The following is a 143,506-nucleotide window of genomic DNA, read 5'->3' as shown; positions in this document are numbered from 1 at the left end:
TAACTCAGTCCGACACAGAGAGATTCCTGGATGTCACCCAGGGTAAAACTGCCCACAGTGTCTGGAGTAGCAAACTGGATTAGGGATGGGATGAAGACTGCGGCTCCTCTCTCATCTTCCCAGAGTCTCTTCTTTCATCAATCTGAAATGGGGTTGGCCTCTTCCATCTTCTCTCTTGAAGCTGAAAGCCAGGAATCCTGGAAGCAGCTCAAAGCCCAATAAGGAAGACTGGAAGCTTGGTGGGACCCAGAGGGGATTGGCCCTAAAGAGACCCGAAGGAAGACCCACAGGGACCAGTCTCAAAGATTCTCATTTGAACAATCTTCAAAGAGGGACTGGCCTTTGGTGAGTCCAACAGGGACTTGAGAAGACTGGAGCTCTCTCACCTCTCACATCTCCACCAAAAAAGAGAAAATCCCATACCAATGGGCTTTGGGACAGGACATCTATCAACAACATTACATGATAAGTTCATTAGAAAGAAGCAAATAATTTTCTGGATGAGGCCTGAGGGAGAAGGTTATTGCTAAGGGGGAAGTGGGGAAGGTTTCATGGAGGAGGTAACATTTGAGCTAGGCCTAAAAAACCATATAAACATAGGTTCCAAGGTAGGAAAGCACAAGGTGTATTTGGAAGACAGAAAGTTGTCCAGTTCATTAGGAGGGTAAAGCCCAGAGAGAGGATTAAGATGAGATAATTTTGGAAATGTAAAATTAGAGCAGGCCTTGGATGCCAAGCCCAAGGTCTGGGTCTCCCTAAGAGGAAGTGGGGCTTGAGCTAGGCCTTGAAGGTTGGATAGAATTTGGAGAAGAAAATCGTGTGTGAGCAAAGGCTAGAATAGGTCTAGGGGATGAGGGATGGGGAGCAGCAATAGAGAAGGACCGTGAAGAAAGTGACCAAGACATAAGGAAGACTTTGCTGGGGGAGGGAGTGTAAAATGAGGCACCCAGACTGTGAGGTCTACGACGTGAGGTCCGTGAATGATCTAGACTCTGAATCTCTCCCAGTGCCTGGCACAAAGCTCTTACATACAGTGAGCATTTCATAAATGTTTGTTGTTATTTTTAGAGCTGGAAAGGACAGTTTGGGCCCAATCATGAGGGACCTTGAATGTTGGCCAGGCTAAAGAGTTTGAACTTTACCTTTCAGAGAATAGGGAGCCACTGGTTATTTTGGAGCAAGATTTAACAAAGTCATGCCTATGCATTCATTAGGGAAATGATTTTGGCAGTTATAGGAAGGATGGATGGGAACAGGGAGAAGGTGGAAATGGAACAGGAGATTTATAGCCGTTCAAAGAATAACAGCCCCTCACGTATAGAACACCGTATATACGTTATCTCCTCTGATCCTCACAACCCTATGATATAGAGAGGGTAAATATTTCTATCTGAATTTTGCTTATAGGGAAACTGAGGTTCACAGTTATTTGCCCAACATCATACAGCAAGTGTCAAAGCCAGAGTCTTCCAACTCCAAATCCATGGCTCCTCCCACTACAGCCTGGTCTGGTGGCAATGGAAAAGATGAGGAAAGTCAAGTTGAGGCAACAAGCATTTATTAAGCAGCTACTCTATACCTAGCCCTGTGTTAAACATTTCCAATTCTCCTGCCTTGATTCTTTGTTCTCTGCTTGAGTCCCCTCTTCTCCACATGACCGGCTCCAAGAGAGCACAGCCTGGGTCTGCTCCTTCTCTTTCTCCCCAAGACACACCTGGAGAGCAAGTCCCAAGTCTGCACTTTCTCTCACTCCCTCAGACTAGAAGCTCCCTGAGGGCAGGGCCCAAGTCTCTTCTTTCTCGGTTTTCCCCACAGACTAAGGATTCTAAAGGATCCTCATTTCATTAACTCAGTCGGATACATGGATTGATTAATATTAGGCAGGGGAAGGTAAAGAAGTTTTCGCTCGGTCAGTTAGAAAGGTAGAAGTATCATTGTCCGAGATGGAAGGAAAACCCAATAGATGGAAAATCCTAGTGTTTGTTAATGAAGCAAAGGGAACTCCATCTCCCTCGTGCTCTGCCTCAGTTACAGGATGGAGCACCAAAATCAAAGTTGTAGCACCTGGCTTCAAATCTTGGGGTTTTTTTGTTTTTTTTTTGTTGGAGGGGAGAAGGCAGGGCAATTGAGATTAAGTGACTTGCCCAAGGTCACACAGCTAGTAAGTATGTCGAGTGTCTGAGGTCACATTTGAACTCAGGTCCTCCTGACTCCAGGGCCAGTGCTCTACTCACTGTACCACCTAGCTGCCCCCAAATCTTAGTTTTGCTTGGTTTTATTTGATGTTGGGTAAATCAAGTCAACTGAAACCCTCTTTGGGTCCCGGGTTTCTTATTTTAAAAGAAGGGTCTTGAAGTAGATGACCCCTAAGGTCCTTTTGGGGTCTAAATCACAAGAAATTATGTTTCTTGTATACAAAAAAATGTAATTCTCTTTCTGTCCCACAGGACCATGCTCATGGAGCATCCTTTGCTACAGGACTGGCTTTGCCCAAGCCCTGGGGAAGATGCAGGGTGAGAGGGCAGCCCTGCCCAAATGTTTCCCTAAATGCTACCCTCTCCACCCAGAGGAGGTGGCTGTCCCCAGGACGACCTGGTGGGCAGGCAGTCAGGCGCCTCGAGAATTGGAGCTCCGGGTTTTCCTCCCACACTGGTGGGCTGAGCCAGAGAACTGGGGCCAGCCAGAGATTTGATTGAAATTCATTCTGAAAAGCTCTGCCTCATCCCATTAGCATCACCCAAGCACTTTTCACACCACCACACAGAGAGGAGAATTGACCGGCCACTTCCACAGAAGCCAATTCTGCCCACCCAGGGCCCTGGGATGGGATTAGGATCATAGATTAATAGAGACGGCTGGACCTTTCAACTCACGCAATCCAATTTCTCTCATTTTACCAATAAGGAAACTGAGGCCCTGAGAAAGAAAAAGACTAGCCCAAGGTCACGCACAGGGTGAGTTCTTCCTCCCTGACCATCTTTTTTGAGAATAAATCATAGATTTTGAGGATCTTGGATTTTGTGCTGACAAAGGCCTCTCTTTCCAGGAGAGGGAAAATGACTAGCCCAAGATCACACTGAGCGGCAATTCCAACATACGTCCTCTGATTCCAAATCTGTAGGCTGCAATCTCAAAAGTTCTATGGGCTGTGAATATCCAGGTATAGCAGAAACCACCAGAGCCTTTTCAAAATCCTTCCAATAACTCCAAAGTCTTGGTGTTGTTCAGTTGTTTCTGACTCTCCGTGACCCCCTTTGGGGTTTTCTTGGCAAAGATACTGGAATGGTTTGCCATTTCCTTCTCCAGGTCATTTTACAGGTGAGGAAACTGAGGCAAATGGGGATAAGTGACTTGCCCAGGGTCACATAGCTAGTAAGTGTCTGAGGTCTGATTTGAGCTCAGGTCTTCCTGACTTCAGGCCCAGCTCCCTATCCACTGAGCCACCTAGCTGCCCAATCTAAATCTACGATCATCTCAAATGCCTCTCTTTTATACTTATTGTCCTCATCATGCTCCCCTGCAACAGACTAACAGAAGCCAGGAAGGAAAATGGCCTATAGACAAGGAGTAAAACAACTCCTTGTCTTAAATTCCCGAGCAGTGGGGGTAGGGGCAGGCAGTCAATCAGGTGGGTCCCACTTAAGTGGGACAAATATAGAACCAAGAATCATGGGATTTCAAAGTCTGAAGGAACCTCAGAGGCCATCAAAGTCAAAGCATGCCTGAGTATTGTGGCCCAGTGGATAGGGCACTGGACCTGAAGTCTGGAAAGACTTGGGTTCAAATCCTGACTCAGAAATTTAATCATTGAATGTCCCCAGACGAGTCACTTAACTTCCCCAACGCCTTGGTTTCCTCATCTCTAAAATGAGGGGGTTGGACTCAACGGCCCTTTCCAACTCCAATCCTAGTATCTATAACCTTCAGTCTATAACATCCCTGACAAGTGGGTCTCTGCCCTTCATGAGACCCTGGAGACCTCATTGCTGTTAGGAAGTCATTCCTTGCATTGACCCTGATCATACTTCTCATCACCCTCTACCCATAGCTCTTTCTAAGTCAGATTATCTCTACCAGCCAATCCAAAAATTGTAGGAGGTGACCTTCAGGGAAGGCAGGTTTCCTAAGGCTCAGATCCAACACACATTCTTCCCATCACACATCACTGTCTGATTCAATGCTCTCTGCATACAGGAAGCACTTAATAAATGCTTGCTGAATTGAATCAGTTTGAATTACCTTTGGTACGGGCAGTATGGTACAGGATCAATCAATCAAACGCTAGCACTTATTAAGCACCTACTGCATGCCAGTCACAGGGAATACAAGGACAAATGCCCTCAAGGAACTTGCATCTTACAGGAACAAAAATAATAGCCAGTATTTATATGATGCTTTAATATTTGTAAAGCACTTTATAGATATCATCTCATTTTAGTTTTTGTTTAGATGTTTTTCAGTCATGTCAGATGCTCCATGACCCCTCCCCCTCCATTTGGGGTTGTCTTGGCAAAGATACAGGAGAGGTTTGCCGTTTCCTTCTCCAGCTCATTTTACAGATGAGGGAACTGAGGCAATCAGGGTTAAGTGACTTGCCCAGGGTCACACAGCTACTAAGTGTCTGAAGCCAGATTTGAACTGGTGAAGATGACTCTTCCTTGACTGCAGGCCTGGCACTCTAGCTGCCCATAGTACAAATTAGCAAATTAAGGCAGACAGGTTCACACAGCTAATGCCCACTGCTGGATTTGAATCCAGCTTTTCCCGACTCTAGTTTTGACACTCTATCCACTGGGATACCTAGCTGAAAAAAAAGAGATTTAAAAAACTGGATTCAAATTTCAGCTCCACTGCTTGCTACTTGTGTGAAGAAGTCACTCAAATGATTCAAAAAAACAATGAGTAAGGCCTTACTCTGTACCAAGCAGTGTGCTAAGCTCTGGCACCAGGAAACCTGAGGAAGAGAATATAGGAGAGTAGGAGCCCAGGGAGGGACACTTTGCTTTGGAAAGGTACAAGGATGGTGAGTGGTATCGTAAGCAGACCTATTAACAGACCTTTCTGTGTCTCATTCTCCTCAACTGTACAATGGGTCTGGAACATACGATCTCTGAGGTCCTTCAGGATTGGGGCATTTCTGACCTGCTCAGAAGAGGCTGTAAGTGGAGGATCGCAGCGGGCGGGGGGAGGGGGGAACAGAGAGATAAGACCAGGGAGGCTGGTGGGGGTCAGAGACCTGCTGGCTAGCCAAGCTGAGGAGCAGCTCTCCGGATGTCTTGGCCTCTAGCCCCAGGGGAAGGGTAAACTTCAGCAGCAGATTCTCTGACACCCTCCCTTCATAGGCATGGAATTTCTAATGGTGCTGGAGGCTCCTGGGGCCCAAGCCTATTTGCTCTTGGCACAAGGTGAATTTTTGATTCAAAAAGGGGAAAAAGCCCTTTAGAAAAAAAAGAGAGAGAATAATAAACACACATAAACACACAACCTCGTTTAGAAGGCCATGAAGTTGTCTTGGACTCTGAACACTTGGTGCTGGGGAACAGTCTGAGGCTTGAAGTGTATAAATGAACCCAAAACATCATAATTGAATTTCCCTTAAATTACAAATGTCGGTTTGAAAAAGAAAAAAATGAAGGGAATAAGTGTTTGAGGGTTGACACGAACACCAAGTCCTTAGAAAAATGAATTCCGCATGATCTCACAGCACGGCTATAGTCACTTCTCGGCTGGCCTGCCATGTCCCCAGGAAGGGTATGATCTTAGCCTTCCCCCAGCCCATTTAGGCTGCAACTTGGGCAGACCTGCCCTGCCCTGGCATTCTCCCTGGCTTCTAAGCAATCCTGTCCCTTTCTTACTTCCTATAGCCTGGCATTCAAAGGCCTTTACAACTAGGCCCCACCTCCCCCCACCTCTCTTTCTCTGCCTCTCCCTGTTTCCCTCTCCCTTCTTTTCTCCCTCCCCACCTCCATGTTCCTATCTCTAAGAGTGAAGTGACTTTTCCAAAGTCACTCAGTCTTGGGCTAAACTAGAGTTCTTTGAGCTTCTATCCCAACCAGAGCTGATCATCCTATCCTGTCCACCGTCACACACTCTAGGCTCATTCCCAGCCCCACCTTTGACCTTCCAACCTCCTCTCCATTTATCCAAATCTTCCTCATCTTTTAAGACCCAGCTTAAGGCCCATCTCCTCCTGGAAGCCTTCCCAGATAGTCATCTACACTGTCCTCCGCTGATCTCTCCAGTCTCTGAAATCCCAGGACTCGGTAAGCTCTCCCAGGACTCCCAGCTCTCCAAAGTTTAGCACTTAACTCCACTAATTATCCCAACTTGTGTTCGTCTCTCACCAGACTGTGAGGCCAGGCCTCTTGTTTTTCTGCCTCCGAAAAATGACTTCCTTGAGGGTAGGGAGCCAGTCTCTCCCATCTCCTGGCTCACCTTTAGAGTAAGTTAGCACAGGCTTAGGCACCCAGGGGGAATCTCAAGAAAGTGTTGATGGATTGGACAAATAAAGAGCTGCCCTTTGTCAGTGCCTCCCTTTGAAGTAGATTCTGACATATTTAATGTCAAAAAGGAAATATGCAATGAGTGGATAGTGTTAGACTGGAAGTCCTGAGTTCAAATCCTGTTGCAAACACTCATTAGCTGTGAAACCCTAGCCAAGTCACTTGCCTCTGCGGCTCAGTTACTTCATTTGTAAAATGAGGGGATTGTACCCTATAGCTTGAAAAGTTCCTTCCAGCTCTGAATCTATGATCTTATGTCCAAGCCAGAGAAGTATTTCCCTCCAAGCTCTTAACATCCTATCTATCTGATTTTATCTGTTAGCTTTCTCATGGCTGAAGGAATACTTTGTTTCTTGGGGCCCTAAAAGATCCCATGCCCCAGCTTGGGCAAAATCTTGTCCTTGGCAATACTTTGCTATAGAAATGGCCTGGACACGATCCCTTGGAGGTGGCTTCCTTTCACGGCCTAATGAACCCCGAACGAAGAGGCTCCCAGGGCAGTTAGCAGGCCACCCATTCCTTCCTCAGCCTAACTCAGTCACTTCTCTTCCCTCTGTGCCACATAGAATAAATTCCTCCCAATAATCTGGAAAGAGACAGAGACAGAGAGTAAGGAAGGAAGGAAGGAAGGAAGGAAGGGAGAGAAAGGAAGGAAAGAAGGAAGGAAGGAAGAAGAAAGGAAGGAAGGAAGAGAGAGAAAGGAAGGAAGGAAGGGAGAGAAAGAAAGGAAGGAAGGGAGAGAGGAAGGAAGAGAGAGAAAGAAAGGAAGGAAGGAAGGAAGGAAGGAAGGTAGGAAAGAAGGAAGGAAGGAGGGAGGGAAGGAAGAAAACCTTTGTAACAAATGTACATCGACAAAGAAAAATAAATTCCCACATTGGCCAGTTCCAAAAACATACACCTTATTCTACATGTTGTGTCCATCAACCTTCTGTCAGGAGGTGGATTACACGCTTCATCGTGGATCCTCTGAAATTGTGGTTGGTCATTGCATTGTTTAGAGTTTGTGAGTCTTTCAAAGTAACAATGTTGCTATTGTATAAATTGTTGTGGTTCTACTTATTTTAATCTGTATCAGTACAGACAGATCTTCCAGGTTTCTCTGAAACCCTTACTTTCATCATTTCTTACGGTGAAATAATATATGTATACATATATTCATATACCATAATTTGTTCAATTATTCCTCAGTTGGTGGGCACCCCCTCAGTTTCCAGTTCTCTACCACTACAAAGAGTTGCTATACTTTCATACAAATGGGTACTTTCTGGAGGCAATTTCTCCCCTGTCTGAACTCCTACAGCCCTGTATGTACCTTTTCTTTTCCAACACATTTTCACATTGAGGTCTTAACGATAGGCATTTGGTCTATGTCTTATCAACCATGAAAAAGACTTTCAACCAACATTTATTAGTCACTTGCTGTGTACAGAGCCCCAAGCTCAATGCATATTTAGATGACATAGTCCCTGCTTTCACAGAGATCCCAATCTAGAACGGTGATGAGACACAGAGATAACTGTGATAAATAATAATAATAATAATAGTTGTAAATATCATTTATATAGTACTTTAAGGTTTGAAAAGTGTTTTGTAGATGGTACTTCATTTGATTCTTACAATAACCCTGTGAGGTAGGTGTTATTATTTTCTGCATTTTACAGATGAGAAAACTGAGGCAGACAGAAGTTAAGTGACTTGCCCAGGGTCACGCAGCTAGTAAGCGTCTGAGGCAGGATTTATATAAGTTTATATAAATAAATACCTAGGTATTTATATGTGTACTAGAGGTGGACAAACATGTACTATATGAGGTGCCCAGGGAAAAGATCTACATGCTGCGGTAATCAGGGAAGGCCTCCAGGAAGAGGTGGTGTTCTTATGGGACTTATGAGGAAGAGGAAGAAGTCACTGGGTTAATAAGGAGTGAGAGACTGTTGGTTGCAGGCTTAGGGAACAATGGCAGTAGCAATGAGGGGGCACATCCGGGGGACAGCAACTGGTCTGGTTTGACTGGTACACAGCGTCCCTGACTGGAACAGCTCTGAAATTATAGTATACAGATTATTAGGAGAGAAGGCTAGTAAAGGAGGTTGGGGCAGGATTATAGAGATTCTTGAATGCTAAAGCAGAGAAATTCCAGTTTATTGATTTTACCCCTCTCTGTGCCACCCTCCCCACCCAGGATAAAGTTCCTACCGCACACAGTAGGTGCTTAGCCAGCAATTGCTGAGTTATGTTGATTCGAGCGCCTTCTATTTCCTTGCTTCTCAGATGCTCACTAATCCTTTCCCTAGGTCTATTAATGCCCTGAGTTTGCCCCATGGGAAACAGGTTTTGAAGAGCTTTGGAATGTTGGGGGATACTTGTCATAACACGACTCCCACTACAACCCAAGGACTGTTAAGCTTCTACTGTTTGCCTCCTTGATGAAGTCATGGGGCGAGGGGACTCCTTAAGCTTGATATCTGTCTACCACCCATCCCCATCTCACACAGCCCCGCTGGCCACTGGCCAAGTCTTGCTTCCTGTTCTGCCCTGATAACTAAGAGAGAGGCTCCCTGCTCAATGGAAAGGAAAACCTGCCATCGGTGCCATCCCAGAATGGAAGGAGCTGTCTCCAGAGGTAGCGAGCTCCCTGACAATGGGGAGCAGATGGTTTAGGTCAGGCCAGGGGACAGTCATATCAAGTCAACAGGAACTAAGATTTTTGGAAACTTTAAATGTCAAATGTCACCATCTTCATCATCGTCATTATTAGAGAAGATTCCTACTCAGGGTTGAGTTGGAGTAGAAGCCCTCTGAGGTTATCACCAAAGTCTGAGAATCTGTGGTTCAGTACTGGCAAGTACCCCTTCCGTTCCTGCTCTTGGCTGTTTGCAGAATGTTGCTGGGGACAAGCAGCTTCAGGTGCCCAAAGTTTCATCGTCCTCAGCTGTCGCCACCTTTTCTAAATTATTTCAGGGCCTGGAGAGTCCCAGACTTGTCCCCAAAGCTCATTCCCCACCCTCTGGCCGGTGCCTGAACCGCCCCCCCCACATAGGAATATCAGCCCTTTGACTGGAAGCTATCATTTTGGTAATGAGGCCAGAACCCTGGGAGGGGCCTTGCTCTCAGCTGTTTTCAGTCTTTGACAGCTGAGGGAGAATGAGTTCCAGAGCCTTCCTTGAGAGTATATACAGACAAGGGGAGGCAAGAGCCAAAGGCCCTGGATGTCTTGTGAGGAAGGTTACAAAATGCCCAGGCCCTTTACTTACCATCTGTTTGACTTTGATCAAATCTATTCCTCTAAATGGGTCTCAGATTTCTCATCTGTTAAAAGTGAGGAGATTGGATTTTCCCTTCTCCTCTGAGGGCCTCAGTTTCCCCGGATACGAAAAATAAGAGTATGAACCAGACTGTCTTTAAAGGTCCTTTCCTGTAGCCCTCTACAATGCCCCAACCAGGCACCAACAGACACACATGATCTCAAACGAGAAAATATTTGGCGCATAGCAGGCACCATATAAAGGCCCTTCTGTTTTCACTCACTGGATGCAAGTTGGAGGTTGAGTCCCCAGAAGGATGACTGCCCTCAGGTTCAAGAGATTCTATGAGTTTGTACTCTTAAAACCATAGCTCATGAGCCCCTACCATTGCACTTACCTACGGTAGTCCCAATAGACACAATTAGCTCAAAGAAAAAAGTATTTAATAAGATAGTACATCTCTTCCATAAACCTAGGCATACATAGTCTTCCACAAATAATCACACAGTCAGCGTAAAGAATGGGTATATAAATAAAGTGCACTGGGAGGGGTGTGTGTGTGTGTGTGTGTGTGTACAAATCAAGACACCACCCTCTTGATGTCATGGCTCCTTTTTTGCGAACAAGGGACAAACAACAATCTAGTAGGTACACACAGAGGAACACATGGGGTCAAGGCATCTCATTCAATTAACACTACAGGACTCCGATGTCCTTACTCTTCTCAAGCTTTCCTCTCGCCGCTCCCCTGCAGGCACAGCCTCTCTGCTTGGCAGGCCACTCCCCTGGGCTCCTTGGACTGGCCCCTCTCTGCTGCTCAACTCCCAACTCTCAAGGCTAATTTTTACTTGAATCTACCATAGTGGGTTTTCTTCTCTTCTGCCAGGAGTCACTCCCCTTAGAGCTGCCTCTGCTGACTGTGCCTCTCTCCCCACTAGGCCTGTTCCTGGTGGGTGAGGTTCTCCTACTGTGTAGCTCCATGGAAAGGTGCCTGGTCAATGTGTGTGTGGGAAAGAGGGAGAGAGGGAGAGAGAGAGAGAGAGAGAGAGAGAGAGAGAGAGAGAGAGAGAGAGAGACAGAGAGACAGAGAGAGAGACAGAGAGAGAGGAGAAGAAGAAGAAGAAGAAGAAGAAGAAGAAGAAGAAGAAGAAGAAGAAGAAGAAGAAGAAGAAGAAGAAAGAAGAGAGAACAGAAGAAAAGAGTAGAGAAGAGAAGAGAGAGGAGAGAGAGGGATGGAGAGAAGAGAGAGACAGAGAGATAAAGAGAGAGAGACAGAGAGACAGAGAGAGAGGAGAAGAAGAAGAAGAAAGAAGAGAGAACAGAAGAAAAGAGTAGAGAAGAGAAGAGAGAGGAGAGAGAGGGGTGGAGAGAAGAGAGAGAGAGACAGAGAGACAAAGACAGAGAGTCAGAGAGAGAGAGAGAGAGAGAGATCCCTTCCCTTCCTACTATCCTCTGGTAAAGGGTCAAGGGAGAAGGCAGAATAATGTCCTTTCAAGAGCTAGACTCTTCTGCCGTAGGTATGACTTTACTTCCAGGGATCACACTCCACAAAGCTATCCTATCTCCACTGCCTAGGGCAAACTTCTTCACCTTTGTAATGGGATAACAAGATATACAGTCTTCTTCATACTTCATTTAAACCTTAATACCTCATTGTCTCCGTTACTCGCGCCTTCTATTATTCCACAAATTGGGGCACAGTGGGGAAGGGGGAGAGAGGAGGACAAGAAGTGATTTGATCAGGAGGAACCTGACCCAAATGTGCCAAGCACTCTAAGGGGTCTGAAGAGGAGGGTGGTCACTGACGGAGGCCGGGGGTGGATCAGGGAAGGATTCCTGGAGAAGGTGGTCTTTGAGTTGGGCTTTAAAGGATGAGTAGGAATCCACAAGCAAGAAGGAAGAGGACAGTCCAGGTATGGGGGCCAGCTTTAGCCTGGGGGCAGAGATGAGCTGGTGAAAGTGCAGGGTGTGTCTTTCTTTTAATATAAATTTATTTATTTTTAGTTTTCAACATTCACTTCCACAAGATTTTGAATTCCAGATTTTCTCCCCATCTCTCCAGGGTATGCCTAGGAGACGGAGCAGTCCCATATAACTTCTGGTCAAACCGGCACCTAAACTGGAGTCCCTTCTGCAACGCTCCCGAGGGCCATTGATCCCGTCTTGGCTCAAAGACCTCCACTTCACTACCTGTCAAGGCAGCTCGATTCATTGCTAGACATCTCTCACCGACTGTTAGAAAGCTTTCCTTGTGCTGAGCCCGAATGACGCTCCCATAACTTAAGGTCATAGGGTCATAGCTCTAGAATTGGGAAGGACCACAGAAGATCCAATCTCCTCATAAACTGAGGCCCGGGAAGCCTGGGTGACTTTCTACTTTCCCAAGATCACCCAGGTAATAGTCACCAGAGGTGAACCTCTACTCAATGATCTTAAATCATGAAGATGTCGTGCCTTTCCCCAAGGGACAGGCCCCAAACAGGTCAGGCCAGCCCTGGACCGAGGATCAGGAATGAGAAGAATCCCAAAGCTTCTCTGGGGAAAGAACAGGAACACATTTTCCAAACAGTAGCAGTTCCTCACTATGAGGGAAGTAATACCGTATTAACCTACCACACCCATTTTACATATGAGAAAAGTGGGAGGGGGAGAAATTAAGTGACTTTACCAAGGTCATACAGCTAAACATCAATGGCAGGATTTAAACTCAGGTCTTCCTGACTCTAAATGCAATATGAATTCCACCACAGCCTGCACTCTCCTGGAATTTGACTATTAGCCTAGCCCTGACACAGACTTGCTGTGGGATTTTTTTCCCCCTTGACTGGTTTTGGTTTCCCCATCTGGTTGCTCTGCTGCCCTCTCCGCAAAGGTAGGGAGGAGCCAATGAGATTCTATCATGGCCAGGAAAAATAGAGGAAGATCATCCAAATTATCCAACCCCAGGCCAAGTAGGGAGGGAGAGAGTTATTACTAGCCTGATTTTATGAATGGGGAAACCCCTGTGGATACGGATTACTCACAGGTAAATCAGGGGCACACCCAAGATCAGAATCCCATAGTCCCCCGCTTTTGGGGCCAGGAACACAGAATGTCAAAGTTGGATGGGATCGTACGGACCCTCTTTTTGCAGGTGGGGAAAGTGAACTCCAGAAAGGCAAAGCAATTTACCCAGCAAATAAGCCCCGGTCTCCTGCCTCCCAGGCTTGGTTGGTATCTTTCTGCCGCTCCAGGCTGCCCACCCCGTTCTCCAGGCCCCAGTTTCTAAGCACCTTCTACCAACACCCAAATAGTTGCAGCCAAGCAGACAGATCAAACAAAAGAAAGAAAAGCGATCTTGAAAATCCCATACCTGGTTTCCGGGTTTACTTGTCTCCTCCACGTCCACCACACTCATAACTTATTGTTAAATATTTCACCAGTAAATCAGAATTTTCACCTCCTCTCCAATCCTCTTTAATCCCAGGGAGGAAGATATGTGATCACGTAGACTCAATCGGTTTTAATTATAACCAATTCCAAAAGCTCTCATTTAATGCCTACTCTGTTCCAGGTGAGGACTGATAAAGCAGGAGGAAAGGGAGGCTGTCAGGGGGCCATCTCTCCAAAGCTAGCAGAGACCTCAGAGTCTTCTGGTCTAACCAGGAAACATGGACAGGCAGCATTGCAGGTAGTACTGGACCCTAACCCCAGTACGGGGATTTTTCCCCTATACCACATATAACCTCCAAGAATTACTGTGAAGTTGTTTATAAAAGAAGAGAAGGGAGGACAGTGGTTAGAGCACTGGCCCTGAAGTCAGGAAGATCTGAGTTCAAGTCCATCTTCAGATATTTACTATCTGTGTGACCCTGGGTGAGTCACTTAACCCCAATTGCCTCCAAAAGATTAAAAAAAAAATAAAGAAGAGAAATATTTGAATCAGGGGAAGTAGGGAAGATGTGTCTTCCTGGATTGGGGGGGACCAAAAGAGGGAAGGTAAGAGGGCATGGGGAGAGCAGGCAACAGGGAATTGTCCTGTTGGGCTGGAGTGTAGAGTATGTGAAACAGGGCTAGAAAGGAGGGGCAGCATTGTGCAGTGGACAGAAAGCTGGCCTTGGAGTCAGAAAGATCTGGGTTCAAGTCCAGCTTCTGAGGCTTAACTGACTTCATGACCTTAGGCAAATGATTTAGCATCTCAGTGCCCCCAAGGCAAGTCTCTAAGACTAAGGTGCAGAGAAAGTGTTGACCTTCATTGGAAAAGAAAGTTCCTCAAAGAGAAGCCACTGCTGATCAAAACCCACATCAGACAGAGAGAGAGAGAGAGGGAGAGAGAGAGAGAGAGAGAGAGAGAGAGAGAGAGACAGAGAGAGAGAGAGAGAGAGAGAGAGAGAGAGAGAGAGAGAGAAATCCTGGAAAGATAGGGAGGATCTTGACTGTGAGGAGCCTTGTATGCCAGGTTACAGGATCTAAATAATGACAATACCTTTATAGTTACAAACACTGTCACATACATTTGTCCCCGGTGGAAGAAGCAGGAAAGGGGTCTTTGGCTCCAAATGGGGACACTGAGGCTCAGAGAGCAGCAAGGATCTGAATCAGAACCCAGGCCTCAGGGCTCTTTCCACATCAGTCCATCCAGCTATAAAGGACCCCCATAGGAATCTGCCCATTTGCTGACTACTGGTGTGATTTCCTACCTTAAATGGTTTTCAAATGTTCAGGATTTGGGGTTTTACTGTGTTTTTTTTCCTCTAGAGCCCGCACCAGGCCCCCGGAGACACAAACAATTCTGAATGCTGGAGGCAGGGAGCTGACATATGGATGTGGTATGTCTCAGGAATTGTAAGGAGTCTTTTAACCCTAGGGAAGAACCCTTGGGTCCTGCCAAGCTGTGGCAGACCCACATAACACGGCACAGATGTTTGGGCTTTGTAGACACAGCCAAAACGGGCCCATCCTGCAGCATCCCCCTCTCCTTGGCCCGGGCCCCCTCTCCCCTCCAGAGACTTCCTCAGAGCTGTGATCTCTTCCGTGCTTTCTACACAACTCCCTTATAAGCTAGACATGACAGAGGTTATTATCCGCACTTTACAGAGAAGGAAACCAAGTCTCAAAGAGAGGGATGTTTTGCTCAAGATTGTACAAGTAATGGGATATATCTAAGCCTTGAACACAGGTCTCTGGTTTCCAAATATAGTGCATTTTCTAGTACACCATGGTGCCTTCCTTTGATAATAATAATAATTCCTATAGCTATAGAATGTTAAGGTTTCCTCCCCTATATACGTGGTCTTTTCACCATTAGACTATAAACTCCATGAGGGCAGGGTCTATGTCAGTTTTGTATCTTTATCAGTATTTCCGAGCATAGTGCTCGGCACATAATAAATGCCTTTTCATTTATTCATTCCTGTGAGGCAGGAAGTCCAGGTGTTATGCGCCACATTTTATAGATGGAAAACTGAGGTGCAGAATGAATAGATGAAAGGGAGAGTGAGAGAGAAAGAAAAAAAGATAAGAAAAAAAGAAAATAGAGAAAGAAAAAGAAAGGGAAGAGAAAGAGAAAGAAAGGGAGAGAGAAAAAAGAAAGAGAAAGACGGGAAAAGATAGAAAGGGAGTGAGAAAAGAAAGGAAAGAAGGAAGAAATGGAAAGAGAAAGAAAGGGAAAAAGATAAAGAAAAAGAAAGGGAGAGAGAAAAAAGGAAGGAAGGAAGGAAGGAAGGAAGGAAGGAAGGAAGGAAGGAAGGAAGGAAGGAAGGAGGAAGGAAGGAAGGAAGGAAGGAGGAAGGAAGGAAGGAAGGAAGGAAGGAAGGAAGGAAGGAAGGAAGGAAGGAAGGAAGGAAGGAAAGAAAGCATTCATTGTTTACTATGAGTTGTATAACCTATATCAAATTGCCTACCCAGAGACTGGAGAGGGGATCGAGGGAAAGAGAAAATTTGGAACTCAAAATTTTTAAAAATTAATGCTAAAAATTGTTTGTATTTGCAATTGGGGGAAAATACTATTTTAAAAAAGTATTTCCTATGTGCAAAGCACTGCTCTGAGTCCTGGTAGTACAAAAAGAAATTGGACATAGTCCATGCTCTCAGGGATCCCACATTCTAATGGTGGGAGACAGCACATACAGGTGTTTCAGCTACAGTTCATCTAGAAAGGCCCCGTGGTCCTTAGGCCATAACAGCAGAACTGATGACGATGCATCTTCTCTTGTGTTACTGCCACTGATTAGATGCTATTCATTTCTGATATTGAATCACTTGACAGGACCCAGGTCCTTGGCAGTCAGAACTCGCTTTCTGAGATGGGTCTTCAGTAGCTGGGGCTGCTGAGGCTGTGGGGGCTGCAGCCCCCGCAGAAGCCGTGGCCAGGTTGAATCTGCACAGGGATCACGTCCTTGGGTGATGACCGAGGGGGCCAGGCCGGGCACAGGGCTAGTGGTCTGGGACACTTGGGCTCAGGATCCTGGGCTGTCTGCATTTGGGTCTCAGGGGAGCTTATAGTCAAGGCGGTGGCCAGGGTTTGACTGTCCTGGCACAAACCTCCTCTGGTCTCTCCCAGGGGTTTCCTGCTGCTTCAGGAAAGAAAGTAATTACCCAGGGTCATACAACTAGCTCTCTAAATGAGAGAACTAAGGGCTTATCTCTTCAGTAATAAGAGAAGACATCTTTAGTGGGCAAAACCACCAGCTATACACTCCCTTGATTATCTAGGTTGCCAGGAATACTTTGCATCTACTAAGAGTCTAATAAATGCTTACTCACAGGATTATAGATAATAAACTGAAAGGAAACTTACAGGCCATCTAATTCAATCCTCTCATTTTATAGATAAGAAAAGTGAGTCTCAGAGCCAAGTGACTTGCTCAAGGTCACACAGCTAACATGTGCCAGAAGCAGAATTTGAACCCAGGTCCTCCTGATGCCAAGACCAGGCCTCTATTATTCTCAAAGTGCTCTTTGTGTACCAGCAGGACCCAGTTTTACCTCGTAAGCTCCCAAGGGCAGGGCCTGGGCCTGTTCTTTCTGTCTCCACACATCTGGCAAAGGGGCTTTGTACACCCACAAAGACCTGTTGCTCTGCCATGTTTTGTTTTTTAAACAAAACCAAACAACCTCACAAGGTTGGGCCTTAAAAAGGCCTTCTAAGCCCTTTGGAATTCCAAGGCTAAAGACAGGACCCGTCCTCTCCCTGTGCCTCTTCCCAGCGATCAAGGCCCCTTGGCCTTCTTGGGCTGATCAATCAATGTTCTACTTGTGAAAAGACTCTAAGCCATTTTTCTGAAGTCAGCACCTGCTTCCTGCGCCAATGGTTCGGACCCCTCTGCCTGGTGATCTGTGCTGCTTGGGCCAAGGGACTCGTTCATGGGCTTGTCGACATCTCTGAGTGTATGAAATAAAACACGTGAAGTCTTTCAGGTTAGGTCCCCTCATGGACAAGATCCCGAGCAAGCCAAGCAACTGGTTGGCAAAGCTGCCCGGGACCATGCACAGGAAGAGAACCTCTGCCAGTTCAACCTTGTGCGACCTTGGGTTCTCTCACCGAGCCTCGGTTCCCAAATCAGTACAAAGGGGACGGTAATCTCAGTGCTCCTCATCTCCCAGGTTTGTGGAGAGGAAAACTGCTTGTAAGCCTTAAAGCGCTATGGAGCAGGAAGGGACCACAGAGGCCACGTAGCTCAGCTCCCTCCTTTTACAGACAAAGAAACTGAGGCCCAGGGAAGCTGAGTGATTTGGCCGAGGTCATGCCAGATAGTAGGTCTCAGAGGTAGGATGGAGTCATCATGTTTTTCATCCCTCCTTCCCCCTCATTGGCCAATATCCTACCCAACCCGAGAGGCACGGCTAAAGACCTGCCTCCTCCAGGAAGCCTTCCCCGATGACATTCCCCTGCCCACTACTATATTCCTCCTGGGAACTTGTATTCTGAGCCCTTTTAGGATAGCCTCCAGGAATCGTAGATTCAGAGCTAAAAGAGACCACTACAATCTCCTTCTATTACAGAGGAGCAAAGGGGAGGTGCAGAGGGTTAAGTGACTTGTCCAAGGTCACACAGCCGGGTCTTGAACTCTGACTCTGAGCTCCCTGTTCAGTAGGCCAAGCCTGGCCCAGTAAATGAATGAGGAGGGAAAAGAACAGTTTGGTCATTTGTTGGGGAGGGTACAGCAGCTCCTCACATAGGATCAATCACCGCTATTTCGAGTATTTATTTAACAAATCTCACAATGTCCTCATGACCAAGACCATGAGCAGTTCTCACCCACCTCCAGTGGATTTAGGAAATGGGCTGACAAGGATAAGAATTCCCATTTCTATAACTATAAGGAAAGGAAGGGAGGGAGGAAACAACCATGCATTAAGTACCCGCTCCTTGTTAGGCATGGAGCTAAGAGCTTCTCAAATATCATCTCATTTGGTCCTCACAATAACCCTGAGAGGTAGGTGCACTTAATATTATCCCCTTTTTACAGTTAAGGAAACTGAGGCAGGTAGAGATTAAAGCAACTTGCCCAGGGTAACACAGCCAGTAAGTGTCTGAGACTGGATTTGAACTCAGATCTTCCTGACTGACTCCAGGCCCCATAGCTCTATCCACCGTGCCACCTAAGTGACTCAGAATTAGGGCTTATTGCAGCTGTTTTACAGATAAAGAAACTAAAGAGCAAAAAAAAAAAAAAGGTAATGAGGCAATTAAGATAACTTCTATCGCTATAGTGCTTTGGGGGTTATTACACCCATTTTACAGACATAAAAAGTCTCAAAAAAGGGGAGTCACCCAGCTAGTAAGTATCATAGGTGGCATTTTCACCCAGTTCTTTTTATTCCAATGCTAATGCTCCTTGTGCTGCCATCTCTCTGAATCCCAAAGAGAAATTAAAGAAATGGGATCCCTTAGGACTCCTCCAGGTCATCAGCTGCTTAATTGGTGTTAATGTTGTTTGTCCTTCATTCCTGAAGAGAACCATGACATCAGGAAGGTGATGCCATGACATGCAAGTGAATTAGATTTAAGTGAGGCAGGGCTGTGCAAAGTCACCAGCCTCACTTTCTCCTCCGGAGCCATCTGGGTCCAGCAGCAAGTTTTAGATCAGGATGACTGGATATGGCTCCCCAATAGTTTGATGAGCATCAGAGGAAAGACTTATTGAGGATTTCCCCTTCAAAGGGAGACAGCAAAGGAATGAGCAGCAAAAGCTTATCTCCTGGCGGGAGCAAACACAAATCATGCGCATTGCCCAAGAAAGCCCTGGGAGGGATTTCAGGAGTGGGGAGGAGGCCATAATCTGGAATCTCATCTGGGAACCCTTATCAGTGTGGTAGCTGCTCAGAACTCTGCCGGCTCTTAGGTCATGAAGGAAGGTTTTTAATGGCCAAGAAAAAGAACAGATAAACCAGCAAGCCTGTTCCCAGCAGAAATTATTTACTCTTATGTTTTAAAATTTCAGAAACCCAACAGTAATGGCAAAGTAGCAATGGCTATTTCTAGTGAGAGGTGCAGAACAGCTTCCAGGCCCGGTGCTCTATCTAATCACTTAATATCTTTCCCTGTTTCAGATACCTTAAGAATACATCCCTTAAAGCTCTTAAGCTTCTGTTGTTTCCATCATGAGCCTCCTCCTCTTAGACGAGGACTAGTCCGGTTCATCTTCCCATCTTTGATTTCCCTGGCACCATTTTGAATTCCTCATTCAGCTCATAGGGGACCATGGTGTTGGTGTTGGTCACTGCCACGAAGGATGCCCAATGGAGAGTTCAAATAGAAGAGGCTTCCCTGTAGAGGGTGAGGTGGCCCGGATGCTCCCGTTTGCAGGGGTCCCTTTACTGATTATTTGACAAAGTTTCCTGGGGGGATACCTGCAGCAACTCAAAAGAGTTTGACCTAACAGGTGGCACAGTGAATAGAATGACAAGCCTGGAGTCAGGAAGACTCATTTTCCTGAGTTCAAATCTGATCTCAGACACTAGCCGTGTGACCCTAGGCAAGTCACTTATCCCCATTTGCCTCAGTTTCCTCATCTGTAAAATGAGTTGGAGAAGGAAATTGGCAAACCACTCCAGTATCTTTGCCAAGAAAACCTCAAATGGGGTCATAAAGAATAGGACACAACTGAAATGACTGAACAATATCTGCATGGGGGAAAAAAATGAAAAATACCTATTGTCCAGACATATGATCAGATGGACAACCCACAGGGCTAATCTATCAGTCTGTATCTCTGGCCATAGTTTATGGACAACAGAGCTGGGTCAGACTCTGAATCCTGAATTTTTCCCACTATAGGTTTTTATGCTAGGTTCAGGGGTGGCTACAGGATAAGTAAAACTATAGAGCTGAAAATACACACACCCACCTCTGGAAAAGCTTATGATCCAACCAGAGAGACATGATATACTTACTTGTCTAGCACATTGTGTTGGCAAATCTGGAGTGGAAAACCCATGGTCCTTGGCTCTGGGGACTTTACAATCTAACTGGAGTGACAAGATGGAGACGTCCTATCCATTGTGTCATAGAATTTAAAGCTGGAAGGGTCCTACTAGACCATCCAGGGATGGGGAACTTGCGACCTTGAGGCCTCATGTGGCCCTCTAGGTCCTCAAGTGCAGCCCTTTGATTGAATCCAAACTTCACAGGACAAAATCCTTTTATTAAGAGGACTTGTTCTGTTAAGATTGGATTCCGTTAGAGGGCCACACTTGAGGACCTAGAGGGCCACATGTGGCCCTGAAGCTGCAGGTTCTCCACCCCTGATCTAGTCACACCCCTTCATTTTATAAATGAAGCCCATAAGGTCAAAGAGACTTCCACAAATTCATCTTAGTTGAGAAGCAGAGCAAGGATTCTCTTCCAGAGTTTGGGTCTGTTCACCACCTACAAAAAGGAAGAGTTTGAGCTGGGTCATCTCCAAGGCTCTTTCCAGTTCTAACATTCTTCCTTCTCTGTTCTCAGGCCCCTGCCAGCTCTGACAGTGTAAGAAATCTTTTCCCCCCTAGGAAATCTATGGATTGAATCACATCGATGAAATGAAATACTAAAAGGACCTTAGTGTGTCTAATAAACTTCAATACTTCTAGGATTTATGATTTCATCACTGTGGGTCCACTAGCCAGGCTTCCAGCCCCTCCTCACTTGAGTTATTGAGTTGCTGGGGTTAGCCCCCAGGGACCAGCCCCCAGACCATAACACTTACCTAGGCTGGACCTGGGACGCTGGTACACAGCTATTTGCTAATCCTTCCATCTTGTGCTTCACGTCAACCTCAGAGAGGCATCAGAAGACCTCCGTTATAGTTGTGCCAATAACAATATGTTTAATGGAATTGAATCCAAGGAGAGAGCCTGGTACAGCGGGAAGAGCCCTGGATTCGGAGTCAGAAGAAAGAGCTGTCCAATCCAGCTCTGCCGTTGAGTACTTAGGTCTCCTCAGGCATATCTCTTTTCTTCCTGGATTTGAGAATTGACACCAAGTATAGAATGAAGAAGATGAGCTGGGCTATCTCGAAGGCCCGGTCCAATTCTGGCCAACTCTGATGATCTATGGTATCTTTTCCCCCTAGGAAATCCATTAATTCAATTGCATTATATAAAAGAGTTACTTAAATACTAAAATAAACTCAAGAAGGTTTTTAGCTCTGAGGTGGGGACATGATGGGAGCAGGGGATTATATTAGAGGTGGTTTTGAGGGAGGCAGCATGCTGTAGTGGAGAACGAGCTAGCCCCAGGGCCAAAAAGACTTGGGTTGGGTCCTGGTTTTGACCCATCTTGGCTGTGCTTAACTTCTTAGTGGTCTAGGCAATTCTCTTGCAGAGAAGATGCTAACCTGCATTGGTAGAGAAAAATTCTCTGCCAATGCCAGTCCCTATGCCTCTGGGAGGAGAAGGGAATTGTGCTGTATTTGACATCACTGACTCTTACCTCTTCATGGGAAGCAACGTTAACATCTTATCAGCAGGGGCAGCTAGGTGGCACAGTGAGTAGAGCACTGGCCCTGGAGTCAGGAGGACCTGAATTCAAATCTCGTTTTAGACAATTGACTCACTAGCTGTGTGACCTTGGCCAAGTCACTTAACTTCAATTGCCCTGCTTTTCCCCCCTCCAAAAAGACAAAAACAAAGCAATATCTTATCAGCAAAGACCCTCTCTGTAGCCTAAACTTCAGCCCAGGACCAGAGCTACCAGTAATCTATTTCTCTTAGAACTTGAGTATCCTCATCTGAAAAATGGTCATGATAATATTTGTTCTCCCCTCCTGGGGTTGTTGTAAGGAAGGTGATTCCAAGGTATGAAGCTCACCATAGAAATGTGAACTCTTATTTCCAGAGAGAAAGATGTGATTTGCCTAAGGACTCAACTGTAAGAGCCATGTGACCCGACTTCTTTATTTTACAGATGAGGCCCAGAGAGGTTTAAAGCACTAGTCCATTTACCCAGCTAGTTAACTAAATATACAGCATTCACTTACTATGTGTCCAGGCCTGCAATGGGGTTTTTTTTGGGGGGGAGGGGGACATTGAGATGAACTAGAGGAGAGGGGTAGAATGATGCAATAAGTTGTGTTTTGTGTAACATCTTGGTGACCTTGGGTCTCAAAGGTTATCCCGGAAGAACTCAAGGTATGGCAGACGCTGCTAGGCTTCGAAGGCTCCCAGCCAGTGATAAGATTATGGCCCTGATACTGAGTCGTGACCCTCTGAGGACCAATTCAGCCAAGGTTCATCACTATAAGACTGACCACCAGAGGATGATTTCTTTCAAACCACCCACAAGAACCGAGACAGGAATCTAACCCAAATCTCTTGACATAGAGCCCTGTGTCCTTTCCACGGTTTCTGGCCGCCTCTCTTTGTAAGATTCCATGACTTTTTCAGGGGCAGGGAGATAAGGCTAAGGTGAATCTTTTCAGCTGGTTTGGAGAGTGTACTTCTCAAACTATCACCTTTTTCTGTTTGTTCTTTTATCATCAGGGCCACAGCTGTTTTGGGGGAAGTCCCTTTTGGGTGACAACCATGTGTTTGCCTGGTGTCCAGAATGCGATGCTATTATTAGTAGATAGTAATAAAAATAGCTGATATTTCTATACTACACAACTCACAGAGAGTTTTCTGAGAAATCTCTGTGCAATGGGTAGTGTGTTATCATCTCCATTTTCACAGATGAGGAAATTGTTTTCAGAGAAGGGAAGCGTCATTCTTAAAAGATAACCCAGATGCCATCAGCCCCATGATGCCTTCCCCTGCTCCCACCCCCCACCTTGCCACGTGTGATGGTGACTTCTCAGCTCAGACATTTTAACCCTTTCACGGGACCTCCCCTTTCCTTAAACCTCTTCCAGTCTCCCTTGTCTCAAAGTTGGGGTTTTCCATCCATGTCTTTCCCATAATTGGACTGTAAGCATAGGAAATCACAGGTGTGGAAGACACGGCCGAGGCCATGTAATCCAACTGGTAGCTAAATGCTTCTTGATTAGAATTGAATTAAGTTGGCTAAGGTCACACAGACCATAAATGCTGAAGCTCCTGAAGCCAAACCCTAAAGGTCAAAGCACAAGAGCAAAAGCAATTTTTTTCTCCCTATTAGGATATAAGCTCCCTAAGGACAGAGACTGGGTTTTTTTTTTCTCTTTTGTCTTATAACCCCAGAGCCTGGCATAGTACTTGGCCCATAGTAGTTGCCTAAGAAATTGCTTCTTGTTGTAGTTCAGTCATGTAGACTCTTCATGACCCCATTTGGAGTTTTCTTGACAAAGAATAGAGTGGTTCACTATTTCCTTCTCCAGCTCATTTTACAGATGAGAAAACCGAGGCAAACAGGAGTAAGTGATTTGCCCAGGGTCACATGGCTAGTAATTGTCTAAGGCCAGATTTGAACTCACAAAGCTGAGTCTTTCTGACTCCAAGCTCAAGTACTCTATCTGTAGTGCCACCTTGATAAAAGGACTATAAAAAGTGCTTTTCCAGACCTTCTCCCATGTAATTCTCCTTATCACCTCCCTTCTAGTACGTCAGGAGAGAGATTATTATCACAATTTAACTGATTAATTCAGAAAATACAAGTGATGTCCCCAAGATTCCTATATTTTTTTTTTTAGAGCAAGAAGATATCTTACAGGTAGTCCTATCCAACCTCCTTCCCACCTCCACTTTTAGAGGTGAAGTGACTGGTCCAGTGTTGCACAGGAAGTAAACAGCGAGCCAAGAAATGGAACCCAGGGCTACTGACACACAGAAGGAACTAGATCAATGTGCATTAAACCGTATAGTGTGTTGTGGTATATTGGGACTCCATTTGGAGGCGGCATTGGGCCAACCAGAAGCCCTTTGTTCTCACCCCCAAACTGTCACATGTGCCTGTGTGCTCCGGAGCTGTTTCAGGGCTCTAGTTAGTAGGAAATTCCTGTGGCTGTCCCCGATTGCTCACACCTATCCTTCCAGGTCTAGCTCCTGCCCTAGAGCCCCGAGCTCCTTATTAGTAAGAGTTCACCATTTCTGGGGAGTCTAGGGGGCACTATGCTACAATCTTGCCGTGTCGCTGGGTACACATCTCCCTGTCCTAGGTCTTTCTCTAGGAGCAGTCATCAAAGCAACATTACCATTGGAGAGAAGGGCATGACAATCAATGGCCCCGACCCTGTGCCTTCCAAGATCTAAACACCCTTCTCTAGAGCCCACCACATGCGCTGTCTTTCCCCTACTGGAATGTGAGCTTCTCAGGGTGTCCGCTCCTCCAGCAGAAACTGCCTTATTTTTGGTATTCCTATCCCCAGTGCTCATGCTGGGCACTTTATAGTGAGAACGTAATAAAAGCTACCGTTCATTCAGACCCACCTCTTCCATGCAGCCTTCCCTGATTTCTTTGGCCCAAATCACCTCTCCCATTGAGCTCCTCTGCTTCTTCCCCTTCAATTCAGAAGAGACTTACTCTAGCCTATGCCTGTCTCTGTCTCTTTTTTTTCTCTCTCAGCTGCTGAGGGTCTCTTTCCCATAAGGTCCCTTCCAATTCCAAAACCAATGATACTACGACCAGATGATGTTTAAGGGACTTGCCACTTGTCCGCTCCTCTGAAGGAATCCGAGTCTCCACCGGCCACAGTCGGAGAACAAAGCATCAGGTCGTTCACGGAAGAGAACACTGCCCTTAGAGCTTTCCGGGCTTAGTTTTCCTTATCTGTTAAATGAAGAGACTAGGTTCAGTGATGTTCGAATCTAATATGCTGGGATTCTTTGGATTCTGGGATTCTTTCGCCTTCTATTCCTTTCCCACAAAGTCCTTTATTTAACAGGGACCAGGGATATTCTTTCCACCCCACCCCCTTTTTTATTTAGAGTTGACAGAACCTAGTCCAACTTCCTCATTTTACAGAAAAGGAAACTGAGGACCAGAGATTGACTTGTCTACAGTCCCACAGGTAGTGACACAAGTATGTAAGATTCCCCCCGGATATTGGGAATCCAAATCCAGTTTTCTTTTCTCCACCATCCTATACTCTCCCGACCCCCACCTCCACCCCCACCCCCCAGCCACAACGCGCACGCAACAATCCGATTTTTTTTCCCCCGAGACCGTACTGAAATTGAGAATGCCTCCCCTTCTGAGCCACCCAGAGGCGGGGGCGGGGGACGGGGGGATTTCACCCTCTTACTGGGGTCCCAACTCTCCCCTCCCCCCCCAAAAAAGAGCTGACAGCCAGCAGTGCTCGGGTGAGTGCTACTCAAAGACCTGGGAGTTTTAAATTGTGGAAGGATTTCCCGGGTCGAGGGGATGGGAGCGGGGGAGGGGGGGGGGGATTTGGACGGGAATCTCTCTATTATCTAGCCTAAGACAAGGGGCTGGTCTGAACTCCGGCTCACTCTCACGCCCTCGGAGGCGGGTGCACCCTCTTAATTATTGCAATCCCCCCTCCCGCTGGACCCCCGGTCCCCTTCCTCTGCCTTAATCCCTTTAAGCAGAAGGAAGCCTGGCAGGGAGGCAGAGAATTGGGCGTCTCCCTCAATTCTGGGCGGGCCTCCCCACACGTTCTCCCCCCCCCCTTGGGAATGGGGAGGAGAAGGGAGGGGAGGGGAAGGGAGGGGGCAGGCGGAACTAGATAACCCCCTCCAGCAAGCCCTCGCTTTCCCTCTATCTCTCCCTTCTCTCTGCTCCCTCTGTCTCCCGCCTCGGGCTCTTTGCGCGCCGGTGGCTAGAGCCGAGCGCGTAGAAGGGAGACTGGGAAGACGTGAGGGAGGAGCAGGAGAGAGGGGGAAGGAGGGGGGGAAGGAGGGGAGGGTGAAGAGGCGCGGGCTGAGGGGGCGGGGGTTAGGGGGCGGGCCGGGGGCGGAGGCGGGGCGGGCGCGGCCGGCGCGCTGCTAAGTGGTTGGAGCCGCCGCCGCTGTTGCAGGGGCTGCGCTGGAGAGCTGGCCCGGGCGCACTGTGTGCGGTGACGGCGGCGGCAGCTGGCGCCGCTCGGTCCCTTGCTCCGGAGGAGGAGGAGGAGAAGGTGGAGGAGGAGGAGGAGGAGGAGCTGTGCGCCCGGGAATCCAGGGCAGGGGAGCCGCCGCCGTCGGAGCTGGGCCCGGCGAGGTAAGGGTATTCTCCTCGGGCGGGCTGGTGAGAGACAAGCTCGAGGTTAGGGGAGACGGAGACGGAGCCGCGAGACTGCCACCCCCCGCCCCCCGCTCCTGGACTTTTCTTCCCAAGTTTCCTTCTCTGTCTGGGGAGCTGTTTGGGGCTGCTTGTGCTAAGCTGGAGCGTTTTACTGGTTTGTTCTCATACCCTTCCTGGGCTTCCTTCCCAGGATGGGGTGGCATGGAATAGGGGGAGGGTGTTAGAGGTTCTTGAAATCCTGAGACTTCAGAGAATTCTTGCATTTTGCATTTGGAGGGACACGGCAACTTGTAACGAGCGTGCAGCCTGCCTGTCTCAGGCTGCGGTGGAGGGAAGGGGATGCTTCAAAAAAGATTTGAGAGAGGGAGAGAGAGAGCAGTGAGAGGGAGAGGCGATTTGGGGAAGCGGTGGCGCCGGTGGGGCGCCGGGCGTTAGCGCGCCCAGGGCCCGGGACTCCGCGCCCGCAGCGCGGTGCCAACGTGCCTCCCGGGGAGGCTAGTGTTCCCCCCCCACACTTCTCCCCGGGCCGCGGCCACAGCCGGGAGGCACGCTCCTTCCCCTCCCCAAAGGAAAAGGACATTCCTGAGCTGGAGGGGGGTTGCCTGTGGCGGTTTCTAAGAGGCTCTGGCTTGCAACTTTCTTCCCTTTGCTAAAAGCGAAGACGCGGAGACCTGGACTGACAGTTGAAGGTAGTGAAGGAATCAGTCGTAACTGAGTAGTTTTGAAAAAAGCCACCCCGCAATACACACGCTCTTTTCCCTCCTTCCAGCCCTGAGCCCCCAAGCCCCTTGCAAACTCCTCTCTTTGGAAAACGGGTGCGATTTTGCAGCTAGCGAACCTTTCCTCCCCTGCAGAACGGAGCGGAGCCGAGGGCTCCGGAGCAGCCGCGGCTTCCAGCCCCCGGGGGACACGCACAACCCAGCCCGGCCGAAGCCCGTGAAGCCCTAGCTGCTGCCGCAGAGCGCAGAGCCCCGTGGTCTCCTTCCTCCTGGGGAGCTAAGCTGGGCGCCGCGGAGCGGTCCCAGCCCCAGCCCCAGGTCGGAAGAGCCGAGAGCTCCGAGAAGAGGCGAAGCCCAGCATGCTGCCGGAGGATGCCTGAGGCTGGCCGGCCTGCAAGCGGGCGGCTTCCCGGGCCCTCCCGGAGCCTACTCGGAGGAATGGTGACCGCGGGCTGCATCTTGGTCTTCTACCTGGCTGTGGCCGTGAACAGTGCCGGTGCAGGTCCGGGTCCGGGGCTGGTCATCTCTCACCTGGAACCTCGCCCTGCCAGAAGAGCCACAGGTAAGGAAGGACCCGGGATTGATTGGGAGAAGGGAGATTGTGGGGAATGTGGCGAGACTGGGTTTATGTCAGCCTCCTTCCTTCTCTCAGGCCAGTTCAAATTGGGAGTATTTGAACAGTGTGAAACCTCCCCTCCTCCCCCAGGAACAACTGCTGTCTGCCTTCCTCCCCCCACCCACACCCCCAGATTTGCGGAATCTCGGGTCTGCACACTCCAGTACAGTCGTATTCTGCAGGTGCAATGCGCTCAGGGCGCAGCCCCTGAGACAGCTACGGAGTTTCCATCCGTGCATTCTTTTCTCTCCTCTACCCCCACTCTGGAAGGAACGAAAGCCTTTTCTTTCTCTCTCCCTTCTTCCCCTGGTCCAACACAACACGACGCTGAAATGCCAAGCCCAGTCCCCCCCTCCCCCCCATGGCCTCCCTTTGTCAGGTTAATTGATAACCTAGCCTGTTGGCGGAGGCTGGTAGGAGAGGGAGAGCCGGAGTGAGTAAACATTTACAAACAGCCAACCCCCCACCCCAGCAAGCCTGTGCTGGGGGTGGCCTCGATGCGTGGCCCTGGTGGGGAGATGCTCCGGAGAAGATTTAAAAGGGCCAGAAGACCCAGAGAGCGAGTTTCTTAAACTGTGGGAATTCAAGGTCTTGAACTCTCGAATGGAAGCACACTCTCCAGACAGTCTGGATCTGCCTTAGCTTTCGCCCTCCATTTCTCTCCCGCTTGTGTTTGGCCTGATGGACCCTGGGCTCATTTTATGACTTGGGTGTCCGAGTGATTGCTCGGGCTGATTTAGTGCCCCAGGCGGCTCTAATGTAATTGCTGCCTTCAGAAGGAAAATGAGGCTGAAATGATGTGGAGTCTGGCTTAAACTTGGTAGCAAGGGCATGGTCAGCTATGTAAAAAGCCTAGGGAGGGACTTGTCCTAGGTGATCACAGAAAGGCAGAACTGGGAAAGTTTGCAGGAGAGGCAGGTTTGGATTTAAGAAAAAGGAAAAAAAAATTCTCCCTATATCAGAATTGTCCAGAAGAGGAATTTGCTGTTTTCATAAGTAGTGAGTTTCCTGTCACTGGTGGTCTTCAAACAGAGGCAGAAAGACCACTTTGGGGTGTTATAGAAAGGATTTCCAGCTTTGGGACACAGGAGACTGTGTGACCCCTGAGGTCCCTTTCTAATCTGCTAGTAACCCTGTTAAATCCCCTTGTGATGGGACCCATCCCAGCCTAGACTGAACTTCTAGAGAGAGAAGCATAGAATTTGTGTATTGGAAAACCTTCTTCTGAAAGAGGTCCCAGGGAGGAATTCTGTTGACAAGTTTCATTCAAGACACTCACACTGAACTTTCTTCATGTTGACCAGAGAAAGCCAGGAGAGGGAACTGTGTTTACAGGGGTTAAGTAACTAGCAACCCAGAGGTAATATAACCAGTAATATCAGAAGCCATCTAGTAACAAAGATGCATTTTAAAAAGTACATTTGAAGGCAGTGTTTTTGCCGTCCTTGCTGCCCTGGGAGCTGCTTACCTGTATGTATCGTGTTTGGTTGTCTGAGGCTCCATGTCCTGGCAGTAGAAGCGATTCTATTGCCATTATAACTTTTATTATTTCAGTTTCCACCATTAATGTTTTAAGAGTTCCCATGTTCCACATAGAAAGTTTCTATTGTTCACAGAGGGTTGGGGGTGGGGTGGGGTGGGGGGAAGGAATGTTTGTCAGAAGGGAGAGGCAGAGGAGTCGATGTAGTGGCTGACCATCAGGAAGGGGCTTACATTTCTCTCTCCTCCCCTTCCCCCCCCCCCAGTTTGGAATTCTCAGCCCTTTTGGCTTAAGGACAAGGCTCATCTTGGAATCATAAACAGGCAAATTTTCCCTCCTCCGTCCTTTTAACTTCAAATAACTTCCTTAATCTAGTAGGCACTGGGCACTCCAGACTGTGAGGGTCCTGGATTAGAAACCACAGGATATGGGTCTGAGTATCAGCTTTTGCTGCCCGCTACCCCAGGTCAGGTCAGTCTCCCTGGGTCTCAGTTTCCTCACCTGGACAATGAGTGGGTTGAACTAGATAGATGGTCTTTAAGATCTCTTTGAGCTCTGTTTCCCAGTGATTCTTGGACTCTCCTTTGGAAATCAAAGTCATTTAGAAGGTGAGACATCTCTTAGAAATCATCGTAGACTCTAGAGTTTCATAGGGTTTATTTTCAAGCCTAAACTTCTGTGGAACTCATCTACCTATTTTCTGGGACCATCTTCAGGGGTCTCCTCCCCAAACTAATGCACATATATGGATTTAGGTAGATACTGGGTGTCCCAAAAGTCTGGGTGTCATCTTAAGCTTTAATAGCTTTAAACAGATATGTGAGGGAGAGAGACACAGAAAGAGAGGGTGTCCCAAAAGTCTTAGTGCACTTTTGGGGGCACCCAGTATCTATCTATATGCAGTATCTGTTTTAAGCTATTAAAGCATAAAATGGCACTAAGACTTTTGGGACACCCCATACATGGCTTAGACAGTCCCAGGTGCCCAGGTTTATTTCTGAATCTAAAACAATGAATCTATAGCAAACGTCACTAGTGTGGCTCTGTGGATGTAGTAGAAATTTCCAACCACATCCCTGCCCTGTTGATGCCCCTTTAGGTTAAAGCTGTAAATTACCCTGGGGCCGGAGTGGGGTGGGGTGGGATGGCTGGGCTAGGGGAGGTGTTGGGTTTTGTCATCAGGGTGACACCAGAGTCTTAGCATAGGTCATAGAACCGATAGCTCCCAACTTGCAGCAGCCAGATGAATTGATTTATAAGGCTGCCTTCAGCAGCCCCAGAGAAATTCATTAATGCAGATGACTCTGGTGTTTAAGAGCCAGGTGGAGAACTGGAGGGAACCCTGTTCTGAGCTTGCTGTGGGGTTTCCTTGCTTAGTTTGCTTTCTCTCCTTCAGGGCTGGCCCCCAGGGTCTTACAGTTAAGGAAATTATCACCACGTGGCAAAAAAAAAAAGCTGCCACTTAGAAGGGGTAGAAAGGAGAGAAGTCACTTCGAATGTAGAGCTGGAAGGTACCTTGGCCTAGCTGGTAAATGCCCCTCTTTTTACCGGGGGTAGGAAGAACCAGGGGGGTGAAGTTACTCTCCCACAGACCTGCTGCTAGCTGGTATAGGAGCCTGAGTCTTTTGACTCCAAAATCCAATGCCCTGTGTAACACGGGATGGCTTGGGATCCCTTTCTGGGAATCCAGGGGAAAGGGAGCTCTGTCCCTGGACTGGAAGACAGCATTCCTACTGTGAGAGGGAATATTCTCTTGGGTAGGCAGCTGGGGAGGGGGTGTTCTATACCCACCCAAGAGGACAGCCTTAGTCAGAACTTACCATACCCCCCTCTAGTTGCTACTGTGATACCTAAGTGTTGCAAAACCACCACATTTCAGTGAATATAATCAGCCTCTTCAGGCCAGATTTTGGGGGTGGGGAATGGATGGCTAGCAAGCTATTTTGCCTTCCCCACCCTCATAATTACCGAAGGAGGTAACTTGGAGGAGTGGAAGCAGCAGCAGCAACAACAACAAAGCACCACTGGTTTAGAGTTTTAATACCTGGGTTCAAATCACAAGTCAGACGCCTGTATGACTTTAGGTGAGTCCCTCTGCCTTCTCTGGGCCTCAGTTTCCACTTAGAAAATGGAAGGTGGTACATTCGTTTCTATGAAACTAGACCTAGGAGAGGAAAGGGAGGAAAGAATAAGTGTTTGTGGGAAGTCAGGGAGGCTTTGGAAGCTCCACTTTGACAGAGGGGGAAACAGGAGCAGAGCCGAAGGGAACCCACCGAAAGTCACCTAGGTGACTGGAGCTGCTCCCTGTGGACTGGATTCGAAGTCAATGCCCATTTGAAGCCTGGCTCCTTAAACCATGGGCAAGTTCCTCCCCCAGTCTGAGCCTCGGTTTCCTCTTCTGTCAAACGAGGGCATTGGACTAAGTGGTCTCCCTAAGGTCCCTTCCAGATACCCTAGATCCCCTGAATTACCCCAGGGGCTTGCTTAGCCCACGAGGCCAAATATGTGAGGAAACTTCCCAGGAAAAAAGAGGGGACAAAAAGAGAGTATAAACACGTCCACACAGACACACACACATCCTCCTTCCCAATCTTTAAATTGAATGACTTGGAAGAAAAACAGCAGCCAATTCTTTCTCTGAATCCACTGGGCCATGGGACCCGGGCTCATTACTGAAGGTGGTTGTACACCGGCGTTTCCCATTACAGTGGAAGGCCTTATTTTTCCATAAAGAGGCCTGGAAGGATTTTTCCCTAGTGATCTAATTCTCCACACGGGCCCGGCGGCTGTAACAACCAATGCTTTATGCCTGTGCTCAGCTAACATAAAACGGGCATTGAAGGGGGCTCTTTTGGAGGTATGTGCATGTTTGCTCCTATGAATGCTCGCTATTAGTGAAGGTGGAGGGCTGGGGGCCTAACATCTCCGCAGGGAGGTGTGGGGCTGTTGGTAGGAAGGAGGCAGGCAGATGGTTAGGTTGCTTCTGAATGGGACTGCAAACGGAAAACACTGAAAGCCCTCATCTGAGCCCACGGTCCCCTTGCTCCCTTTCTCTGGGACTGCTGCAGCCAGGGGGAACCAATGTCATTATATATTTTTTCTCTTTATTTTTTTTCCTTTTTTATGAATGAAAGTAGGCAAGGCAGAATTGAATGTGTATGTTAGCCAGCAGCCATGACAGGGCACATTAAGGGAGGTCAGTGAACTCTTTTAATGGCCTGAGCATACGGTCACTCCATTCAGCTCCTACAGAATAGACATCAATATCGGAAAAGACGACTCCCTCCCTCCAATTTGCATTAGTATTCAGATAAAGATATTACTCCCTGCTATTGGTGAATGTCAAGTGAGCTGAGTAGAGGGGAGGAAATCAGCACATGAGGATCTGACTTTATATATACATTCTTTTGGCCAGAGGGGTTTGGAACTGTTTTTAAGCCACTTTATTGGCAATATGGGATATGTAAAAGTCTTTCCCCACCTCCTCTGCCCCCCCACCGCTTTCTCATCAGGATTTCAATCCTACCTTCTCTCTTCCTGCCCCCTCCCCAAAGGTTCAGCTGGGCATCTGAGGGGGAGGGGGAATGAGCATGTGTCTATTTTCAGGGCTAAGAGGAAATAAGTTTGCAAAGATGGATTACAGGCTCCTTGGCTAAGCCAAAAACACCCCTTCTAAGAGACTCTGGGGCTGTTGTCTCCCCCCCACCCACTCCCCATCCCTGAGCAAAGGCACGTGTGGGTCTCGTTTTGAGTTACCATTAATATTTGACTGATCCTTGGCTCCTGTGAGTTTAGGGGGGGGGCAGGGGGAGAAGGGAACAAGACAATTGCTGTATAATTCCAGGGCTGAGCCAGTTTTGTTCTTGGTATCAGATGTCCGAAGACAAATTTGTTCCCGTTTCTTTTTCTTCGCCCCAGACCATCTGAAGATAACGGAATCTGTAGCAGGATAATTGAATAGGGATCACATAACCTCGCAGGGCTTCATAGATCTTCATCGGCCTTGGCGTTGGGTTCTGCCCCCCTTCCTCCTTGTCCTCCCCCACCCCAAGCCTACAAATGAAGAATAAACTACATTTCTTGGTTTCTTTCCGTACGTGTATAGTATGTATGGGTATAGATGCAATGCAAAAAAAAGGTGGGGAGGGGCAGTGCAGAATAGTGATACTGACCTGGATGGAGCCTCTCTGGGCCTCAGTTTCCCCACCTGTAAAGTGATAGGGATGGAGAGTATCACTAAGGGCCTTTCTCACTATAAAAGTCCATGTGCCTATATGTATATACATATCCTCCACTGCTGTCTGTACCTTATAGAGGCATGAAGGGGTGCCTCGGTTGTGACCCTGGTTCTGGTAGGTCATGCCAGCTATATGCTCCTGCAGGGCCCACCAGACCAAGTACGGGTTGAGGAGCTGCTCTGCCTGGCTATTTCTTGAGGACCAGTTTAGCTAATCACCATCAAAGATAGGCTCAACACCAGAAAGGAGTTACCAGCCTTTTTTTGTCTGGGTGGGGGGCGGGGGGCGGGGTGGGTAGAGATGTGGCATTGCAATTTTATAAATGGTTTACTAAGGCAGGGAAAGGTGTGACCTGGGTCATGGAAACCCTCCATGCCCGCTCTGGGTGAGGATCATTCTGATCCTTGAAACATTAGGGTGTGTGTGTGTGTGTGTGTGTGTGTGTGTGTGTGTGTGTGTGGTGTATGTGTGTTAGTCTTTCTCCAATTAGAGCTAAATCTGGGGATTGAGTTGATAGATTAGTAATACTGTTCCTATAATAAGATGGGTCCTAATAGCTAGGAGAGAAAAGAGGCTAATAAAAATTTATAAATATTTGAGTCTGGCTCTTTCCACAGGGACATAAATTACCCTGAGCATTGCTGTCTGGTGGGGCATGCCACAGTCCTTCCTAACCTCGTTGTAATTGGCTCATCTTTTCCAAGGGTGAGATTGGAGTTTATTAATGAACTTGACATCATGAAAAGGCCTCTTTGGTCTTGGTTGAACAAGTCCCAATTCCTGCTTTTATAACCAGCAGCTAATATTTCTCCCAGACACCAGCTGCTAATTTTCATGAAAATGGCCTGATCAGTCATTGATAACCACTACTTGGTCTTCTCCCCCCTCCTCAGATTTTCTTGAAGCATTTTGTCTGGATCCGTGTCTTACTCCTATCCCATTCACCTTTCTCTTCATTCTACCTGTTCATGAATGCATGCATTCATTCAACAAACATTTACCAAGATTCTGCTAGGCAAGAGTGGAGAGGGGTGCAGACATTCCTTTATGTACATCATGATCTCCGCACATTCATTAGACTGTAATCTCTTTAAGGACAGAAATTGTATAATTTTTCCTCTTTTTTGTACTCAACTCCAAGTATGGGAATATATATATACATATATATATATATATGTATGTATGTATGTATGTATGTATATAATAAGTGCTTATACGTATATAATACACATGCATAATACTCAAACATATAATTGGTGCTTAATAGTTTAATAAACAATTGTTGAATTCTGAACCAAGGATACATTGGAATATATATATATGTTCAGGGATGTTGGACATTTTCACACCTTACCCAAAAATCTCTCAGCATGCCGTTCAGGGTGATAGAAAGATATTAGGATTTGTCTTGTGTCAGACTTGGCACTAATTGTAGCTGATGCTGAAGAGTTAATGTCAATTTCCTAACTTGTCTTCATGTCTATTTCCACTAGAACCAAGGCTGCTGAGTTGATAAATGTTTTTAAAAGTTTTACTAAATTGATTTTATCAATGAAATTTTTTTGAGGTTTTTGTTTTTTCCCCTCCAAAATAAGTTTCCCTTACCTATCAAAAATGAATTCCTGCATTGGGTCGAGTGTAATCTGCCACCAAATAAAGCCTGTATTCCTTAAGTGGAATAAATTAATTTTTAAAATGAAATATATATATATACACATACATATATATGTATGTATATGTAAATGCTAAAAAGTAACTACAATTATAAGCTGTCCTCGGATTTTATAAAAGCTAGAGGGGGAAGGGGAGTAAAGCATGGCCTATTTTAGACTAAAATGATGCTGGATGCTGGTAAGGGTTTGAAGGACAGACCCTCAATAAATACTCAACACTTAACTATTAGCTGAAAAGGCAAACTACATGTGGCAAGTCCCAGGCAGGGAATGTGGAGCCGGAATACCAGGGTTTAAATCTTAGGTCTGCCACTTAGTACCAGTGTGCCTTGTAGAAAATGCACTGTGCCTCCGTTTCCTCATCTGTAAAATAGGAGAGCTGGTGGTGTTTAGATGGCATGTTCTTAAAAGGTTCCTTCCAAGCTGTTCTGTCCCATTCCTCTCTGCCTTTCCTCAACCCTCCATCACTGTTCTTTTTAGTTCATTCTCCAATCTTGCAAGGATGGGTTATAGATTCCTTTATTTGGAAAAATATAATGCTAGTGCTCCTGTTGTCTATAGGGAAAATTAATAATAGCAAAAACGATGATTTAATTTTGGGAGATTAGGGGTTAGAAAAGAGCATCTGTTTACAGAAGAGGTTTCTCGAGTTAATTACATCATATTTAATTAACTGGAATGAGAGCTTAGAACTAATTGATTAATTAATGAGAATGGTTGTGATTTTAATAATTAATAAAGAAATATCCAAACGTAGCCCTGGATTACCTTAGAACTGGGTGTGATAAGGAGTATGCCCATGAGTTCAGTGACAGGCCTCAGGGTGACCCACCCTTTACAGTCAAGACTAAAATCCTGCTACATGCACACTTTCATTTATATCCATTATCACATTTGAACCTGCTTGGAGAAAGAGAGTGGGGATTTAGAATCAGAAATTCAGCATTTGAACCCTTGCTTTTTCCATTTGCTGTACCTATGTAACTTTGGACAGGCAAAATGCATCCCTGTTCTGAACCTCAGCTACGCCACCCACAAATGTCCTTTCCATCTGGATGGCAAAGTGGACTTAGAGTCAGGAAAAGCCGGGTTTGAATCTTGCCTCAGACGCTTATTTGCTGTATGATTTCCCTGGGGCAAGTCAACCTCTCCAAGCCTCTGTAAATGGGGACGATAATGTCGCCTCCTTCAGAGGGATGTTGTGGCAATCAGATGAACTAACATGAAACCTGAAAGCATTAGGTATTTGCTAGTTATTAACCCTAAATCCTGTGATCCCACAATTTCATTCTAGCCCATGCAGCCCCTCACAGTGGGCCTTCCGCCGGGCCTGTGGGGTCACCCGTTTCCACCGAACCAGGAAGAAGCAGGCAGGCATCCCCGGGCAGCAGCTTAGGCTGATAGAGTGTACTTTGAGCTGGGCCATACAAGGGGAGAGCACTTTTATCAATTTCCTCACTGGCCTTCCCGGAGTGGACTTTGAGTGCTCGGGGCTCAGACCTGGCTCGGGCTCTCTTTGGATGATTTCTCTTTCCATCTGCTACGCTTGTAAAGCCGTGGCTTACGGCCCTGTCTAATTGAGTTATAACTAACTTAACTGCACCCCATTTTAAGCTTTCGTCAGACGCTCCCAGCTCCTACCACGTAATTAGAGTTGGCAAGCTTAGGTTTGGGCTTCCCGCAACAGTAGTTACTGGCTTATAGGGGTGGGGTGTGAGGGTGTGGGTGCAGAGGGAGTGTGACAGACCCTCACCTTCCATATCCGAGCCCTTCTTCTTAAACAACCAGGAAGTGATCTTAATATCAAAAATAAACAGGAGGGTATTTCACCCCGCTCTTCCCTGCCCCCCCAAGTAGATCCCAGCAGAACTGAGTCGAGTCCAAATGAGAACAGAACACAGTGTTATGTTAAGCTGTCCTGTAATTTTAGCTTGTTCAAGGCCTCTTCTGGCTTTGAAGAGCCCAGGAGGAGAAAAGGGGTGAGGGGAGAATAGATTTAACATTGCATCAAGATTACACAGTAACTCAAGTCCCAAACCTTCAGATAATTTAGGAAGAGAGGTACGGGGCAGGAAAAACTTTCTCCTTCACCTTGCTGTGTATGAGCAAATCTCTTCACGTCTCTGGGCCCAGTGTTTCCAGGTTTGTAAAATTATCAGGAATGCACTGACTAATTGAGGAATTATCGATCACCTACTGTAACAGGCAAAAGTAAGAACAACCACCATGTGTGTATTGCTTGATGTTTTCCAAAGTCCTTTCCTCCCAGCTCCCCTTTTTGAGGTGGGTCAATGCAGATATTTATCATGGCCATTTCATAGATTAAGAACCGGAAACTCAGAATGGGGATCATCTGCCCAGACCTCTTCAGCATCAGACCTGAGTCAGGTTGTCATGTTCTTTTGTTCAGACCAAGCTGCCCCCTTGAGATGAGCAAGAAGATGCCCTCCATTTTTAAGAAATGGGTGCCTTTTAAGGAAAATACATCACAGTCATTCCCCACCACCAGTATTCCACCTCCCTGCTAACTTTCCCTTATAACAAAACGGAGGGATAAAAAGCAGTTTAGGCAAACCAACCAATCCATCAACTTTGTCTAACAACATAGGCCAGCCTAGATGTCCCAGGGGTGGAGTGATGGGCATGGAGTCAAGAAGGCCTGAATTTGAATCCAGCCTCAGACATTTAACTAGGTATGTCACCCTGGGCAGAGTCACCGTACCTTGGTCTGCCTCGGTTTCCTCATCTGTAAAGTGGAGATAATGACAAGCAGCTACCTCCTAGGGTTGTTATGATGATCAACTTATATTGTATTTGGAAAGTGCCTTGAAACCTTAAAGTGCCATAGAAATGCTAGCTTTTATTTTTATTATTATTTCACATATTCCACTTCTGTGACGAAGGAAGGGGGGTTCATTTTCTTAGTTGCCTTCAGGGGCCTGGCTGGGTCTTGACAATTTTATATATACATACATACACACACATTACACACATGTATCTATGTACCCACATGTAATATACACACATGTATATTCGCGTCTATTATATACCTATGTTACACATAATACACATATACATATATTTTAGATAGCACACATATTACACACATGTATCTATGTACACACATGTATAACATACACATAAATGCATATTCACATATATTATGTACATGTATTACACACATAATACATATATATTACACATATTTATGCATGCACATATTTTATATGCACACATATAATATACATATATTACACACATATATATCTATATATACACACATATAATATACGTATATATTGCACACATATACACACATGTATATTCGCATATATTATATACACACATATATTACACACATATAATACAGATATATTATACACACATGTATCTATGTACCCACATACAATATACACATGCATTACACATATACACGTGTGTATGTAAATTCACATATATGCATATCTATTGCACACATGTATCACATATATAATACAAATATGTTATACACATGTATCCATGTACACAATATAATATACACCTACATTGCACATATACACTTGTGTGTATGTATATTCGTATATATTATATATGCACATCTATTACATACATGATACATATATATACATATATTACACACATATATATCTATATATACACACATATAATATACGTATATATTGCACACATATACACACATGTATATTCACATATATTATATACACACATATATTACACACATATAATACAGATATATTATACACACATGTATCTATGTACCCACATACAATATACACATGCATTACACATATACACGTGTGTGTAAATTCACATACATGCATATCTATTGCACACATGTATCATATATAATACATATATGTTATACACACATGTATCCATGTGCACCATATAATATACACCTCCATTGCACATATACACGTGTGTATGTATATTCGTATATATTATATATGCACATCTATTACATACATGATACATATATATATATATATATATACATATGTTACACACACATATCATGTGTCTTAGGTTCCTTCTCTTTTCAATCACTCGGATGTGGTTGCTGTGCAATATTATTTTCCTGGTTCCATTTCTTCCCCTCTCTGCATCAGGTCCTATGAGCCTTCTTCACAGGCTTCTCTGAATTCCCCATTTGAGTGGTTGGCTTCTCACAGCATCATGTTATCCCAACAGGATGTGTTCAACCCTCCCAATCGCTGGGCGCCTATTTTATTTCCAATTCTCTGCCTTTGTTTTGACCAAGCATTTTAGTTGTGTCCGAGTCTCATGTGGCCCCGTCTGGGATTTTCTTGGCAAAGAGACTGAAGTGGTTTGCCATTTCCTTCTCCAGCTCATTTTACAGATGAGGAAACTGAGGCAAACCGGGTAAAGTGACTTGCCCAGGGTCACACAGGTAGTAAGTGTATGAGGCCAGATTTTAACTCGGGAAGTTGAGTCTTCCTGACTCCAAGATGAGTGCTCGATTCACTTTGCCACCTAGCACAAATGGGACCTTTCTTTTTATCTGAGACTTCCTTGAGAGATATGCCTGGCAGTTGATTCCTTCCAGTTCTAAATAAGCGCAGAATGTTAGAGCTAGAAGTGATTTTAGAGACTCTCTGGTCAAGCCCTCTCATTTTACAAATAGGGAAACTGAGGGCCCAGAGAGGGGCTAAAACCTTGCCAAAGATCACCCAGGGCGTTGGTGACAGAGCCCTCTCTGTGCCCACTGTTACAGTCTAAGTGTGAAGCTGGAATTTGTTAAAACATTTTTTTTCTCCTTAGGGCCTCCCAAATTCACCACAAGGATGGTGGGGGTGGGGTCGTACAGGGGGTCTGAGCGGTGTTTTTATTTGGGTTTCAGATTCAGGCTTGGAACTGGCTTGTGTTCTGTAACATAAATAAAATACCACATGTGATCTCCCTGTTTATATGCTTATCAGAGACTGGAGCCAGCCCTCCCAGCTCCGTGCTCGACAGAGAGAGAGGTTCAAAAATAGTTCCTTCCTCCAGAGCGGAGACCCCTTTCCATACTGGGAAGTTTGGGGCACGAAGGAGCAGGGGCTGGGGGAACCATTAGAGTGGGTCGGAACCGTTCTAGATTGGAAGTCAAGGACGTCGTTTACTATCCTATCTCTGCTGTTCCCTGGATGCGTGACTTTGGGGAACTCAACTCACTTCTTTTCCCTCTCGTCCATTTTCCTTTTCTGTAAAGTGAAGGGGTGCCTTTGATTCTGTGAGCCCTGCCTTGTTACTTTGCCCGTAAAAGGCTTTAAACTCAGCCTCAGAGTCAAAAAGAAGGTATATTGCCTTCGAATCTATAGGAGAGTTCCCACCCCGCCCCCCACCCTCTTTGGGCTGGCCCGCCACTGACCTTGACTTGGGAGAATCTTATCCCGGTCTGATCTATTGATAATCCTATGGCCACCCTAATGAGGACCCCCGCCCCCTCCACCCCAACCCGAAGAGCTTCACATCCCATGAGAAGTCCTACGGTCACCAGTATTGGGGGGCAGCTCCTCTGTGTCCAGTCCTCTGGGGCAATACATGATAATAATCTTATCAATAGACTCTTTTAAGGTTTGCCTAGAGCTTTGTCCTCGTGACTTCTCCAGCGGGCCCCTTCTTCCCTCTCCACCCCACTTTTCAGCTTTCTTCTCTCTGTCTTCTTCCCTCATTAGATAGTAAGCTCCTTGAGGGCAACAACTGGCTTTTTTATTTGCGTTTGTATTCCTCCAACAGTGCCTGACACATAGTGGATGCTTAATAAATGTTTATTGTCTGACTGATCCAGAGAAGGATCCGAGAGATGATGAAACTAGGTGGCTAGAAGTCAGGAAGATCTGAGTTCAAATTTGACCTTTGATACTTACTAGCTGAATGACCTTGGACAAGTCACTTAATCTTTGCCTCAGTTTCCTTAAATGTAAAACAGGTTTGATCATAGTGCTGACCTCCCAGGGTTATGAAGATACAGTAAGATAATATTTTAAAGTGTTTTGCCATCCTTAAAGCACCATATAAATGCCAGTTACCATTATCCTTACTGGTATCATTATTATTCATAATCCATTCCCCTCCTTTCCTTATCTCCTGTCCTCCCTGTCACTTTGATCCAGTGACAGTGGCCTCCTTGCTGTTCCTCAAACAAGTCTCTCCCTACCCTGAGCATTTTTTTTGAGGCAATCGAGGTTAAGTGACTCGCTCAGGGTCACACAGCTGGTATGTGTTCGAGGCTGGATTTTAACTCAGTCCACCTGACTCCAGGGACAGTGCTTTATCCAGCTGCCTCCCCCGCCAACTGAGCATTTTTACTGGCTTGCTCCCCTACACGGGTACTCTTTCTCTCTCCAACTCTGTCTTCTGGTTTCTCCGGCCTTCAGCTAAAATCCCACTTTGCTGCAAGAAGCCTTTCCCAATGCCCTTTAATTGATTACTTCCCATTTCTCCTGCCGCCATCTTGTTTGTGCATAGCTGTTTGTACGTTGTCTCCCCCATTGAGTTGTGAGCTTCCTGAGAGCAGGGGCTGGTTTTTGCCTTTTTCTGTCTCCCCATCGATCCCCGGTGCCTGGGCTACTAAATGCCTGTTGACCGACTAACTGTTGACTCACTGACCCTGGGCAGTCCACTTAACTTTCCCTAGCTTCATTTTCATTATCTGTACCATGAAGGGCTTGGACTCCGTGGCTTCCAATGTCCCTTCCGGCTCCTGTGATAAGAAATACAAGCAAAGACTTAGACTCACAGACCAACAAAGACAAGAGGGACCCCCCTCCCAGGTCACCCGGTCCTACCCTTCTTATTTTATAGGTTAAGCAGCTTGTGCTCGGACACGGTGAATCTGCAGGAGGGCTGGCACTAGAAACAAGAGTTTATTATTAGGTGGCTCCTAGGGATGTGCCAGGCACGGTGCAAGGCTCTGGAAATACATATATGGTGGATGAAGTAATACCCATGGCCGAGAAGCTTCCATTCCAAGGAGCCCTTTCCTAGCAGATGTTCTTTCTTCTCCTGGCCGTTGCCCCAAGGAGTGCAGACGTACCCAAGTAGAGGTGCTAGTCCCTGTATATAATTAAGCCTCTGGTTTAAAGAAAAATCCAGACCAAATTGGAGGCTGTCTGTTGACCATCGTTGCTAGGGGCAGGACAGCAGAGGAGAAGAAGCCCAGTGAGGACACCCAAGTCTTCCTCTCACCTCTGATGCTCACTTGCTGGCCGACTTTGAACAGATCTCTTCTTTTCTCTGGCCTCTGGTTTCCCCAAGAGGGTTGGGTTTAAAAGGTCTCTCAGGTTTCTTCCAATAAGACTTTTTGTTCTGGGGCTAGCAATAGAGTGCTAGGCAGAGCTAGTCTGTGGAGAGCCGGATCCTAGCCTCGGGGCAGGAGCGGATCCTGGGAGCCCACGGAGAGTCTTTGCCTGTGGATGAGTTAGGCTGTACTTGCCTGCTCCTCTGCGTTTTAGCTGTGGTACTAGAGGAATGGTGGGTGGGTGTGCTGCCTGGGCTGTGCCTGGGCTTTGGAGAGAAGGATGAGGAAGGCAGCAAAGCATGAGAGAATCTCTCCAGGAGCTGGGGGACCCTGGGGAAGATACTGTACTTTTCTGAGGCTCAGTTTCCTCTTTTGTGAAATGAGGGAATAGATTAGGGGTTCTTTTAAAAATAGATAGATGGATTAATTTCCATATGATTTCTCTATGTATTTTATTTTATTCACTTGGAAACATTCTGAAAAGGGATCCTTTGGGGTCTGTGGCACAAAAAAAGGCTTAAGAACTCCTGGACTAAGATGGTCTGGAAGGCCTCTTCCAGCTCTAACCTTGGATAGAGACAGTATAATGAATAGGGGCGCTAGACTTGAGTTCGAATCCAGTCTTAGATACTTACTTAGCTGAATGACCATGATAGAGGCTGTCTCAGTTTCCTTATTTGTAAAATGAAGGGAATCATAGCATCTCTCTCCCTCCCAGGGTGGTTGCGAGGATCACACAAAATCCTATTCATAAGGTGCTTTGCAGACCTAAAAACACTCTATAAATAATAGCTAATACCATTTAATATTATTATTATTAAGATTGTGTGATCCCACGAGACAGTGCTGTCATGAGAATGAGGGCTTTGTCAACCAGCAGAGAACAGCAGGGAAGTGGCTGCTGTATTATTACAGCTAATTATTACAGCTCCCATATAAGGGCCTTATCAGGATCTAACTCATACTGTCTTCTCATGAGAGCCCGGAGCAGGCCGTAGGAGAAGCATCAACATTCCCACTTCATATAATGTTGGAAGATGCTGCTGAGGCTGAGAGGGAAGTGACTTAACTAAGGTCACACAGCTAGCCAGCAGTAGTCACTGCTCACACTTCCGCACCACTTTAAAGCTTCCGAGGGGTTTTTCTGGGGGTCAGCCTTACCACCACTCCCACTTCCAGGGACTGAGGCTAATAAGCCATTATTATCCTCAAACAGCAGGGCCCAATTTGAAGCCCAGGCCTATCAGAAGGTGACAGTGCAGAGATGCCTATCTTTGGAGTCCAGAGGCGCTGGGCCCCCAAACCTAACTCCACTCCCTCCTGGCTGGTGGGTGAGGGCCTGAGTTGCCTCCTGTAAAATGAGAGGGTTGGACTAAGTGACCTCAGAGACCCCTTCCTGCTGTAAGCCTGTGATCCTAGGTTCCAAGGCCCTTTCTTCCACCCCTCACTGCTCAATGAGGCAGAACCCTCTCTCTTCTGAGCCTTCATTAGGAAAAGACCACAACAAAGGGTTTGTTTTGAGTGGGGCCAGCTTTAATTGTAGGTGTGGGTTCTCTTAATCTCCTGCTCCAACCCCGTTGGGGCTGGGCATGGGGAAAGGGCTGGAAGTCCTCTGGAAGGCAGTTCCATCATATCAGTGACTGGGGGCCCCTGGAGGCTCGGTCACAGCTGGAAACTCACACAAAGCCTCAGAGAAAGTGGAGCTAATCCGCCCCAGGGGGGCTGCCTGGAGGAGGTGGGGCCCCCGGGAAATCCACCAATGCAGCCAAAGCTCATCCTCTCAGGTCAGGCTCACTGGGGCTTGGACGCCTGACCTGGCCCCTGTGATTTAGTCAATTTGAAAAAACAAGCCCCATTTTTGTTCTTGGGAATTGTGTCACCTCCGATGCCTGCCCAGAACTGGACCCAGAACAGATCACTATGTTCGCCGGGATCAGCAACACATCTTATTAAGAAGACAAAGGGTGGGGAGAAATGCATGCTGGGAAAGAGTGGCTCAGTTTGGAATAAGGACCCCATCTCTGCCTCAGGCTCACCTCAGGCCAGGCTCCTCCTTTTTCTGGGTCCCACTTTCCATTTCTGTTAAATAAAGGCTTTGGTCTAAATGGCCTCTCTGGTCCCTGCCAGCTTTGATATTCTGACTCTGTGTTCTATGTTCTCAGGTCCCTTCCACCTGTGATATTCTGTATTCTATGTTCTGAGGTCCCTTTCAGTCTGGCATTCTGTGTTCTGTCTTCTAAGGTCTCTTCCAGCTCTGACATTCCGTGATCTTATAATCCTGTGATCCCCTCCTCCCCACACCTGGCTCTGGCCCCACACACAGCCTTGGTAGAGAACAGAAGCTCTTTCTGGACAAGGGAGAAAGGTCCAGGAGGAGAAAGTCACCAGGTTTCCCTTTCCCCCTTTTTCTCCCTCCCCCAACAGTTTATTAAGTGTAGCTATAGAAACCAGCTGTTCCCCTCTCTGTTGACAGCTGGAATTAGGCTGAAGCCATCTGTGATGATGCCATCTAGAGTCCAGGGCTGGAGAGAAAGTGCATTCATGTCCATAGAGAGGACAGAGAGATGCTTTTTGTGGCTTGGGGAGTAGGGAATTTCTAGACTCAAAATCAAAATCAGTACTGTATATATGTGAATTTAAGGTTGGCAAGATCTTTGGCTTGCAGCAACTCTGTGAGGCAAGTACTGTATTTGTCACCCCCCTTTCTTAGAGGTGGACATTGAGGACTTGGGGGAGGGGGTTAACTTGCCCATGATCTCCCAGCTGGTGAGTGTGAAACGTGGGTTTCAAACCTAGGGAGGGGAAGGCAGTGAGGAGGTCACAGGTTTGGGAATGGGCGCCTTTGGTAACCACCCTGGCTTTTCAATTGAAACCAGGGAACATCTTAGAAACACTTTCTGTGTGCTGAGCTGGGTAAACTTGGCAGGGGTGGGGATGTGGGAGGATACAGAGGTTAGGTAAGACCCTGCCACCTGATTTGTTGGAGTCTGGGCATGGACCTCAAAGTGGCCCCTCCTGGATCTGAAGAGACCATCCAGTCCAAACATCTCATTTTACAGCTAGGGAAACTGAAGCCCAAGGTGGGTGCGGAGAGTAGTGACTTGCCCAAGGTCATACAGGTAAATAAAGATTTTGAGTGAGTCTAGAGCCGGCAGATGTGCCCAGGACATCCATAGCTAAAAACCCCAAAGCTTTCTCCCTTGACTCGGAAACCCTCAAAATCTTTAAAGAACGCTCAACCCCATTGAGGAAGAAGAGGTCCCTGACCCCTGTTTTGCATTTTCTGACAGTTTCCAAGACAAACGGGTTTTCTCTCCTCTTCTTGCCAGCAGCCGGTCTTCTTGTGGATTGTAGAATTCCAAGCTGGAAGGGGACCTCAGAGAGAGTCCCTTTATTTTACAGAGAGGGAAAAAGAAGCTCAAAACTCTCCTAGATAGTAAGTGGCAGAGCCCAAGAGTTGAAACCAGGTCCTCTGTTTTCTGATGCACCAAAGAGCGGTGAAATATTCTCTAACCCCGTCCCAGGGTCCTTCTAATCAGCCTGGAGTTTAGGTTCTGAAGGGGAGCCTGCCATCTACTGATGGCTTGGTGTCTCCTCATGCAGAGATTGTGGGGTGCGGGGGTACCTTTGTTAGATATGTTTTCTCTTTTGTCCCATAGGCACATACTCACACGTATCCAACTTTGCCAAGAGATAATGGATTCTGTTCACCATTTCTGACACTAACAAGTACCATCCCCTTCCCCGGCCTCAGTTCCATCATGTAAAATGAGGCATCATGGTCCTCTTAGAATTCATCATTAGAACGGAGAGGCTGGCTGGTGATTCCAAACAGGGCTAAAATACAGTCACAGGACCCGAGCTAAAATTCCTGCTTTGCCACTTCCACCTGTATGCCCTGGTCAAGTCAAAGCACACCAAGTCTCAGTTTCTTCATCTGTAAAATAGAGATACCAATAATGCTGCCTATGTCACAAAGTTGAAAGCCTTCTAGAAATTATAGCAATTGATTTTCTCTGCCCCATAAGTAGGCCGCATGCCGTAGGGGATGAATAAATACCCATTGGCTGACTGATAAGCACCAAGATCGGTAGAACTCTCCAGGAGACGGTCCCTGTAGGAATAAAAGGTTCTTTGGGGGCAGGTCTCCTTAGCCGGGAAGCTGACTCCCATCCCAGACTGCTGAAGGTTGCAGGGGACAACAGTCCCCTCTATGGGGGCATTTGGGTCGGAGAGGGCAGGGGAGCAGCACCCGCCTAGCTGGCCTTAGGCTTGGTAATCACCTCTCCTGCCTCATGCAGCCAGGCTGTAATGGGTTGTCCCAGGCACCAACAGCCCTGTCAGCAGATTGAAAATCCTCCCTTGGATGTGGGAAGCTGCTGACTTTTTCCGGCTTCGGATGAATTCCTAGAGCTTAGCACCTAGAGCCTGAGGTGCCAAAGGGGAGGGCCAGAGAGGGCAGGGCAGGGCAGGGACCTAGCTGGGTCCTCGGTTGGCCATGACTCGGCAAGCTGGAAAGGGCCCTCCATTGGGAACCCGAGAACTTGGGGCCTAACCTTGCCCTTGGCTGACTTGGGCGAGTGACCCTCTCTGGGCCTCCTTCAGCTTCCTTCTTGGTGAGATGAAGGGGTTAAACGGACTGCTCTGGCATTCTGTGGTTCTCTAAAGTCTCAACCTTTGTGCCTCAGTTTCTCCTCCTCTGAAATGGGGGAATAACAAGGTATAGGAGGAATCAAAGCTGGCCACTTCAGCAAACCTACCTCGAAGGATTCTAAAAAGGAACCTTGGAGGCAATCTAATATAAACTCTTCCCCTTTACAAAGGAAGAAATGAAGGCCCAGTGGCTAAAGAGAAAAAGGAGGGCAGAGAGAAGCCTTCTGATTCAGAGCCGTTGTTTTGTTTGATCCCTTATTCCTCAGATGTAGCATTTTTAAAAGCATTTGACGGATGCCCTGACACGGCAAGCCTGCTTTTTTTAAAAGTACAAAGCTAACCACAAAGCAGAATGATCAAGAGTCCTGGGATCCTGTTGGGTTCTAAGACTTCACTAGTGTGTGGCCTATGGTCTTGGGGGCAAATCACAAACCACAGAGCACTGGAGCTGCAAGAGACGCTTAAGACCGGCCAGTCCAATTTACCAGCAATCTCACTGGAGAGGAAACTAGAGACGTGGAAAAGTGAATAACAACAACCATAGTAAGAACTGACATCTGTCATGTCTCTTCATTCGTAGACTACCTCTGTGCGAAGGGCGAGGGTTATGGTTCCCATTTTACAGAAGAGGAAACTGAGGCATGGAAGGCCCGCAAACTTGTCCAGGGTTACAGAATATTAAGAGCTGGAAGCTCTCCAATCCAAGCAATCCCTGCATTTTATAAAGAAAGAAACTGAGGCCCAGAGAAGTTAGTCAGTTGTTTGAGGTTGTTCTTTGAGTTAAGTGGTAGAGCAAAGACAGAATAGAGGGGAGGCATAGGGAAGGAAGTAAAGTGACTCAGCCAGGGTTGCCCAGGTGGGTGGGTGGGGGGCGCCACAGGCTGGGATGGGGTGGGGGGTAGAGGATGATGGGACCCTGCCCACCTGGACCCTGTTCAGGACTGGGGTAACAGCTCCAGCCACAGCAGAGGGTTCATTAGCCTTCTGGGGAGCAGTTTCCACTTAGAAACTAGGACATTCGGAGTTGGAATGACAATTAACGTTCCCTGAATGTGGCCCCAGTTGGAGTCTAGGTTTTGAATAGAAAAGACCCTCCCCATTTGGGCCAGCCCTCCCTACTCTCCCTCCCCCACTTTTCTACTTCTTTGCCCAAACTTTGGCTCGGAGCTGAGCACTTCCGTTTTTAATTAGGCCCGGGCCCCAGTGTCCCCCCATTGTCCCAAGGGAAGAGAAGGGGGTGGGGTTTCTCCTTCTTGCCCCCCCTTCCAGGCCGGGGTGTCGGGGGCGGGGGGGAGCTCCCTTTCAGGACTTTCAGGATTAAACCCATTGTTCAGGGGGTATTTACCGCCAGCTGCCTGAATTAAGTGAAGATTAAGGGGAGGATGGCGGGGGGGGGGGGGGGGGGGGGGGGGGGGGGGCGGGGGGAGGCAGAGCTGGAGCCAGGGAAGATCCAGGGGAGGATGGAGAGGGGTAGGAGAAGAGGAGCCAAGGAGGAACCTAGCAGAGGTGGGTTTTGCATTAGGGAGTGCTCTCCTCACGCGCCTCCCCCTTTGCTTGATGTGAGGGATGTCCAGTGAGCCGGGAGACCTGTGTGACCGTAGGCAACTATGTTCCTTTCCCTGAGCCTCAGTTTCTTCTGAAAGATAAGGGGTAGATTGACTTCAATGCAACCATTTATTTCTGACACAAATTGGTGGAAATTTTTTAAGTTGATGCCTCTTAAAATTACTTTCATTTTGAAATGGACTCCCTTCCCCAGTAAGCATTTCCTTTTAACAAAGATTTTTTTTTAAAGGTGGGTGGGAGGAAGAGGATAATAGTCAGTAAAACTAACCAACACATTCTTCTGATCTGATAGAATATACAGCGTTCCCTACCCATAGTCCCCCACCTCTACAGTGAAGGGAAGGAGATTTTCTCAACCTCTCCTTGGCCGTGCTTGATCATTAGAACGTGTTCAGTTTCAAGTGATAGATCTTTCTGTTCACACGACTATAGTCATTAACAACCATGTGCTAGGTCAGGGGTGGGGAACCTTCAGCCTCGGAGGCCCCATGTGGCCCTCTAGGTCCTCAAGTGCGGCCCTTTGACTGAATCCAAACTTCACATAACAAATCCCCTTAATAAACACCCCTGTGTTAGGTGATGGGCATGCAAAAAAGTGGGGCTGGGGGGACACACAGTCTCCGCCATGTGAGAAACTTGCATTGTACTCTGAACTACAACCAGAAACACAGATAAATAAATACAAGAGAATTCCAGGCAGGAGAGAGCCCTGGAAAGGTGGGCTTCCCTAGAAAGACCAGGGTGTGTCACCTGAACTAAACCTGAAGGAAAGGTAGCCATTCCAGTAGGCGCAGATGAAGAAAGGCATTCCAGGCATAAGAAGACAGGATGTGCCAAGGTACCACAATATAAAACAAAAATTAAGCCTAGGAATCCTCTGGTCCCTCTTTGTACGTGTCTTGGTCAGGCAGGCAGGCAGTCATTTATAAAGTGCCTACTGTGTGCCTTCACTCAGGGGAAGGAGGAGGAGTGGTTTTCTGATGTCAGGCCAGTTTCCAGCTCTAACTTTGCCTGTTGTAAGGTCCTTCTCAGCTCAAGCATTCTCCAATTCCCAATTTAGTTAAATCCTTCAGCAAGTGTGAAACACCTGCTGCTGAAACCCCCCCCCTTCCCCCCACACCCACACCCCCATCGCTAGGTGCCCTGGGGGGCTGGGGAAAAGTAGGAGACCTCAGGCCTGCCCGGCTGGAGTTCACAGCCTAATTGAATACATATACAAATGAATAGGAGATAAATTGTGCGGGTCTGTGTTGGCTCTGTGAGGGCTGGGAGCCCTGGGGACTGTGAGCTCTGCTGTGAGAGGGGGTCAGCCAAGCTCCTGGTGGGTGGGTAGATAAGGAAGGCCTCCCAGCTAATAGGATCATAGCTCTAAAGCCCAGCCAACTATGCCAATCCCCTCCTTTACCGAAGGGAAGAGTGGGGGCTGGGCAGTTTAAGTCGAACAGGTATTAAGTACGAAATGAAGGATTCGAACCCAGGCCTGTGACTCCCAAGCCACAGTACCAAGCTGACTCCTCTGGGAAACCAGTTTGAGATTCTCAGAAGACAGTTCAAAGTAGCCCAGAGTCTGATTCAGCACCCATTTCTAACCACTGATTCATACTTTGAAAGGACCCTGATTTTATCAATTTGGCTATTTCCGCCCCCAGCACAGGCCTCGGACCTTCCCATTTAGCAAGACGGCCCTGGTAAATTGCTGTGATCGCCGCCCCCCCCCCCCAAAAAAAACTAATCATTTCCTGGTAGCCGCTGATTTACTGAACTTGGAATCTGGGGGATTTGGAATCTTGCGTAAGAGCCATGTCATTCAGCACCTTGCCTAGCACTGGGTGAATTCCCCTCTCTGAGCCTCACTTCCTCATTCTATAAAATGAAGGGGGTGCACCAAATCGGGGTTCCCAACCTGGAATACATGTGTCCAGGGGGTACGAGCTTATTTACAGGGACTATTCAGTAAACAACTACATCCCTCTTGAAATTAGTTAATCTTTTTCTTTCTGTGGCTACGCATGGAAACTCTAAAATGTATCTCCTTTTATAGTAAATCAATCTCTATTCTATTTCTTAGGTGCGTATTATAGTGGACTCCAGAATTTATTTCTTTTCTTACTGATTAGAGCATGCAGAAAAGTTTACTTAAAGATAAGGGCACGGGACAGAAAAAAAATTTGGGAATTCCCAGACCAGAGAGCCTATGAGACCCCTTCCTGCAGCGAATTCTAGAATCCTCTGACCTCAGTGAAAGATAATGAGTTCTGTTTTGGACGTGTTGAGGTCCTGGGTCCAAGACCGCCTCTGTCTGGAGCCTTTACACCCCAGGTGCCTAATCTATGTTGTTCGATTGTATTAGCACGGGATTGTCCTGTCATGCCTACCGTGGCGACTTAAGAGTATCTGCCTCCGCTCTGGGTGGACATTCGCATGCACAGCTCCTCCTGGCTGTGGCAGGGTTTATTTTGCATGATTATGCTTATTTGTTACAAGGAAAGGTTCCGCCCCCGCCCCCCCCCCCCCCACAGTGATGCTTTTAAAAAAAGTGTCGACGAATCATTAAAAAATACAGAGAGAAGATGGAAGTTCACCTAGGGACGTCGACAAGTACAGCAATGTTGGAATGACCACATGCGATTTCAGACTTTACCAAACAGGGTACCAAAACCAAGACACGTATGGATGGAGATCCGTGGTTGCCTGTGCAGTCCTCTTTTTATATTCTTTCTGTAGGGAAAGGTTTGTGTTGGTGCTTGTCGAGTTCATAATAACAAGAACAAAAAAAAAATTATAGAGAAAATCCAAGCGCCTAAAATTAAGAAAATCTGGGCTGAGGCTGAGCAAAGCATTGGGTGACCAACAGGCAGCTTAATGGCCAGTCTGTCCTGATCTGTTGAGGTCCAGGGGTATGTCACCAACTCATGGGAGCAAGAGGGGAGAGCTGAAATCACTGAGTCATTTCCCTACCCCAAACTGTATCTGCAGCGCCTGATGCCCCGGGGCATCCTAAATGACACTGAACAGTGTCCTCAGCAACGCCTCTGCCCGCCTGTGTTTCTCTCCAGCAAGGGGAAATGGGGGGCCCCCAGGAGGAAGGCAGGGAGGGAATCCTGTTTTCTCCTTGGCTGATGAAATCCAAAGCTAATTGCCAGGAGGAAGTGTACTGAAAGGCGGGCTTCGGGGAGGGAGGAATGGAGAAGGGTTAATATTGCTTCTTGAAGGCAGAGTAAAGCTCCCCAGTCTTCCCCCTGCAGTCCCAAAAACTGAGGGTCATTGGGGGCTGGCAGCTGATAGGTCACATCTGCTATTCCGCGCTGGGAGTCATTGGTCAATGACACTGGCAGCCCAGAGCAGTAAAATAAATAAATACAGTCAGTCCCCAAGGAAGGAAAAAATGATGAATCTTCTTTTTATACAGAAAGCATAATAAGTGTGACCCAAGACTTAAAAGTCCAATATAAGACACTTAAGAGGGTCACTAAGTCAGTCAGCAAACATTTATTAAGTGCTTACTATATGCCAAGCACAGGCCATTCAAAGAATGGTCAAAGACTGTCCCTGCCCTGAGGAAGCACAATGTGAAGGATTTAATGTGTACTTTGTTTTATTTTACTTTAAAGTTTAAATATTTTATTTTTTCCAATCACATGTAAAAATAATTTTTAACATTCATTTTCTAAAAATTTTGAGTTTCAGATTCTCTCACTCCCATCCCTCTTCCCTGAGATGGCAATTAGATATGGATTATACAAGTGCAGTCTTGCAAAACATTTCCATATTAGCAATGTTGCAAAAGAAAACACACCCCCATGAAAAATAAAGTAAAAAAGTATGCTTCAATCTTCATTTGGATTCCATCAGTTCTTTCTCCAGATACGGAGAGCATTTTTTATCATAAGTCCTCAGAATTGTCTTGGATCTTTGCATTGCTGAGAATAGCTAGGTCATTCATAGATGATCATCTTATAATATTGAGGTTACTGTAAGAACTTCTGGGTTCTGCTCACTTCACTTTGCATCATAAGTCTTTCCAGGCTTTTCTGAAGTCCACCTGCTCATCATTTCTTATAGCACAGTAGTATTCCATTACTTTCATGTACCACAACTTGTTTAGCCATTCCCCAATTGATGGGCATCCCCTCAGTTTTCAATTCTTTGCCACCACAAAAAGAGCTGTGGTAATTATTTTTAGAGATATAGGACCTTTTCCTTTTTATTTTTTAATCTCGTTGGGATACAGACCTAATAGTGGTATTGATGGGTCCCAGATGGTGTTATAGCCCTTCGGGCATAGTTCCAGATTGCGCTCTGGAGTGGTTGAATCAGTTCACAACTCCACCAACAATGCTTTAGTGTCCTGATTTTCCCACATCCCCCCCCAACGTTTGTCATTTTCCTTTTCTGTCGTATGAGCCAATCTGATAGGTATGCGGTAGTACTTCAGAGTTGTTGTAATTTCTCTAATCAATAGTGCTTTGGAGCATTTTTTTATATGCCTTTGATTTCTTCATCTGTAAACTGCCTGTTCGTATCCTTTGATCATTTATCGATTGGGGAATGACATACATTCTTATAAATTTGACTCACTTCTCTATATATTTGAAAAATGAAGCCTTTATCAGAAAAACTTGCTGTAAAATTTTTTTCAGTTATGATTATTGTGTATTTCCCTTCTTCCTATTTTCCCCATTTATTCTTTCTCTCTCCTTTCTCCCTACTCCTCCTCAGAAGTGTTTTGCTTTTGACCACTGCCAATCTTTTGGGCTGGAAAATTGTTTCATCCCGTCCTTTGGTTGCTTCTGCCACTCCAGAATTTGTTTTGAGGCATTATTTTAAAGTTGTTTGGGGAGCAGTTTGGGAGAGCTCTGACTAATTATTCTTTCACCTTGGCTCCCACCCCCCACCCCAGCAGTGAGTCCTTCTTTAAAAGAGGAGAGAAATCAAATTGGAAGGCGGAGAGAAGGGAGATATTTGGAACCCAAAATTTGAAAAAAAAAACTGTTAAAATGTTTGTTTACATGTAATTGAGAAAAAAACCTAAAATAAAAATTAAATGTAAAAATAAATCAAAGAGAGAAGAGGCTCCAGAGCCCTGGTATTATGTCCAAAACCTCACTCGAGGTTTCTTTCAGTTCAGTTAGAATTTAAACAAACAAAACCCTGCGCATCGCACCGAGGTAGAGAAAAATGGGTAAGATACAGCCCCTTCCCACGCCTTCCATACGTAGTAAATAAAACTGAGGGAACTTAAAAGCATCACACACACACTCATCAGTTTTGTTATTACAGTATCTTGTGCTCAGTAGATACATAATAATCACTTTCATTTCGTAATTGTATTGATTCTCAAAGCAGCCCAGTGAGCTCGATATGATGCAGGTATTCTCATCCTTGTTTTCCAGATGAGAAAATTAGGGCTCCTAAGAGTTTCAGTGACTTGCCCAAGGTCATGGAGCTCCACGGCAAGGAGCTGGAGGGGTGGTCTTCTGGAAAGAGCCTTTGATTGGGAGTCAGAGGACCTGAGTGCGAATGTTGACTCTACCACTTATTTTTTTTTTGGCTGTATGACCTTAGTCAAATCTCTTGCCTTCTCTGGGCTTCAGTTTCCTCATTTAGAAAGCTCTAAATCTTCTGGTTTCACTCTTAAGTCCAGTGCGCCTATTAGTTGTTGTTCAGTGACCCCATTTGAGGTTTTCCTGGCAAAGACACCAGAGTGGTTTGCCATTTCTTTCTTCAGATCATTTTACAGATGAGCAAATTGAGGCAAGTGGGGTTAAGTGACTTGCCCAGGGTCACACAGCTAGTATCTGAGGCTGAATTTGAACTCCTAAAGATGAATCTTCTAGACTCCAAGCTCAGCTCTCTATCCATTGAATCACCTAGCCATCCTATTGGACTGAATTGAGTTAAAATGAGTTAAAAGAATTTTGCCACTAAACTTTGCCCCCCTCAGGAATGAAGGGTGAGAACAGGGAAGGGACCGGAGCCTTGTTCCCTGGGAATCATCCCAGGGGGTCGAACCCCTAGGTGTAAGAGGTGGAAAGAGCCCTGAGCCTTGGTGTCCAGCGAGGCCTGCCTGGGTTTGAATCCTCGCTCCAAACCGTACGACTTCACCCCTGGGAGCATCCAAATAATCCTTGTTCTACAACTCAGCAGGTTTGTCATAAGTAAAGAGGCCAGACAGTCTGTAAACCTTGGTAAGACAGGGGAATGTGTGTCAGCTGTATTACTAGCTGTGTGACTTCTCAGTTTCCCCACCTGCAAAACGGATGAGGAACCTCTCCCACCTTAACCTCCCCCTCAGAACCATTTCTTGGAACAAGTGACGTGCATCCGGCTGGGGTGGGGGGCGCCTAAGCAGAATCCTAGAATCTCAGAATCTGAGCTCAGGGGACCCTCAATCTCATCTAGTTGTGGGCAGGAATCCCCTCGGGGCAGCATTCCAGGCTGGTTATTTCGCCTCTACTTGGAGACCTCCAGTGATGGAAGCCGGGCACCCAAACTGCTTTAGGACATTTCTGGTTGTTATATTTAAACTTTTCTATTTAAAACTTTCTGTGAAAATACTGTGAGCACCAAGCCAGAGTGTGGAACTTCATTCATTTAATCATCCCCTCGAGGACTCGTTTATCAGCCGGCCATCATTAAGCACTCACCTTGCCCTGGGCCCTGAGCCTGCCTTTGCTAGTAAGGAAGGGTTGATGCCCCATAGATAATGAAGACGCGGTTCCCTCCCCTGCCTTTCCTGGCGCTTCCAATCTAGACCTGGCTTGGGTTAGGATTGGACCCTGCCCACAAGGAGGCTAAGATGCATTGAGCCCCTACACCGCACATGGGCTGTTTAAAGGTCATGGGGAGGGGGAGGCAGCCTGTAATACTGCATAGAAAGTCAGGGGGTGGCTATGCGACCTTGGGCATGATGCTTCCCTGAGCTGGGCTTTGTCTTTCCTCTTGGTAAAATGAGGGGTGGGCTTTATTGCTTAGTCTGTGAGGGCCCTTTCAGCTCTAAAACGATTCTGTGATTTTATCTCATTTTGATTTGAGATTCTAGTTTGATGACTTTCAGCCACCTGGAGAAGAGGGGGAAGGGTGCAAGGTGGAATGGGTGACAGATGAGGTTTGGGGGCTGGCTATTCTAACATACTCATGTGAATGATTCCTCTTGGTGGCCGGAATTTGGGCCAGATACCCTCTGGTCCGACCCTCTCATGTGATAAGAGGAGGAACCCCAGGTGCAGAAATGAAGCTTCCCTGACCAAGCTGACCCAATAAACCAGGGCTTCTTTCCAGGACCCCACTCCCCATCCCCTTTATAAAAAAGGGAAAGCAGTATGGAGTGAACATTCAGCTGGTCATGAGGAAATTACTCTAGCTAGGGAATCAATAACAACAGGAAGGACGATGGCTCTAACCACGGAGCTGCCTGGCCCATGATAGGTATTTAACAAAAAACATGTCAGTGAGGTAGACCGACTTCCCTGCTTCCTTGCTGAGCCCCTCACATACCTACTGATTTGTCAGAAATTCAGTCCTGAGGGTGTATGTGGAGGCTGGAGAATTCTTTAAAAAAAATAAAATAAAAAACAGAACCCGTTTCCACAATGGTTGTTTTTTTGCCCCCCTCGAGAGTACTTTTACATATGTATGCTGGAGCCTCTTCCCCTGCACAGGGAAAGGGCTTGTTGGGGTGGGGTGGAAGGCAGCTGGGACCTGATGTTTTGGAGACCTCTTTGGAATGGAGCCTCTTTCTTGTGAACATCCTCGGCTGAGAATTCTGCCAGGGGCCAACGGATTCCCGCTCCTCCTGAATCCCTAATGGGCCTTTGACAAAAGGGGCAGGTTGGACTCCGGGAAGGGGGAGGAGGATGCCCAAGGTGAACCTGACGCTCCTCCTCTGCTGTTTGGGGATACAATTCTTTTGGGGTCTGGGCTTCCTCCTGGAAGGTTCACTAGAATAAACATTAGAATGTGAAGTCACAGACACTAATAGCACTTGGAGGTTTCCAAAGCTTTCCTCTCAATTCTGAGTGGTAGGAATGAATGAATGAGCATCTATGAAGCACCTACTGTGTGCTGAGCTCTGTGCTAAGTGCTGGGGTGGCTACAAATACAGAAGCAGAAAAGGGGGGGGCCAGATTAATAGGAGAAACTATATACTTAGGAGAGTGATAGGACAAGTTTTTTTTTTACCTTCTTTTAACAAGTAGGGAAACTGAGACTCATACAGGTTCAATGACGCAGAGCTAGGAACAGGGGCTCCAGAATCCAGGTCCAGTGGGTTTTTTTGTTTGGGTTTTTTTAGCGGGGAGGGGAGTTGCCCTGCTATACCACAGTATCACCTGCCAAGAAACTTTAAAATAACCTCTTCTACCCACCCCCCTCCATACTGTGAAGGAGAAAGGATGGAATTTGGAGCCTGAAAAATAATCCCAGCTTGACTGCTTCACCTGCCCTACATGACTGTGGACATGTCACTTAATGTCCGGGCCTTTCCTGCTGTAAAGATGAGACCAGATAATAACTCTGAATCCTAAGATCCTCTTATGTAGTGGCCAGTAATACTGGCCTAGGGAGTCAGGAAGGCCTGGGTTCAAATGCTGCCTCTCACGCTTAACTGGCTGCGAGACCGTGAGCTAGTAACTTAATCTCTCTCGAGTCTTAGCTTCTTCATCTGTAAAATGGGGAGAAGAGGTGGAGGCTGGACCAGATGGCCTTTCCCATCCCTTCCAGCTTGAAGCTGAGGATCCCTCGACTTGTCTACACAGCCAGAGACTGATCCTGCGCTCAAACTCCAACTTTGTCTCATCCAAGTTTACCCTGTGGCTCTCCACTTGGCTCCTGTGGTCACTTCCTCTTGTCTCTGTGGGTGCTGGTTAACTAACTGTTGATTTAGTCATCAGACTGGGAGGGGAAGATGATCGTGACTCTTTCATGGGTAATTTTAGCTTTGGTGCTCTTTCTTTCTTTCTTTTTTTTGGTGTTGGTTGATTGGTTGGTTTTTTGGAGGTGATGGGTTAAGTGACTTGCCCAGGGTCACACAGCTAGTAAGTGCCTGAGGTCACATTTGAACTCAGGTCCTCCTGACTCCAGGGCTGGTACTCTATCCACTGCCTTCTTAGGTGATCTTAATGTTTTGTTTTTGTTTTGTTTTTTTCCCCTGGTTCGGGATTCCCTTTGACAGGCAATCTGGTAAAACCTAAAGACTCCTCAGTCATCTTTTTAAATGTATGAAATAAAATACACTGTATTACAAAGGAAACCAATTCTAGTGAAATATAGTTGTCAGGATAATAATTTATAAAAACAAGTTCATAGACACCCAGTCTCCCCCCACCCACCTTGGTTTACAAGGTTTAAGGTTTATAGGAGCAGTTTTGTTACAACAATCCTATAAACTAGACAGTGCAAAGATCATCCCCCCCTGCTTTCAGATCTATAAATACAGACGCTTTCAGGATAGAAGCGAACAAGGCTTACTTATCACCCCCTTCCTTCGGCTGAGAAGGGAGGTGACCTGGTCCTTGGCCCGGGGCTGGGGTTAGAGCCCAGGCCCGAGGATGAATGGTGCATGTCCAGCTTCATCTTGTTGGTCCAGCTTCCGAGGGCTCCCTGACACTTTCATCAGGGAGTCAGTAGGAGGTCCGAAGCAGCCTGGCCACTTGCCAGGAGGTGAGGCAGGAGCTGGGGGTGAGCTTTGAAGTCCTCTCTCAGCCTCCTGCCCTGGAGACTCTCAACTACCCCCTTCCCTTTCACTTACTCTCAGGAGCCTATAAAACCATCATTATCCTCAATTAATAGTAGAGGGCCCACAGGGAACTGCCCTCTGTACAAAACCACAGACCATGAAACTTGCCTCAAGTTCTAAAAGGTGTTTTATAGCAGGTTGCTTCTCTGTCTCCCTAGCCCCAACCCCCTACCTTTTTTTTTTTTAAATTAAGAATACCTCAGTGACTCAGAAAAGCCCAGTGGCTCCCACCTTCAACTTAGAATGGCTTTTTACGGAAGCAAAGAAAAAAAGGTTCTGAGTCAGAGCAGAGAGGTTTCCCAGGGAGCCCCCGCAGGCCCTGAAACCCACCCCTCCTGGTTGACTGGCTAGCGCAGCCCCATCAGGAGGCAGAGAAAATACTTTCTCCTTAGGAGTGAAATTCCCACAGAGATACCTGGAAGGAGATCTAAGCCAGTACATCTCCCTGCAGGACTGATGTCTTCTCCTGGGGCTGCTGCCAACGCCCGGGGCGTTGTCTCTCTCCACGCCCCACTCCCAGAGTGGTGTGGCTGCCTGGGAATTAGAAGACCTGGATTCTGTTCTGCTTTGCCACCAACCCTCCCCCATCCCCACCTCCTTTTGGCTCCAACATTCTGCATTCTGTGTGTTCTAAGTGGCCGTGGACTAGGATGACTTCCAGCCCTGACATTCTGTGTCCTAAGGGTCCTTCCAGCCCCTGACACTCTGTGTTCTAGAGTTTCTTCCAGCTCGAAATATTACCTATATTAAGGGTCCTTTCCAGCCCTTGACATTCTGTGTTCTAAGGGTCCTTTCCAGCCCCTGACATTCTGTGCTCTAAGGGTCTTTCCAGCCCTGACAGTATCTGTTCTAAGGGTCCCTCCAGCCCCTGACATTATGTTCTAGGGGTCCCTCCAGCCCCTGACATTATGTGTTCTAAGGGTCTTTCCAGCCCTGACAGAATCTGTTCTAAGGGTCCCTTCAGCCCCTGACATTATGTTCTAGGGGTCCCTCCAGCCCCTGACCTTCTCTGTTCTAAGGGTCCTTTCCAGCCCCTGACATTCTGTGTTCTAAGGGTATTTCCAGCCCCTGACATTATGTTTTAGGGGTCCCTCCAGCCCCTGACATTCTCTGTTCTAAGGGTCCCTCCAGCCCCTGACATTCTGTGTTCCAAAGTCCCTTCCAGCTCTGGCACTCTACATTCTGAGGGCTCTTCCAGCAGACTTGTTCCAATGAGTCCTATCCTCTATGTTCTAAGCCCCCCAGCCCCACCCCCATTTGATATTTTTTTGCTCCAAAGTTCTTTCTGTCTCTGACATTCTTAGGTTTACCCTTTAGTTGTTTAATTGTCCACAGTGTGACCTTGGGTCAGTCACTTCCCTTCCTCTAGAGCTTAGTTTCTAGCTAAGGATTACAACCTTCTCCAATCTTTGAAGAATAAGGGTGGGAGGGGACATTTATATAGCACCCACTGTGTGTCAGGTACTGTGCTGAAAGTCTTAGCTCTCATACATCTGTCTCCTAGAATGTCAGAGCTAGACGTTAGCCAGAGACTAGATTCTAATCAGTCAACATTCGATTGATTATTCTCTGTCCCAGGCGCCTGATGTGCTAACAATGATCCAGAATGTCAGAGCTAGAAGGGGCCTTAGTGATCCCCCTTCACAATCTTACAGAAGGGGAAACTGAGGCCAGAGCAGCCTTGAAGGAGTTGGCCAGGGCCCCACTGCGAGTTCAGGGCCTGGAACCAAAGAATCCTGGAAGCTGCCAGGGACCCCGGAGACAATCTCAGTCAAAGCCCTTTATCTCATGGCAAACAAGTCCGTCCCAGGCCTCTCTTCCCTGTTGCCTGGGTGCAGCTGCAGACCTGTCCCAACCAGTCCAGTCCTATACATTCTTTGCTTTGTTTTCACCCCCAGCAATATAGTATTTTTAGCAACTACTAAGAATCTTACCTTTTTTTTCCCCTCGGGGCAATTCCAAATGGCATCATAAGGACCCAGAGCTCTAAGGCTATAGGTAGGCATACCTCCCAGTGTGGACTTTTCTTCCAGGTGCCCCACCCCACCCTGCAGCCTCTCCAGGAAGAAGGTCTTTCACCTCCCAGGGGCTGGAGGGGTCTCATGAGGGGGCCAAGGGAGCTCCTTCTGGCTCCACATTTTTGGGTTTTGTGATTCCATGCTGGTGGTACAAAGAATTCTGGATTTGGAATCAGAACTGGGTTCGAATCTTTGCTGATTTCAAGACCTTGCCCTTCCCTGGACCTCAGTCTCCCCAGGCATAAAGTGGGGGAATTGAACTATGTATGCCTTCTAAGGTTCTTTCCAACTCAAGACCCCATTGACCTCAGCATGGGACGGAGCCTGAACCAGGGAGTTTGGGCCTCAACTTCAGTCATTCTAGGGCTGGTGGCTTGTATTCTTTCTGTGGTCTTTTTAGCCCTGTTGTACTTTATTGGGTTTTTTTTTTCCAGAGGACCCCATGCCTCTGCTTAGGGCCCACACCCCCTATACACACCAACTTAAGTTTCAGCAAAGGTTTGTGAAATGCCTGCAGGATTCTGAGCACTGTGCTGGGCACTATGGGGTGGGGGGAGAGTCAGAGTTTGGCTGAGACCACCTTCAGGAAGGAAGGCAGGGATACAATGGTCTTAACAGGGAGATAAGCAGGGGTGTGCTAGTGGTAAATGTTTAACCACTGGTTGGGGGAGGGGGGGGAATGTATACAGACCTTTAAGTTTAATCTGCCTCATTTAGATTTTCTCCATCACTTTGTTTAAGTCTAGACAACCAACAGAACAATTCATCCAGCCCCGATTTTGTAGCCTAGCATCTGAGGCGGCTCTGGCATGCCTACACAAATACGACATAAACATAGATATCACTTAGCACCGTGCACATAGTAGGCACTATATAAATGCTTATTCTCTCCCTTCCCTCCCTGTTATTCTACGCAAAATGTTTGGTGAAGTCTGAGAAGGAGAAAGGACGTCCTTGATAGCTTATCCAAATTGTTTTTGAAGGATGTGGCATTTGATTTGGGCCTTAAAAGATAGGTTGGAATTCAGCAAGGGCATTCCAGGCATAGAGAACACTGCAGAAGCATGCAAAGGTTGGAGGGACATGGTTGTCTGGTTTGGTTGGAGAATTAAGTGCCTGGTGCCGAATAATATGCATTTATTAAGCACCTACTGTGTGCTTGGCACTTGAGATGAAGAGTCCCTGCCATCTTGGAATTTACTTTCGATCAGAAAAGACAGGCTATGCAAAATAAGCATACTGTGATTATTAAAAACCAAGACAGACCATCTTTGTTTTGTCCAAGGAACTATCTCCTGGTTGGGTTCATTTCGGTATGTCCACAGGCATTCAGTGTGGGACCGTTTTCCAAAGTCCACATAGGACAGCCCTGAATATTGTTTGGCAAAAGGGGTGGGTAAAATTGGACTGCAAACCTTGTTGGGGATTAGATGAGTAATACTATCTGGTGAGGTCAGTAGACAGAGGAGGAAGAGGAAGGCAAAAAACGGAATTTTCAATTCTGAGGTCTGGCTCCGCTCCTCAACATCCCTAACTACTTTCTCCAAAATCTTAAGAGTTGTGAGGAACCTTATAGATTATCTGGTCCAACCTCCATTTTTACAGATGAAGAAACCAAGGCCAAGAGAGATGAAGTGGTTTGCTTCATTATATCTAGGTAGTCATTTTTTTTCCAGTTAATGAAAATGCATTTTTCTCTCCCTCCCCTATTGGAAAAAAGAAAAAGAAAATGCTTCTAACAAATGTGCATAGTCAAGCGGAACAATTTTTTGCCTTGTCCATGTCCCAAAAATATGTGCCTCATTTCTGTATCCTGAGTGGGCCGCTTCCATCAGGAGGTGGATCTCATGCTTTGTTATCAACTCATCATAGCTGGTTCGTTGCTTTGACCTGAGTTGTTGTCTTTGCAATGTTGTTATTGTATTCATTATTCTAATGGTTCTGCTCACTTCACTGTGCATCAGTTTCATATAAGTCTTCCCGAGTTTCTCTAGGAATTCTTCCTTTCATCATTTAAAAAGCATTTATTCAGCACCTAATTTATGTTACGTGCTGGAGGCACACAGACAAAATCAATGACAAGCGTTTATTAGATATCATGTTAGGCACTGAGGCTACAAAATCAGATGAAACAGGCCCTGCCCTCAAGGAACTTACAGTCTATTGAAGTGTGTGTGTGTGTGTGTGTGTGTGTGTGTGTGTGTGTGTGTGTGTGGAAATAAAATAAATTCAGAATAATTTGGGTGGAAGGCACTAGCAGCTGAAAGAAAGAACGTTCCCCATTGAGAGAAGGCTGCCTTTCACAGAGGAGGAAGGTCTTATGCTCCGTGCATGGTGGGCACTCATTTTGCTGTCATCCTCTCAACGGCCACCTTGCTTTCTTCTTCCCTTGCAGAGCCGTTGAGGAGTGAGCCCAGAGGTCAGGAGGAGTTGGTCTTCTCAAGCGGGGAGAGCATCGAGCTGGGGTGCGAGGCCCAAGACTCGTCCATGCTGTCCTGGTTCAAGGACGGCGTGGCCATCTTCCCCACCAACAGGACCCACATTGGGCCCGACCTGCTGAAGATTATCAATGTGTCTTACGACGACTCTGGCGTCTACACCTGCCAGCAGAAGCATTCCAGTGAGGTTCTCTGCAACTTTACCATCCGAGTGACCGGTGAGTGAGTCACAGCCCCAGATCTCTTGGGAGCTCTCATGTTTCTGGGGCCATCTGTGTGTGGTGGTGGGGGGGGTGGAGCTTCAAGGGAAGAGGTTCTGGTCATTCTGTCTTCAGAGAGGACTAAAGCTGGGGGCCTTAGACTCCAAATCCATGACCTTGTCTCCCTATACTACATTTGAAGACGAAGGTCATTACATCTCACGTCTTCTCTAGATGTAATACTTCAGTGACACCATGTCTGAATCTCATTTTCCTCACCTAGTAAAGGGAAATAATCATTATTATGATTACATGAATTACATTGTTATGATGCGTGAATCCAACATAGTCATAAACACATGAATCATGATATATTTATGCTTTAAGGCTTGAGAAAGTGTTTTCCCCACACTGTGAGGTAGGTAGGTGTTACCTCCATTTCATAGATGAGGAAACTGAGGCTTGCCTCTGGTCAGAAAGCTAGTTATAGCTGAGCTGAGATTTATTTTATTTATTTTTATTAATTAATTTATTTATTTTTACTATTCAGTTGAGCTGAGATTTAAACTCTAGTCTCCTAACCCCAATTCCCAGAGCTTTTTTTTTTTTAACCTCCCACTTCTCTCCCCTCCCTCATGGAATTGATGTACTCAAATGTGGATGAAAAGTGGTTTTTAAAAGTACTTTAAGTTGGTATTAATAATTACTTCAGAAAGAGGACCACACTCAAGAGTCCAGAGCCCTGGGCTCTTGGTTCAGGAGGCAGAGCTAACTAGCTGTGTGACCTTGGGCTTGTAAACATAACCAGCCTCAGTTTCTTCATTTGTCAAATGAAGATGGTAATGCCCATCCAGTCTCCTTTACTTAGGGGTATTTGTAATGAGAAAATGAGCTTTGTTTTCTGCAAATGTGAGAGATTAGTCAGTGGGTTGTTAACTTGAAACTGGGTAGGAACCACTGTGGTTTTTTCCCACCAAGTCTTTAAAAAAAAAAATCTGCCTTGCAAGCTAAGGATTCTGCATACGTGGTTAGTACTCCTTCACTGATCCACAAATGACTATATCTCATTTATAGAGTTACAGGATATCTGAGTTTGGAAGGACCTTAGAGAAGAGAGCGTCAGAGCTGGAAGATGCCTTAGAAATCATCTTTGTCCAATCTCCCCATTTTACAGAAAGAAACCAAGGCCCTGATTGGGGGAAGGGAGACTTGTCCAAAGTCAGAAACAGGAAGTTAACGTCCAGAAAGTTAGAACGTGTTTTTACATCATCTTCAGGGATGAATAGATTGTTCCCCAACTCATTGAGCCATCCCTGGGAATGAAGAATGAAAAGAAAGAAAGTGAGAATAGAAACTGCTTTAGCACAATCAACAGTTGCCATCTACTGGTACAACACCAGTGGAGTTTCCCGGGGCCATGCATGACGACAGGTGGATTTTTCTGATACCCCAAGAAACCAGAGCATCACTCCATCGCTCCCCGCGTTCCTGTCCCTCAGGCCTGCGGCTTCTCCCCTCGCCTGATAGCATAACTGGAAGTCATTGGGCTTCAGTGCCATTCTGCCCACAGATTAAAAATCCCATCTGTTCCGACCGAGCCAAGCCCATCCTTGCCCACATCTGCTTTGCATTGAGTTCCCTGCGAAGGCCTGGCCAGACATTTCAAGGTTACATCAATTAAATGGTTAAGAGAGGAATTAGATTCCCACAGGGCCGTTTAACTTGGCACGGTTAATAAGACGGGAGAGCTTCAGGATGTGTCCAGGGAGGGGCCGGCCGGGAGAGGTGTCTGTCCCTTTGGGAAGGCCAACTCACAGGCCCCAGCCTCAGAGATGTTTACCATCACAGAATCTCAGGGCTTCATGGGGTCTCCATGGGCTTCTAGGTCAACAGAATAAATAGTTTGCACTGCCTGAATTTGAAGCCCTCCTGTGACAGGGAGCTCTCTACCTTTGATAGGACAGCTCAGCTCCTCAGGGGGAGGGACTGCATTAAGAGGAAGCTGTCCTCCCCTGGGGGAAGCAGTCAGCCAGGCCTAAGGGGCTGGTTAAGTGAAAATTGCTAAGAAACCCTAAATCTCTCTTCTTCCTCTTCTCTCCTCCCTCCACCTCCGTTTTTTTCCCTGGTAGCTAATAATAGCCCCAGCATAAATAGGTAATTTGAGCTTCTTTCCTGGTGGTCCTGGCTCATGCCTCCCCATCCGCCCCCTTTGCCCCCATTTGATCTTGCCCAGTTCTCTGTCCTGTGCCAGGGCTGTAGCTAGAGCATGGGAAGGAGCTCCAAGGGGGGCCCCAACAGTAGCAGCAGGAATTGGGAGCTCTCACTTTGGGCAGAGCCTGCCTGCAGTCTTCCCTCATGTTCTGCTTGGAAACCCTTAGTCCTACACCCCAACACTACCCAGAGGAAAGGGAGCCAGACCTGAGATGAGGAGACCCCTGTATGCACTGAGGTCCTGCCACTGATTTGATGCATGACTTAGGGCAAAGCTTTTCCCTTTTCATACCTGAGTTTCCCTGTCTGTAAAATGGGGATAATATCAGCTGCCTGGCTGGCCTGTTTCCCAGGGATCATAAGGACCAGGAACCATGTGATGATAGTTGTAGAGAACAGCAAGGTAGCATGGTGGATAGAGAGCTGGATTGGGAGCCAGAGGACCTGGGTTCAAACTTTGGGTTTGCTACTTGCTACCTATGTGATCACAGCAAATCATTCCTATGTGACCCTAGCAAATCTAAACCTCATTTTCCTCATCTGTAAAACTAGAGCTTAGACTCAGTGACCTCCAAGGTCCCCTTTGGCTCTAACAAAGTCTTTGGTCCCTCATTTTAAATCTAGATTTATGGCCCTCTGGTCCTAAATGTATTTTAACACAAAGATGCCCCCAGATCCACCCAGGAAATGTAAGATGGCCAGGAGGAGGCTCCCCAGGACACCCTAGGTGGTAAGGAAGTTCTAGGGGTGGTTTATGGAAGCTCCTGGATAAGAAAGACACAGGCTGAGAGGGAAGGGGTGTGCTGTGATCTGCATGGCCTTGGTGGGGTGAGATCGCAGGGGCCCTGGCCCTCTGGAAATCACGGCAAAGGCAGCAGTGGCCTTGGGGAAGCCAAGGAAGGCCCCCAAGTTCACTGAGGCCTCTTGTCTTAGCCCCAAGGCTCAGGTATCTTGTTCCCCTCTGCCCCTTCACCCGAGGCAGGAGCAATGGCTGGTTTTGAAATGTCTTCTGACCTAGAACGTGATGTGAATGAGGCCATGGGCGTGGGTCCACCAGAGACCAGCCATAGGCTTCACTCTGTGATGTTGACCTGAGCAGAGAGTATCCAGACCGGGAGTGTCAAACAGAAACAGGGGGCCACTAAACGGTACCTGTGGATCCCTACAGACTGCACGTCAACTAAGATTGAAAATATAATTTTATCTGTTTTATTGAATTTTTACTTATTCTGTTAAATGTTTGCCAATTCCATTTTAATGGGGTTTGGGTCACATTCAAGTATGCTGTAGGCCACATTCAGTAGGGTCTTTGATTGACACTTCTGGTCTAGAAGATGGGGTAAGGGTGTGAATGGTTTACTGCCACTCATCCCTACTATTGGAGACAGTACAAAGTCCATTTTCTCCTAATGGGAGCAAAGGGGGTATGTCATCTTGGTATAAGGGTAGCATATTTGTCACTCGCTGAGTGGGGGCTCAGTGTCTGCCTGAGCTGTAGGCTTGGCCTTGTCAAGGTGGGGAGAGGGAGGCTTTTCCCATGATACTGAGCATGGGGATGTTCCCCTATTATCTGGGGAATACACACTCTTTGTAATGGCTCACAGCATTTAGAGGCAAAAGAGAGCTTCCAATTGACCCTCAGAAGTCCTTGGTACATAGTACGTGCTTAATAAATGTTGGTTGATTGGTCGAAGCGACTTGCCCAAGATCACACAGCTAGTAAATAGTAGAGATGAAATTCAAACCCAGGTGCTCTCACTCCAGTTCTAGTGTCCTGTTTAGTTCGAGGCCTGCATTAGCAGTGAGGATGAGCCCAGAGAGGACCCGGTCTGCAAAGAACAACAGAACCGGTTCTCCTCTCACCCCCAAGATGACGGGCCCAACCTCAGGCAAGCTGCTGGGGGGAGGACAGTGAGAGGAAAGGGCAGAATCGAGGAGGGGATTCTTGAAGCTAAAATAGGTTAACTTTATTCTGCTTCCCTCCTCACCTGCCAGGCTTCTGGGGCTAATGACTTGGGTTGGCAGCATCTCCTCTCAACACCCTTCAGACCCTGCTCCGGAAGGGAAATGTCATCCCCAATCTCCTAGTTGGGACAGGCCTGCAGGAATTCAGGCAGGCTTTGCTCAGCCACAGGGGTCAATTAGTCCTAGCCCGTAGCACCGGGGCCTGTGCCTTGACTTAAAAGCCGTGGTTCGGGAGGATCATAAATTTAGGGGTTACAGGGCTCTCCCCTCCAAGCCCCTCGTTCTTTAGAGGCCTAGAAAAGTTAAGGTAACTGGCCCAGAATAGCCCAGGTGGTAACCGGCAACATGAGAATTCAAAACCAGGGCTTCTGACTCAGAAATCCAGCCCTCCTTTCCGCTGACCCACAATGCCCTTTGTAGTCTATGTTAGTCCTGGTACAAGGAAAATAGAGCTGATCTTAAAATCAGGAGATCTGGGTCCGAGTCCTGACTCTGACACTTATTAGCTATGTGACCATGAGTAAATCATTTCTCTTCTCTGGGACTCAGTGGTGCTGCCTGTCTTATAGGATTATTATAGTGGGGACCATACTGTAACAATTTTGGAGTGCTCTTAAAACTTCACTGACTGCTAGTATTTTTATGGATAATTTTTTTTATTTGTTGAGCATTTATAAATCTCCTACTATGTTCTGGAGACCAGGTTTAGATAGGACAGGACCCCTACCCTCAGAGGTCCCATGGATAACTGTAATTCACAGTTCTAAGTGACCAGGCAGTAGAGAGGAAGAAGCAGAGGGATGGTTATCGTGGGTGGGTGGGCTTCCTGGAGGAAGTGACCATTTTGCACTGGGCTTTAAGGTCCCAGAAGAGATTGGCCAGGAGGAGAAAGGGAAGGTGGAAGGTATTCGAAGCACAGGCTAGGGTAGGTACAGAGGCCCGATAAATTCACTGCATAGACAGTTACTCCACTTTGGGGCTGGAGCACAGTGTGTGTAGAAGGGAGGACTCTTTTCACTACTTTGTTGGGGGGCGGGGTTTGAATGTTGGTGAGGCAGTTGGGAGCCATGGAAGATTTTTGAGCAAAGCAGCCACATCGTCGGATAAGAAAGTGGTGAGATAAACAGAGGACAGAGATGAGCAGACCTGTTCAGAGCCTATTAAAGCAGTTTTAGTTATCTGTGTTCCCCACATCTCAAGAAAGACCGCCATTTTGAATATATAAAGGACGCCACATAGGAGTCCCATTGTCGTCTAGGGACTTTCTGGTCATAATGACGCATAATGCTTTCAAAGCACATTTATGCATTTTTACCATCATTCCTAACAACCACCCAGCAGTGGAAAGGACCTACCTAGTGAACACTGAGCTCCCCATCTCAGGAAGTATCTGAGCAGAGACTGAGTGAACACACCCACTCCCACTTCTTTCCCCCACTTCAAAAAGGTCTACAAGAGATTCCTACCTTTACAAGGAGGCTGGACTGTGTGTCCCCCCCAGACACTCAGATTCTGCCAGTGACCTTGTCCAAGACTCCTGTTTTCCGGGTATTCAGAGTTGAGGCCATGCTTCCTGTTGGACAGATAAGGGGCTCCTTCCTAAAAGCAGGGGGCAGGGAGGACTTGATATGCACACGGGCAAGAGGTGGGTGTGAAGTTTCATCTTGTCATTTGGGAATAGCTTGTAGCTCTGGCTAATCCAGGCTAGACTCCCTCTCAGACCCAGAGTGATAAATGCTCTTTCTCCTCCTCTCCCCACCCCTTCTTCCCCACCTTATTCTATTTTCCAAGAGTCTCCATCTTCTGGTGATGATGAAGACGATGAAGATGAAGGAGAAGATGCAGGTAAGGCCTCGAGGGTCCTTTTTTCTCTTTTTGGAGGGTGAGAGAGGCAACAGGCGCTTTATTCAGATGGAGGCTGAAAGGTCTCACTCTGCCAGCAGTCTCTGGCCATGTCATTCCTTGGGGGTGCGTGGGAAGGCTCATTAATTTGCTGAAGGAAGCAAGATGTGATTATCCAACCAGATGCCTCTTTCATTTCTGCCCATGAGCTTTCTCTAGACCTGGGACAACAGAAGGCTTGGATCACCTACCCCAAGTGGAGGAAATCCTTCCCCACCTCACTCTGCCAACCAGGAGAGTGCACTCTCAGAGTTCACATAAAGACGGGGAGCACGAATGCACCTTCTAAACTTTTCCCCATTTGGGGTGTCAGTACTTTGCCCTCTCTGGGTCTCAGTTTTGTTCATCTCTAGAATGGAGGTGCCAATAACTTCACTGTTTCTCAAGGTTTTGGGTAGGAAAGTGCTTTGCACACCCTCAAACACTGTAGAAATGTAAATTATTCTATTGAGGATAACTCACTTAACAATAATGGATATCTCTGTAAGGTTTGCAGGGCACTTTACAAATATCAGCACCATAATTCTGGCAGCAGGTAGTAGGTGCATTTTTACAGATGAGGCAACTGAGGCTGAGAGATGTTAAGAGATTTGCCCAGGTCCATGGCTAGTAGAGCACCTCGCACAGGATTTGAACCTAGGTTTTCCTGACTAGTACCCAGAATGCCTTACAATAGGCCATATCCTTCATTTACAGAAAAACTGGAGTCTAGAAGGAGGGAGATTGAAAATGATGGTGGGGGGGCATGCTGGGGTCTCATGCTCTGAGCTGTACTGGTCTATTTACCCTTCCACCTTCAGCCTTCAAGCCTTTGTTCAGAGAATTTCACCTGAGAAGCACAAACCAGTCAGGTGCCTTGATCAGGGTCTCTCACACACACTCACAGCCAATAAGTGCCTCAGGTGGAATTTGGTTTTTACATTTTTAACATTTTTATTTAAAGTTTTGAGTTCCAAATTCTATCCCTTCTCCCCTCCCTCCCTAAGACAGTAAGCAATCAGATATTGGTTATACATGTGCAATCATGTCGAACATTTCCATATTAGTCATTTTGTACAAGAACTCTCGAATAAAATAAAGGAAATGAAAGAAAGTGAAAATAGCCTTCTTCAGTCTATATTCAATCAATACCAGTTCTTTCTCTGGAGGTGGATGATATGCTTCCTCATTAGTCTTTTGGGATTGTCTTGGATCATTATATTGCTGAGAATAGCTAAGTCATCCATAGCTTTGTATCGAATAATACTGCTGTTCTCTGGTGGAATTTGAAGCCAGATCTTTCTTACTCAGTCTTCAGGGGCCAGGCCACTATACCACCTCTTCCAAGAAGCTTGCCGTGATTCTCTTTTCCCCCATTCCCATTGGTAATGACCTCCTTGGGACCCCATAAAGTGGCTTGTTTCTCCTTTCCAATGCAGTTAGCCAAGGAGCATACTGGGAAAGGCACCAGTCATAAGACAGAGTTCTAACCCAGCTCAAATGTTTACTTGCTTTGTGATTATAGACAAATCAGACAAATGTAGACAAAGTTTCTCTGAGCTTCAGCCTTCCCATTCATAACATGAAGATAATCACAATTGTCCTTCCTCCTCCACCAGATTCAAGGATAAGGTTCTATATGTAAACCTTAAAGCGCTCTGGCAATGTGCTAGGTGTTGTTAATGGTCAGACTAGACTGTGAAGGGCAGGGGCCATGTCTTCTCTAAACTCAGTATCTCCCTAGCATTAGATGGCTAATCAGCATTTGTTCAAGTAGTATTTGTTGAAATGGAGCCAGGCAGCCGCCCAAAGGCAGTTGTGGCATGGAAAATGAGGGGCCCTAAGCCACAGCCCAGGGAGAGAGTGGGCCTCTGAGAGCCCTGGGGAGGCCCCTCCCTTGTTGAAAGGCTGTTTGGACCTTTCCCTGTGGGTTTCCTGAATTCAGGAAACCCACCTGTGTCCTCCTACCCTAGTGCTTTGGGATTGGGCCGGCCCATCAGAGCCCAGGAAACAGCTCTTATCAGGTTACCTGCCATGATCTTAGCTCTGTGTGGTTTTTGGTTGGTTTTTTTTTTTTTAACATACACTTTATACTTTGGAGTGTGTGTGTGTGTGTGTGTGTGTGTGTGTGTGTGTGTGTGTGTGTGTGTATGTGTCTTGGTCAACAAATGCCCTATATTTGAGTTCCAGGTCAGCTGTATGTGTGTTGGCTCCTCTTCAGGCTGGCTGGAAATCTGTTTCAGTGCTCAGCATCCAGCCTCTCGGAGACAGGTCCTCACTGTCCTGGGTTAGTTCCCCTGGAGCCTCGTAAGGGGAGGGATGGTAATTACAGGCTCAGGTGCCAAGTAGCCCCAACAGCAGCACTTAGTGGGCTGGGGATGCTTATTCATTAATATGGGGGGTGGGGTGCGGGAAGGACAAAACTCCTCATTTAGGCACAATTCTCCCTTCTTCCCTTGGACAAAATAGCAGCAAACACCAACAGATCTTAGCAACCAGGATCCCCAAATGAAGGACTTTTTTGTGCCCAAGAGGGAGGGCGTGTGTGTGTGTGTGTGTGTGTGTGTGTGTGTGTGTGTGTGTGTGTGTGTGTCTTTTGCCCCCGTGTGGATATTTTTTTTTGAACTGCCACGTGTATTTTTAGCCCAGGTTAGAGAGGCGCTCTCTGTTCGTGGAGGAGAGAGAGAGAGAACGCTGGGAAGGGAGGGTCATGCAAGCCACACATGTGACGATATAAAAAGCCCCATTCTCCACTTTGACTGAGTCTGAGGGATGCAGTGGGCAGGCCAGGCCAGAGCCAGGCCGTAGGTGGGAAGGTAGGTGTCAACTATTCATAAGTCCCAGATACAAGGATGTGCCTGCGCCCAAGGCAGCAGCTGTGGGCACCTTTATTCCTTGGCTCTTGCCCACCAAACATTTGAGGCCCGAAGGCCCCATAGGCTGCCCAGACCAGAGGTGACAGGGAAATTCCCATCTTTGGTAGAAACTTTAACGGGGTTGTTTTGAATTGAATGTCACCCAAGGCATTTCTTTTGGAGACACAGAACAATGGAAAGAGCCCCAGATTTGGGGTCAGAGAGGTGGATTTTGGCTCCACGTATAAGGGAAGTCTTCCTAACTAACTGTCAGGCTGTCCAAAGGTTGAGTGGGCTGCCTTGGGAAAGGTAATGAGTTCCCCATTTCTTGAGGTCTTCAGCCACTTAGCTTGGGGCAGTGAGGAGGCACCTGGTGGAACAGGAGGTCTCAGGTGTTCTAACTCTGTGACGTCACAGTGTCTTCCAGTTCCTAACCCTTACTCTCAATGTGATTTTGGACCTGCCCCTCACCCTCTCTGGCCCTCAGTTTACCCCTCTGTAAAAAAAAGGGATGGAGAGAGGCTAGACTCAATCATCTCTAAGGCCCTTTCCAGTTCTAAAGCCTGGTATCTGGTGGTTTTCAAGGGGTAGCGAATGTTCACGGAACTTCCAGCCACGCCACTCTACCCTCACCAGACAATATAAAAGCATTCAGACTGGTCCTTTGGAGACTTGGGATGAATTCCATGCTCCACCTCCTCAACAGCTTCTGACCTCTCAGACAAAAGGCTGGATGTCCTCAGGCTCACTTTCCTGATCACCTCATGCCTGGACTGTTGCAATGGCCTGCTGACTGGTCTGTCTGCCACAAGTGTCTCTCCACTCCAGTCCATCCACCACTCAGCAGGTGTGCCCGACCACCCCCTCCCTATTCAGTAAATTCCAGCGGCTCCTTCTCCCCTCCAGGATCAAATAAAAAATTCTCTGTTTGGCATTCAGAGCCCTTCTCAGTACACACACACACACACACACACACACACACACACACACACACACACACTCTCTCTCTCTCTCTCTCTCTCTCTCTCTCTCTCTCTCTCTCTCTCTCTCTCTCTCCCTCTCTCTCCCTCCCTCCCTCCCCACAGGCCCTGGAACTCTCTCCTGCTTCCTCATGACTTCCGTGGCTTCTTTCAAGTCCCAGCTAAAATCCTCCCTTCTACGTGGTTTTTCCTAACCCTCCCCTCTCCCCCGTCTCCCACTGATGCCGTACCCATCTTGCTTGTACTCAGCTGTTTGCGTGTTGTCTCCCCCATTAATCAGACCGTGAAGGCCATGAGAGCAGGCGCCGTCTTTTGCCTTTCTTTGTAGCCCCGATGTTTAGCACGGTGCCTGGCGCGTAGTAGGCATTTAGAAAATGTTGATTGACTGTGAAATGGGGACAGCGAGCCTCGTCCCGCCTCCCTCGCTGACGGCTTGTTTCTGAGAGTGGATGTGGAAATGTTTTGGGGGCTCATATGCACAGAGCTACGTATGCACTGATTGTCTGTTCATATACAATTTACCTCTAGCTGTGCCAGAGCAACCAGCGGAGCCTGACCTTCCTCACCTGCCTCTCCATGGTGAGTAAGGCTTTACAACCGATGGGTAGAAAGGAGTGACTTTCTTGCTCCCTTGACGGGCTTTATAATATTCTCCTTTCTAACTCCCATAATGTAGACTTCTGCCCCACACTCTGTTGGGTTTAGTTTTGGAAGAGTCAAGGGAAGGAAGAGCAGCTAGGTGGCACAGGGAATAGGGTGTCAGGCCTGGAGTCAGGTAGACGCATCTTCATGAGTTCAAACCTGGCCTCAGACACTTCCTAGCTGTGTGACCCTGGGCAAGTTCCTTCGCCCTGCCTGCCTCAGTTTCCTTATCTGTAAAACAAGCTGGAGAAGGAAACAGCAAACTGCTCTAGTATCTTTGCCGAGAAAACTCCAAATGGGGTCACAGAGGGTTGGACACGGTTGAAAAGCGACTAAAACAACAACAAAAGAGGGAATAGATCAAACCCTGCCTGATGGGAACTCACAGTCCAGTAGCGGAATCAATCAGCATTTAGTAAGTACCTACTGTATGCTGGGCACTGTACTAGCTGCTGGGGGTAGAAAGATGAATTAAACAACCCCTACTTTCAGGGAGCCTACATTTTAATGTGGGAGACAAGGATATAGACAATTATATACAGAAGGAATTTTTTTTAAAGAAATACAAAGACTTGTAAATTAGTTAAACGCGATTTGGGAGTAAGGGGCACTAGTGGAGCCCGTCCCAGATGACTGTAATATACATCACAAGCAAAGTGCCTTAAAGACAAGTGTGAACAAGGTGACCGGAAAGCAGGGAGGAAATCAGGACGAAAAGCTGGGCCCTCCCCTTCTCCTGCCCTGGGATTATTTGCTGGAGTTGCCAGAGCCAAGTTACTTTTAGCAGCCAGCCTCGGATCTCTGCAGCTGTCCAGCTGTCTTCTCGCGCCACGGGGAAAAAAAAGCAAAATTATCTCTCTCCCCCCTCAACTGTATCTGTTTATTCGGGTTCTGCAGCACCTTTAAAGAAGCAGTGTTACGGCCAATTACATCGCCCTTCGGTGCGGGCCTCCATTAGGCCCATTATACAATTAGACTGGATTCCGGCTCAGGCAGAATGGAGAGGCCTCCCCTAATTGTTCAACCGATGCTTGGCTTGTTAATTATTCCAAGGGCAGCGCCCAGTTTTAATGGGTCATTCAAGTAAAGATGGGTGGTCACAGCCTTTCCCCCAGTAAGTAAATGAGCAGTGGGTGGCAGTGGGGGGGTACCCTGGAAAGAGCTGGTACTGGTCAGTCTGCTTTTGTTGAGGGGTGCACGTGGTCCCCAAGACTCGTTCACCTTGTAGCGCCGATACATTTTTTTCCCCTTTTTGCTCCTTTATACCCCCATCCTTCCCCTCTTCCCATCTCCCCCATTAAAATTGCACATATACTTAAATACGTGCACACCTGTTTTCCACCAACTAGCTTATTTCCTCGTCAGTGATTTATGGTTCCCTAGCCAGTGCTGGTATGTGCATTTTTTAAAGGGTGAAAATGAATTGCCTCCTTTTATTTGAGCAAACAAAAAAAAAAAAAACCACCTCTGCCCCTGTCAATGATGGGCCTGATTTTTTATAGGAATTTCAGGAGATTTGAAACTGAAATGACCCTTAGCAATCTTCTAATCCAACCCCTGCCCATCTTACAGAGGAGGAAACAGACCCAGAGGGGCTCTGTCCAAGGTTGTATAGGGTTGACCATGTTTTGGGGGTAGGGGGAGATGTACGACAATAGATTAGATTGTGTTTGGCCTCCTTTTGTAGAACAGGAAGAAACTACTGTTTTAGAACCAGTTAGAATTTCAGACCCTCTGAGGGCATCTGTTCTGACATGAACCTAATAAGTAAAGATCGTCTCTGTTTGAAGGCCTCCTGCGATGAGGTGCTTGCTTCCTCTTAAGGACGGCTAATTAGATCCTGAGATCTTAAGCTGGGATGAACCTGAGAGAATGTCTAGCCCAGCCCCTTCGTTCCACATATAGGAAATGTAGTTCAAAGGAATCCGGATTTGAACACTGGTCACCAGTAGAAAGGGGGAGACTGTATTTGGAGTTAGAGAATTATTGTTTGGGTCTTAGCTTAGCCATATTACCTGTGTGACCTTGAGCAAATCACTTAACCTCTTGGGCCCCCAGCTCATCTTCTATCAAAATGAGGGTGTCAGACTAAGTGACCCAGGTTCCCTCTGAGCTCATAACCTGCTGACTCACAGGGAGTCCTTCTGGCTTCTGAGTATCAGTGGTATCAGAGAGAGCCCAGGGCACATATGCATGTGTGTGACCTCCCAATGGTCTACATCCTTAGAACCCTGGGAGGAAGGAAAGGAAGGGGGAATCTGGGGGAGGCCAGGCTGCCCGAGGTGGGTGGCAGAGTTTATGTTCTCTGTCCATCCATCCCCTGTCTCTCCCCCACCCCCACATGCCCAGTAACGGTTCAACACACAAAGAGGCGATCGGAGGGAAATGGGCCCCTGGACAAAACCAGGAACAAATTAGAAATCTACAGCGGAAGCCAAAGGCAGTACCATGAGGGAGAAGGAAAAGAAGACACACAAAAGGCTCACAGAGTAGAGACAGCGTCCGTCTGGGGGTCCTGGGAGGGGAGGGCAGGCCAGGTGCTAGGAGCCCTGGCGGTTGGCCCTTTGCCCTATTCCCTGCCACCCCTCAAAATGTTGGCCAGCCCCCAGGGCCACCCCACTCTAGCTGAATTCCCTCCGCCTCCATTTCCAGTAAGGCCCTGGGAAGGTGGCCTTGAATGGAAGTTGCCTCTGGACAGGTGGCACTGGTTGTGTGGGATGCCTTTGGCCGGAGAGTTCAGGTCCCCGGAGTAGGAAGAGAGCCTTTGGGGTCAAGATGCTTAGAGATCGGCAGCCCCGAGGGCCTGCTGACCCAGCTTCCCCTGTATCCTGCACCTACTATGGACGGAACAATCGTGTTTATAAGAGAACTGAATTTGAAGTCAGGAGGTCTGGGTTCGAGTCCCTGTCTTTGATCCACTTCTGAGCCTCAGTTTTCTCATCTGAAAAGTGGGGATATTGGTCCTACCTATTTCTCATGGCGGTTGCGAGGAAAGTGCTCTGTAGACAAACTTTAAAAGCACTATTCAGATGGGGGTAGCCGTTAACTGCTCTTATTATGAATAGAAATGGGCATGGCAGATGGTGCCAGCCCTGGAGTCAGGAAGACCTGAGTTCAAATCCGGCCTCAGACACTTAGTAGCTGTGTGACCCTGGGCAAGTCACTTCACCCTGTTTGCCCCAGTTTCCTCCTCTGTAAAATGAGCCGGAGAAGGAAATGGCAAACAGCTCCAGTATCTCAGCCAAGAAAACCCCATATGGGGCCACAGAGAGTCAGACGCGACTTAAATGACTGAACAAGAAACCACAAAAAGTGTTACCAGGTAAGAGTCGTAGAAACAGTTCAAGACTCAGAGACAGGAAGACCCGAGTTCAAATCCTGCTGCAAATCCTTACTAGCCAGGTGACCCTGGGTCACTTTACCCTTCTGGGTCTCAGTTTCCCCACTATGAAATGAGGGGGTTGAACTCAACTTCTGAGGCCCTTCTGGTTCTGCGTGTGATACCGGCAGACGTGGAGGGTCTGAGTCTAATGCCTCGTCTTGACATCTCCACTTGGGCTCGAGATGAGGTATGTGCTTTAATTCTTTTCAATTAACAAGCATTTATTTTCTCTCCCTCCCACCCCTGGTGGAAAAAGAAAATGCAAAACCTTATAACAAATCCCCCTAGGCAAGCAAAGTAAAAGTCCATGTTGGCTGTGTTTAATATACACATATGTAATCTCTAAATATACACGTATGTAATCTCCCGATCTCTCATTCTGTAGCCCGAGTCCGTCTGTTTTGGCCAGGAGGTGGAGAATAGGCTTCAGCATTAGTCCCCTTGAGTCATGACTGGTTATTGCCACTGATCTGCATTCTTTAAATTTTAAGTCTGTTTTAAACTGATTGACACACCACCACCTTGGAAGGATGGAGCTTCCACCCCCCCCCCCCCACGCCCCCGATGGAGGCAGCCAAGGAACGTCTATGGGGACATACGGGTTGTTGCTGGCAGCAAATGCTTCCCAAACAGGTGAACCCATGGCCCGGGTATCCCAGTGATCTCTGGCAAGGGCACCAGGCCTTCCCGGTACCTGCCAAAGGGCCGCTTGTCTTGTTCCCCCGCCCCACCTCCCCCTACCCTGGCATTGTTCTTTACTCCCGGGGGCTAAGATTTATGACTCCAGGGAGACACTAGTAGCCAGGCCCTCATTTCTCCGGAGTAGAGTTTCAGGAGCTGGGAAATAGGAGTCTTGTAATTAGCACAGTTAATTTTCCTTTTGTTTGTAGCTGTATCACTATGGTGCCAGTTCTGGGACCACATAATGCAGAGCTGGGAGAGGGGGGTGCCTTTAGTAGTCAGCTGGCTTACCACCAACCACCTACCCACTTAACAGGAGAGGGGATAAGTGGCAGAGCAGGAATTTGAACCCAGGTCTTCTAATACCAAATCCTGTGTTCTCTTTACCACACTATGATACCTTCACCTGAGTTGTTAATGTTCTCTGGAAAGACAAGAGGCACCCGGCAGGATATTTGGCACACAGTAGGTGCCCAAAAGTTGTTTGGTTTTTCTGTTTTTATTACTTTTTTTAAAGTTAATTTATTTTTAGTTTTCAGCATTAGCTTCTGTAAGTTTTAAATTTTCTCCTCCTCCTCCCTCCTCCCCCCTCCCCAAGATGGTGTGCAATACAAAAAGTTGTTTTTTAATGATGGCATATGATATCAGAAATCAAACCACTAATTTAGTCCAATCTTTTCATTTTACATCAGGGGAAACTGAGACCCCCAAAAGGAAAACTGAATAATATTTCTGAGACTCTCTCTATGTGCTTGATCCTCAGCTCTGCTGAGACCTGGGCCTTGGATGGTAGGTTTCCTTAGCTGTCAAATGAGATTGGACTTGAGTGCCCTAACCATCCCCAAGTCTCTATAGATCCCCTGATCTGAAAAGTAGGTTGATAATGCAGCTAATAGCTGCTCACACATCTGTAGGGCTTTTTGAACTACAAAGCATTTTAAAGTCCTGTGTTGATCCTCAACACAGCCCTTGTGCAGCAGGGCAGGAATAACCATCAGAGAGGAAAATGGGCCCAGAGACATCAGAACTCAGCTCCGCCAGCCCAGCGGCCCCCTCTTGGTTAAGCATGGTGGACCCTAGGTGCAGATTGGGGATGGGACGCACAGTCAGACCCGACTAGTGGGTTGATTGGGTTTGTTTAGCTGTACCTGTTGCAAGGGAGAGTTCTGTGGAAGGGGTGAGTGAGCAGACATTGGGAAGTGATCCCAGTCTGGGTTGTTGTTTTAAGCTTGCCAGGAATGGGAAGTTAGTTACCCAAGGTCACATAGCTAGTTAGTGGCGGCGGCAGCAGCACTCTACCTAGATCATGAAAGGCCAATCCTATAAAGAGAGCTTTTCCCTAAAGGAATGATGCTGCTGGACTTGGCTCTTAAAGGGGCAGGCTGGAAAGCTGCAGGGCCAGAACAGGTGGGGGGGGTGGGGGAGAGAGAGAGAGAGAGCGCGCGCACCAGCCTTTTCCATAGGTGGGGTAGGAGAAAGCCATCAGGGCCAACTGAGCCCAGAAGGCCAAGGGCCAAGAATTGGGGTGAAGGAGGCAGACAGCTGTCTCAGGTCCCAATAAAGAAACCAGTTGGCCCACTTGGCTGCCCCTCCCTCCCTCCACTTCTTTGCTTGCTTTTCCCATTACCTGTTTGTAGTGGCAGAGCTTACCATTAACTAAAGGAGGAGCCTGAGCTGCCAGGGAAAATGTCAGCCCCCTCCTCTGTCTCTTCCCCTTCCTTTTGCCATCTTCCCTTTCATTCTTCGCTTCTTTTCTTCCTCTTTCCTTTCTTCTTCCTCCTCCTTTTTCTTCCCTTTCTCCTTCCTTTTTCCCTTCCTTCTGTCCTTCCTTCTTTCTTTCCTTCCTTTCTTCTTTCCTTCCTCCCTTCCTTCCTTCCTCCTTTTCATTAGTGCGAAGAAAAGATCACTGACCTTGGAATCACAGGGCCTGAATTGAGATCCCTGTGTGACCTTAAGCAAGTCACTTTCCTTCTCTGGGACTCTGTTTCCTCATTTGTAAAATGAGAGAATTAGACTAGATGACTGCTACTAAGGCCCTTTCCAGCTCTGGATCTGTAGTTCCCCCTCCTTTCTTTCCCTTTTCTCTTCCCTTCTTCCTTCCTCCTTTCTTTTTCTTCTTCCCTCTTTTCTCTTCCCTTCCTCCTTCCTCCTTTCTTTCTCTTCTTCCCCCTTTTCTCTTCCCTTCCTCTTTTCTCTTTTTCCTCTCCCTTTTCTCTTCCCTTCTTCCTTCCTCGTTTCTTTCTCTTCTTCCTTTTCTCTTCCCTTCCTCCTTTCTTTCTCGTCTTCCTTTTCTCTTCCCTTCTTCCTTCCTCCTTTCTTAATCTTCTTCCTTTTCTCTTCCCTTCCTCCTTTCTTCCTCTTCTTCCCCCTTTTCTCTTCCCTTCCTCTTTTCTCTTTTTCCTCTCCCTTTTCTCTTCCCTTCTTCCTTCCTCCTTTCTTTCTCTTCTTCCTTTTCTCTTCCCTTCCTCCTTTCTTTTCATCTTCCTTTTCTCTTCCCTTCTTCCTTCCTCCTTTCTTTCTCTTCTTCCTTTTCTCTTCCCTTCCTCCTTTCTTCCTCTTCTTCCCCCTTTTCTCTTCCCTTCTTCCTTCCTTCCTTCTTTCTCTTCTTCCTTCTTTTCTCTTCCCTTCCTCCTTTCTTTCTCTTCTTCCTCGCCCTTTTCTCTTCCTTTCTTCCTTCCTCCTTTCCTTCTCTTCTTCCTCCTTTTCTCTTCCCTTCCTCCTTTTTCTTCTTCCTCTCCCTTTTCTCTTCCCTTTTTCCTTCCTCCTTTCTTTCTCTTCTTCCTCCTTTTCTCTTCCCTTCCTCCTTTCTTTCTCTTCTTCCTCACCATTTTCTCTTCCCTTCCTCCTTTCTCTTCTTCGCCCTTTTCTCTTCCCTTCTTCCTTCCTTTTTTCGCTCCTCCTTCCTCTTTTCCTCACCCTCCTTCCCTTCCAAAGCCTGTAACCCTGGATCTCACAGGGAAACTGGAGTGAGCAGTGGGATACACACAGAGCCTGGGGTCAGAGGAGGCTGGGGAGTCATTTCTCTGGGCCCCCAACGCTATGAGTTCAGATGGCTCCTCCAGCTAGTGGTGTTTGCAACCAGTGGAGACGACTCGACAGATCCAGATGCTTTTCTGAGATGACTCTTGTGTCGTCCCCCAACTCGACCCCACCCCCGAGTTTTCCACCTGCCCCCTCTCCCTCTCAGTAGCACAAGTAGCAGCTTGAAGGCTGAGGCTCCAACCTGAGCCCAAAGGAAGGAGAAAAACCAGTTTGGCTGTTGGGATTGGTGGGAGGGGGGGGATCAGAACTCGGGCCTCACCAGCTCTGGGCGTTGGGCAGTAACTCAAGCCCTTCCATAAGATGCCAGGGAATCAGGGAAGGGATCCGAGGAACCTGGAGTTCAGGGGCCCTGCGCCTCTCCCCGTCCTCCCCGTGGCCCTTGAAGGGGCTCCCACACTTTAAACCTGGCATTCTCAGACGCCAAGAAAGCATTTCTTGCCTCTTCCCTAATTACAAAGGAGATGAGAGGAGAGGGAGCCTCGTTAAGGGAATAATTGGGGAAGGTTCAGAGAGGGAGCAGGAGGAGAGAGTGGAGCCCCAGATAATGAAGAGATTTTATGACTGTGGTCTTTTTGAACTCATTCAAAGCACCCATTTGAGGCTCACCCCCACAGGGCAAGCACCATTATCTCCATTTCACAGAGGGGTAGAACGAGGCCAAGGTGGGGGCCGGAGCAAGTTGCTTTAAGATGGTGGAGCTGGGGTTTGAACTCATGAGAAGAACATGGGTTTGAGTGACAACTTATGTGACTTTGGGCAGATTCTTTAATCTCTCAGAGCCTCAGTCTCCCCCTTTGTAAAATGGGGGGGTGGACTTGCTCTCTGAATCCTCTGACTTCCAAGCCTGGGCCTGATTTTTCAGTAGATACAAGTGCCAAGGACAGGAAGACGTTCTCACTGCTCCCTCCCCCTCCCCAGATCTCTTCCCTTGTCACTCTCTTGCTGGGATCATTGACCCAGAGACCGAAGGGGCCTTGGAAGCCATCTAAGGCATCCTCATTTTACAGAGAGGAAATGTAGGCCCAGAGCAGGTAGGGGGGTTGGCTGGGTCACCCAGAGACTGGTGAGAACTGGACCCAGGTCTTTGGACTCTACACTGGAGTCGGTGATTTCAAAAAAGAGCACTTCCCCTCCAACCAGCATTCACACAACGTGTGTCTCTGTCTCCCTGTACAGCCCATCAGTGTAGCCTTCCTCCTGGAAGTTTGAGTTAGGATCATAGGGTCAAGCATGTTGGTACAAATAGGATTTTGGGGTTCTTTTCGAATATGACTCCCCTCTCCCAAAGAGTCATCCAGAAGCTAGAGGAAGCCCCAGAGAATTTGCCTATTTGAAAGGAGAAGTGAATAAGCATTTATCGAGCACCTACTGTATGCTAAGCACTGAATTTGCCTATTGGAGAGGGCAAGTAATTAAGTATTTATAGAGCACCTACTACATGCTAAGGACTTTACAAAGTATCATCTCATTTGATCCTCATAACGACTCTGAGAGGTAGATGCTACTATGACGCCCATTTTACAGTTGAGAAAGCTGAGGTAAACAGAGGTTAAACATTCCAAGGGTCACAACACGTCTGAGATCAGATTTGAATGACAGTCTTTCTGATCCAGTGGTGCAGTGGAAAACGTGCTGGGTCTGGATTCAGGAAGGTCTGAATTAAAATCCAGCCTAAGACACTCACTGGCTGTGTGACCCTGGGAAAGTCACTTCACCCTGTTTGCCTCAGTTTCCTCATCTGTAAAGTGACTCGAGAAGGAAATGGCAAACCAGTCCAGTATCTTTGCCCAAAAAATCCCATATGGGGTCATGAAGAGTGAGATGTGACTGAATAACAATAAACTTCCTGACTTCAGGCCCAGCACTATCTACCTGGCCACCTAGCTGCCTGTTTGAAATGTGAATTTTTAGAGTTCTGGAACCAGTCCCAACCTTGCTTCTCTACGCTGTGAGAGAGTCTCAAAAGGCCTAAAACCCTGTCTTTAGGGGGCTTTCAGAGTTGGGTAGAGGCAAAACCGGGAATCCACGACTGAGAACCCTGAAAGCAATAAAATCAGGTGCTAAATTAGGGGTTGCACACGGGAGGGGCTAGGGGAACTAAGAAGGGAGAGGAGCTTAGTGTGGACTGGAGAGTTTGGACCTGTTCCCACAGGCAGTAGGGAGCTAGCTATTCCAGGTCTTTGAGCAGGTGCCACGGAGCAACATTTTGGAAAGATTAACCTCCAAGCGTTTACAGAGGGAATTACAGAGAGGGAGGTCAGTGCAATATTTTGTTGGGGGTTTACACTTATTTTTGCTTTTTAATTTATTCTAAGTATAATAATTTAGCAATTCAGATGCAGGATACAGAGACAAAAATTAAAAGATTTTAAGGAATTATACATGAAAACAGACTCCATTTAGATTTTTTTTAAAACATGCCTATTCACTGTAATAAAATCCTAATGAGCTTCCTGTTGGCTCGTGTGTCCCCTGCTGAATTTATTTTTTGCTTTGTGTACTGTGGATTCTGTTGCTGTTTACATGGTCAGAGTCTCTGTGTATGTTTCCCTTCTCCTTTCTTCACTCTGCACCGCTTCATTTGTATCCCCCGGGTCTTTATTTCATTATCTTTCTCATTTTTATGGCACAGTAACATTTCATTTTATTAAGGAACCTCGGTTGGTTCATCTGCTCCCCAAATGTTACCCACCTGGCTTTGTTTCTAGTCTTTTGCTATTTATTAAGAGGAGTGCTATTTGGAATACGTTGGTACCTATAAGCCTTTTCTTTCTTCCGTCAGTAATATCCTTAGCAAGCAGTCCTGGGGGTGAGATGACCAGGCACAGTTCCTGGCAGAGAGAGGGATGATGGCATGGGGTTCGGAACTAGAAGAATCTCCAGGTCTCTCAAAATAGACCAAAAATCTCCTCAGTCGGTGCCCCTGAGAGCTCTGCCCATCTATGAAGCAGCCATCGGTTCCAGGGGCTAATTCAAGAAGTGAACCCTTTTGTTAGGGTCCTGAAGAGGACTGAGGCCTTAGGTTTCTTTATTTGGGTGTATCTGCTGCCTGAGATGGGGTCTCCGCTCCCATTTGGGAGCTCATCACCCTCCAAGGCAAATACATTTCTTTGAGGGAAGTAGTGAGCTCCCCATCACTAGAGGTTTTGGAGTGGGGGGGCGGGGGCGTTGACACATAGTGTAATAATATAGGAGAAAGAACACCAGTTTGAGAACCTCAAGACCTGTTTCTGCTGCCTTCTCCCTTTGCAGCAAACCAGCCTCTTCCCTTATCTAGAACTTAGTTTTTCCTTCCTGTTAAATGCGGGGATTGACTGGATGGGTTCAAAAATACCCCCATCTCCAGCTCTAGGTTTTTGGTTTTTCTTTGAACTTCTTAATGTTGAAACCAGGGTGGAGCACACAGCAGCCTTTCCCCCAGACCCTGGAAGGAATACCATCTAACCCAGAGACAGTCCTTAACAAGACTATACTGCCTCCAGCTCCAAAGAGAAAAACCCGGCTGTCAGAAAGCTTAGATCGGCACTCCTGCTCGGGCTAAGACTGGGCGGGGATCCGAGGGCTGGGCTGGAACGGCAGGATCATCACCTGCAGTTTGGGGAAACTGAGGCACATTTGTGCTACTTGGCCTGGGGGATCGTGGGCTCAGAAGTAGAATGCCAGAGTCAGCCGGCCTCAACCCCTTCTTTTACAGTTGGGGAACGGAGGCTCATAGAGGGTCCCACGACTTGCTCATAGCCACACAGCTTAGTGATGATAGTCAAGTCAGTCACTAAGTATTCATTGAACACTTGCTGTGTGCCAGGCACTAAAGACACAGAGATGAAAGTAAAGTTTCCCCTGCCCTCAACCGAGTTTTCATTCCATACAGCACACGTGTGTATATATATTTGTGTACATGTGTGTTTATGTGCAGGCTCCGTATGCGGGTGTGTTTGTGTGTGTGTGTGTGAACATAGACACACCATGTGTTTGTGTGCACGTGTGCGTGCACACTGTGTATTTGTGTACCTGTGTCCACGCTGCACAGTGCATATTTGTGCACATATGTATACTGTGTGTGATTGGGTACATGCATGCACATGTGCACGTGTACACATATAGTCATTTTGTATATGCTGTGCTCATGTACGCATGTGTGATTAGATTTGTACATGTATGTGCATTGTGTGTTTGTCAAAGTGCATTTACATACACATGTATTTAGGTGCATTGCTTCGTGCATGTGCATGTGTGTATATGCATGTATATGTTTGCACATGTGTGTATGTAGTGTGTGTATACGTATGTGTATCCATATATAATAAACACAAGGGAATTGACGGAGGGCATCCCCAAGCTGCTGGGGGGAGGCCACCTCCCTCGTCACAAATCCCAACAGCCAGGGGAACCCTAATGAGGGCAGCTGAGGGCAGATGCATAGAAGGGAGTGCTTGATTGGGTCTGGAAGGAAGCTGGAAGCCGGCTCAGCGAGGGTCTCTTCTGATGCAGGAATGCCTCCGTCAGCCTCTCTTTGAAAGGCCCCAGAGCGCTAACACCCAGGACTCCTTCCTCTGTCCAGGGAATGGGGTACACCCTCCGGGCCCCACTCTCTGCCTGAGCCAGGAGCCTCATGCCCATCAGGGTGGGGCAGGGGTGGGTGGGAGGCCGCAGCAGGACAGATTCTGTTGGCCGGGCACACCCAGCAGCACCGTGAGAAGATATTAAAAAGTGTGCAAACCCGTAAAATCATTAAGGATTTGTAACTGAGGGAGGTGGCCTCCCCCCAGCAGCTTGAGATGGCCGCACCCCTGTGGGGAGTGGCTCGGAGGCTCTCTGGGATGCTCCCTGGGCACCGTGCCTCTGACTCCCAGGGGAGCTGGCTTCGGTTCTGTTCTCAGTCCCCGAATCCAAGGGCCTGCCCCAGCAGGCCTCGGCAGCCGAGGGGAACCGAAGGAGGCGGCTGAGTGTGCTGGGGGAAGAGGCCAGGACTGGGAGGGCAGAGAGCATGGGGTGCATTGGGACAAGTCATGGATCTGGAGTCAAAGGCCCAGGGTTCAAGCCCTGCCTCTGTCACTTCCTGTGTAACCTTGGGCTCAGTACTTAACCTGTGAGCCTCCAGCTTCTTCATCTTGTGGGTATTTAACCCTTGAGGGAAGGGCTAACGGTCTTTGTAAACCTTTGGGAACGAGTCATTATTGGGGTCATAGATCCGGAGTCGGACTTTAGACGTCAACTAGTGCAACCTCACTTTACAGATGAGGAAACTGAGGCCCAAAGAAGTTAAGTAATTTGCTCAGGGTCACACAATGACCAAGTGGCATTTCCAGGATTTGGATTCAAGCCTACCAACTGGAAATTTGGTGTTCTCCCTGCTATATAACAGCCCCTCCCCCATACTCCCTCCTCCTCTTCTATTCAATTCTAGTCATAGGGTCATGGGATGCCGGGTTTTAAAGCTGAAAGACAACCACAAGGTCATCTAGTCTCTTTGTCATTCAGTCTGCTTTGGGGGTTTTCTTGCCCAAGATACTGGAGCCGTTTGCCGTTTCATTCTCCAACACATTTTACAGATGGGGAAACTGAGGCAAACAGGGTGAAGTGACTTGCCCAGGGTCACACAGCTAGGAAGTGTCTGAGGGCAGATTTGAACTCAGAAGATGAGTCTTCCTGATTCCCAGTCCAGCACTCTACCCGCTGCGCCACCTCACTTCCCTTCATCTAGTCTTAGCCCCTCATTTTATAGATGAGAATAGAACAAGAGGGAAAGCCAGAAGGAATCACAGACGAGCGGGATAGCTTTGAAAGTTACATGCTGAATTTAATATGTTTCAAAGGAAATGCACGTTCTGCCTAATAAGAGATTTGCAGTCTTTGTTCTACAAAGTGTACGGATGTTTCATTTGGTGTTTGTCAAGTTAAAGTTAAAAAATTTTTTAATTTAAAAAAATCCCCCATATTCCAGATGGAGAAACTGAGGCCTGGAGAAAACATGACTTGCCCTGCCCAAGCCCAGGTGCTCTGGCTCCAATCCCATGTTCTTTCTCCATTTTGCCCCTGCCCATCCCCCTTCTGCTTAGGCTGTAGATCAAAGCATGCTAGAATACAGACTCAAAGAATATCCATTCTTGAAAGGTCCTCAGAGACCATCGATTCTGACTCCTCTCATTCCTCAGATGGGAAAACTATAATTTGGAAAGGGGAGGTAACTTGTCCCAAATTACACAGTCTGTGAGTGGCAGACTCTGCACCCTCCCCTAGTGAGCTTCTGGGGTTCCCAAGGGAAGTCCCAAGACTTCTGCCTTCCTCACAGCTTGGTAGATCAGAAGAGCACTGGACTTGGCATCCAAGGACCAGGGGTCAAATCCTGGTTTGGCTGTCTCCTTCCTCCCCGGATGATGACTTTGGTCAAGCATCTTCCACTCACTGGACCTCAGTCCCCTCCTTCATAGAATGAAGGGGTCAGACTAGATTGGAATTCTGCTGTTACAGCTCATTCCCTTGATCAGGGTCTTTTCCCACCCTCCATGCGGTCTCTGAGCCTTCCCTTCCCATCTTCACTCCCTCAGGTCACAGGGTTCAGCTGCTTATCTTGGTGTGATGGAAGGAGGAGAGAACGCTTCACCTCCTGATCTTTTCCATCTTTTTTTTTTCCTCATTCCAGGTGCTCCATACTGGACCCGGCCTGAGCGAATGGATAAGAAACTCCTCGCTGTCCCAGCTGCAAACACGGTTCGCTTCCGGTGTCCAGCTGCGGGCAACCCCACCCCCTCCATCTACTGGCTGAAGAATGGCAGAGAGTTCAAAGGAGAACATCGGATTGGGGGGATTAAGGTGAGAGACTGTACCCTCTTCATCCCTTCATCACCCATGGCATCTGCTGTGTTTGGGGAAAGACAGGATAAATTAGTGAGTTCTTGCCCCTAAGAAGAACTCAGAGCCTACAAAAGGAAGGTTGGAACAGCCCATCCATACCTGGAATACAAAGTGGGATAATTAGCATCATCAAAGAGACCTCGGAGATCATTAAGGCCAAGCCTGTCATTTTATAGAAGAAGAAACTAAACCAAAAATTTAAGGCTAAACCAATAGGAGAGGTCTTGCCTTGGCTTGAGTCCCGTCTCTGATACATGCTGACTATGTGACCGTACGAACATCATTTAACCTGTTAATGACTCAAGCAACTCTCTCAGACTGCAAGTTGCAGAAGTATGCCAGACCTGCTCTGGTAGAGGGAATTCCTTTCTGGGAGCCTCTGAGGGTTTAAAAAGGAAAAAAAAATAGTATATGGCAGAGCTAGGATTCAAAGTCAGGTCCTTGGGCTGCAAATCTAGTATTCCTTCTGTTAAAACATAGCACCCTTGGTAGAAGAAGGGAAAGATCGTTCCCAGCAGGGAATATCAAGGAAGGCTTCATGAAGAGTCGCCCTGTCCAAGGTGGGCCTTGACAAATGGATACGATTTGGAATGTCCCCTATGTTCCATTTTTTTTTCCACCAAAGGCGGGGCAGGGCTGGGCTGTCCTGAGTTCTAGTCTCACTATTTGACTTGGGCCAATCACTTCCTGTCTCTGGACATCATCTATAAAATGAGAGAGTTGGACCGGATGTCCTCAAAGCACTCTCCAGCTTTGAGAGTCTCCGTTCTGAGGTCCCTCTGACGTTCCATGGCCCGTCCCTTGGGGAGATCTGCCCAGGACCTCACTGCCTCCCATTGGTCCCTCTCACAGTTGAGACACCAGCAGTGGAGTCTGGTCATGGAGAGCGTGGTGCCCTCGGACCGAGGGAACTACACCTGCGTGGTGGAGAATAAGTACGGGAGCATACAACAGACCTACACACTGGACGTGCTGGGTGAGTCTCTCCCCCACTCTCAGATTCCCTCATTACCCCTCCTAGAGTCCTTGGAGCCTCAATTTCTTGGCCAGCTAAATGGGCTTGTGGATTTGACAGCTGCATTTGTGTTCAGAGAGAGGAGCAGGTGGGAAGGGGTCGGAGAGAGCTCCCTGAGGTTAGCCAAGGAGGTCTCTGGGAGCACCCCAGCCCACCGCAAGTCTAGAGCTGGGCCCTCTCTGGTCTTTCTTTTAGAGAGATCCCCACATCGGCCCATTCTGCAGGCCGGCCTCCCGGCCAACCAGACCGTGGTCGTGGGGAGCAACGTGGAATTCCACTGTAAGGTGTACAGTGATGCCCAGCCCCACATTCAGTGGCTGAAACACGTGGAGGTGAACGGCAGCAAGTATGGCCCAGATGGGACCCCCTACGTCACCGTCCTCAAGGTTCGTAGCCAGGTCCTGGGTAAAGGGGGGGCCGGAGAAGAAACAGCATTTTTTTCCCTCCTCTTTCTCACTCCAGAGCAGGTGTTCATTTGTCTTCATCCTCAACATTTTGTGCCTCCCGTGTGCCAGGCACTATGCTAAGTGCTTACAGGTAGAATCTCATTTGGTCCTCAAAACCAGCTAGCTGGAGCCGGGGATGGAAGGAGGGTCTGGGAGTCAGGAGTTCAAATCCAGCCTCAGGCACTTACTAGCTCTGTGATCCTGGACAAGTCACTTAACTTCTGTTTGCCTCAGTTTCCTCGTCTGTAAGATGGGGGTGGTAATGGCACCTTTATGACTGGGAGCTGGGTGGGCCTAGATTCTAACACCTTCTCTCCCGTAACTGGAACAAATCTCGTCCTTCCTCCGAGGGGCCTGTTTGTCTTCAGCTATGAAGCTTCATGTGCTGCTCACCCTGGGTTAGCAGATAGTCACTGAACCCCATCAATTCCTTTTCCATCCGCTCCCTTGGATTTGTCATGTCCACCCATGGTCAGGCCATCATCACCTCTGGCTTGGACCAGTCTCCCTAATGGTCTCATCTCAGGGTTGTTTCTCCTTCCCATCCACGAATAGTAACCATCCAATAACCTCTATGGGTTGTTGACGTAATTACCCTAAAATATGGTTCTGATCTCATTTCCCCATTGCTCAGGGATTTTTGGTGGCTATAGCATAAAATACAAACTCATCTGTCCGTCATTCAAGGCCTTCCATAGTCAGGAGCCACCATGCTCTCCCATATTACTACCCTCCTCTGTCCCTTGGACATGGCCTGTATTTTCCTATCTCTGCCTTTGTTCACGATATGCCCCTTAAATTTAGAACAGCGCTCCTCTAGTTTCCCCTTCCCCCCCTCAACTATCGCTACCTCTCAGTAGCCCACATGTGATTCAGAGCCTGCCTCCAATGCCACCTATGCCAAGGAGTCTGCCTTCTCTCCCATTCCTCAATTTCTCCCTCAATAGAATGAGGATGACCTTTGTATCTCTTCCAATAGTAGGAGCCTCGAGAAATAATTGAGCCTTTGTGGAGAGCCTTACTTACCAGACTGAGTCTCAGTCTTCCTCGTTCCTAGGAGATGGGACTCTTGGGGATTGAGGAAAGGACACTTGGTGAATGTGTCTGGGGCAAGCCAGACTTCACCACTGTCCATTTCCACCAGCGTGCTTCCCTCTCCCATGCCATCCAGCTTGATTGTCTTCTGGTTTCCAGGTGGGGAGGGGAAAGATTTCAAACTCCATAGAATTTGACTCAAAATAGACTTTGCCCCAAGTTAGACTCCCAGAGCATGTCATGGTGATACAAATCTTTTCTTCAGCTCCTTGATAACAGAGGTCAGATATGTTCAGAGAAGGAGGAGGAGGAAGTTGGTACTGACTGCTTTTATAACCCTCAGTTTACACAAGGAGCCAATTGCACAGGGGTCCACCCTCCCATGGCTGTGCTTCTGGCTCCTCCTCAGAATTTGGAATGATGATTTTGCTTGGCTCCTCATCTCCCCTCCCATGCAAAAGCAGAGGAGTCTCCCAGAAAGACCCAATAAGGTTTAGACACCAAAGCCCCAAAGAGAACTATCCATGTAGTGATTTAGAACTTGCTTTGAAGAAAGCCCAGGGAAGCCCAGGGGCAGAGGGGGAGGTGTGTGACCTGGGCTCTCTGGGTGCCTGTCTGTCTATGTGGTCTGCTTTCCCCACTGGTTTTTGTGGAGCCCTTTTTAAGAAAGAAATATCCTCTACCCAGTGGAAAATATAACCACTCGAAAAAGCCAAGCCAGCAGCTGGGCTCTGGCTGCTTCCGCAGTTTGTATTTTGTCTCCAAACTCTATTTTGGAGCTCTGATAATTGAAACCGTATTTGCCAAGTCAGGTCATAGACGCCTGTCCCTGCTAAGCTATCCTCTGTGATGGAGCACAGCACATATCTTCCTGGGGCCATCGGGAAACAAGAATTTCTCTCATCTGTTGGTGCAGCCTTCCCCTTCAACGCTGCATTTCATTCGATATTTGCTGTGTGGCTTTAGACACAAGTCTTGTGTTTTCCCATCTGTAAAACAAGGGGTGGGAGGGAATAAACAGGGTCCCTTCTATCTCTAACATTTCTGTGAGCCTGTGTTCCGAGAGGGGTGTGTGTGTGCGTGTGTGTGTTGATATCATTTTCCTCCCACAGTCCTGAGGATCAGGAGCACCAGATAAGATGTCAGATGCCACCGTTGGTCGGGGACAAGGGGAGGGGGGGAGGAGAGGGATGTGAACGGTGTGGCCAGCTGAGGCCGGGGAAGAGAGCCGGAGGCTCGGCCAGAAACGACGCAGTGCCCGGCGGGTGCGGACGGTGTTTGCGGCGTACTGAAGTCCGGGTTTCTGTCTGTTCCTGCAGTCATGGGTCAGCAGTACCATTGAAGCAGACGCTAGCCTGAATCTGTTCAATGTGACAGAGCAGGATGAAGGAGAGTACCTTTGTAGAGCCAACAATTTCGTAGGCATAGCCGAAAAGCCATTTTGGCTCCACATTCGCAAATCCAGACCAGGTAACTGTAGACTGACTCTGTCCCAAAGCCTTAGCGACACGCAGGAATGAGCTTTTAACATTTTAAAAAAACTGATGAAGTTTTAAAAAAAAATCATTTGGTTACACACTCTGTCATCTGGTGCTGAATGGCTTGATCTTAATTCTTTGCTATGTATACGTGTGTGTTTATATGTATATTTATATATATAATGTATGCCAACGTACATATATATATATATAATATATGTATATACCTTTGGATTAAAATGTCAATCATCAAATGCAATGGAAAAATTCCCACAATAAAGTGACTGAACTTCTTAAATGCAGAAATGCCCCCACTTCTCAACACTCTCTCTTTCTAGAAATTTACCCCATTTCCGCGATGAGTGCTAGACTTAGAAATGCACGCTTGTGACCATTCCTGTCAAAATATGGGGAAGTAAAAGGGGTCCTAGGTGTTAGGCAGGGTCTTAAAAGACCTGTGTTTGAGATTCGGTTCTGCCATTCGTTTGCTATGTGACCCTGGTCAAATCACTGCCCTCTTTGGGTTTTCCTACTCTGTAAAACAAGGGGCATTGGGCCGAAGGCCAGCTAGCAGCCCTGTGAACTTCCTATCCCACCTCTGAGCGGGGTCGCCTATGATTGTATTGATTATTCTCTTAGAAGAGCATAATCACATAAAAACTTAACAGAACATAATCACTGGTCCGAGCCAGGGTCCAGCCTACCAAAAGACATGGTCCAGCAGCATTGTTAATGTGTGCACTCACTTTATTCTAATCAGCTTCCTCCTACCCATCTCTAGCCTCCGTCTGTTCCCCTTCCCCACCTGGCCTGCCTCAAGCTGCAGTGTAGGTTACCCCGTTCTTTGTGTATGTTACAAGTTCTCTGGCAGTATTAACCCATAGTCCCCCAAGTGGACCCTCCTCAACCCCCTCCCCTGAGAGGTGGCCTAGCATGATGAAAGGAGCACAGGACTGAGATTCAAATCTTGACCCTTGTCTTTTGCTAGCCGTGCAGATTCTGTCCCCTCTCTGGGCCTCAGTTTCCTCGTTTAAAATGAGGGGGTTGGACTAGATGAGGCCCCTTCTAGCTCTGAGGCCTCCCATCTTGTACTCAAGACAGGTGAGCCTTTCTGTTCTTTCCTTCCCCAGTTCACACCCATCCCTGAGCTCATAGCTCAGTCCCTGAGCCCGCTGTACTAACACCCCGGCCCCCAGTCACATCGTGGGGTGACTTTTCCATTGAGATGATTTCGCTTGCATGCTGCCGCTTTAGTGGGACAGAGTAAATGCCTGGTGAAGGGAAGCCTTTGCTTTCAACCTCAGGTTGCCAGTGGGGTCTGGAATGAAAGGGAAGACGGGCCGCGTGAATTACTTTTCGGTTCGGTTTGGTTTGGTTCTCGGTCTGTGTCGGACGGTTTGCCTGTGAAAGCTGGTGATCTTCTGCGTTGCGTGCTGGGGACCCGAGCAGCTCCCCTTCCTCCGTCTCTTGCTACCCTTCCTATCTCGGTGTGTCTTTTTGTCTTTCTAGACGGCAGGAGTTAACACAACGGATAAGGAGCTAGAAATTCTCTATTTGCGCAATGTCACCTTTGAGGATGCGGGGGAATATACTTGTCTTGCTGGGAATTCTATTGGGTTCTCACATCACTCTGCTTGGCTGATGGTCCTCCCAGGTACTCCTCTCCCCTCCTGCTTTCCTGTCCGGGCCTGGGCCCTCTCTTTCCTGTTGGGAACACTGCAGTGGGGGTTTCTTAGAAATGCCAAAGTGCCATGTGGTGATGGGGGCTGGGGGGAGGCTGGAAATAAGAGCTTCCCAGGGTTGGCCATGCACCATGGGGTACATGGGGCTGGGGAAACCAAATTCAATTGGATGTGGAAATTGAGATCCTAAATTGCTGATCCCATCCGGACCGGCCTTCACAAAATAGAATGTTCCCCTTCCTTCCTTTACCAACAGCATTGCCCTCAGTGTTTCTCCTCAAAAGGCACACTATCTTAATAGTATAGTCGTCAGGGCCTTCAAATTCCACCCTGACCATACAGTGACTTCCAGGAGTATGGACTCTGCTACAAAATGAGCCTGCCTGAGTTCCAGTCCCAGCAGGGCTACTGACTTGCTGTGAGGTTTGGGAGAAGTCACTGCTTCATTTGCAAAACGGTGATTTCCTAAAATTTCCTTCTGGCTCTGGGATCCCCTTTAGGATCCTAAGGAGAAAGAGACAGATCTGAGGACAACTTTCATGTGTAGAAGACAGTCACCCTGTACAGTATGTAGGTCACCTGGAAACACAGCAAACATTGGCCTGGCCTGGTCTGAAGCCCTTTGCCCTGACGTGCTCACCCATCTATCCCCACAATTAACCTCAGCCACTCAGTGGCTGTGGAAAGCTCTGGGGGGCCATGCCCACTGGCTTCTTTGGCATAGCTAAGCTCTCACAACATGGGAAGCTTGTGGATGCTCTGCTGGCCATAATCACAAATCAGGGGAAGCCCCCATAGGTGGGGGCCCTTGGCTCTGTGCATCCAGGGCCCTCCTGGGGTTCCAAGCTCTTTGACTCCCTGTCCCTTCCCCCTCTTCCCCTTCCCCATCATCCCCGTGTCATCTCCCAAACCTCTACTGTCTTGGTCAGGGCCATTTCAGATCCTAGTCCCTAATGGTGCATTTGGAAATGAGCTTTGGCAAATCCAATCCCCCGATAAAGGGGTTGTCTGCTTAGAACCAGTGCCCTTTCCAAAGCAGAGAAGGAAGAATTCCCGAGGAATGTCTGGGAAAGCAGGCCCTGGAAGCTTTGCCCAAATCTTTTTCTCATTTAGTTATTTTTATTTAGGGATTTAAAACAAAACACACACACAAGCAAATTTCCTTCTGAGTTTTAGAAGCAAACCCAGCTACAGTTGTACAAAAGAGTATGTGGAGAAAATTGTCCTGGCCAGCCCGACACACTCTGTGAGGGTCCCTTCCCCCAGCCTCAGATTTTTATGATGCATCCACACACAGAAAGGGACAAAACCAATGTGCAAACCCACACTGACACCTGAGAGGCCACACAGGAATCGTAAGACCACAGTCCTGGAAGACACCATAGAAGGTGTGTCATCCAACCCCCTCACTTACAGATAAGGAAACTGAGGCAGAGAGGAGGAAATTGACTGGCCCCAGATCTTCCAGGTATCAAGGAGCCACTCGGAGATCTGAATCCAGGGCTTCTGGTCTCCTTCCTCCGTACTGTGCTGTGTCCAGTAGCGCTGAATTTGCGGTCAGAGGGTTTGAATTTGAATTCTGTTTCTGCTACTTAATTACTTATTTACTTATGTAATTCTGGGCACATTATTCAACTTGTCCTCATCTGTACAATGAGGGAATTGGGATAGCCTCTGAGATCCCTAAAAGACAAATGCACGGATAAATAGAAACAAGGCAATGAGCATCTGCTACATGCCAGGCATTGTGCTAAGGACTAGAGATACAGAGAAGGCAAAAACAGTCCCTGCCCTCAAAGAGGTTACAGCCTAATGGAGGGAGACAATATGCAAACAACTATGTACAAATAAGATAAAGACAGAATAAATTGGAGATGATCTTAGAGGGAAGGCGCTGAGGTTAAGGGGAATTGGGAAAGACGTGTACTGACGTATTAGAGGTTGTCTGGGTTTTAATTCTAGTTCAGCCCCTTGAGCCTTTGAGACCTTGGGCAAGCTTCCTTGGACATTCCTTCACTTCTGCTTTTTTCATCCATGAAATGAGGAGGTTGCCCTCTCAGGCTCCTTAAAGCTTTGAATCATTATTGTGTTACACACACACACACACACGCACATGCACACGCACACGCACACGCACACGCACACGCCCTTGGGTGCCACAGTGAGAGCATCCCTTTTGCCCTAGGCTCTCACATCTTGCAACAGACCCTTGCCCACTAGGCATCTGACCTCCCCCCACCCTCCCTCTCCTCCTCCCTTCCAACCCCTCCCTGGGCTTCCCCCTGCTTCTTCTGCCCCTAACCAGCTCTCCCCTTGTTCCCCAGCCGAAGAAATGGTTGAAGTGGATGACTCAGGCAGCATCTTTGCCGGCCTCCTCAGTTACGGGCTTGGATTTTGTCTCTTCATCGTGGTGGTGGCCGTAGCCGTCGCCATCTGTCGGCTGAAGATGCCCTCCAAGAAGGCCATCAACACCCCCACTGTCCAGAAGGTGTCCAAGTTCCCGCTCAAGCGACAGGTAACAGAAAGTAGATACAAGATTCCGAGCCCCTCCTCCTACCACCCTTCCCCTCACTCCTCTCCCCTCCCCCTGCCAAGGCTGGAGAAGGATTGGGGGCAGAGCCTTCAGGCTCCTGTTCTGGACTCGACAAATTTACTTTGGAGTTGGGCATCAGATGTATTTCTTTTTAGCTTTTAACAGAAATATTTTTAATAAAAGCTTCGGGTGCCACCAGTGACTGGGATAAATAAGATTAATCCATAAGCAGGGAACATAGCAGAATGAGGAGACCGCTGGACTTAATCAAGAGACTCGAGTTCAAATTGTGACGCTTGCTAATTAATTATGTGACTATGGGCCAGTCATTTCACTCAGGTTCCTCAACACACTATCTATTTCAAAAGCACCTTATAGGTTCCATGGCAATGGGAGCTAATATTAGAAAATGACTTAATATTTTAATTGGAATAAGAGGGCATGCCCACGGTGGGTTGAGATCAGACATCTTGGTACCATCTGGAGGAAGATGATTCAAGAGCTCCCGCCTTCACCAGGTCAGAGGAAGGAGACCTTGGTGCTACTGAATCATCCCACCTGCTTACCCCGCATGGATCCAAAATCTGTCCTCCTCTCTGGGGCCAAGCAGAACAAATTCCCCTTCCCCATGACCCCTTTTTAGGTCTTTGAAGATGGCTCTTCTGCCTCACATCCCCAAGTCTTCTCCAAGCTAAACATTCTCCAGATGATCCTTGAAGGGCCTGCCTCGTTTCCAGTCGCTTCACCAGCCTGGATGCCCTCCTGTTAGAGGGGAGGGGCTAAGGGGACCAACTTGTCAATGCCTCTCCTAAAACAAAGTGCCCCAGAGCTCAGTACTCCAAACATGGCCCGACCAGCCTATCCGTAGTTCTAGACGCCGCAGCAGCCTGGCACCGAGGATTTATTGAGCCCTAGCCTTGCCAGGCCTCAGGAAATCTATTCATTCTAGTTCAACACACATGTATATGAGACACTTCCTACATACAAAGGCCTATTTTGAGAGCTGAGACTAGAAAGCCAAAAAGGGACATGACCCCTGCCTTCAGGGAGCATATACTTGAAAGGAGAAGATTCTACAGAGAAGGCATCATGATGTGATGGAGAGAACACTAACTTTTAAGTCAGATCTCCTTGGACCTCGGTTTTGTAAAATGTCCTCTGTGATCCATTCCAGGTCTAAATGGAGATCCACTCCAGGTCTAAATCAATGGCCCTGTTTCCACAAACAAGCATTTAACACAAAGTTGAATACAACAAGGAATGCTTGAGTCTATGTAATAAGGTCATTCTCCATGAACACCTGGCAATGTTAGGTCATTTGAGGAGCCATGGGGCTTACAAAGCATCTGACCCGTTATCTTGATCTCTCTGGCAGCGTTTGCTCAAAGAGTTCCTGTTGAACTCTTGTGATAAATGCTCGCTTTGACCTTGTCTCTGGTCTGCTGAGCGCAGAATTTCCCATCCCTACTGACTTCCTGAAAAAAGCCAGGCCCATCCCCTTAGGAGCCCTGCTGTCCTGCCCAGAAACCCCTGAAAAGTAGCCAGGTTTATCTGAGACCGAACCTCCTGGCCCCTTTTCTGTGGGTGGTCAGACTCCAAGACAGCAAAGATAGAAATAACCCCACTGGGCATCTCCCTCCACGCCACCCCCCCACACACACTCTGGCATGAAGGGAGGCCATAGTTGTGTGAGTTCCTGCTGGGCATGGCGGCTTCCAGGTGAACTTCATAGCCCTCCAGGCGTCTCTGTGGCCCTTGGGAGGAACTGGGCTTGGTTAAGGCCACACGGTGTTTTTAGGAAAATCTAGAGTAGGGGCTTCAAATTCCTGGACTCCCTCACCACTGCCTTCTAAGGTCCCATTCAGCCTCAGGCCTAGGAAAGAAGCAAAACCCAGGTCCTGACTCCAAGCATTCTGGGACTTCTCTCTCATCCAAACCACAAACCAGGCATGATCCCGAGCATCCTTCTCAATGGACTCAAGGGCCTCTGGTGTCCAGGACACACAGACTCATAACTATGATGTGTAGTCAGTGTGTTCTCTCTAGGGCTTGGGTTTAAGCCTCTACATTTAATGCAAGGAGGGGCAAAAGGGAGGGATGTCCAGTTGAGTTCTTTCTCTCTTTGCTCTTTTGGGGGGTCTGACCACCCAGAGATGGGGGGCCAGGAGGTTGTCTCAGATGAACTTGGATGCCATTTAGAAGTTTGGGGGGGCAGGACCCCCCAAGAGAGGAAAGGTCATTATGGGCTGTGTGCAGTAGGAAGAAGACTGGTCTTCGGGTTAGGAGACCTGCTTTTGAATACTGGCACTGATATTTGCTAGCTGTGTGATGCTGGCTGAGCTTCTTAACCTCTCTGAGCCTTATTTCCTTATCTATAAAATGGGGCTGATGCCTGCATTTTGTGCATCATAGATTTAGAGCCACAAGTGACCTCAGAGGTCATCTGATCCAACCCGCTCATTTTAAAGATGGGGAAACTGAGGCCTTGCCTTAGGGCTGGAATGTGAGCCTGCTCTCTCCATTGGTATTGCCTGGGTTATTATGACCAGCACATGGCAAGATGAATCAGGAAGAGAAAGAGGTAGCCCTAAGAATAGCGAGGCTTTCAGGGGGAGAATGGTATAGGGAAGAGCATGAGTAAAGTCACAGAGCCCAAAGACCCCAAGAGATATCTGGATGGGATGAGGAAGAGGCCAGAGGACAAGACTTAAGAGGCACCCAGTTTGGCTGGAGCATAGACTATGTGGGAGGGAATGATTGGACATAATCATGCCAGATCATGGAGGGCCTTAAATGCCAGGACAGAGTTTTCTCAGTGGACAGTAGGGAGTCCCATTGTATGTATTGCCCCCATCACAGGGTCATTGGATGATGGAAACTATTCTTTTTTTTAATTTATTTTTTTTAAGTTTATAACACTCAGTTCCACAAGTTTTTGAGTTCCATATTTTCTCTCCGTCCCTCTCCTCCCCCTCTCCTCCCCAAGATGCACGCAATCCGACATAGGTTCTACACGTACCTCTGCATTAAACTTGTCTACATAATAGTCGGGTTGTAGAGAAGAACCATAACCAATGGAATGAATCATGAGAAAGAAAAAACAAAACCAAAAAAGAAGGGGAAAAAAGGGAGAGCAAATAGTTTGCTTCCATCTTCATTCAGACTCCATGGTTTTTTCTCTGGATGTGCGTGGCTTTTTCCGTAATGAGTCTTTGGGAGCTGTCTTTGAACCTTGCATTGATGAGAGGAGTCAAGTCTATCAAAGTTAGTCCTTACAGATACCGTGTGTCTGTAATTGTGTGTAATGATCTCCTGGTTCTGCTCCCCTCGCTCAGCATCAGTTCATATAAGTCTTTCTAGGTTGTAATGAAATCCATCTGCTCCTCATTTCTTATAGCACAATAGTATTCCATTACATTCATATACCACAATTTGTTTAGCCATTCCCCAGCTGATGGGCACCCCCTTGATTTCCAATTTTTTGCCACCACAGAAACTGCCGCTATAAATATTTTTGTACACATGAGTCCTTTTCCCATTTGTGTGATCTCTTTGGGATACAGCCCTAGAAGTGGTATTGCTGGGTCAAAGGGTATGCACATTTTTATGGCTCTTTGGGCATAGTTGATGGAAACTATTCTTTCTTTTCCGTTTTCCTGTCCTTCCTTGGAAAGACCATCTGGCCACATGGAAAGTGCTTGGAAGACATGTGGCAATAACATTCTATTTGCTCCCTTCAAGCAGGTGTCCCTGGAGTCGAATTCGTCCATGAATTCCAACACCCCCCTGGTGAGAATCGCCCGCCTCTCCTCCAGCGAGGGGCCCATGCTAGCCAACGTGTCTGAGCTGGAGCTCCCCGCCGACCCCAAGTGGGAGCTGTGCAGATCTCGGTCAGTGCTTCAATGCCCACCTGCCTCTTGGCCTCAGATCTCCACTCCTCTCCCCTCCCCTCCCTTCCTCTCTTCTCTCCTCCCCTCTCCTCTCCTGTCTTCTCTCCTGTCCTCTCCTCTCCATCCTGCCTTACAATTACACTGATCCTTCAACCCCTCTCCCTAGTTATGGCAGTGGGAGTGAGGAGCCGTGTCCCAATCCGGGCCTTGTCACTAAGTCACTCTGTGACCCTGAGCAAGTCCTTCCTCTCTGGGCTTTGGTATCAGTATAAAAAATCCAGCCTGAGGGGGCTGGACCAGATGACCTCTGGTGTGCAAGTTTTAATCTTCCTTTGGTCACTGAGTGTGAGCAAGGTGCTCAGCCCCGTACCAGGAGAAACAAGAGAAGGCATAGTTCCAAGCCCTCGCAGGGCTCACGGTCTGATTAAGGAGGCAGAATATGGAGCAGAACCAGTTGATTCTATGTTAACTTGTGTGATGGAGATTGCAAAGCCTTCAGAAACAGGAGAGATCAGGGTAGGAAAAGCTTCGTGGAAGAGGCAGCGAGGAGCTGAGCCTCGAAGGGCGAGGATAGCAGCAGGAGCTCACTTCAGTGACGGTGGGTACACAGAGCAGCATCTTGACTCACAGCAACTCTGTGAAGAAGGCAGTGTCACGATCATTATCCCCATTTTACAGGTGTGGAAACTGAGACTCAGAGGGATTAAGTGATTACAATCAGGGCTTTATTCCAGAGGGTAGGAAGGAGCAAGCATGTGGGAGTGCATCTTCACTGGTCTTTCTCTCCTTCCAGTCTCACCCTGGGGAAACCTCTCGGCGAAGGCTGTTTCGGCCAGGTGGTCATGGCGGAAGCCATCGGCATCGATAAGGACAAGCCCAACAAGCCTGTCACCGTAGCTGTGAAGATGCTGAAAGGTAGTGTCAAACGAGCAGACGTGCCTGGTGAGGGAGGGGGATGGAGGAGAGGGGCAAGGCAGGACGAACAGAGGACATGGCCACCGGCGGATTCCGTGCCTCCCTTCCTGCTGTTAAGTCATTTCAGTCGTGTCTGACTCTTTACAACCCCATCTGGGGTTTTTTTTTGGCAGAGATATTGGCGTGATTTGCCATTTCCTTCTCCAGCTCATTTTACAGATGAGGAAACTGAGGCAAACAGGGTTAAGTGACTTGCCGGGGTCAACCGGCTATGAAATATCTGAGGCCAGATTTGAACTCATGACTCCAGGCCCGGTGCTCTGTCCACTGCACCCCCTAGCTGCCGTCTCCTTTCCCGGGAGTTACTTACAAAGGACCAAAAAATGAGATAAAGGGGTTGTTTCCCTGATTGTTCAGCTCCCTTCAGGAGAAAGAGAAGACCCTGGCCTCCAGGAGCTCACGGTCTGGGAGAAGATTGGGGAGCAGACTTAAGTGCTGCCCTCAGCGAGCTCCCTAGAGGAGGAAGGGGGAGAGTCAGAACTCTTTGTCTCACACACACGCGCTCACACACACACACACACACACACACACACACACACACAACTTCAATACCACACTTAAACAACATGGCAGCCATGTCGCAAGGCCCCAGTGATGAATGGCCCAAGGAGTGAGGCAGACAGCAAATGCTGCTCTGCTCTGGGGAGGGTGAGATCACTGGGCTATACCGATCTGGGGAGGCTCCCCAGAAAATGCTTAGCTGGAACCCTGCCCAGGAGACCTCAAAAGCCCCTTCCAGCCTCAGAATTTCTGTGGTTAAAAACTGTCAGAGATGAATAGCACCAAATATCCACGACAGGAGTCCCCAGTGCTGACTGCTGTTCAGAAAGACATCTTAATAGATTCTCTGCTTCTGGTTAACTCCCTGGGGGCTCCGGAGGAGCAGATTTAAAGTGTCCCCCCATCTTAGAGAACATACAGAAATGCAAACAAATAGACTGGTGTCCCTTCTGTTCTCCCGTCAGAGGATGCAGTGAACTGGAAAGAGCTCTGGACTTAAAGACAAAAAGACCTGATTTCTGGCCAATTAGTAAACATTTAGCACCTACTATGTGCTAGACACTGTACTAAGCACTGGGGATACAAAAGGAGGCCAAAGAGTCCCTGCCCTCAAGGAGCTTCGAAGCTAATAGTCTCCATTTTGTCATTTCCTGACAAGTCTCCATTCATTACACTCATGTACCAGCCTTATCTTAGGGGCAAAGATGTCACGGTACCAAGCATTTGGAACACAGTCATCTAGAAACTGGGCCTATTCTGCTTGAAGGTGTCTTTGAAGGAGTCAGGTAGACCTAGTGTCATAGCCCACTTGGGGCACTGAGTGAACCTGGGTGAGTCATCTGAGACCTTCTGAATCTCAGTGTCCTTACCTGTAAAATGCTGTAATGCCTCCCTCACAAAGTTGATGTGAGGGTCAAATGACCTAATTTCTGTTGAACACCTCATAGACCGTAAACTACTATCAACTATCACGATTCTCAGGTCAATAATAATTATTATGATATTAGCTATTGTTATCATAATTATTATATTGTTGACCCCAGAGGTCAGAACTAAGAGCTGTGGGCAGACCTTGCGAAGAGGAAGGTTAAAACTCAATAGAAGGAAAACCTAACTAAATATTGGAGCTATCCAAAAATGGACCAGGTTACCCTGAGGGGTTTTCTACATCTGGAAAATTAAGGGATATAGAGATCCCACTGTGAGACATATCGCCCAGAGAGCTTAAAGACAAAAAAGTCTCATGTACCAGAAGTTTCACAGCACCATTTTTTGTAACAGCCAAAAACCCCTGAAAACAAAGAGCGTCTCCGGACACCATGCCAGTGTAAGGCCTCCCTGAAGGTCTTTGTACAGGGTCCGGATGACCTCCTCTTGGGAAAAGCTTAGAAGGGCTTCCTGCTCAGGTATGGGTTGGACTAGGGGGGCCTCTGAGGTCCCTTCCCACTGTGATTCCATGATGCTCTAGGAGTCTGTGATTCTAAGGTAAATCTTGGTACTCTGACATGGTCCCAATCAGTTGGCTTCTCTGCCATTGTGGGAAAGAGAGAGGCCCAGGCTAGGTGCCAAGTTGTTTTGTCGAAACGAAGACCTCAATTAGTTCAATTTGTTTTATGAGGGAAGCCTCAAGTTAAACACCAGAACTGTTCTTTGAATGTCCTTCACTCGATGGCTGGCGTCCCCCAGGCTGCTACCCTGATGTACGGATCTGGGCCTCACACCTGACCAGGCAGGTGTGGACTCTTCCCCGCTGCAGCTGAATGAATGATTACTCAGTGGCCCTGCCAAGCTGCCCCATTGGAACCAAATGTTGCTAATGCAGGATGATCCTGAGTATGGGGGTGGGGGAGATATGAAAAGGAGTGCCTCCCCCAAGCCAAGCCTTCAAGGTTCCTCAGCCCTGTGACCCATTGTAGTCATTATTTGGCATTTGAGTCACAGGTTTGAATCAGATGAATGTAATGAGGAGATGGGGGTCTCGGGGTCAGCCCCTGCCCACTCAGGCACGGTGGCAGGATTGCGCTGGAGCCGTCTTGAATTTGCTATTGTTAAATTTTCAGCGTGAGCCTTTACACCTCAGAAACCAGCAGATGCTATAAATCAGAGCTTGATTTACTGCTTTATAGATTGACTAGGCTTAAGAAAGTGTTGGAGAATAGTGCAGATTCAACTTAGAAGTGTATTATGGAGCCAATTGTTAAGCATTTACCACCACAGCCCTGCATGGCCATATTAGAGCTGCTTTCCTGTGATTTTCCTTGATGGAATTGGTTTTTACCCTGAATGACACCTGCCTGCCCACCTGACCTCTCCTTCCTTACTTCCTCAGATGATGCCACAGACAAGGACCTGTCTGACTTGGTCTCCGAGATGGAGATGATGAAGATGATCGGAAAACACAAAAACATCATTAACTTGCTGGGAGCCTGCACGCAGGATGGTGAGCTGGCCCCGGTCCCCACCCCCACCCCTATCCTTCATCCCCCCCCAAAGCCGGGACTCCTGGAGAGAGAGGCATCCCCATCAGAAAAGGAGCCTCATGTCCAGGCTCCTCCTGGGGCTCTCAGACACCAGCCCCCCACCCTCGCTTCATTTTCCAAAAGGGAAGCACACCAGGCAGATAATGTTCTGCTTACTGCGCAGACAAAGAAACTGAGACACTGTACCAGTCACGGGGATAGCTGGATCCTGGGGTATCCAAGGCCTGGGACCTCAGATTATGTTCTGGGTTAGGCTGCTTGTGAACCATAGAACTGGGAAGTACCTTAGAGGGCATCAAGACCATCTAGACAAGGGGTTCTTAGGTTTTTTGGGGTCATGGGCCCCTTCTCAGAATCAAGTTTTTAAATGCATAAAATAAAATGGATGGGAGTACAAAGGAGGCACCATAGTGCTGGGCTTGGAAGCAGGAAGACTCCTTATCCTGAGTTCAAATTTGGGCTCAGATGGCTACTAGCTGTGTGACCCTGGGCAAGTCACTTAACCTTGTTTGCCTCGGTTTCCTCATCTGTAAAATAAGCTGGAGAAGGGCAAGCCACTCCAGGATCTTTGCCAAGAAAACCCCAAATGGGGTCACAGGGAATTGGACATGACTGGAAAATAACCAAACTGAACAGAGGAAACAGTGAAATAAAGTTATCAAAATATTAAAAACAAGTTCATGGACCCCGGGTTAAGAATCTTAGGCCTTATGCAGCCCTCTCATCTGACAGATGAGAAACTGAGGCTCTGAAAAGGAAAATGATTTATTCAAGATCACACAGGGAGTAAAGGTCATGAGTCTGGGTTCAAACTCCAGGTCCCCAGATTATGGTCAGAGGCTAATGGTACGTGTCAGATGTACCAGGCCAACTCTGTCAGGGCAGGGCTCCAGAATGCGGTCCTAACATGGACCGTGATCTAACCTCGCTTTATAATTTAGAAACTGGAGATTCAGCGAGAAGTGACTTTTCTAAGGTCACACAGCTAAAAGTAGCAGATCCAGGTCCTTTGATTCCCAACTGGTGTTTTCTACTTCTTAAAGCTATCTAAGCCGGGGGTTCTTAATCTGAGGTTTGAGAACATTTTTATTTTATTATTTATTATTAATATTTTATTATTATATTATTATATTATTTTATTATATTTTTTATTATTAAGTTTTAAATTTTCTACCCCTCCCTCCCCAGGATGGCCTGCAATCTGATACAGCCTCTACATATACATTCTTGAGAAAATTTTTTTAAGAAAATATTTTGAAAACTGTATGTCAGTATAATTGGTTTCTTTTGCAGGCCTATGTATTTCATTTTATGTGTTTAAAAACATTTTGAGGAGTCCATGGTTTCACAGGAGTCCAAGACACACAGAAAGGTTAAGGACCCCCGTTCTAAGTAGGGACTGGACGGCCCATTGGAGAGGGGATTGTTGCAGGGGTGGGAGGTTGTCCTGGATGCCTCCTTGAGGCTCCTTTCCATTGTGAGACTCCCCTATCCTGAGAAGACATGAGATCCAGGAGATGCAAGCACGGTGTTCTGAATCCGGGGGTGTTTCACTCCTGTTCTCCACCACCGGAACAGCTTGAGGTCCGCCCCGAGGTCCTGGGCTAGGGAACCACCTTGTGGCTCGCTCCTGGTAAAGCCACCGTCTCTGTGGATTGAGTGTGATCGCTCCACTCTCCCCTTGGCCCTACAGGTCCCCTTTATGTCCTGGTGGAATATGCATCCAAGGGGAACCTTCGAGAGTACCTGCGGGCCCGGAGACCCCCGGGGATGGACTATTCCTTCGATACCTGTAAGCTTCCTGAAGAACAGCTGACCTTCAAGGACCTGGTGTCCTGTGCGTACCAGGTGGCCCGAGGCATGGAGTACCTGGCATCTCAGAAGGTGAGCAAGAGAGAGGGACCATGAGGGCATCCAATCAGGGGCACGCCTTCTGGACCATCCCCCACTCACCTCCACGCTTCAGAAAGCCCACCGGCCTTGGGCAGCTGTGGGCCTGCTCTCCACCTACACGACCCACTCCGTGTTTTAACGGGTGTTTTGTTTTTTTAATTTGTTGGCAGGTAAGGAAGGCTATTGATAGGGAACTCCCAGGTGAGGAAAGTCTCTTTGCCAGTGCAAATCAACAGCTGTTCCACGACTTATGGTCTTAGACAATTTTGATAGCTGCAAGATGAGCTTGTTTATATGCTTAAAAGTGAAAGCAAACTGTACCTAAAAGAGATTTGCCATTTCACACACAAGCCTCTTTCTGCATTCTGCTATGTGTATGGAGATGCCCGTTTTATTTAATGTTTGTTAAGTTTAGAATAATTATTTTTTTAAAAAAATGTATAGCTTTAGAGAGTTTTCCAAAGCCTCTGAGAGGTTGTGACTTGCCCAGGGACATACAGTCAGTATGTGTCACAGGCAGGACCTGAACCCAGGTCTTCTAACCCTGAGGCTGACAGAGGGTGTACTTGTGTGCATCATGTTGCCCTTCAATGGAGGGGAGTATCAGGAGTAGAAACACCTAGTTTCACAACCATCTTTCTGCACTTTTTTCAGGTTAACCTTGGGTAAATTACTTCCCTTCTTTGTTCCTCAGTTTCCCCATTAGTAAAATGTAAGTGTTGGACTACTTGCCCATTCTGACATTTCTGACTTCCCACGATGCAAAAAAGATTTAACTAACCTTTGAGTGGCAGACATGGAGTCCATCCCCAGACTGATGCTTAGAGCCTTTCTGAGCCTGGCAGAGTGTACCCTCTGAGAGCATCACCTTTGAGAGCTCTGGGTCCCCTCTGCACCCCAAAGACAGATCAGATGATGACTTTCTTCTTATTCATGAAGCATACTCCTCACAGCCCCCCAATGAGGCAAGCAATCCATATAAGTGTGATCATCCCCACTGTACAGATGGCCAGTAAGGTCCCTTGGCCAAGGTACCAGAGATGATAAGTGTCAGAGCCAAGGCCTGAATCCAGGTCTGTTCTCATCCGAGTCAACTCTTCCCAAAGCTCTGGGACTTCCCAGTTCACAGGTAGAGAAGCAGAGGCAAATCCATTACCCCAAAACTCCTGACCCACCCAATCCAGAGCCCTGGGCTGGAGAGGCAGCCTGCGCTCTTCCTTCAGCATATGCACATTTCCCTAAAAAGATTGTAAGACAGAGCAGAAAGGAGAGGCAGAGTAAGCCACATAGATCTGGCCAGATGCCTATCTTTTCCTCTCTGCACCAACAATATGCAGTCATATGCACCAAGAACGGGTTCAGTAAACATTGCTAGGGCTGGTGTGAGACCACAGAAAGAACCCCTGTTGACATAGGAGGCAGTGAGGCAGATATAGTGAAAAGAGAATGCCAGCTTTCTGCTCTTTAAGACCTGAGTTCAAGGGTCACTTCTTGATGTTTACTAGCTGTGTAAGACAAACAGCTAGGTGGTGCAGTGGTTAGAGCCCCGGGCCTGGAGTCAGGGACACGTGAGCTCAGATTCGACCTCAGACACAGGAAACTGAGGCAAACAGGGTTAAGTGATTTGCCCAGGGTTACACAGCTAGTAAGTGTCTGAGCCTGTTCCAGTCTTTAGGGGAATGTGAAAGGACTCAGACCCCACCCCACCCCCAGGCCTGGTTTGCTCTGAGCTATACTGCCCTTTTGAAGTTTTTTCTAATTAACTCAGTATCTTCCCCAGGCCCCTGTGTACACAGGAGCATGAGTTAATCCCATATAACAGGGTCATAGCATCATAGAATTAATGAGTATCAAAGCTAAGAGGGATCCTAGAACATAGAATTCTGAGCTGGAAGAGACCATCAAATGGAGCCTATCTGAGTTGGAAGGGGGCCTTCAAACAAACAGTGTAGACCATCTACACTGACAGGCAACTTGGTAGTCATCTAATCCAGTTGGAGAAACTGAGGCAAACAGGGACAGAATTTACTGAAGATCACATAGCAAAATAAGACTGAAATTCAAGACTCCTGAATCTTAGTCCAGGGAAGACAAGAGACTATCTTTCAATTGCCCCTCCTCCCATGTTGCCTTTGCATCCTCTTTGATGGGGCAGGTGAAACATGGTGGCCCAGAGCAGTATGGTTGGTGGGCATCATGGTCTAATCCTGCAGTGGAAGAAAATGATCCCAGGGAATGAAGACTCTGCATGAGAACCTATACCTGGCTCATCTCACCTCAGCTATTCAGGTGGAGCCCACTTGGTGCACGCTCAGGGGCACTTGGGATTTTATCAGCTTCTTTACCTTCAGTACTTGTCAAAGGTAGAGAGGGATCAGACAGAATTAGCACGGAATTGTGGCCATTCTCCAGAGGGGCGAAAGCAGCTTCACAGGGGTTTAGCTTGCAGATGAGGCAACCGTGCCAGGCTGAGGGCTCGCTTAGCTAGGACCTCCCTCCTCATGCCAACTGGGCTCTCTGAAATTGCTCCCTGACCACCTGTGTGTCTGCAGTTCATTTACTTATTCTCGGGTCCCTTCCCTTCCCTACTTAGTGCATTCACCGGGACCTGGCTGCCCGGAACGTGCTAGTAACGGAAGATAGCGTGATGAAGATCGCAGACTTCGGCCTGGCCAGGGACGTGCACAACATTGACTACTACAAGAAAACCACCAATGTGAGTAAGATGCCCTAGAATACTAACTTAGATCTTTCGCCAGCCAGGAGCACACCCTGCTTTTCTTCTCAGGCTTTCTTCTTAACCCCAACCTCATTTGTCAAGGAGGAATGAATCTTAAAATATCTGAGTGCCAGAGAGTAGAAACAACTTAGAACCTAGAATGTCACAGCTGGGAGAGAGCTTAGAACATAGAACATGGAATGTCAGAACTAGGAAAAGGATCTTGGAACATGGAGTGTCAGGACTGAAGGGCACGTTAGAACAAAGAACGTGGAATGTCAGAGCTAGAGAGGAACATAGGGCATGAAGTATCAGAGCCGGGGAAAGGACCTTAGAACACAGAGTGTCAGAGGTGGAAGGGATCTTAGAACATAGAACATAGAATGTCAGAGCTGGAGAGGAGCATAGAGCATGAAGTATCAGAGCTGGGAAAAAGACCTTAGAACATAGAGTGTCAGAACTGGAAGGGACCTTAGAATATGGAGTGTCAGAGGTGGAAGGGACCTTAGAACATAGAACATGAAATGTCAGAACTGGAGAGAAACATAGAGCATGAAGTATCAGAGCTGGGAAAAGGACCTTAGAACATTGGAGTGTCAGAACTGGAAGGGACCTTAGGATATGGAGTGTCAGAGGTGGAAGGGACCTTAGAACATAGAACATGAAATGTCAGAACTGGAAAGGAACATAGAGCATGAAGTATCAGAGCTGGGAAAAGGACCTTAGAACATTGGAGTGTCAGAGGTAGAAGGGATCTTAGAACATAGAACTTGGAATGTCAGAACTGGAGAGAAACATAGAGCATGAAGTATCAGAGCTGGGAAAAGGACCTTAGAACATTGGAGTGTCAGAACTGGAAGGGACCTTAGAATATGGAGTGTCAGAGGTGGAAGGGACCTTAGAACATGGAAGGTCAGAGGTGATCTGGACCTAAAAACACAAAACAAAGGCTCAAGGTCTCACCCCTCTGAAGCAAGATTTATCCTGTCATTCCCAGGTCAGATACAAAATATCTTCCCCTTTTGTTCCTCAAAAAGTTGTATACTCTAGAACTGAAGGGCCAAATGAGAACAAAGTTTTCCTTTCATCAAGGCTTAAACTGCATCCCATCCCCTCTTCCCCCTTTGCCCACCCTCCGCAGCCAAAGAGAAGGGGTCTCTTTCTTCTTCCTGGTAGTCTGGGGACCTGGCAGCTGCCACAGTCGCCAGAGTTCTTTTGTCCGAGCTAAACACCCCGAGTTTCCCTGATCGCAGCATCCCATAGTTTCTTCCCCTCCATCCCGTTCAGGTCAGCTCTGTGGGTGCATAGGGAACACCTGATGTGTCAAAGACAGGGCAGGGGGCTCAGCACCCAGGAGCCAGCACAGATGTTTGTGACAGACGAGTCCTTGGTGAAAGGGCAGCTGAGCCGCTTGGGGCTCGTGGCCCGGCCTCCTAATCCTCTCTTCAGAGGCCCATAGGCCTGGGTGGGGAGTTCTCTGGTCCTGAATGTGCTGATGGGACATTCCTTTTTGTCTCCCTAATTCCAGGGGCGGCTGCCTGTGAAGTGGATGGCTCCGGAAGCCCTGTTTGATCGGGTGTACACTCATCAGAGCGATGTGTAAGCATTTCCCAGACAATCCCCTCCAAAAATCACAGTGCTTGGCTTGCCTCGGGCATTGGCGGCTTTGTCTGGCACTGCCGAGTCATCGAGTCTGGGATCTCTGGAACTGGCAGAGAGAGACCTTAGAACCTAGGGACAGAGAACGTCGGAGCCCGGGGAACACTAGACCATGGAGGATCCCAACTGGGGAGGGAACTCAGAACGATAGAAGGGCTAAATTGTATGGTGTGGATAATAGAGAGGAACACAGCATTAGGGACTCACCGTGGAACAGACCCCCAGGGCCTGAGGGGGTCAGCCAGTCCCAAACATGCCTTAGATACTGTCGATGGGCAAGGCCAGTGCTGGAGGTAGGGTCTAAGGCTCATCCCTCAGACATACACATCGGCAGTTTGAGGAGGCTGGCATTTGCACGTCCATTCTTGGGGGGAGGGGGTCTCGGATTTCACATTATTCTTCCCTCCCAGCCACCCCCATCCCCACGCAGACTGCAGCCATCCACTGACTTAGTAGAGAATTGTTAAGAGTTGCAATGGCCCAACACATACAGCCATAGGAATTAGGCAGCTGGGAGGCATCATGGTGACCTGGGCAGCTGGGTGGTGCGGTAGATAGAGCACCGGTGTTGGGGTCCAGAAGAGCTGAGTTCAGATGTGACCTCAGGCACTGGCTTGGAGCTGTGTGACCCTGGCCAAGTCACTTAACCCTTGTTTGCTCTAGTTTCCCCATCCATAAAAAGGAAGGTTAATAGCACCTACCTCCCAGCGTCATCGTGAAGATAAATGAGAATGTATCTTTGTAATACATTCTGCACATTTTAAAGCGCTGTATGAGTGCTGGTTATCGCTGTGCCTAGAGCCCCAGACCTGGGCACTTTGCAGGCCTTAATGCTGTATAAATTCTAGCTAGTTTTCCGACGCCTCCCGCTGCTCCAGTGCTTCTGCATTTACAAAGAAGCACTTGAGATTATCACCCCCATTTTGTGGGTCCAAAGAGCAGAAGCTCCGGAGCAAATAAGTGAGACTCGACGGGATTTTAGTGGCCAGCCCAGCATTTGAACCCAGATCTTTTGCCTCCATAGCTAGGAAAGGCTTCTTGAAGGAAATGGAACCCGATCCTTTGGACTGTGGCCTCCCTCCCGCTGCCGAAGCCTTACTGGCCTTGGCTCCTGACTCAGGAATATATTGAATTCTCCTATAACTCCTGTATCCAGGAACTCGGGGAACAAGGTCCCCCATCCTCAGAACTAGACAGCAAGCTCAATGAGGCCAGGTTATCTATGCAGACGATGTTAGAGCTGGGAATGTAAGCCTCAAGGTCATCTGGTCCAACCCCTTCCTTTACGGACGAGGAGAACTGAGGCTCATTGATAAGTGACTTGCTCAGAATCACACAGCTAGGAAGTGCCTGAGGTACAATTCCAATCCAGGTCCTCCGACTTTAAATCCATTCCACTATACGCCAGTTATCAGATTTCTTCTCCCCCCTGCCCAAAGCCTTCATCTCACACACCTCCTGAAGTGCCCAGTCCCGGGGGGCCATTGGGTCATATCTGTGTGCCCCCCACCCATTTGGACAGGCTTTCTCAAGGCTTCAGGGGAAGGTTAGGGCCGGTTCTCTAAGCCTGGCAGTCGGCCCCGGGCTGCACTGGGCAAGCTTGGGTATCACCTTGCACGGACAGGCCTGTGGCTCTTGGCTCCCCCGCCCCGAGCGGGAAGCTGGGCATAGATAATTAGGTTTGTTCTGTTCTCTGGAGTTGGGGAAGGGGGGCACAGGGGTGGCTGGGGAGGGAGGGAGGGAAGGAGGAAGGCTGACAAAGAGCTGGGGGGAGTAGCTGACTGTCACCTACCTCCCTGATGAAATGCTCATTTCAGTTCAGACTGCGCCCGGGTGGGATTCTTGCTGTTGACTTGGGTCGGCAGAGAGATCTCTCGAAGGAGCTCAGAGGAGCGGCCCTGGGCAGCCAGTCACGCCATTGATGGCTCTGTTAGCCATGCGCGGCTGCCCGGGAACAAAGCCGGGCACAGGAGGAGGGCCGAGGAGGACCGGACGGGGGGACCAGGAGAGGAGGGGGCTGTGGAGAGAGAGAGATCGCTCCGTGCTTTTTCAAAGCCCTTCTCCCTCGCTCACCCCAAAACCTTTTATTCATTGGTTCGTGTATTTACTTGTGTATTTCTTCATTTGTTCATTCTTTTGTGTGTTTGTTTTTTCCTGTTTCTAGCTGGTCTTTTGGTGTCCTGCTTTGGGAGATCTTTACTCTTGGAGGTTCCCCCTACCCTGGGATTCCCGTGGAGGAGCTCTTCAAGCTGTTAAAAGAGGGCCACCGGATGGACAAACCGGCCAACTGCACCCATGATCTGTAAGTGGGGGTACAGCGGACAGAGCACCGACCTTGGACTCCGAGGCCTGGGTTTGAATCCTGCCCCAGTCACTTACTGGCCGTCTGACTCTAGGCTTACTTCACCTTTCTCAGCCTCAGTTTTCTCATCCGTAAAGTGAGCTTCATAATATAGCCCTCTTCTCCCAAGGGTGTTCTGTGATCATCAGATAATAGATGTAAAATGCTTCGCAAACCTTTTTAATGTTATTAAGCACCTTCAGAGGGTCCCTGGGGTGGTAGAGAGAGGTGGGATCCCATTGAGCAGCTTGGAGGATCCGTAGCAGGCGAGCTCATGGTACCCAGGAGGTGCCCTGCCCCAGCGTCTGCTCCTTCCTGGAGCCTTTGGGGAAACTTCTGCCAAGAGATTGTTTACCCAGCCCGGGCTCGCTCAGTATGCAGCCTACGGACTCTGCCAGCCCAGGGTTACTGTCAGTCACTTAGAATCAAGACCTTCTCTTCCTCCCTCCTCTCCTCTTCCTCTCCCCCTCCCCTCTCCTCCTCTCTCCTTTCCTACTCTCCCCTCTCCTACCCCTTCTCTCCTCTCCTCCCCTCTCCTTTCTCTTCTCCCCTCCCCTCCCCTCCCTCAGTGATTTGGAATCTGAGAAGCCCTGGGCCGGCTGGGGCCAGAGAGCAGTGTGTGGTCTGTTTAGAGTCCTGGGAGGTCTAAGTGTAAAGGGCTTATTGTAGCAAAGACCTCGGAGACAAGCACCTGTTCACTCTGGCACAGGAAGTCCTGCAAGGTGTGACTTCACTCCTGTTCCTGCCCCCCCCCAACACACACACACACACACACACACACACACACACACACACACCAGGCTTGCCCAGAACTTAGGTACACTAGGTCCACAGACTTCTGGAGAGTTATACCAGGGAGCTGCATGGTGCTGGAGCCAGCTCAAGAGAGCTGATTGTTAAATTTTCAGTACGAGTGTTCACACTTAAGAAATTAGCAATTCTGACAAATTGGGGCTTAATTTATTGTTTGGCTGATTACCTAGACTTAAGAAAGTATTAATAAGGTAGATTAAACTTAAAAGTGTGTCTGTGCATACATTCCACACTGCCCCACCCCCTCCCCCAAGACCAGCCCACCCTGGGCATTACTCAATAAACCTTTCTTGAGCTTGAAGGCAGCGGAAGGTCCAGGGAAGAAAATCATCATCACACCAAAGGCTGATAAGAGTAACAACCCCACCACCACCCATAATAATAGCTGGTGGATGCCAAGGAAGATGGCATGTGCCAGGATATAGCAAAGTGACATGTGTGTATGTGTAGATGTATATGTATATATACATATCTACAGACATATATACACACATACACATGCCTATATGTACAAGAACCCCACAATGCCCCTGGCTGGAAGAGACCTCAGGCCATCTAGACCAGCATCTCTTTTCATGGGTGGGAGGCCAGGGACCAGAAAAGGCTAAGTGACGTGCCCACAGTCACACAGCTAATAAATAAAAGGTGGAGCAGGACTAAGATTCTAGGAAGTTACAGCTGGCGGAGGCCTCAGATTCCGTCTAGTCTGCCATCTTCGTTTTATAGATGGAGGAAGATGAGACCCAGAAGGGGGAGGGGCTCGTCCTCCTCCCCTCCGCCTCGGTCAGGCCCCCGTGTCGGCTTCCCTGGACTATTAGGCCGGCCCCTGCCTTGTCTCCTCCCCTCTGGTTTCCTTCCTGTCTTCTTACCTGTCCTCCCCATGTTGCCAGTCATTTCCCCAAAGTGGCCAGAGACCAAACTCTCTCCTTCGGTCCTCCCGTCTCCCCCTTTCTTCCTCTGCCTTGCCCATCCTGGCCCCTTCCGCCAGGTAGCAGGGACTCCAGAGCGAGGCCCCTTCCCTGTCTGTGCGCTGAGCGCCGGGCCTCTCTTTCCCTCCCTCACTGGAGTCTGGGGAGCCGTCTACTCAGAAAAGGCTCCTCAAGTCCCCACATCTCTGGTTCAGGCCTTTAAATCTCCTCTTGTCTGGACTCTTGTAACATCCCCTTCCCTGCTTTCACCCCCTCTTAGACTCCATCCTGCAAACGCTGCTTGTGTAATCTTCCATACGGGTCCCTCCGTCTTTACTGAAAAACCTTCCCTGGTGCCTGTGAAATCAAGGACAAACTCTGCCATTCAAAGCCTTTCCAAATTTTTCTCTAACCTGTCTTACCTACGTATTACTCACATCCCAAACTCCAGCCTCAGTGAGCTATTTTCCCTCTTTCTTCATGTATCAGTCTCTCCTACCCTCCATGCTTAGAAAGGATTTTCCCCCTCTTTCCTTCACTTCCCATCTGAGTCACTGGAAGTCCTGCCCTTCATTTAAGGCCTAGCTTAGGCGTCCCCTCATTCATGAAATCCTTCCCCAGCTTCCCAGCTCCCCTACTTTTCCCTGCAAATGTGATCTCTCCTTGCCCACATTTTTCATAGAACTTTATATGAATGGGCACCTCTCCCTCTGGAGTCAGAGGACTCAGGTCTGAAGTCAGGCTCTACCACTATTGGACAAAAACATTTAACTTCTGGACCTCAGTTTCCATGTCTGTAAAATGTGGGGGTTGGATGATAGATAACCTCTAAAGTACCTTCCAGCTCTAAATCTAGGTCCATGGCATTATCCCTAACATTGTAATTATTTGTGTATTTGTCTTCTCCTCCATCAGCTTATAATCTCCAAGAAAGCAGGGGGTTTGTTGTATCTATGGGTTCCCTGTACACAGTAGGCACTTAATAAATGTTGGGTTTGGTTGTAGAATATCACCCTCCATTACTCCAGATCCTTGGTGGTGCCAGCCCTGGGTTCTTGAAGGCTGTGACAGTGGAGGGCAGGGTCTACCACCTTAGAAAAGCTTGTCTGCTGTGTGAGGACCGGCCTAGTGAAATACAGAAAGGCTTATTACCAAGAGTGCACGCGCCAAGTGAGAGATTCTTTGGCCCTGGCAAGCCATGAAATCAAAATGAAAAATAGCGCTCAGTCCCCACCTCGCGCCAGTGATGTTCTCAGTGTATATTTCTCTTCTCCGCCTGATTGAGTCTTGCCCCATTAAATTGCCACCTCTCTGACTAATCTTCAGTTAAGACAGTACCGAGTCCTCCCAGAGCCCCCACTATCAACCTGGGATACGATCTATTTTATAGCCTTCCTGGGCCAGGCGCTGGCACACCGTGTGACTCTCTACAGCTTTGCCAGCTCCGGACAGATGGACAATGTCCATCTTTAAACAGTTCCTAAATGGTTCCTTAAACAAAAGCCTATTTTTTTTAACACCATTAATTCTTTTTTTTTTTAAAGATGCTTTATTGATGTCTTTCTAAAAAAAAGCTGACGTCACTTTCTGATCTACATATCCCGGTTTCTCTCTGACTCCCTCCCTCTCTTTCTCATATACACAGATATGCATGTGCGCACACACACACACACACACACACACACACACACACACACACACTCTGCAGAACTTTCCCATCTAAAAAGAAATACATTTAAGCTAAACAAAAGGATACATCAGCCGTGTGTGACAATATATTCTTCAGTCCACCACCTCTTTGCTGAAAGGAGAGAGATGCGCATCACCATCGGTCCTCTGAATTCGACTGGAATGACAGCGATGTTCCAGGGTTTTTTATATGACTCGGAATCGTGGTGCAGCACAGTTTCTGAGGCATCCAAATTTTGAATACGGCCCAAAGGACGATGGAGGAAAGACCCCTTAGAACGGGAGAGCAGGGAGTGTTTTTACCTTTCCACATCACCTTGTATATAGTGAGCGCTCACTAAATGCTTTTTGATTGCGTAATTGGCCTAGAGGATCCTACCTTTCAAGCTGGAGAGGAACTCGGTTGCCATCTTGTCTAACCCTTTGATTTTATAGAAGAGGCCCAAAGTCAAATACCTTGCCAGGGTCACACAAAGCTAAGTATCGGAGATAGAGTTTGAACCCAAAGCTGGCGGCGTACGTGATATTTCCGGTAACTCTCTTAACAAAAAAGGAGACCCCCGGGTCGCCGTCCACGGTATTTTGCCGGCTCTGCAGACATAACAGGGCCCAGGCCTGCCGTGTGCGTGTCTCTCCTTCCCAAGTCCCCAGCGCGGGGCTCAGGCTTGGGATTTGAAGTTGGCTCTTCTGTGAGATGAGACAGTCGGACTAGAGTTTCTCTTAAATCCCCCCCTTGTGTGCCATACCGTTACTGAGCACACCGAGCTTCTGAAACCGCCAGGCCCCCGTCGTTTCTCACCGATATTCTCCGTGTCCTGTTTCCCCAGGTACATGATCATGCGTGAGTGCTGGCATGCGGTCCCCTCCCAGAGACCCACCTTCAAGCAACTGGTTGAAGACTTAGATCGCGTCCTCACAGTCACATCAACAGATGTAAGTGGCCAAGGCCTTGAAGGTCATGGGGGTGGAGGGGCCCTCACCTTCTTCCCTTGCCCTAGATCTGTTTTAGGTTTGGGGGCTCGGTGAGTCATATTTTGGAGGTTTTTCGGCCATCCTCTTCATTATCCTTCTAGCCCCAAAACCACCGAGCTTCCCATCACTTAGAAGTCTTTAGGTAAAGGAGGGGTGGATGGTCATTCTTCGAGGATGTTCTAAAAGGGGCTCCCGTGTGCAGGCTGGGTGCTGAGCATGGGGAATCCAATCTCTCCCGTGTGGGGAAAGCCTTTGCCCTGCCTGGGACATGAAAGTGCCATCAGGCAGCACGTGCAAAGTGTTGCCAACGTCCTGGGGAACTCAGAGGAGGGAGAGGCATCGTGGCCTGGAGTGGTTGGGGTAGGCTTCCCAGAGGAGGTGAGAATCAGGAGGGGACGGCTTAAGCCAGGACTTTACCCCCAAGGGGTCCATGAATTTGAGTGGGGGTGGGGGGTGGGGAATGGCCTCTTCATTAGAATTAGCTTCCTTTGTTTTTTAACATCTATTTTTTTTTTTTAAATTTTGAGTTCCAAATTCTCCCCTTCTTCCAGACCCTCCCTCACCCATTGAGGAGGCAAGCAATATGACACCCATCATATGCGTGAAGTCATGCAAAACATATTTCTATGTTAGAATTGGCTTCCTTTGGAATGTATTTTATTTCATGCATTTAAAAGTGTCAAACAGAAAGGGTCTGTGGGCTTCCCTAGACTTTGTGCCTGTGACAGGCACAAAAAGAGCTTGACAAAGCTTTGCTTAGACAACCAGAGGTGGGAGGAGGACCCATCAGTTGATTCAAATAGGACAGGATACCACTAAGCCGCCAGGCTCTGTCAGGGTGTTCAATAAGCTGATGCCTTCTCCCAACTTCTATTAAAACCTTCCTTCATGGCCCAGCCTGGGTATCCGTTCTCTCCTCCATGAACCTTCCCTGATTTATGTCTCTTCCCCTCCAAAGAGTCATGAGCCTTCCATCCATGGATCATTGATTAGGTCATTTGGGTTGACCCCTTCCACCTTCATTTTCTACCTTTTATCATCGTTACAGTATCCCTGTCTAATCTTTCTACTAGATGGAGTTTTTCAAGAGCACCTCTGTTTCCCTAAGCTTTCAACCAAGTGCCTTGTACACAGTTGGGGCTTAATAAATCTATGTTGGCTTGAATTGATGCTGTCAGTGGGAAGAACACTAGGTTTGGAGTCTGAGGACCTGAGTCTGAATCCCAGTTCTGCTATTTATTTACACACACGCGCACACACACACACACACACACACACACACATCTCCCAGGCCATTGCCAATTGTCTTGACTTTACACACACACAGACACACACACACACACACACACACACACACACACACATATCTCCCAGGCCATTGCCAGTTGTCTTGACTTTTGTCCTGCCACTGGACTTGGATAACTCTGGAAGAGAGAGGGAGGCTGACAACTTTGTGTAACTCCACCTCACTTAATTCACACAGTTAAGATATCGCCCGAAGATGTCATTGGGTCCTCTTGGAAAATGAAGGACGAACAGTGGCCACAATATAAGCAGGGAGCTAAACCAGCTAAGCCCTTCTCCCTCTGAATCTTCCTAATTGTATTTGAGAGTGGGAGAGACAAATAGATATAGGGGTGGGATGGAGAGTACCTGCTCCCTGGCTTTCTGCTCTGTATTCGAGGATCTAAGGGCCTGACATTCTAATCCTGGCTCTGCGGCAGACAGATGTTGTGAGGTTCTCTCTCGGGTCCCTGGGATGCTCTGACCCCGTTTCTCTCCCTTCCCCCAATAGGAGTACCTGGACTTGTCTGTTCCCTTTGAACAATACTCCCCCACCTGCCAGGACAGCCACAGCACCTGCTCTTCCGGAGATGACTCTGTGTTTGCCCACGACCTGCTGCCCGAGGAGCCCTGCCTCCCCAAAGGTCCGAAATGTAACGGCCCCCTCAGGACGTGATAGCCTCCCCGACCTGGCCCCGGGACCTGTGGGGAGCTGAGCTCGTCCAGAGTGGAGGCCTGCAAGCCTGGAACCAGAGGGGACTAGACCATCCAGGACGATGGGGTCTGGACCCAGGCTGAGGAGAACCTCCTGGCCCACTGAAACTTTGTTTTCCCCCGATCATTTTTGCTGTAGAAAGAAGCCAAGAAGCACTGTATGGCCTGAAGGAAGAAAAGTCTCTTGCCAAGATGATTATATGATAGTATATATATATATATATAGAATTTTATATATATTATATATATATTGGAAAATAGAATGTTCAGTCTAGCGGTTGTGAGCTCTCACCCTTCCCCCCCCCCCCCACCAAGGAAAAGGGATAGACACAAAGTCGCCATTCTGTGCTACGATGTGGAGAAGACTTTTTTAAGGGTTCTGGGATAGGGAGGTATGTGGGGAAAACAGGGGAAAGGCAGTGCGGTACAGTGGTCAGAGAGCCTGGGTTCGATCCCCATCTCTACCACTGCACTTCCTGAGCCCTCCTGGACAAGTCTCTACCTCTCTGGGCCCATTTCCTCCACCAGGAAATGAGGAGGTTGGACAAGGTCATCTCCTGTGATCTAGAGAAGGGTTGGAAGAGGAAGGAAGGTGGGGTGGAGTTGTAGTTGTTGGGGGTTTTTTCTTTCCATAATGAATGTAGAGAGATTGCCTTTATGCAGTCCACCTGGGGACCATTGGGATGGGAGCAGATTCCATGTCCCCTCAGGGGACTGGGTGCAGGTGTAGTCCCACCTATGGGATGGTGACTCCGGGTTTGAGAAAAAGCATCGTGTACAAAGATGGAGGATAAGAGAGGCTTTGGGCCTCAAAGGAACAGTCAGGAGCCGTGGGTTATGATGCTAGTGGCCTTCTCCCAGTTAACAAAAGTCTGGCCAGTAGGGAAGAGGAAGAGATCAGCAGTCCCACTTGAGTCGAGGGGCAGCCAAGATAAAGGCCATCTATCTCTTACTTAAGCTCTTCAAGCTTCATACCCCAGCTCTGGTCGTGATTAGGACAAAGAGGGAGGAGGAAGTAGGAAACATTTCAGGCATTGTAGAGGGAGTGAGTAGGCCTCTGGAGCAGGAGCAGGGGACAGGGGCAAGGGTTTCCTGTTGGAGTGTCAGGACAGTGTTGGAAGTGGAGTAAGGGTCAAGCACCATATTTCCTCAGTGAGTAACTAAGTTTGGAGCCAGAGTCAAGAGAGGTAGGGTAGTACAGTGAAAGAGACCCTGGGCTTGGAGGGATTAGGAAATCTGAATCAAAGCCCAGCTCTACCATTCACTACGTGTGTAGTGGGATCTTGAACAAGTTTCTTCCCCTCCTCTGTAATGGCAGAAACAGCAATCTCTCAGATACCTCTAAATCCCATGATCCTCTAAGTCACCTTCTCTTTCTGGGCCTCCTGTTCTGTTCAGTTGCTTTGGGGGGAACTAGGATTCCTGCCTCAGGGGTGTGACTGGTTGATTGGTTGGTTGGTTGGTTGGTTTGGAGCTGGGGCATTTTTGTCTTCTGTATTAAAGAGAAGCATGTGGGGTGTCAGCTCTCCCCATCTCCTTCCCCCATCCCATGAAGATTTGAAATTACGGGTACCTGAAGGCAGGAGCCTTTAATTTATATCAAAAAAGGTTTATTCCAGACAATTGTGTATATACATATAAATAGATGCTGTGTGTGTGTGTGTGTGTGTGTGTGTGTGTGTGTGTACATAAAATATATATATGGAGAGTGTACAATAGTGGTCCACCTTAAGCAAGATGGATGGAAGGCCCTCAGAAGTAAACGTTACAATATCAAATACCGGACCTTTGGGGTGGGGGTGGGGGGCAACAAGAAGAAGAAAGAAGGAAAAAAAAAAGAAATTGCATTTTTTGTTGTTACTGTTCCATATTGTCACAGTTTTGTTTTAAAAATTGTATTTTAACCTGTATATTTGTAAAGTTATTTATAGCCTGCTGAAGGGACTCCGTCTGCTTTGTTTAAAATAGCCTTAGCATTGCTATCGACCTAATTTCCCAGAGTTTTAAGAGTTTTAACTTATTAACAGCTGCGAAAGTAAGTATATGCCTTTGTTTCCATGTTTACGGGAACCATCGAGCGAATGTATTGCGTGCACAGTCCTGAACAGATGTCATGAGATTGTCTGTGTTGTTTCAGATTCTGATTTTTCTCTGGATTGCAGTGAGGTGTTTTTGGTTTATTTTTGCAACAATGCAGTTAAGCAAGAACCCCCAGAGCCAGCCTTCAGGAGGGAGGGTGTGCCTAGATTTTGTTTGAGGAAACTGAGGCTGGTGGGATTCAGTGTGGCTTGAAGTGCCTGGGCTGGGCAGGGCTTTCTCTGTTCCATCTCTTTGGGGTGGGGAGGGTGGCCAGGTCATGCATCTTCCTTCCAGATGAAGATATTCATTATTGTTGGCTTAAAGGCACCCTCAGGAAAGCCCAAAGCTGTTGGCTTCTCTTCCCACTGCGTAAGTTGGGTGTGAAGGGGACAGAGCTCAGCGGGGGTGACCCCAGCCCTTTGACTTACCAGTCCCTAACCCTCCAAACATCCCTGCATGGCCTGCATTTCACATGTGCCCACGGCATCCCACCATCCCCAGGGAGGTAGCCAGAGAGGGCCCCTGCTTTCAGCAAACTGCACACTCAGTGAGGAGACAGATAGGTTAGTGTTGGGAACCTGGCTTTAAGCTTTCTGGATGATACAAGAAGCATTTCTGAGTGTGTCCTCCCTCACCACCCAACTAGTTCCTTCATGATGAAGCAAAGGACACAGAGTCCTGGTCTGTGACTATGTACTCTGTCCTTCCTTTTTTCAGAATTTCCTGGAAACTAAAGTCTAAAAAAAAAATTATAGTTTCAAGATGATGCCAGGAAGCAGGTTTCTTTTTTTATTTTTAATTTGGGGTCTGTTTTGCAGAGGAAGTAGATTTCTATAGGGGGGGCCATTTGGTTTGGTTTTGTTCGGGAAACTTTAAACGGGAGAGAAAAAAACGGTATTTTCCTACAAATGTCTTCTAATCATGTACATTCCGCAGACGGACAGAGTGTGACGTCCAGCACCAGAGGAGAATGTACAATCGTGCGCATGGTTTCAAATGTTATTAGATATTATAAATATATATATATAATTTATTGAGTTTTTACAAGATTGTATTTGTTACTGTAGACTTAACATTTCTTATGCAATGCTTATATAGTTTTATAGCCGGGACTGTTACCTTTAAAAAGCTTGGAAGACAAGTGCCGTAAATCAATTTCTCCACTGTTATATAGTTGGCAGATTTGGGATGGCTTACTCGCTGTAGGCGATTCCACGTTTATTTTAGACGCGCAGTACCCATCCGTGGCTGCTGTCGGAGGCGTCAGAACACTAAACACAGCAGACTCTGCTTTTCTTAACCTGGCAAACTTTAACTTTTACCAAAAAATAAAATAAAATAAAAATTGGTTTAAGCTTCATTTTCTTTCTCATGTCATTTTTGGGCCTAATCGGGAAAAGGTGGGGTTTCTGCCGTGGGCCATCATGGAGTATAAGGGCCAAATGGGACCTTGAAGATGAGGTGTGGTACAATCAGGAAAGGGACTAGAACCCAAGTCCCTTGGTTCCAAATCCAGTGATTTTTCCCCCCTCTACCCGTCATTGTGGCCATCCCAGTCTCCCTCCCCCTTCACAAATAAATCAGCTTTAAGGGTGCTATTTGCAGTAATAGCTATCATTTATGTAGCACCCAATAATAGATAGTGTTTCTATAGCACTTTACATATAGGGAGTCTATACACGTGTTTACATAGAGAGAGGGTCATTTGAGACTCCCTATGACTCTCTGAGGTAGGTTTTGCAGTCTCCATTTTACAGATGGGGAAGGTGAGACAGGATTTGAACGCGGGTCTTCCTGACTCCAGGTCATCCATTTCATACACTGTACCACCTAGCTCCCCTCTACCCTACCTGATTTTAAGGCAGAGCCAGGAACTGTTATGATTTGGTCATAGGGGCAGGGGAGAAATGCCAAAGTCATTGCTTCAGTCTCTAATGGAGTCTCAGATCACCAGAAGGGCTTTTAACCCTCAGGTGAATGAGAACTGTCTCCAGCCTTTTCAGTGATGGGCAACTCTGCATAAATGCCATCCAATGAGAGACCTGGCAGCAACCCCCAAGGGGTTTCCCTTGGGCAGTCTGGTGAGGCCTACAGACCACTTCTCGGAACCAAGTTTTTAAATGCGCAAAATATGTAGGATTACAAAAGAAACCAATTATTTTGAAATACTGGCAGGGTGTACTGGAGCCAGCTTCAACCTGCCAGTGAGAGTCCATTGCTAAATTTTCAGCGTGAGCATTTACATCGTGGAAATCGGCAAACACTATAAATCGGCCTGATTCATGGTTGATTTCTAGACTTAAGAAAGTGATGGAGATGTTAACGATGCAGATCAAACCAAAATGCGGTGGTGTTTTGGGGTTTTTTGTTGAGGGTTTGGGTTTTGTTTTTTGAGTCGTTAAAAGCACACACTTGAATCCGGGTATCTAAATATTAAGGAAATAAATTCACAAGTGCCAACTTTAGAAGCTTCTCCTTTCCCTACCTCATTTTGCAAGCAAAAAATCAAAGCCAAAGGGTCACCCAATGAGTTAGTGGCAGATCCAAGGCCATGCTCTCAACAGACACCTACCGCCTCGCCATGTACTCGTTCCTTAGATTCCTCAAATCTGGCTACCCTCTCATCCTCACTGTCCTATTGAAACAACTCTTTCTCAGATCACCCATGACCACCCCCCCGCCATGGCCAAATCTGGGGTCAAAACTCGGCCCTGTTCTTCCTGGAATTATCTTGGTGTTCTCAGTCGTGTCCAGCTCTTCAAGACCCCATTTGGGGTCGTCTTGATCAGAGATACCAGAGTGGTTTGCCATTTCCTTTTCCAGCTCATTTTTTGATGAGGTAACAGAAGCAAACATAGTTAAGCGACTTTGCCCAGAGTCACACAGCTAGTAAGTGTTTGAGGCCAGATTGGAATTCAGATCTTCCTGACTCCGGGCCCAGCACTCTGTCCACGGCACCACTTAGCAGCCCCTTCCTAGTATTTGGTACCACTTAGCCCCTCTCCCCCAGTCATCTTATTTGACAATGCTTTTGTTTGTTTGTTTTCCTATCTCCCTGACAGCTCTTCCATCCCTACTCCTAAATGTGGGTGTTAGGGGTAGAACCCCTGATGCCAAGACCCTGTTACTTCAAATTCAGTTTTGGTGCTTATAAGCCATTTAATAGTTTACAAAAGGAGATTTATTTAGCCCTGATGTAGGAAGATTATTCAACAAAGATGCAGTGGTCCTTAACTTCTAAAGACTCCCTCCATTCCCATCCATCTCCATATGGAAATGAAGTATCTGGTTAGGCAGGCAGGGTGTGGTGACTCCTGACATCAATCTTTGGACATCCACCAAGTCAGAGGGGTCCCTCCTCCATGTTCATGGGACTTTCTTATGCACCTATGTGACTGAGGGAGGCAGGGGCCAATCAGGTTCTGGGAACAGCTTTGTCACCATTTGGGAAAAACCAATCCTTGTGGAGGAACAAGAAGGGGGAGGAACTCTAGTAGATACGAGTCCTATCACCATAGACATTCCTCTAGATTCTGTCCTCAGCCCTCAACTCAGTCCCCTGCATTCAGGAAAATAACATTTATCAGTCTAGTCATGACTTGGGTGCTCCCACATCCAGCTATCCAGCATTCCTATCAAGTTTTCTGTTGAAATTCAATTTAATGAATCAATATTGAGCAAAATAGATCATGTGATGAGGGAGACAGATGGCCAAAGGACATTCTGTGCTTCTTATCCAAGATATTAAGAGAAATAGGGGAAGTGGGCTGCCTGGTAAGAACACTTCCAATGGGAGGACATGGAAAAGAGTCATAGAATGGGTGGTTGTGGTCTGTTCTGCCACATGAGATCATAGGTCCATTAAAAGGTTTAGCATTTATTCTGTGCCTGGTGCCGCAGAAGAGATTGAGGAGGGATAAACTAGGGAACCTGCCATCAAGCTCCGATTCAATTGAATATCAAAAAGCATTTGTAAGGTATTATGTGCCAGGTTCTCCACTAGGATCTGGGGATACACAATGTAGATAAAAGAATCTGCCCTCAAGAAGCTCATATTTTATTTGGGGGAGGGAGGAGAAAAACAGAAGCGTAGATAAAGTCAATTTAAACATCTGGGGTGGACAGGGGGTGATTAGAAAAGGCAAAGGCTTTGTTTAGGCAGGAGCACTTGGGCTGAGCTGTGAGTGGAGCTATGGACTCCAGGAAGTTAGGAGGAAAGGAGATCATCCCAGGTGGAGGTGAGAGAGGAGATGCCAAGTGGGAATGAAAGCAAGGAGCCCATAGAGAGGGAGCCATGTGACTCTGTCTGGAAAGGTAGGTTAGAATTGAAATCAGACCATGATGTGTTCAAAGTGACACATGGATTAATTTGTATTTCATCCTGGAGTCAATAATGAGCTGCTTCAGAACAGGCGAGCTACCGAGTTAAAAGTCATTTCTCTTTCCAATGGGGTTGTTATTGCATAAATTGTTCTGGTTCTGCTTAGTTCATCCTACTCAGGATTCTCTGTAATTCTCCCTTCAAAATCACCTCTTGTTTTAGGGAAGTCTAGAGAAGCAGACCTGGGGCCCTAGCCTCTGGGACTTTACAGTCTGGATAAGGAAAGGGACTCACACAGGAAACATGAGAGAATCATAAGAAATGTCACCAAGCCCTGTGTGCTAACATTTAATGAGAACAGAGCCTGTGACCTATCGGGCTGGGGTGAAGACTACCAAAATGTCAGGTCTGCTGCTGCAGGCAGTGAGGCCACTGGCCACTGACTGCCCTGCCCTGCCCTGGCTGGGCCGTGGGAAGTTGTAGACTTGGCCCCTTGCTGGGCACATAGAGGGTGGCTTTCTTTGGTTCTTTGGCCGTTCCAGCAGCCCCTGGCTTCGGTTTCCAGGATCTGAGCACCAGCCCAGCCCTGGAGACAGCCCAGCTCTTAACAGGGAAACCCTTTAAATCTCTCAGTCAGGCTGTGGGGCCTCTGCCTTCTGTGTGGCCTCCTGGAGGGCACCACTGTGGGGGTGAGCCCTGTGGATCCAAGCATTTCCCCACACTGAAATCTTAGTCATCTCCCAACTGCAACAGAGGCATTCTTTTTTCCTCCTGCCTCTCTCTCCTCTCCTCTCATCCCCTCTTCTTCCCTTTTGTCTCTGTTCATTTCCTCCTTCTGTCTTCTCTTCTTTCCTCTCCCCTCTATCTCTTTTTCTTCCTTCTCCTTTCATTTCCTCCCTTTCTCCCTCTTTCCCTTCCCTGCTTTTTTTTTCCTTCCCTCCTTCTCTTCCTCCCCCCCTTCTCCCCTTCAGCTCCATCCCCACCCCCACCCAGAGCATCTATTATAGGGAGAAGGAAATTTCTCCCTTTTCCGTAGAACTTTCTTGACAAAAGTCACACAAGCAAAACAAGCTCTCCAATCCTGAAAGGGGAGATAGAGAGGGAGACAAAGAAAAGAACTAAAATCTAAGATCTGCCCTAGACTGCCTCTAGGACAGCTGAAGAATGGCTGAACAAAATGTGGTATGAGAACGTGATGGAATATAACTGTGCTGTAAAAATGATGAAAGAGGTGATTTCAAAGGGAAAATTTCAGAGAACTCTGGGCAGGCTGAACTGAGGAGAGAGAACATTTATCCAATCACAACCACATTGTAAAGACAAACAATTTTAAAAGACTTCAGAACTCTGATCAATGCAGCCGCCGCTCAGGTGACCATAGGACCTCTAATAAAGTCTGCTACTTACCTTTTTTGGTCATTTTTCTTTAAAAAAAAAAAACTGCTTTCCCCCAAGTTCCATCTGTTTCTTCCAGGCCCCAAGGCAGGCTCAGAGTAGGGTAGAACAGGAGGTGAGATAAAACTGCAGCCAACTCCATCAATTCAGAGTGGGGTCTGAGCAAAAGAGTCTTCCTAACAACCTAAGGCTATGCAATCTAGGTAAAGTACTTTGCAAACCTTAAAACACTATAGAAATGTAAGCTATTATTGTAGCTATTAAAGAGACTAACGTTAATTGTTGATGGAGATGTGAATTAGTACAACTATTTTGAAAAGAACTTTGGAATTTCACAAAGTGACTAAAATGTCTATATTCTTTGACCCAAAGATTCTGTTACTGGACCTAAACCCTAAGGAAGCCGTTGATAAGCCTAGACAACCAAATACCTATAACAAGACTTTTGTGATAGCAAAGAATTGGAAACAAAGCAGATGCCATCAATAGGGGGAAGGGAATGGCTAAACGTATTGTGATACATGAATGTAACAGAATATTACCACGCTATCAGAAATGATGAATGTGATGAATGCAGAGAGGCATGGAAAGACCCACATGAACGATGCAGAGTGAAGCAAGGAGAGCCAAGAAAACAATATATGCAATGATACAGCAATGTAAATGGAACAACCACATATACAAAGCTCAAAAGTGAAGGTTTCAAATTATAAAGAACAAGCATGACTTGGAAGAAGAGACATGAAAGAATGCTCCCACCCCAACCCTTTGCAGAGCTGGGAAGTCCACAGATGTTACACATTGCACGTTTTCGAACTTTCCAATGGAGTGAGCTGTTGTGCTCAGTTCTCTGCCTTCTTTTTCTTTCTTTCTTTTGTCTTTTTATAAAAAATGCTATTTGTTGTATGGGATGGCTTTCTGGGAGGGCAAGGGGAAGGATACTGGGGAAAACTATGATAATGTAAAAAACAGAAAAAATCAATAAAAACTTATTTTTTAAAAAAAGAAACTGATATGGTTACACAAAGAGCTCATCAACTCAGATTCTTAAAAGACATATATAAAAATTAGAAACAAGGGTAAGATCCTGAAGAATGAGTGCTATGGTTGAACTACCCATAGGCCCCGAGGGTCCCTTCCAACTGCGATTCTTATTCTATGACTTTCAAAACAGGCAGAGCAGAATCACCAAATCTTGCTGAGATTGGCAATAGGTAATAAGAAAAACAAAATGGGATTTTTTTTGCTCTGTTAGGAACAAAAGTAAGATCAGAGAAGAGCTCTCTGGTTAGGATAACAAAAATGGTCAGTGGAGAAAGCACTTACTAAATGCTTGTCAACACAGAAAGGTGCTGCTATAAATATTTTTGTATGTATGGGACTCCATGGAGGCCAAAGTCAGAGGGAAAAATCCCTTACATACAGAAATATTTATAGCAGCACTTTTCTGTGTCAAAAAACATTTAGCAAATGATTATTCTCTATCTACTCTGTATTTTTTCCTGTAGTTCTGGTACCAGAACATACAAGATTTAGATAGATAGATAGACAGACAGACAGACAGATAGATAGGTAGGTAGGTAGGTAGACAGGACAGATAGACTAGATAGATAGATAGATAAATAGATAGACAAATTGGATACAAAGACAGACAGATTTGTAGATAGATGATAGATCGATATGGATAGATAGATAGATAGATAGATAGATAGACAGATAGACAGATTGGTTGGATAGATGGATAAATGGATGGGTATATGAACAGGCAGATAGATGATAGACTAGAGAGAGATTAGATAGGTCTATTAAATAGATATAGACAGACACAGACATAGACACGGACACAGACACAAACATAGACATCCCAGAACATACAAGATAAAATGCAGAGTAGATGGAAGGTAACCTTAAATGGGATAGCACTAATAGCTGTTGGGACCAAGAAAGACCATTTCCTGGGGAGAGAGGCACTTGAGCTGAACTGATAGAGAATCTAAGAGTCAGAGGTTGAATGGGAGAACATTCCAGGTATGGGATGTGCAAAGTCATGGAGAAAGGAGGTTGGAAGCAGTGTTTTAGCAATAGCAAATAGACCAGTTTGGCTGGATGATGGAGTGTGTGAAGGAGAGTAATTTGTAATAAACCTGGAAAGAGAGGGTGGAGCCAGGTTGTTAAGAGTTTCAAGTGTTTAATAGAACAAAGAACTGAAAAGGAAGTGGGAGCCCACTCGTTGGGCTCAAAATGGCTGCAAAAATTGTGGTATATGAATGGAATGGAACGTCGTTACTCCCTAAGAAATGATGAATTTGAAGAATGATAAATTGAAGAGAAACCTGGAAAGATTTGTAATCAAATAATATAGATAGAAGTAAACAGAACCAGGAGAACAATTTACACAATGGCCACAATCATGGAAAGGAAGACCAGATTATCTATCTATCTATCTATCTATCTATCTATCTATCTATCTATCCAAGTATCTCTCTATATATCTAGTCTATCTGTCTGTCTGTCTATCTATCTATCTATCTATCTATTGTCTGTCTATCTGTCTGAAAGACTTCAGAGCCCCGATCAATGCAGGGATTGAATGTGACTTTGGAAGACTGATAAGGAAGCACATCCCTTGCTTCTCTACAGAGAGATGGTGTGTTTTAGGTGTAGAAGGAGACATACATTTTCAGACATGGCCAGCGGGATGATTTGTTTTGCATGTTTATACTTATTTGTTACAAAGAAGGGTTCTAATTAGGGGGCAGGGAGCCAAGGAGGGAGAATTAGTCATTGAGAAATGATAGTGAAAAGTGAAAAAAGCTTTGATAAAACTCTTTTAAAAGAAGAAAAGAAGAGGTGGCCATATGGATGGGAAACATACAAAAGTAATCTTATTCTGGATAATGACTGTGGCAGACCCCACCACTACCAGTTATCAAGAGTTATTAATCCCAGAGGTCCCTACCCACCCTGACCTGACCATACCATCCCTATCACCCAGTTTCAGTCATTTCTACTGGGCATGGGCTAGGGCCAGGGCTGGAAGAGTCTGAAAGGACTTTGGGCTTCTCAGTCTCCTATAGAAGTGCAAGGGGATTGAGGAAAGCACTGTATTGGTTTAAGAACATGGAGAAGGGCATGCAAAGCAATGAAGCTCAGAAAGTCTGCCCTAATTTCTTCCTTTCCTATACCTCCACCCAGCATGGCCATCCCTCTGCCTGGGTTCTCCACCTTTCTGTGCCCCTTGTAAATCTGTTCTTGGGACTCCTCCTTGAAGCATCAAAATCTGAGCAGAGATGAACATAGGGTCACTCTCAACTCAGCGCTCTTGGCCAAAGAGATCCTACTTTGACAGTCAGATCTCAGGCCTGCTTCAGCTAGTCTTAGCTCTCTAAAATTCTTTGCCCTGTAGCTGGTCCTTCTTACCTATAACATACTATGGTCTAATGTCTTCACCTGATTGGTGAGTGAGTCCCTGGGGTATCACCATTTCCTAAGGCTCCCGGGCCACACTGACTTCACTCCTGGCTCTACTCCTTGCTTGATGGAGCTTGCCCCTCACTGTAGCCTTCTCTTCCTGGAGATACCTCCACCCTGATCCCTGTATTTGTGTTCCCAGTACATATGTAGCGCAGTGTCTGGTACAAAGTAAGTGCTTAATCAATGCTTTAGCTCTCTACCTACCTATCTTTCTGCCTTTATATCCATCTTTTTACCTCCAATATTCTGTGTTCCGGGCTACAATATGCAATTTAATTATATTCAGTAAACATTTATTAAATGCCTAATATGTGCCAGGCACTCTGCCAAGTTCTGGGAATGCAAAAAAAGAAGGAAGAGACAAAAAAATACGTGCTGAGCAGGAGACAGAAGGCTCAGGGCACTAGGACACCCTCCAGCTCTGATACTGTATTTCTATGTGCAATGGCCCTACCATGGAGCTGTGGGTTTAAAGCAGCTCCGTCCATGGGCTGTTTGTCTATGTGCAGATCTTTTTCCTTATCTGAGCCTCAGTTCCCTCATCTGTAAAGTGGAGTTCATGATCCAATGTGTACTAATCCCCTTCCTATTGTGAGGAAGGCACTTACAATTCAAGCCAGTTCATTAAGCATTTAGTAAATACCTACTAGGTGCCCACATCCCTTCACTTGCCTGATTTGGGTCTAGAGATGAGCAGGAAGAAAGGTAGAAGAGACAGTAGTTATTAGGAGAATACAGAGACTTTCGAAAGGAAATAGAGGTGAAGAGAGAGACGAAAGGAAACTGTCTTGCCTCCCTCCTACTGCCATGGTAGGCCCGAGGTAGTCTAGAAGTAATTTCCTTGGACCTTGCACAGGACCATAGGGACAGACATGTAAATTCCACACCTGGACCTGAAAGGTCTGGAACACCAAGGGCAGAGCCTTGACGGCCTGGGAGCAGACTGGACACACTGCTCCATTGGCATAGCCATCTTGTGTGGGCCACCCTTCAGAAGAGGTAACAAAGCTCCAAATTTCTGAATCACATCAACATACTAGACGTTGATCTTCAGTTGGAATCTGTCATGAGTGAAAAAGTCTTAGGCAGAGGCCCTTGTCATTCCTGTTGGGAGTGAATGGGAAAGATGAATTCCAGGCTCTTTGGCCTGCCTGTGGCCAAGCAGTTGATACAGGCCCTAAAGGAGAATCATGGGAGCCATGGGGATAGCCTGGCCTAGGTGTACTGATATTAACTTGCTTAGATTCATTTCTACATTGTTGTTGGTCAGTCATTTCAGTCATGTCCGACTCATGGCCCCATTTGGGGTTTTCTTGGCAAAGATACGGTTTGCCATTTCCTTCTCCAGCTCATTTTACAGATGAGGAAACTGAGGCCAACAGGGTGAAGTGACTTGCCCAGGGTCACATAGCTAGTAAGTGTCTGAGGCCACACTTGAACTTACAAAGATGAGTGTTTCTGATTCTAGGCCCTGTACTCTATCCACTGTGCCACCTAGGTGCCCTCATTTCTACTAATTCTGAATAAAAAGACCATGTCAAAGCATGCCTTAGAAACCATCTAAAGCAAAGGTTCTAAGCCTGGAGTCTATGAACTTTTTAAAAAAGTATTTTATAGCTATATTTCAATATAACTGGTTTCCTTGTAATCCAATGTATTTTATTTTAAGCATTTAAAAAGATTAGAGTCAGATTTCATCGTTGCCAAACTTTCAAAGGTGGCCCATACAAGGACTTGCCGGTCCATATTTAACAACCAGGTAGGGTTGAGGGTGGGGAAGACTATAGGCAGAGCTGATTTTTAAGTATAATCTGCCTTATTACACTTTCTCCATAACATTGTGAAGTCTAAACAACCAACAAAACAATAAATCAGGGCCTGATTTGCAGCTGTTTGGTGATTTCTGAGGTGTTCATGCTCACACTGAAAATTTAACAATCAGCTCTGGGGAGTGGCTGAAGCTGGCTCCAGCAATGCATGACATGGACTCTAGATTCTTAACTTGATTTAGAATCTAGACCAACTCATAGGCTCCTAGTTCTAGAGCTAGAAAGGGCCTCAGAGGTCATCTAATTCAATCCCCATCGTCTTGCACATGAAGAAATTGAGATGCAAAGAAGTTAGATGGTTTGTCTCATTCTGGACAGGCAGTCAGTGGGATTCAAACCCAGGTCCTCAGACTCCAAATCACAAGCCTTTAGCACTGTATCATACTGTCTTAAAACTCCTTCATTTTATAAATGAGGAACCTGAGGGCCAGACGGATGAAGGGATTGGCTAGTGACAAGTCTGGGACTCACGGGCTGTGTCTACAGAGAAAACCAAGGGTTGAAAAGGAAGTGAGAGACCCCTTCATTTGACAGAGAAGAGAAACTGAGGTGTCTAGCATCACACAGCTAGTGGGTCATAGCCTAGGATTCCAACCAGGCTCTTCTGCCCTTTCAATCTCCCATAGCTTATTAGCCATGTTGGCCTGGGTCCCCATGCCAAGTTCCATCTCCCATGGGGGGAGGGTGGAGAGAGGGAAAGGAGGACAGAGAAGTTTAACTGATAGAAGAATGTATTTTACAGGTCCAACTTGTTCCCAGAGACACAGCCCATGCTTCCCTGTAAAATGGTCTTAAGTGAGTTAGCAGAGACGAATCCAAGGTTATCAACACTCCCTTAGGCCTTCAGGGACTCTTTTCCCACCAGCTGCTCTTCTGGTGATAGAATTAATGGTCCAGTCACTGATGGTCAAACCCCTCCCAGGAGTAGGGAGCTTGTGAACATAGTTAACATGACAGATGCTATTCCAAATCGAAAAGAAGATCCCATTCAGGGCCAGAACATTCATTCATTCATTAATTCATCCATCCATTCATACCTTCATTGGTCTGGATTGATGATCTCATAGATATAGGGAACTCCAAGTGTATAAACTCCCTCCACTAATGGAGGTGGATGACTCCTCTATAACTTAGAGTCTTGGAGGGTTGTCCTCTCCAGCACCAATAGGTTAAGTGAAACTTGCCTAGGGCCACAGACAATATAGGTTAAAGGTTAACTTGAACCCAGGTCTACTTGACTCCAGGGACAGCCTTCTACCCCACTATACCTCATCCTCTCTCCATTTAGTTATTAGAGAAATAATAATAGCTTGCATTCCTATGGCACTTTCTAGAATTCCTAGCTTCTTTCAAGGCTCAGCTCAGTCAGCGCCATCTCCTCCAGCAAGCCTTTCTGATTCACTGTTCGGGATCTCTCCTTCATCTTCAAATGATCATGTTTACAGGTTGAATCCCCAGTGGATAATGCAAGCTCTTTGAGGCCAGGGTCTATTGCCTTTTTTTGTTGTGTCTCCAGTACCTAGCAAGGCCCCTTGCACATAGTAGCTATTTACTAAATGCTTAACAAATTGACTCAAATTGGGCTCCAGTCTTCCAAGTCCAATGACTCAACCACCATTTTCATGGACTCCGGTCAAGGCACCAGTGACTTGGTGGAGGTGGGCCTAGAGCTCTTTACTGAAAGAAGGGGAGCCCTGATGAGGAACTGGATGCTGTCCATGCTCTAGATTTAGACTTAGCGGGAGATAAGGGCTTCCCTGCATGGCCTTTAACTTCCTCTGATTCACAGTTTGATCCTGTCACCATGATAGTTTGTCTATACTCTTCCTCTCCTCTCCCTTTCCCCTTGCCACCACCATGGTCCAAGCCTTCCTTACCATCTGCCTGGGCTTTCACACTAGCCACCTCCCAGGTCTTCTGTCCCCACAATCCCCATCCTCCAATCCATCTTTCCTATTGCAGTGAAAATGAGGTTGATCAGATTCTATATTTATACTTAAAATATTTTATTTTTTACATTTATATTTATATATAAAACAAAGCAAATTGTGCATAACAGAGACCTTCATTTTCATGTATAATCAATCGTCTTTTCTTTTCTATTTGGTGTTTGTCAAGTTCAGAGTAAAAAAATTTTTCTTTCTTTTTAAAGAAAATAATCTTTCTAGTTTGTTTGGGGTTTTTTTGGAGGGGAAGGCAAGGCAATTGGGATTAAATGACTTGCCCAAGGTCACACAGCTAGTGTGTGTCAAGCATCTGAGGCTAGATTTGAACTCAGGTCCTCCTGACTCCAGGGCCGGTGCTCTATTCACTGAGCCACCTAACTCCCCCCAAAATAATCTTTCTGATGTGTGAAATGTTTCCTGATCCCCCTCCCCCTTCGGCTGCTAGGATCCCTCTCTCATTACGTCATTTTTATTTTACATATTGTTACATATACTTATGTACATAAAGGTTTCCACTGATAAAGAATAAGCTTCTTGAGGACAGGGAAGTTCTCCTCAGGGCCTAGCACAGTGTCCGGTACATAATATGCACTTGATAGATGCTTGACGATTGATTGCACAGTGCAGTCAGGTTATTCCTCTCCTCAAAAATCTTCAGCAACTCCCTTTGGCCTCCGTTGTTTTTGTTGTTCAGTCCTTTCAATCTGGTTCGGTTTTCTTGGCAGAGATACTGGAGTGGTTTGCCGTTTCCTTCTCCAGCTCATTTACAGATGAGGAAACTGAGGCAAACAGGGTTAAGTGACTTGCCCAAGGTCACACAGCTAGTAAGTGTCTGAGGCCAGATTTGAACTTACCAGGCCCAGTACTCCATCCACCGTGCCACCTAGCCACCCCTTGCCTCTCCAGGACAGTTCAAAAGACTTTGTCCAACATTGAAGGTTGTCTGTAACAGGGGTCACCCACTCAGGCTGTTTCCTGTGCCTAGAATGTCTTCCCTTTCCACTTTTATCCATCAAACTCATTTTTTTAAAAGCCTGACCTCCAGGAAACCTTCCCTGATTCTTTCCTATCAATAACAACCTTCACCCTCACGTGGCACGCTGTTCCCATGTCTCATTCATTTATCTTGGAATAGATTACATCTATCTGTGCTGTGGATCATGTGGCTTGGAGCTTCAAAGGACCTTAGAATCATGGAATTTGAGAGGTGAATGGAACCTCAGTGTCCAACCCATAAACATACCCTACCAGAGCCTGGCACATAGTGCCTGGCACAGAGAAGCCACTTAATAAATATTTATTGATGATTGATTGATTACCCAACAAGTAGTCATCCAACCTGTATCTGAAGATCTCCAAAGAGGGAGAACTCATGACCCTTGAGACAGCCCATTGTACTCATGAGCAAGACTAATTATTAAGATTTTCTTGACATCCAGCCTCAGTGGGCCCATTTGTGACTGCCACCCTTGGTTGCCGATCCTGCCCTCCAAGGCCAAACAGAACAAATCTGATCCATCTTCCATGTGATAGCCCTACCTGAAGACAGCTATCACGCTCCCTCTTCTCCAGGCTAAAGGTGCCCAGTTCCTTAAACATATAGCTCTTCCCTTTCCATTCACAGAGCAGAATGAGGCTCAGAGGTGAGAAGGAGATTGCTAAGATCATGCAGCTAATAAATGAGGGAGTCAAGATTTGAACCTAAGACTCCTGGCTCCACATCCAAGGTACCATAGCATCAGTGACAAATATAAAACATGCATACTATAGGGGTCTGAATAGAGGCCAGCCCTATATATGTGAGATTTCTTTGAAGGGAAAAAAATATTCCATGGGTATCAATTAAGAAATCGCTCTGATTATAGGCTACATTCAAGCTTTATCCAAGCCAGATTTGGGGGAAAAACACAGCTAATGCTCAGATCAATATGGCGGATAATGACAGGATCCCGACACAGCTGTGTTGCTGTCAGAGCTTTCTTGGGACCTTTATAACAAATAAAACCAATTTTTTTCCTATATCGCTGACAAAGCCTATTCCCCTTGGTCATGCCTCTTGTCAGCAGTCAGAGGATATTTCTCCATCTGGTTTTTTCCAGATCATCTTCCCAGACCACAGTCTCCCACCCCCAACCTCAAGATACAGATGCCTAGATGTGCAGAACATTCTGTCCCTGTGCTCATTTGGTTTTGCCTCGGGTTGCACCAATCACACTGCTCTCCTTGGCCCACCCAAGAGACCACAGTGAGGATTGGACCCTGGTCCTGGTGCCTCTGAGTCTCCACTATGACTGGGCAGGGGGAAGTCCAACTGATGCCTTGATATCAAGGAGAAAAATGGGCCAGGTGTGGTAGGAGGCATGACCACATAGTATAAAGGACCCAGAATTGGCATTTAGGAGACTTGAACTCTGCTTCTGTCTCGGTGGCTAGCTTGCTGTGTGACATTGGACTTAGAGTGAGCATTGGACTCTGTGGCCTCAAAGGCACATGCAGCCCTCTAGGTCCTCAAGTACAGCCCTTTGACTGAATCCAACCTTCACAGAAGAAATCCCCTTAATAAAAGGATTTGTTCTGTAAAACTTGGACTCAGTCAAAAGGCTGTGCCCAAGGACCTAGAAGGCCACATGTGACCACAAGGCCACAGGTTCCCCACCCCTGCACTAAATTGTCTCACTTCTGGCATTCTTTGCTCTGTGTTCTTATGCCGCTCTTTGGTTTGGGTCCAAGAGCTCTGCCAGCTCTGACGTTCTATGCTCTTTGTTCTAAGGCTCCTCCTGACCCTCATGTTCTTGGATCGGTGTCTTGTGTTCTAAGGCATCTGTCTGTTTGGGTTGGGAAATCTCTTCCAGCTCTGCCATTCTACACCCAGGACCAATGAAGACAGGGTGACTCTGATGGTCTTACGTCATGCACCATGGCGGAGAAACCAGCCCCAAAGTGGGTGGTCAGAATGCAAGGGCTTTAGGAAGGTAGAGAAAGGGTAATCCACTGGGGTCTGGGATGAGTTAGGAAAGGCTTCCTGGGAAAAGGAGGATTTGAACTAGATCTCAAGGATTTGGAAAGACAGAAAAGGAGAGAATACATTCAAGGAGAAGGAAGCAGTATCAGCCAGCAAAAAAGCAGAATTAGAAATAAGTTCAGGCTATGGGGGCTAGACAGAGATGGGCTGAGCTGGCTAGCAGGGAGGGACATGTTAGGAAGAATTTGGTCCAAATTAATCAGACAGTCTCAAACCACAGGAAAGACCACATCCCCTATCTGCTGAAGAAGCTTCATCTATTGCTTCTGGACTAAAGTGCTGGGATACATGGGGTTTAGAGCTTCATCAAACATCAAAGATGCCAAGGTCATCCGCTGCATCCTGAGCCATTGCCAGTCTTGTCTTGATTTGTCTGGAATTCTAGAAGCTATCGCTTCTAGAATAAAGTGCTGGGACATATGGGGCATTCAAGGAGGACTAGTGCCTCTGGGCACTCATCCTGGGCACTCAGGGCTACTCATCCACCTTTGGTGTCCACCCGGCACTCAACTCTCACCTGTGGCTCCAAGAAGTGGTGGCATGTGCAGCAGCCGCACCCAGGGGAACCATCTCGGCAGATAGGCTAAACCAGGACGAGAGTAACCAACAGGCCTCAAACCCATCATTGAAATAAGGGGTATCTCCCCAAGCATGTGAAGACTTCCCCGGTGGAATGAGCAGATGAGAACAATTTGTTCCAAAGGCCACGAAGGCAGCTGAAGCAGGCGCTATGGAGCGCTGAGAGCTTGGTCAGAAATCAAAGATGCCAAGGTCATCCGCTGCATCCTGAGCCGTCACCAGTCATCCTGACTCTTTTCCTGCCACTGGACTTCAATGACCCTTGAAGAGAGAGTGAGGCTGATGACTTTGTGCAGCTCTGCCTCACTTCAATCCAATTCATGCACAAGTCAAGACATCACCCTGTGTTATCATTGGTCCTCTTGGAAGACAAAGGACAAACAGCAGCAAGGATAAAATGCTAACCCCACATTTAAAGCCTTTCACAGTCTGGTTCCATCCTATCTTTTCAGAATGGGGAGGGTCGGTCAGCTAAAGCTGAAACATGAATCAGCTCATTGGAACCCAGAACCGACCAACTTCAGTTCAAATCAATTCAACAAGAATGAATAAGTGTTTACAATATCCAAAGGATCGTGCTGGGTACTGGAGATACAAAACAGGCCCCTCCCTCAAGGAGCTTCCATTCTTGGGGCGGCGGGGGGAACAACCTGAACACAGATGCATAAATACTAGGCAGAAAGATGGATGGATGGATGGATGGATGGATGGATGGATGGATAGATAGATAGATAGATGGATGGATGGATGGATGGATAGATAGATAGATAGATGGATGGATGGATGGATAGATAGATAGATAGATGGATGGATGGATGGATGGATGGATGGATAGATAGATAGATAGATGGATGGATGGATGGATGGATAGATAGATGATAGAAAGATAGATAGATGGATGGATGGATGGATAGATAGATGATAGAAAGATAGATAGATGGATGGATGGATAGATAGATAGATAGATGGATGGATGGATGGATGGATAGATAGATAGATGGATGGATGGATGGATGGATAGATAGATGATAGAAAGATAGATAGATAGCTATATACATACACATATGTATATATATGTTCATCCTTTGTTTTCAAAAAGGACCAATGACATTATGACGTTGGGGTAATATGGTGGATGATGGGTGATGTCTTGACTTTCGCGTGAATAGGGTTTAAGTGAGACAGAGTTGTACAAAGTAAACAGCCTCACTCTCTTTTCCCAGTCATTGAAGTCCAGTGGCGGGACAAAAGTCAAGACTGGTGATGGTTCGGGATGCAGTGGATGATCTTGGCATCTTTGATGTCTGGCCAAGCACTAAAGGCTCCACAGAGCCTGTTTCAGTCACCTTCACGGCCATTGGAACAAATTGTTCTCAACAATCCATTCTGCCAGGGAAAATCTTCACATGCTAACTCATCAACAATCTGAGACCTGTTGGTTACCCTCAGCCTGGTTGAGATGATTTACTGGGGCATGGCCGCTGTTTATGCTCCAGCTTCTTGGAGCCACAGGGGAGAGTTGGATGATAGGTAGGCTGCTGGAGTGTTCAGGGAGGACTAGCACCTCTGCTGTGATGACTTGTCAAGCCCTTTTCAGGGCTGCTTATGTATGTATGTAAATACGAAGTGGAGGGAGGAGAAAGTGCTAAGAAATTGGGAAGACAAGACCTGGAAGAAACATAAGAGGTCACCCAGTTCAGCCCCCTCATTTCACAGTTAAAGACACAGCATCTGAGGGAGACTGTGACTTGCCCATGGTGATGCATCAGAGGAAGTAGCCCTCAATCTGAACCTTGAAAGGAGTTAAGAATTGCAAAAAGTGGAAGTGATGAGGGAATATGCTCCAACTATGAAGGGGGGAGATGGACTGTTGTGTCCAAAGTCGGCCCCTGGTTCAGCTGGAACATGGAGTGTGAGGGAGAGCAAAGTGAAATCAAATCTCGAGTAAGGAAGTGATGTGGTCAGACCTGTGGTTCAAGGATATCAATGTAGCAGCTATGTTGAGGATGCATTAGAGAAGATGGGAGCTAGAGACAGAGGCACCAATATGGAGGCTGTTGCAATAACCCAGGCAAAGGTGATGAGGGTCTGAATAAGGGTGGAGGCGATATCCACGTCCACGTGGACATCAAGAGTAGCTTTGGGTTTTTGCCTTTAACTACTATTTATCTGCCCTCAGACACTTACTAGCTCTATGACCCTGGGTGAGTCACTCAATCCTGTTTGCCTCAGTTTCCTCATCTGTAAAATGAGCTGGAGAAGGAAATGGCAAATCACTCCAGTATCTTTGCCAAGAAAACCCCCAAAATGGGGTCACGAAGAGTCAGACATGACTGAACAACACTATTTGCCAAGCTGGAAAGGCTCTGAGTCCAAGCCTCACATTTTACAGAGGAGGAAACTGAGTACCAGAGAGGGGAAGGAGCCTACGCAAGGCATATAGGGAATAAGTACATAGATCTGAGATTCAAAAACATATCCTTAGACTCCAAATCCTGCATTCTTTCCATTGTACTGAGCAAAGATCTAGAAAATAGAGTCCGAGTTCCAAAGGACCTGAGGACATAGAATGTAGGATGTCAAAGCTGGAGGGGTGCTTAGAACTTAGAATATCAAAGTTGGAGGAGAGCTTAAAGATCATCAAATCTAACTCTTCCCTGCTGCCTTTCTGAGGCCTAGAGAGAGAAGAGACCTGCTCAAGGTCACACAGGAAGTCATCGGTAGAGTTGGACCTAAAACCCGGGTTTTCTGGCTTTCCCGGGCCAGGCTTCTTCCCACTGCTGTACATATTCCACAGGCAGGAAGCAGAGGCAGGGCCAGCCGTCACTCTGGGGACTGACGAAATGTTTCCCAGCCCCTTCCCCAGCTGCTGACAGCCCAGCTGGCCGGCTGTTCGTCTGGGGAGATGGTTCCGGAAATATTTGGGGGAAGCAGGCGGCCAGGGGAAGGCCCACTGCTCGCCTCTCCTCCCCTTTCCTCCTTTCTCCAGGCCCAAGCACCTGGTGCCCACGAGGCAGGCAGGCACGGAGGCCGAGGCACCTGTTCCAGGGACTCTCAGCTCCCGGCCCAGCTGGGTTATTGCCCAGAGCCTGAGAACATCACTAGCATCAGGGATGTCATGCTGGCTTGTGGAATCCAAGCTACTTTTCCTTGGGGCAAAGGAATTGGGTTGCAATCGATACCTCCCTTCCCTCACTTCTGGCTAAGGGAAGATATAGAGGACTGAAAGTTCTTCATAACAAAGTACTTGCTAACAATCAGAGGGGGCCAGCGACGGGATGGGCTGCATTGCTAGGCAGTGAGCTCCCTGTCACTGCAGATGCTCAAGCAGAGCTGGATGATCCCTGGCCAGGCAGGCTGGACTGGATACCCTCTGAGAGCCCTTCCAGCTCATGGCTCCTGGCTGCATGCCCTGACTGCAGACTCCAATCAGGAAAAGGCAGGGATGCTGTTCCACTTTTCTGGGCGCTTCACACACAGTTAGCTCTAAGAGACCTGGGTCCTTGTCCTGCCTCTTCTAATTACTTGTTATGTAACTTTGAGTTAACCTGGACCCCTCAGATTCCTCCTTTATAAACTGGGCAGGGTCTGGACTCGATATTCTCTGAGGTCTCTTTCAGCTGTGATGTTCTATAATCCAAGGATTCACTATTCATACCAGGGCCTAGACTTCTCCATTTCCATCTGAGGGACATAGTTCCCACCAGGGTCCCACTGATAGAGCGCATGTAAGCAGAATGGCCTTTGTATTCTTTGAGTGATTCAGTTTATCTCCTTGAGCCTTGCTGGGTGCTTGGTGGGGTAGGGCTAACTCCAGGGAGGGCCTATGTTGGATTAAAGTAAGCTTGTCAACCCCTTCACCTTGCTTCCCTTGCCCTTGGTTAAGCATATCGAAAGAACCTGTGCTTCCCCAGCATGCCGGCAGAAGCTATGGGTGGGTCTTACACCCCCACAGAAGCTGCTAGCCGGACTGTTAAAAACAGCTTCCGTTGGAGCCAGAGACAGCTACAGCCGAAGCTGAAGCAGGAGCTGCCGGTAGTAGAGCTGACCCACGTTTGGACCGAGGAGTGCTGAGCAAGGAATTGAGGCCAGTGGGTAATCTTTTTACCGTAGAGGGGAAGCATGTATATGATTTTGCTTTATACCATCATGCTTCTCTGTGGCCTCCTGATTACTCTTGTGAGGCGGACTTATTGGGCCTGGAAGCTTTTGATCAAAATATCAAAATGGGGATGCTGGTTCATGGGTCTGTTACTTTGGAGTTTAAATACATGCTTTGATTCTTCTGCTTCCTACCTAGAGAATTCCTTATATCCTGCGGTTCCGAACCTTTCAGACATATATATGATTCTCTTTGAAATCATAAATTCTGCCCTCATAATACAGGGACATAGTTCCCACCAGGGTCCCACTGATAGAGAAAAACTGGAATAAGAAAAATCTCCGGCCATCAGCTTGAGATTCCCAAATGTCCAAATGTCAGAGGCAATGCAGACATCGGATACCTAGACGTTGGGCCGAAATGTCCTGTCCCTCCAGGTATCGTCTACTGTCGACCAACCTTGACCTCAGGGTGGAGGTCAGAGCCAGGCTCCTCTCTGATCTCTGGTCCGGGGTCACACCACTGCCCCTGCCCCTGCATCTCATATAACATATATAAATATGAATAGGAATGGAGGCTGGACTTGTGATTTCAATGGTATACAGAGTCAGTCAGATAGACAGTCTGCTAGAAAAGGTAAAAGACAGTCCCTGCTCTCAAGAAGCTCACAGTCTAATGAGGGAGACAATATGCAAACAACTATGTCCAAATAGTTATAGAGTATATGTACAGTTGGTTTTTTTTTTGGAGGGGGGAAGGCAGGGCAATTCGGGTTAAGTGACTTGCCCAAGGTCACACAGCTAGTAAATGTGTCAAGTGTCTGAGGCCAGATTTGAACTCAGGTCCTCCTGACTCCAGGGCCGGTGCTCTACTCACTGCACCACCTATCACAGTTTTTATAGCCCTTTGGGCATAGTTCTGAATTGCTCTTCAGAATTGTTGGATGGGTTTACAATTCTACCAACAATGCATTAGTGTTCCAATTTTCCCACATCTTCTCCAGCATTTATCATTTTCCTTTTGAATCATATTAGTCACTCTGATAGGTGTGAGGTGGTACCTCAGAGTTGTTTTAATTTGCATTTCTCTAATCGATAGTGATTTAGAGGATTTTTTTCATGTAACTATAGATAGCTTTAATTTCTTCATTTGAAAATTGCCTGTTTGAATCTTCTGACCATTTATCAATTGGGAAATGACTTGTATTCTTATAAATCTGACTTAGTTCTCCATGTATTTTAGAAATGAGGCCTTTATGAGACACCGGCTATAAAAATTGTTTCCCAGCTTTCTGACTTCCTTCTAATCTTGGTTGCGTTGGCTTTGTGCAAAACCTTTTTAATTTAATGTAATCGAAATTATCTATTTTGCATTTCATAATGTTCTCTATCTCTCCAAATTAGTTAAAGAGTAAATTGGAGAGAGTCTCAGGAAAGGCACCAAGATTAAGAGGGGACTGGGAAAGACTTCCTAGAAGGTAGGATATTAGCTGACACTTGAAGGAAGCCAGTGAAAGCAGAAGGTGGAGATGAGGGAGAGCATTCCAGGTATGGGGGATAGTCAGTGAGGAACTCTTTCTACCAGTGCCGGGCATTACCTTTTTCTGCAATTTATAGTCACAGAGAATTACCTGGAACAGAGATGTTAAGTGACCTACCCAGGATCACACAGCTAGTATGAGTCAGGACTTGAACCCAGAATCTAATTGGCTCTAAAGCCAAGCCCTCTCTATGCACTATTTAACATAGCCTCTTGCAGACATAGGTAACTATGGTAAACAATATTACATAATGTCATTAACAAGATATGAAGAGCTTTGTGAGGTCTGACAGTTAGGGAAGCTCATTATTGACAAAGACTTCCTAGAGCCTTTTCAATTCCTCAGAGATTCCCAAGTCAGTCTGCTCTGAAGGATCATCACCTGTGTGTCCTGTGTCCATTGGGTAGGTGTAACCTCGGACCTCTGTCCTGGACCCCCTTCTCTTCTCTCCCTCCATTGTCTTCTGAGGAGCTATCTTATTGGCTCCCATGATTTCAACTACCATTTCTATGCAGATGACTCCCAGACCTTGACATCCAGCCCTAGTCTCTCTCCTGAGTTCCTTCTGCCAACGGCCTTAGGACATCTCCTCCCCAGTGTCTCATAAAGGTCTCAAACTCAAAATGTGCAGAGTTGAGATCACCATCTTTCTCCCTAAACCCACCTCTCCTCCTAAATTCCCTGTTTCGGTTGAGGGCACCACCACCTTCCAGTCTCCCAGGATCACTGGGTTGGAATCGTCCCTGACCTGACTTTCCCTCCGCCTTCACATCCGATCAGTTGCTAAG

The 143,506-nt window shown here is 47.2% G+C and overlaps 1 protein-coding gene across 12 annotated transcripts; it reads left to right on the top strand.

Moving 5' to 3' along the window:
• The first annotated feature begins 26,167 nt into the window (after window positions 1-26,167).
• On the top strand, window positions 26,168-121,870 carry FGFR3 (fibroblast growth factor receptor 3). Of its 12 annotated transcripts, none has more exons than XM_036762867.1 (19): window positions 26,168-26,285; window positions 27,164-27,590; window positions 62,668-62,928; window positions 68,878-68,931; window positions 73,331-73,381; window positions 87,193-87,362; window positions 88,257-88,380; window positions 88,615-88,805; window positions 91,220-91,370; window positions 95,385-95,581; window positions 99,338-99,483; window positions 100,277-100,398; window positions 103,289-103,399; window positions 105,133-105,323; window positions 107,926-108,048; window positions 109,580-109,650; window positions 111,875-112,012; window positions 116,289-116,394; window positions 118,229-121,870. In XM_036762867.1, exons 2-19 carry the CDS (start codon window positions 27,401-27,403, stop codon window positions 118,391-118,393), a joined length of 2,562 nt encoding a protein of 853 aa, XP_036618762.1. In that variant the 5' UTR covers window positions 26,168-26,285; window positions 27,164-27,400; the 3' UTR covers window positions 118,394-121,870. The 12 variants fall into 12 exon arrangements, with proteins under 12 accessions (XP_036618762.1, XP_036618753.1, XP_036618752.1 ...); XM_036762858.1 differs by lacking the exon at window positions 91,220-91,370 and adding an exon at window positions 92,888-93,032 and having other exon boundaries at window positions 26,197-26,285; window positions 95,385-95,575; window positions 99,335-99,483; XM_036762857.1 differs by lacking the exon at window positions 91,220-91,370 and adding an exon at window positions 92,888-93,032 and having other exon boundaries at window positions 26,197-26,285.
• Window positions 121,871-143,506: the final 21,636 nt, after the last annotated feature.

The sequence above is a fragment of the Trichosurus vulpecula genome, chromosome 6 (genome assembly GCF_011100635.1).
Source record: "Trichosurus vulpecula isolate mTriVul1 chromosome 6, mTriVul1.pri, whole genome shotgun sequence".
NCBI lineage: Eukaryota > Metazoa > Chordata > Mammalia > Diprotodontia > Phalangeridae > Trichosurus > Trichosurus vulpecula.
The sequence above is the reverse complement of the archived record's forward strand: the minus strand, read 5'-3'. Positions and strand labels throughout refer to the sequence as shown.

Coding starts and splice junctions, on each gene's coding strand:
- FGFR3 (XM_036762867.1), top strand. CDS start 27,401: ATGCCTGAGGCTGGCCGGCCTGCAAGCGGGCGGCTTCCCGGGCCCTCC. Junction 87,363..88,256: donor ATCGGATTGGGGGGATTAAG/GTGAGAGACTGT, acceptor TCCCTCTCACAG/TTGAGACACCAGCAGTGGAG. Junction 103,400..105,132: donor GGGAGCCTGCACGCAGGATG/GTGAGCTGGCCC, acceptor TTGGCCCTACAG/GTCCCCTTTATGTCCTGGTG.